This window comes from Aptenodytes patagonicus, chromosome 8 (assembly GCF_965638725.1).
Source record: "Aptenodytes patagonicus chromosome 8, bAptPat1.pri.cur, whole genome shotgun sequence".
Taxonomy (NCBI): domain Eukaryota; kingdom Metazoa; phylum Chordata; class Aves; order Sphenisciformes; family Spheniscidae; genus Aptenodytes; species Aptenodytes patagonicus.
The window spans coordinates 13,278,235-13,422,413 of NC_134956.1; the positions used below are offsets into that span (position 1 = coordinate 13,278,235).

The 144,179-nt window shown below is 41.8% G+C and overlaps 4 protein-coding genes across 4 annotated transcripts; 2 read left to right on the forward strand and 2 right to left on the reverse strand.

Annotated features, from left to right (window-relative positions):
• The first annotated feature begins 6,886 nt into the window (after window positions 1-6,886).
• CFAP100 (cilia and flagella associated protein 100) lies at window positions 6,887-18,923 on the forward strand. Its single transcript, XM_076345863.1, has 14 exons — window positions 6,887-6,923; window positions 7,286-7,392; window positions 8,799-8,991; window positions 9,640-9,707; window positions 10,374-10,537; window positions 11,162-11,242; window positions 11,862-12,043; window positions 12,122-12,284; window positions 13,841-13,889; window positions 14,467-14,618; window positions 15,442-15,577; window positions 16,045-16,247; window positions 17,730-17,823; window positions 18,810-18,923. The coding sequence occupies exons 1-14, from the start codon at window positions 6,899-6,901 to the stop codon at window positions 18,921-18,923; spliced, it is 1,731 nt and encodes a 576-aa protein (XP_076201978.1). The 5' UTR covers window positions 6,887-6,898.
• A 598-nt stretch (window positions 18,924-19,521) lies between these two features.
• Window positions 19,522-32,521, reverse strand: ZXDC (ZXD family zinc finger C). The gene is made up of 10 exons (XM_076346415.1): window positions 31,432-32,521; window positions 30,745-30,897; window positions 29,680-29,758; window positions 29,432-29,562; window positions 28,326-28,496; window positions 27,057-27,742; window positions 26,239-26,323; window positions 24,221-24,393; window positions 22,817-22,918; window positions 19,522-21,762 (listed from the first exon to the last, which is right to left on the reverse strand). The coding sequence occupies exons 1-10, from the start codon at window positions 32,519-32,521 to the stop codon at window positions 21,676-21,678; spliced, it is 2,757 nt and encodes a 918-aa protein (XP_076202530.1). The 3' UTR covers window positions 19,522-21,675.
• A 4,539-nt stretch (window positions 32,522-37,060) lies between these two features.
• UROC1 (urocanate hydratase 1) lies at window positions 37,061-82,586 on the reverse strand. Its single transcript, XM_076346416.1, has 20 exons — window positions 82,327-82,586; window positions 74,272-74,402; window positions 71,466-71,559; window positions 69,739-69,798; window positions 66,477-66,605; window positions 65,746-65,807; window positions 64,686-64,752; window positions 63,933-64,076; window positions 60,130-60,218; window positions 59,579-59,641; window positions 58,675-58,854; window positions 57,081-57,178; window positions 56,754-56,826; window positions 55,238-55,359; window positions 50,568-50,638; window positions 49,514-49,612; window positions 47,670-47,769; window positions 44,702-44,783; window positions 39,383-39,482; window positions 37,061-37,308 (listed from the first exon to the last, which is right to left on the reverse strand). Exons 1-20 carry the CDS (start codon window positions 82,450-82,452, stop codon window positions 37,168-37,170), a joined length of 2,031 nt encoding a protein of 676 aa, XP_076202531.1. The 5' UTR covers window positions 82,453-82,586; the 3' UTR covers window positions 37,061-37,167.
• A 2,582-nt stretch (window positions 82,587-85,168) lies between these two features.
• On the forward strand, window positions 85,169-141,090 carry LOC143164172 (netrin-4-like). The gene is made up of 10 exons (XM_076346417.1): window positions 85,169-86,200; window positions 93,087-93,628; window positions 106,138-106,401; window positions 122,471-122,597; window positions 123,141-123,329; window positions 131,109-131,322; window positions 132,119-132,255; window positions 133,268-133,336; window positions 134,488-134,658; window positions 137,640-141,090. The coding sequence occupies exons 1-10, from the start codon at window positions 86,134-86,136 to the stop codon at window positions 137,774-137,776; spliced, it is 1,917 nt and encodes a 638-aa protein (XP_076202532.1). The 5' UTR covers window positions 85,169-86,133; the 3' UTR covers window positions 137,777-141,090.
• The last annotated feature ends 3,089 nt before the right edge of the window (window positions 141,091-144,179 follow it).

Below are 144,179 nucleotides of genomic sequence, written 5' to 3' on the forward strand. Positions count from 1 at the left end.
ACCATATCATTTATTTATACCCTTACCAGAGCAAACCAGTGGGGCCACCCCACTGAGCCCAAGCTCAACCTCCCAGATCTCACCCTCCATCGTCTGGAGAGTTTGTGAAATCTCCATCCTTAGAGGTTTTCAAAACAGCTGGGCAAGGCCTTGAGCAGCCTGATATGACTCCAAAGTTAGCCCTGCTTTGAGCAGGAGGTTGGACTAGAGACCTCCAGCGGTCCCTCCCAAATGGTATTATTCTGTGATTCTACCATCTTCCGCTGCATTTGCATCAGGCTCTGCTACACCACCACCACTCGGCTGATCAACAAGCAGGCCCCACATTGACTGATCCAGAAGTCAGGGAGCCCGAATCAACCGACTCTTCATGGCGTTGGCTGTGTTAGCTCAGGAGCTAGAGCAAAGCACAGGGCTTATCTGTGTGCAGTTGTCTGAGGAGAGCACTGCTGACAGTCACTGCAAGAAACACTCCTTGCCACCGCAGCACACACTAGAATAAGATTTTCATTGCAAAAGAAACTGGCCCAGATCTGGCAAGGGTCCCAAGATGAAGATTGCAGAACATTTTCTCTTCTTCTCAACAGGAAGGAGTCTGCATTCTCAGCAGGAATGAGTGTGAAATACAAATCACTGAGCACTTGCTGCTTTTTGTCCAAGTCATTACACAGCACTCATGCATACCCACAGTAAAAGAACAGATGATGGGGGCTGTCTTGCCATTTCCATGTGGCCCTTCAGAGATTTTAGCAACTTTCATCCACTAGAGTGAAATCAGATCAGTTGAAAGAATACCAGAAATTCGTTTTGGATGAGACAGCCCAGGAACATACTGGGGGCTGGGGATCAGTGGTAGGACACAAAGAGTGAGTCCTGCTCCATCAGCCTGTTTGCAAAGGTGAGAGTTGAGCTCACAGGTCTTCTTGCAGAGCCCCCCTCTGGGGACACTTCTCCTTCAAGCCAGAGGATGGGCCAGGGTTTCTCGGTGCTCGTCAAGCCTGAAGACCTCATCTATAAGGTAAAAGGAGCATGGAGAAGCAAGAATGGGAAATGTGGGTCACTGAGCCAAATCCCCAGCCCTGGCAATACAAGGTTGCTGCCATCTCGTGGCTGGCTCTGGCCATGCAAAGGTTACGGGGGACATTTTTCCAGCTGGAAAATTTTGCATTGAGATGAAATCTTTCCTGGAAGTAAGCTTCAGCTGGACGGAGCAGGGGGTAAACAGCAGTGCCAGTGGTTAGACCCCATGGGGCCATGGCACTTGGGTATCACAGCTTTGCTGTTCACAAGAGGTCTCCTGCTTACCTTCTGCGCCAGCTGCTCGCCCCTGTTTGGGATGGCTCCACCCGAAGTCAGAGTAACTCTTTTTCTGTCAGGCCATCACTTCCTTGTGCCCTATAACCTAAGGAGACAGGAGACATCCCTGTTGCTGTCAAGAGGCCCTGGGTTTGCTGTGCACATGCAGCAGTCAATGCATGTGGCCGTTCAGCCTGGCCTTCACGACGGTCTGGTGCTGGGAAGGGAGAAGACCTGCAGGGAAAGAGAGACATGCTGGGATCAGATGGGGTGGATATGGTCTCCAGCACTGTTTCTTTTGGCATCTTTCATTGAGCTGTGGTGCTGATGCAAGGATTTGTGCTGTGAATAAAGTACAAATGGAGGAGAACCACATGGTCACTGTTTCTCCCCCTTTCAGCCTCTCTACAGAGCTCAGCAGCATGCACAGACCTTGCAAGAAGTGTGTGAGCAGCCATATATTCCTCATGGGATCTCCATAACCATCCTGAAGCTGCTTCCCCCCAGGCAGGAGAACAGTGTCCTAAGGAGACCCACCAGCAGAAAAACTTCTCCTGACAGCTCAACAGAGAACATACTGAAGCAGAGAGCTGGCTGCACTGCCTTCAGCAGAGCTCTTGTAGGCGGTGTCTTGTGGACACTCGCTTGAGGATCCCTCCTCCTTCCTCGTGTCTAACCCTGGGAATAGGCTCTGACTTCCCCTTCTCCCTCCTGGGATGCTCCGAGTTCTGCAGCCGCACAATTCACCGGGAAACACAGGAACAAGAGTTCCAGAGCAAGAAAAACCTGCCAACCCATTTGGTATTTCCATGGTGTTTGCTGGTTAACTTCCAGGCTTTTCTCTTTGTGTGGTACGTATTGTGGCTCACATCGCAGAAACTAAAGTGAAATACTTAAGTAAATGAGTCCCCTTGGGAAGACTCCAGGCAATGGGGAGATGACTGCTCAGTGACCTGTGCAGCATCCTGGGTACACAGGGAGTTTCCCGTAATGATAAGACTACAAAGGAATATTTATTTATCTAGATACTTATTCAGCTTTCATCTCTGGCAGTGTTTCTCAATCAGCCATTTCAAAATGTTTTGCCAACGCTAATTAACCCTTGCAACACCTCTGTGGTAGGGATCAGCATCCCCACGACACAAACAGGGTGACTGAATGGAGAAGACAAGTAACCCCTTCACATCACAAACTGGGTGACCAAGGAGCGGAGAAGACAAATAACCCCTTCAAAAAAGAAAGTAAGAGAGCAAAGAAATAATGATATCCTGAAATCCCAAGCCCATGTCCTAACAAAACCACCCCCTACAAGCCCCTGAATCTGCAGACATCCTGTTGGAAACGCAAGCAGCAACCTGCCATTCTTACCGTGAAAGCTGCCGTTCTCGGCTGTGCACCCAGGAAGCACTGTCCGGACATTGAATAAGCCCCAAAAACATGGTGCCCTGAAGCAACATTACACGACCCAGAATCCCCTAACGAGCTGCAGCACTGGTCAGCCACACAGCCTACCCCACCAGGCAGATTTTCCCATGATGTTGCACATGCTATTTATTCCATTCATTAACCAAGTTAATGGTGGCTAAGAATAGACCCCAGATGTCCTTCTGGCCTCAAAAACTTGTTTGCCCTCAAGGAAATGCAAAGCCTAAGTGGCTTATGGCATGTGTGGGACACAAACAATGAACCAAAGCTATGAAGAGCTTGCACATTTCCAAGAATTCACAAAATACATCTCTGTTTTTAAATAACCTCCGTTCCAGTTTGGGGAAATAAGTGTTTAGCAAGGATAGCACGGGACGGAGCAATGGATATATAAATGTATCATTCATTGATATAGAGATTATGCCAGACAGAGCCATAGCTGTTCAAAGGTCTTAGTTTTCTGTTATCTATTTCTGTGATGTTACCACTGCGGCAAATTCATAATTCTGTAATAAACTGGTATTTCTGAACAAAGACGATTTGATGTTATGCCTTTAGAAAAATGCATCTTAAGTACAATTTATTCCTGAATTTTTTTTTTTGGTAATGGAAATTATTCTATAGTCTCATTTTTTATACATATTCCCCAATACATTTGGGAAATTTCCCAAAACATACTAAAGATAGCACTATGGTTTTCTGCATCACTGCTAAAAATCAAAGCATTCATGTGCAGAATAAAGAGAAATTTCTTTCTGTATAAGCATTTTCCTTCTGTTGCTGAATCCAGTCTTTTGATAATCAGCAATTACAGAAAAGAACTATAACAATCAAATGGGAGTTTGCACTCACAGAAATCATGCTATTTATTGCATGAGTTATTCAGATGGAGAAAGCTGGAAACCTATTGGTAAATGAAAGAAACTGCTATTTCAGAAAGCTGAAATTGTATTAATACAGAGTCTAAAGAGCCTAGAGAAGAACACAATCTATTTGGAACTGATTTGGTCTTCTCAGAAACAGGAAAGAGAAAATATGGGGATTTAAGGATCTTTTCCTCCCTTTAAATGTATTACTTTTTTCAACTGATATTTTATCAAACCATCTTCAGTATTATATGGTATTATGGAACATGATATTTGGGATTCGATAGCAGTATTGACTTGGGGAACCTCCAGTAAATAACAGTTCATTCACCCACACCACACATAGCCTCCAAACTGTGACTGTTCAGACTTTACAAATAGAAGGACGAAGGCAGAGACTATAAAAGTCACACAGTGACTAAAAGTTACAGTCATTTCCACACTGGGGGGCTCCAGCTCCCATTTCCTCAACCCACTGCTTTGCTTGCAGAGATGGGGTTAAATACCCGATTCCCAGGCCATGTGGACTGAAATGATGAATAAAGAACCCAGCAAGCCAGGGAGACCTCTTACACCATGAAAGTTTTCTTCCTTTTCCATCCTGTCATCTGGTTTGAACTGCAGCAAGCTGCCCGCTCAGGAGACCGACCGATGTGCCTGCATTGCAGCCAGGCAGGTGATTCTGTGAAGCCTCCCGTGGCGGCCGGGCTCCAGGAGGACCCACCTGGCTCAGCCCCGCTCCATCGGGGTAGGGGCACTTGTCCCAGCCGCAGGGGAGCCAGACCTAACACCAGAAGGGAGCGATGCATCCCTGCCACGCGTGCGGGTCAGATGCCGCCAGGCAACGGGAGTGCAGGTTTCCATGGCAGTGCAAACAAGAGACGGTGAAAGCCGGGAGCTGAGCCGAGCTGCACCGTGGCCACATCCACGTCCACGTCCACATCCACGTCCCCATCTGACCACAGCCCCCCCGTGGAGAGGAGCCCAGAGGAGCTCTTCTTTGGGTGAGAAACCAAAAAATAAAGGGGGTGAGGGCAATCACAGCAATTTATTTTCTGTTTTCGACATCAGATACAGCGCCTCACTCAGACAAGCGGAGGTGCTGGCGTGTGTCACTGGGAAATCACACGCACTAACCATCTCCTTCTCCGTGTGCAAGTGGCGGGGTATGTATTGGGAAATGGGACACATCTGTCCCTGGAAGAGTTGCTCTGTAGCTCAAAACTTGGAGTGGTTTCCCAGAGAGCATAATGAGCCTTCTCTGCAAGCGATGGTATCATTTAAATAATTTGAGTGTATAAAACATATGCTCATTCATTGCTCTGGGAACATGGTGGATGGATTTTATTGTATTTTTTTTAGAACTGTTTGCATGTTTACTTTGGCATATTTTTTTCTGTGCAGCAGCTTGATGCTAGGGAAAAGCACTGAATAAATGTTTCGGTAAATTAAAACCATAAACGCCTTATCTATTGATTCACATACTGCTGGCCATTGGTACGTAGCTACTGAAACATAAAAATGTCAGAGGCAGTGAAATATATGCCAAATGATTCTAGCAACAAAACAACTTTTTATTTACATTATTGAGCTTAATAATTATAATTAGCACAACTAGCGCTTCTGTAGCTTTTGGCATTATTTCCAGAGTGACGTGCAAACAATCTATTAAAAAAACCCCAACAACCTCAAACCATAAATACCTTGATAAAATGAATATTTATAAGTTAACCTTAGAAACAAATTCCTATGCTTGACTAAAATTATATTATAAAGCACTGTTTATCTCTGAGAGTTTCACTGACAATTGTTTTCCATATGCCAGTATCCTCTGTCTAGTCCTGCTTTTCAGTCCCATTCCCTGTAGCAGGAATTTAAATCAACTACATGAACGAGAAGATTTTTATGAGAAGGGTTTTAGATTACAGAAGTCAAGGTGCACACTAAGAGGGCTGAACATCCAGGTGTTTGCTGCAACAGCTCTGCATATTTCACAGAGTGTATTCAACTGAACGCTGCAGGCGTTTGACTGCCGTCCTACCCCTGCCCTGACGGGGTTTTCTCCAAAACTCACGTCATCAGCAGGGGTTATGTTGTTCCAGGATGTAGATGAGGGACCCCTAGAGCGAAATATCCCGTTAAGTTATACGAAGTCCAGAGAGACATGAAATCTGAGCTAGCAGTCAAGAAGGCTTTTGGAAAAGGTGCTTCAAGAACTGAAAAGGAGAGAGAAAACATTTGGGATGTATTAAAACCGCCTAAATTCTACCTCAGCCTCTGTGTCAAACAGTGAAAGTTTGACACCTCCAAAGAATAAGATACTAATTGGGCAGCTGCAGAAACACAACCAATAGGAAACACAAAGCATCGAGGACGTACATGGAAATTAGGCCAGATGAGTTTAGCTCAAAATACATAAAAACTGGAGGCTGTTCAGAGCAAAAAACGATGCTCTAAAATAGCCTTAAAACTAGTGCAAGCGGAAGAGAATATTTTCTGCTGTGTCTTATACCAGTGCAGATCAGGAACAGTCCCAGCAGCAGAATTGCATCAATTGAACTAATACCTCACTGGGACCCAGCTTGCTGCCCTTGTTGATTAGAAGATAACTTTAACAATGGCCTATCTGTTCTTTGTAAGCGAGATCGTTACAATTATGCCTTTTCCCCTAGGATCCATAGCAAAGACTACAAAAAGAGACTGGATTCAGAGAAACAAAAACCTAACCTTCAACAGTTTGCCAGCCTAAAATTAAACACGACAGAGTTCTCTACAGCATGTCTGTGCTGTCCAACAATCATTCAGCCTTATCACAAGAAACCCACAGTGCTGAAGCAATTACTGGTAAGAGCTTTAGCGAGTAAAAATGTTGCTTGTGAACCAGCAATGGGAGGATGACAAAGTATGGGTGTGGATCAGAACAGGAGATGTGGGTGGAACAAGAGGCAAGGGACTTGAGTTGCTTGTTATCTCCAAATTGTTTTGTCTTTGCTTTCCCATCAGTGTGCGTGTAAGGAGGACTATGTTTTACACAGCTTTCACATAAGCCAGGGATGAACATCTCCTTTTTGGAGTCAGAACACAAATATTTTCCAGTTTACTGAAGCTTTTTGTTAATTCCTACAGACACAAAAGGCTCAGTGGTTAAGGTCCAGAAAGCCCCTAGGCCCATCACTGCTGTAAAACCTGCTGCGTCAGTTACTGGCAGGTCCCAGTTGATTGATTTATTTATGGTTTTCCTTGGGCCAGGGTCAAAGATGCCATCTCCACATACAGAGTCAACATCTAAAAGTCTCTCTTCCAAACCTGGAATGGAAACCCAGCCTGTGCTGTCAGGTAAGGTCATGATGCTCCAGCAGCTTTTTATTGTTAGGTCAAAGGAGAGGACTGTATTCAGATTCTTCTGCCCATGATCAGATGAGACAGGTAAAATAGCTCCAGACTTACAAAAATCCCTGGCTGAAATCCTGAGTTGATCAGCAGATATGGTCAAGTGACATAAACCATACAGAGGTCTCAGTTACATCACTGGCTTCTTATAAGCCCTATTCAGCTCCCCACTCTTGAGTCAGCATTGTTAGGCATCTGCAGCTGTGAGCACAGCTGCCCACCCTTCAGGTGTGACGCAGCAAAGTCCCTTTGCACTGGGTCCTGATATTCTGCCTTGCGTCTTCTACATCCTCATCCATTTTTTGCAGAAAGCCCAGAAGAGGAGGAAGAAAACCCCATGAAAAATCCATTTACAATTCCTCCAGATATCGACATTTTCTCAATAAGGGACAAGGAAAGAAAAAAGGCTAAGGCGGTATGTATACATGCTTTAGGCCAATGTATATACAAGCAGTTCACTAGGGCAGGCAACCAACCGATATAATACCAAAATTTAGTGCATGACAGAAATAATAGCTGTCAAATTCAGCTGAGATTCCCCCAGATCAGCTTCAAGTCCACCGAAGTCCATGATGAGAGATTAACTTTACCAAGAGCAGATCTGAGCACAGGCTTGCTGGTTGCTAGTGCAAAATCTGGATATTGTCACTTTACTTACTTACTTCAAGGTAGATTTACCACTCGCTCCTGTTCCTGGAGAAGATACCTGCCAGTGCTGTTAGCATTGATTTCTACATAAAGCTTTGGTGAAAGATCTTTTGCTTTCCACTTCAACAGGCTTGGCTTTCTGCTTGGGACGCTGTATTCCAATGTTTGATGTGACCACCTTCTGAACTGCCAACAAAATGAATGCCTAGGAAGAAGGACGACATGGGTTTCATGCCTTAGGTTTCTCTCCATAAGATAGGGAACTGCAACCCACCAGACCATAGAGCTGGGTCTCAGGAATGTCTCTTTCTTCCTTATTTCTGCAGTGGACTTTCATTAGGGCATGCAATCCAAAGGGGGTGGGAAGTCATGGAGAGGTTGTCGCATCTCTGAGAGGTCTGATTGTTGCATGTGGTTGCAGAAGCCAGGCAGTAGTGTGGAAGCAAGAGGTCTTTGTTTCTAAATCACAAAGGGAGAGCTCCAAACAAGCTCAAGCAAGCCACCTCACCTCACATTGATGAATGATAGTCTGGTTTTAGCTTGGGTTGAAGGTCACTATATAAGTATGGGGAAGGGCTTAGGAAGAAGTGCACCAAGGATGTCTGCTGAGTGATGTCCTCAGCCTAACCCATGCCCTAACTGTGCAAAGAGCAATGAAGTACACTTCAGCCCATGTGAAAGCACTGAGCATGAACAACCTTTTACCCTCCAGAAAGCTCTGGAGTGGGTTTGAATAGGTCCTCTCAACCCGAACTTGAGGATATACATGCCTTTGTGAAAGTTGGACTGAGTTGGTATCGAGCATGGGCTGTCCTTTTGTTCCCTCTTACTAGGGGACTTGAAGGATGAATCTCTGAAAATTTCCATTCTCTCCCAGGAGTAATCCAGGAAGGAAAAATGAGGACACTGAGTAGGTCCAAACTGGCACAGCTGGTGGCTAGATGCAGAATACAAATCAACAAACTAATGAGAACAAATGCTAAGAAATGAAGTGTTTCAGTTGCCTCAAGAGAGAATATCATTGGGATTAGTCAGATAAACCAGCAACCATGCATCAGCAGGATATCAGTAGCCTGCAAATTTCTAAACTGTGAATAACGACTCATGTCTTTAAAAACCACAGCAAACAAAGCACATAATCAAACTGTCCACATAACTGACTTTTCCTCATAGGAACGTGAAAGGATGAAGACCATGAAAATCCATGAGAAAATGACTTACTCTGCTAAAATAAAAGCAAAGCAAAAAGCGTTGAGGAAAGCTCTGCAAAAGGAGGAAGAAGAGGAGGGCAGAAAACAGGCAACAAATGAAGAGAAACTGAAAACTCTTCAGGACAGTCTTTCATGGAAGACAGCCATTAAAAAAGGTAGGGAACGGTTACTATCTTTGTAGTGGTGCTGCTCAGCTGGGTTACCGCCTAAAGTAAAAATCAAAGAGGGGATGGGAGTAGCAGTTAGCTCTAGCTGACTTTGGTGAGCTCTTGCAAACACAATAGTTATATGCTGCATCTTGCCAACCTCTGTGCGGCTGGGCCATCTCCATCTCATGCATTTACATACGGAGCATGTATCACCCCCACCGCAGTAGCCTGGATTCCACCATCCCCTATGGCCTCTGCAGTAGCTGTGAGCTCTGGGAATCAGCTGGGAGTCAGCTGAGAGTTTGCAGGACCTTGTGTCATGCAGACATTTCTACTAAGCTGACCTAAAGTTGGATTTTAGTGGATCCGGGCCTAAACTTTCTGCCTTTGACATGAGGAGTAGCTTTGCCATTAATGTCTAGAGGACATTGACCTTTGTAAGGACCAAATTCTCCACTCCATTCTACCTGGTTTTACTCTGTGAAAGCCCATATGAAACTGATCCTAAACAAGGTCAAAACTATAATAAAATAATCAGTATTGCTGGCTCCAATGCCAACCACATCCATGCTCACAGCAGCCTCCATATTCACTGTGTTTTGCCTTGGCCATATTTCCCCCTCTAGTCTGATCAACTCTATATCCTCATTTCAGACTACCCATTAGAAAAGGAGACCTTCCGTGACTACATAAATGACAGAAGAGAGGTATTTTTACTTGAGGTACTTGGCTTTAAGAATGTTACTTTCTGTTCGTTTAATTATTCTTCTCTGTGTTGCTTTGTTTTGTTTTTTTTTCCCCCTGAGATCCATTGCCTAGAGATCATACCAAGGAGGCACACATCAGGCCTCATGAACTGATTGTCCAAGTCCTGTGTTAAAGACACTTGTAGCCTATAGCCCAGCAATCCCAACCAAGAAAGAAGGAACATAGGTCATTCGCACCATCCAGTAGCAGCCAAGCAACTATTTCATTTGTGAGATGCACAGATATACTGACAATTTGGCTTCTGCTGTCCTATACATAAATTATAGCTGGGAGCCATTCTGAACTCAAAATAAGGGAGCCGTGCTGGAATATCCCCATTATTCACCTCTATTATTGTGCTGTAACACAACTGAATCAATCTTTGTCAGCCCAGAGTCAATGCACTGCTGCAACTACTGGATTCTCTCTTTAATTTCACTGCTTATTTGCTATGTTACTTCTGAAATATCTCCTGGCCTCTATGTACCTAGTTTGCACTAAGACACATAATTTAGTTTGAAATCCTTACCTTCTCCGCCAACAACTATAAGGTAATAAGGTAACCAAGAACAAAGCTAAACCAACATACCTTTAAAATCGACCAACCGATGTGACTATGTTGCCTTTTGGGTTCATTTCAGTATGCCATGGCAGTAAAGCGAGATGAGATTCAAAGGATGGAGAACGTAGCAAAGAACAAGGAAAGAAAACTGGAAAAGGCTGAATACTACCTGGAGAAGGATGCTGCCATGTTTGATGAGTTCCTGAAGGAGAACCATAAAAACTCTGTTCAAGCCCTGAAAATGTAATGGAAGTTGAGAGAACCACTTGTGTGCTTTTTTGCACTGGACACAGGAGGTCTTTTACTCGACCTCCACGCAGGGTTTTGGCTAGCAAATGCTCTATGTCTGAGCTTGCCCAGAGTTACAGTCCTGATGGCACTTTCCCCCCCACATTCAATGAAAGAGAGGAAGGAGAACAATAGCTGGGGAATCCCCTCATTACAAAAGCCTTTGATTTGGCTGCAGCAGGGAACCTGCTGTTGACCCCACCACTTCCATTCTTCTCACAACACCCTTAGAGAGGGATATGCTTCTGCCCAACCCCTCACGGGAGAAACAGTCCCCTAAGTGAAGCGAGCCAAGCACTTTGGCCCATTACAGGTATCACAAGGGCAGAGCAGCAATTGATGTTCAGCAGCAGCCAAATTAGGGAGGCCTTAACCTGGAAGCGTCGCTGGAACCCCATACTCTCTTTGCCAAGACAAGTAGGGCCTTCAGGCAGGAGCCAAGCATCACCTGGGATACAACTATAAGAGATATTTGTAGTGCTCCCCCCACATCTTTTTCTCTGTTTTATGTGCACCTCAATTCACTACCCACTTACTGCTAAATTGTTTTATGGCTTACGTTTATGCATTCTTCCCTAGTGCCGAAAAAGAAACCGCAGCAAAGACAAAGAAAATAACGGAGATCCAGGCAATCACTTCGCAAATAGAGAACCTCCAAAGGTAATGGTTGCACACTATTCCTGCCTAGCCTTTAGCAGCTCCTACAGCGCTATACCCTCACAGCCCTTGGGGAAAAAGGGAATCGAGGAAAAAGATTTCTGAAAATGTTCAATTTTAAGAGTCAAAATGTTTCAGCTTTTGTTTTCCAGATGCTGGCTTTGCTTCTAAAACAACTCAACTAGTTTTTTAATTTTTTTTTTTTTTAAAGTATAAACATTCCAAAACCAAAATTAAATGCTTAGTCTCAGATTAAAAACCAAACAAAACTAGGTAATGCATTTTAATGGTGACCTGGGGGAAGAAAAAAAACCCACCCTATAATTCCCATTATGTGTTGAGCTGGCAAGCTTTCTCATTCATTTTCAAGTAAAAATTCCCGAATTAGCAAGCCCAGTGCCATAGCAAGGCTCTGGCCACAGAGATGTGACCAGACAGCTTCCACATGAGGAACCACAGAGAGCACACAGGGCAGGTTCCCATTTGTCTTTGCATGTCCATGAAGACACGTGCCCTCTTGTCCCTTCTCTGGGTGAAGCTGAATATCAAGAGTTAGAAAGAACCTGTTCAAACAGGGGCTTTCCTCCCTGCTAACAAACTTTGTCCACTTCTCTCAACCCAGTGATATATCCAGATTCAAGAATACTCTTGAGGAGTACAAGATGTACAGGGACTTCCTCTATCAACTATCTCCGAAAGAGTGGCAGGAGGAACATGGAAAAAAGCACACAAAGGAAAAGGATTTGAAAACAACACACAAAGCTAATGAAGAAAGTGCCTCGCCTCCCACCACCGCAGAGCAGGGTGAGTGCCAGGGAAAAGCTACCCGCTCCTCACTGGGACAGCTCCATGCTCTAAGTGTACATCTCTTCTTGTCTCCAGGCCAGGGTCTGACAGCCAGGACAAACACTGCCAGTCCCTCTAGTACCAGTTATATAGACGTGCCAAGTTCCCTGCTGTCTTCAAAAAGTTTGGATTTCAGGTCATTACAAGAGATCAGGCCACAGCTCAAAAATTTCCTGAAGCCTCTATCAACAAGAAAACTGTAAGTACAAGACAATGGAAACAACAGACTTAAGTACTGTAGGGAGCACTCAACTGACTGGGAGTCAGTATAGAGGAAACCTACTCCTCACCTTCACCGTGAGCACACTGAGATCTGGGTCTTATTGGAACAAATCAAAATACCAGTAGAAAGCCATCAGGTGTGCAAGTCAGTACCTATGTACCTACTCCAACAGAGCCTCATCCTCAAATCCTCTGCTGAGAGCCTTGCCCAAAGAATTTGGGCCTTGAGATAACCCCAGGAGGAATCATAGACCTTGGGCATTTGTCCTGGAGCAAAGCTTCTCTGCAGCCTATTTGTGGCTGAGCTATTGGTTCCCACTGTTGGTCACAGCCGCCATGCAAATAGCTGCCTGTTGTTTTGCCATTAATGAAGGTCCGAGGCCACTGTAGACCCACATTGCATTGACCGTCTACTTTCAGTAAGAGCCTTCAGACAGTATATGCTGGGATACAGGCAGAGTAATGCCGCTGTAATGTAGGCAGGGCCAGCCTAAGAAGAGGAGGGGCAGGTGGAAGTATGAGACAAGTATGACCAGCTCCAGCTTCTTGAGGCAAAGAAAGCAATTGTCTGGAGAAGCAAAGCGTGAGTGGCTGGTGAGTTTCCTAAGGCCAAAAAACCTGGTTACCAATAGGGTTTGAAGTAAGTCATTGCTTGCAGGGCCATTTCCCCTGCCTCCACTCAGAGTGTTGCAGGTGCCAGGTTCTCCCAAGCAGGGCTGGCGTGTGCCACCCCTCATGAAGCCACTGCAATTACTGGGCTGCTGCCACATGGCAGGAACGATGTGGACACACGTGGGGCTGGCACTAAGATGATGCAAATGGAGGCTTTTCACCCCTCCATGGCACAGGTTGACAGGTGCAAGTGAAGGTGATGAGCAGGCTCTGCTGCCAACATCAGTCAGGCACCTCTTGCCTTGCTCCTCAAGCTCTGTGAGCTGGCTTGTCCCTGGGGCTGAGCAGGGAAGAAAGAGGCCCCACTGCTGGCTAATGGTAGTAGGCTGTGCAGTGGAAGAAGCACTCAACAACCTTCTCCCAGGGCAGGAAAAAACTGCAGACTCCCATGGTGGCTACACCATGTTGTTTAGGAGCAGTGCCACATCCCACACGGAGCACAAGGCTTTCTCTACACTTGCTGTGCTGCTGCCTGAGCCTTTTTAATAAGGCTCTTACCTCTGCCTTCTCATTGCCCAAGAGCCAAAGCCTCCCATCGAGTTCAAAGGCGTTTGGATCAACACCCTCAGTTCAGGCTCACGCGTCATGTCCCGACCCCGCTGGCCAGCAGAGCCCGGAGCAGCTCAAAAGACAGCTTGCTTGTGGACAGATGTAGCTCCCACGCTGCATGTTTGTGTGACCCCTCGCTCCTACTGACCCCCAAACAGCCCACAGCCACGGGGGGGCAAACGTGTGAACATGCAAAGGATGTTCAGGAGCAAACAGCAACAGTAAAAAAACCCCAGCGTTCATAATTTACTAACAAGGTCTCCTTTGAGCTATCATTTCTCTAAGGGCCTGATGCACAAAATGCTTTTTCAGAAGTTCATTGGAGGATGCAGAAAGTGAAACCTGCTCGGACGAAGATGAGGTCAGAAGTCTCATGTTGAAATATTTACACTTTCTGTTTGTCCTGTGTCATTTATTGATGTTACTAATTTCTCTCACCTTCTAACCATTCATTACGGTATTGAGGAGTTACTGTAGCCACTAATTATAAATGTTTGTTTATACATTCATAAATGTTCATGTTTTAGCAACACGTATTATAAATACCTTATTTTAACTTTCCTCCTCCACCTTCCAAAAACCTACCACGATCTCAAAGCTTGCCATCCCCCAACAAGATATGACATCATATAACAGAAGATTTTGAAATTAATGAAGTTAATGTTTTATGTCTGAAATTGAAGTTTTCCCACTCACAGATGTTTGCACCACTTTTTACTCCCCAAAATGCAACTTGTTTTGGGGGTGAGCTACTGAGGCAGCGTAAAGCTACGCACATGGCAGGAAGGTGGGAGACATTTGTACGTGGACAGTCACGGACCTCTCTATGTGGGAGAGCATTTGAACAGCCAGGGCTAGTGCAGACCAACCTCCATGTAGTTCAATGGAAAAGAAACTAGAGGAGGACAAAAACTCATGGCATGTGTTTTCCACTCCAGGAGCCTGAGTTGTATTTTACTGATCCCCAACAACTGCTGTCTATTTTCACGGAGATGGAGGAAGAGAACTTGTCCTTGATCCAGAATTCCCAGGAGATCGAGGAAAGTTTGGACAAGGTCCAACACACTTTCATCACCACACATGAAAGCATGTAAGTGTGACCCTGCAAGTGGTGGGAAGGGGTCCCTGTGCCCCAGCTTTCAAACATAAGTGACCCCCTTCCCCTCACTAGCACCTCGCCATCAGGCTGCATGCTGCAGACTACACGTAATACTGTTCACGCAGCACACAACAAAGAGTGTCTTTCTCATACCTTAGAGCCCAGCTGCAGCCCATCCAGCTCACTCACCATCTTGTGAGCTCCTAGGAAAGTGTCCCATCCATGTAGTTTAGGAGATAGGACTTGAGCTTGGGACTAGTTCCTTAGTCCTCAAGGTACAGGCTGGGGAACTGATGCATTTAGCATCCTGGAGTGGACATAAGCCAGAAGTAACGTGTAATTCTCATGAAGAAAGATCAAAGGAAGAAACAAGGCATGTCCTGGAGTGATTCAGACCAGCACCTATTCCGACTCAATGCAAACCCTTCCTAGAGGAAGCCAGCAGGGAACCCAAGTGTAATTGCAATATAGTATTTCAATGGCAGGTAGACACACATATTCCCATTTAAAGCGTAGCTTATCCCCTTGTGAAAGTTTTTAAAGGTAATCTAATTCCCCCATTGACCTATTAAAAAGTCTTGAATATTTAGCTATGCTAATTCTTCCTCCCCCACACCAGCACAGTAACTGTTACTCCAGAAAAATCACCAGTTCCCTCTGCTCTCAGAGCTGTGGGTGCAAGTTCCCCAGAAATGGCATGAAGCATTGCCTCCATCTGCCGGCAGCAGGAGGGACGGTCCCAGGCTGGAAAGCAGCAGAGGAATCGTGTTTCAGAGATGCCCTTTCAAAATACCTCCTTTCTCTTCTTGCCTAGGGAGAAGAAGTTGGCAGAGCTGAAACAGCAGGTAGTCACCCTCAAATCCTCCATCGCCAAGGAAGAAGAGAAAGTAGCAGATCTGAAGCTCAAAGTTCACCTCTTTTCCTCTGGAGAATACAAAGCTGATGACCAGGTACATCCTGAGATCAAGGCAAGGGGGGTTAGCACGCATTCCTCTCACCAGCCATATCCATCCTGGGAAAAAAGCAGACAGTGGGTTGCACTGGGGAGGGATCAGCACTGTTTCTGAGCAATGGAGCTATAGCAAGGCCAGGTTTGGGGCACTGCTGAGGCAGCAAAGTGGGGCAAATGCATCTGCTCCATGCAGCTGCTACAAGGTAGGAGTAGGGCTCGCAGAGGCAACCGGGCAGCTGCAACCTGTCCCAGGCCACAGCAAAGCTGGGAAGATGAGACCAACAGAAGAATGGCTCAATACAGCCGTCTATCCCAGACACTGGTGCTAAGCAAACCAGGAAACAAGCAATTGAGTCTTGTTAAGGGAATTAAAGTGTACTGATTTCCTTTGCTTTTGGAGGGATGTTGTGGTTCTGCTGGGCAGAACCCAGCCATGCTTCTCACCGTATCTCCTCTCATCTCTAGGACAAAATGCTCACAAGCCTGAACAAGAAGGTGCAGGAAATCTATTGCCACTGCACTGGAGAAAATGAGGCAAACCTACAGACAGTGCAGATGCTAATGGTGATAGAAAAGCAGCTCAATGATTTACTGGACAACCTGGAGAAAATCCCACCAGCAAAGATAGAACAGGCTCAGAAAGCCAAAAAAAAGGAACGGAGGATAAGGTAAGACAAGACCCTCTTCAGGAAATGGGGCCTCTATTTTTAAATGTTGACAGCCAAAAGCAAAGCCACTGAAAGAGCCAAATTTGTCAGATCAACCCAGGAAACTGTAACGGCAATCTGAAAGCCCATGTGACCAATCCATCCCATTTTACTTCTGTAAGGGTTTCACATTCATAGTACTTGCATCTCCCGATCAGCGAGCAGCAGCCCACAGCTACATTAGAAAAGACCTGGAAGCTACATTAGAAAAGGGCAAAATCTGGAAGAGAATCATCATTTTAAGAAGGCAGTTTGCAGTAACAATATTTAAACTGATTAAATAGAAAATTACTCCTCTGTAGTTATTTAACACACTAAAAGTCTGACATGCCTTGATATTTTGTCAGGCTTCAATAGGTACACAAGGGCATTTGTCAGCAACACCAGCTTTCAAATGCTTCTTCTACAAAACTCTCAAGTTGAACTTGTATTATTAAATTAAATAGTAGCCAATTAACACAATAAATTTAGTTTCTGAGATGAGACACATTCCTTTTGGCTCAGTTACACACATGAAATTTCCCCTCACAAACAGCAAAGATGCAACGGGACAGCTGATTGGATCTGGCCATCCTCAGGTGAATCAGATCCAGCAGAGGAAAAAAAAAATAGTGCGAGGATTTAAAGCCAGAACAGTGACATTACTCTCTTTCTCTGCATCTTTCCTCACCTTTGTAGTAGAAGGGTATGATGCTTCTTCCTGATGTTCTGTGAATGGTTTTGCACTCTTAACTTACCAAAGAAAGAAGACACACTGGGGATGGAGGAGAAGAATTCAGGAAGAAATCTGACCCCCGCAAATAAAAAGCAAACCCAAACAAACAAACAAAGCTTCAAAGAGCATTTAAAGTTTTCCTGAAGATCACAAGGTCAAGAATTCATTTCCTTTCCGCTGCAGTGTTCCATAGCTTGAGCCCATTTCTGTTCTAGCGCTTCATTTCCATAGGGAATTGGAGCCAGTTAACAGTATCAGCCTCCACTGTGCCCATTTAGGCAAAGTGTAGCTCCATGGATGTAAAACCCTCTTACATCTGTATGTCACAGACTTGGCTGCACTGGTGAGAACTTAAGACACAATAAGCATCATTCAGCCACAAAGCTGGTGAGCATCCTGGTCAACTGTAGAGCGTAAGGCACCTGCTGAAGGTGGTACAGAGCATGTCTGTAAGAGAGAACAACCGTCTGACATCTCCATTTGCAAAGCTTGACATGCTTTTTCCACCCCTCACTCCGGAGAGTAGGATCAACTGCAGCAAGTGTTCCCCTCTTACCACCTTCACAGCAACAGACTCCAGCATTGGCTATACCAAACCCCTGTGCTCCGGTGGTCTTACACTGTTAGATGTAAGATGTAATGTTAGATGTTGATGCTGTGTGCCAAAAGCATATTTGGTGTAGCTGCACGCCACATTTAACCCATCCTTTATTTGCTCCCTTCAAAAGGCTCAGAGAGGAAAAGCTGAGACAACAGAAGCAGGAGCAGGAGGAAAGATTGCAAAGGGCCCTGGAAAGATCCCAGGCAACTATAAAAAAAGAGGTAAGCGCAGTAATCCATAGGAACACCTCGCCTCAACAGCCCACTTCAGAGAAGCTGGGGGTACTTGAGCATCAAGCGTTCAAGGGAAGACTGTTACTAGGGGCCTTCGTAGCTGGGTGGGGATGGCACCCATACTCAGGTGTAGCCCAATTTACAGGACTGATGTAACTTAAGCAACTGCTGGGAAGTCAGTTATACTGCAAGTTATTCTAGCTCAGTGTCCTTCCCTCGTCCTTCTCCTATCCTTGTCTTGACCACATGGCCCCCTCCATTACTTGCCAATTTTCTCAGTAAGCTCATTTCAACTTGTTAACTTGGCAGTATTAAAAAAAGCATGCAAATCAGCAAATGAGGAACCAGGCAGCAGCAAGACACTCCCAATAACGGGAGCAAGGCCCTAGATCAGCTCAGCCATGCCATCAAACCATACCTTTTTTTGGCATGTTCCACATTACGCCAAACTGAGCTTTGGCCCCTCAGGAGGCACAGCACGGAGCTTCAGGCCATGGCTCCCGCTGCACATTTCACAGGTCAACACAAGTGAGGACATCCCAGTTCTCAGTCACACACCAAGCCGGTGACAGCATGGGCGATTGAGAACAGGCACCATGAGTCCCTGCCCCTTTACCCCAGATAAAATAAGAGGGTTCTGCAGGCTCCCTCAGATATTTCTTCGGACTTCCAACTTGCCTTCCTCTTGAGATAGTACAAATAAGGCTTTAGCCAGAAACCAGTTGCAGGTGCAATAGTATGTTGTAGCAAGCTGAAGCACGAGCATGTGCACAGCCTTCAGGTGCTTCACACTCATTTTCTAATAGAAAAAACACACTTTATAGACACACTGAAACCTGCCTAAAAAACAGACAGCAAGGGGCCATGGACCCTCACAGCAGGAGAGCCTGGCAGCATGAAGCAGCTTTAGCTGCATGGTTCAGACATGCTACTCCAACACGGCACTGATGCACGTGCCTCTTCTTCCTCTGCAGAGCGGCAGGAGGCTGGTGTTTCGTTCCAACCCCCCTGCCAGGAAGGAGAAGAAAAAGCACAGCCAAGAACAAATGGATAAGGAGAAGGAAGAACAATTCTATTATTTCACTTGACAGCACAGCCTTAACCACAGCATGTAGGGCTGATGCTGCTCTAGAAAAAGTTTTTCATAGATCTACGTTCTGTTAGTCTTTGCTCAGTTGATGAACTTCAGAGTCCCATGAAATTCCCTTCTTCTCCTTCCCTAAGATCTTCTCCTACCCTAAGATCCCAGGGAAAGTTGCTGTGTCAGGCAACCCCTTTTCGTCCCATCGATCTTTTGCCTAAAAAAATAAATTAAAATTCTCTCATTTTGCTTCTCAGGCTCCTGCTAGCAACAATGCTTTTCTCATTCAGTTTTTGAACACAAACAGCACTATCCCTACAAACCTGACTAGTGAGCTCTATCGCAGTCCTGGGTAACAATCTTTGTTGAGGCATGACTAAGCCAGGCACCTGCCAGACATTTATTATAATCGCAAATCTGTTGAAGGACTATAAAAAATGCAGGCTACGCTTTAATCCAAAGGAGGGGTTTCATTACAGACTCTACCCCACTACTGTGGAGAAGACACAAGCGAAGGAAAAACACAAGCTCTGCAGAAATCAAGCTGCTAGCAATTAACTTTGTGTCAGATGCATCCATACAAAGAACAATACCCAGTGACAAACTGACCATAAAAAAAAGCTTTATTAACCCTTTTGCACCAGCAGTTCTTCAGGTATCCATTGCCAGCAATGGAGTTCAAGCCAAGTGATCCAATTTTCGGCCCCAAGAGGTTAGCACTTTACATTCACTTACAAAGCTGAGTGAGGTACATTTTCAGAAGTAGAAAGATTTGGTTGCAAGTCCCATAAAAAGATGGAGTGTTCCTTGGCCATTTTAATAGATTAAGAACTGGTATGGTCCTTGAGAACAGAATAATGCAGGCATTGGGAGCTCGAGGCGTCTCAGCTTCCAGGGAGAGCATGGTGACCACCAGAGCAAGACCCAGTAGTCCCTTCAGCATGATTCCTCCCCATCTTTTCTACCTCTCAGGAGTGGACTCCGTGCTGCAGTCACAGCCACCAGGTAGATGATCTCATCTACCAATTAGTTCGGTTTGGAAACCCAACCTGAGAGGGTTTAAGAGATTCCCTGGACATAAGCTGTAAACTCAGAATGAGAGGAACAGAGAGACCTCAATGCTCAGTTAAGCTAAAGATAGAAAAATAAAACTGGTTCAACCAGAGGATATAATACTGCCTACAAATCAGGATCTGAAGTTGAATGTAACCTGTATGCTTTTTTTCCCTCTCCAAGTCTTCAACCGAAAAAAGCATTTATCTGGACACATACATAGTTCAAAAGGCACAGGAAGTAAAAGCATTTCTGAATGACCTCATGTGAATTCAACATCAGTATAACTGTAAAATAAATAAATATGTGCAAGATTAGAAAGATCACAACGTTCTCCTGCATGACATATCTTACTTTGTAAAAAACAAAAAAACAAAAAAACCCCACATACGTGCATACACACACACACCTCATTGAGAATAAAAAACAGTACATACACCCTTTTAACAAACTCCTATACGTAATTTTATAGGCATTCAGTACATCACCATAAGAAACATTTAAATTACTACCTTAAAATGTAACCAGAAGGGGGTTTTTCCCTATACAACCCTATACTTATTTAGGTGTCTGCAATCCAGATAAGTACAGTACATACAACCTCTCCCCCCACCCCCAAGGGAAACTGCAGTTTTTCAGTGGGGCAAATCTTCCCAGGTAACAATTCTTTTCCCCTCATAAAATACTCTGACAACTGCATATTCTGTAAACCAGCCGGAAGCTCCACGTGCATGTGACACACTGGCGTATCAATAAAGAAGAAGTGTTAACAGTGTTCAATTGGAAAAAAAAAAAAAAGAAAAAACAAAACCCAAAATAAAAAGGTAGTGGCCAGTTTACAGGTAACTTGGCAGCAGTTCATAGGTGAGATAAAAATCAAGGTGCTTAAATTTACGTGACAGTCAACATTCCTCCCAAAAAAGGGAACATAAAGATAGAACGAACCTCTCTCAGATGCTGTTGGACTCTTAGCTAATTACTTACAGTGAGTACAGTTCTATTGCAGTTTTCTTTTTCAAGTTTTGCTGGAAGAATTCAGCAAAGTATTTGGGACACAGGAGCAAGGAAAGGGAGAAACTCAACATGAGCTACAAACTGATTCACAGCTAAGTTAACAGTTAGAATCTAGCTTTCTAAAATGAAGATTTTGGAGCATTTCCATGGCATAGGACATTAATTTTGTTACATGTGACACTTCATTCCAATTTTCTGCCAAAACACAGGGGCCAAAACAATTATTTTTTTGTGTGTGGAAAACACTTGCAAATTTTAGCTCTTAATTCCTCAATGCCACTGGCTCCAGCAGGAGACCAACGCAAGGAAAGTTTTAACTGTTGTAGGCAGGATTATAAATTTGTACTTGTTAGCTGTAGAATACTTGCTTTCCTGTGAAAACAGTAAATATTACCTCAGTTTGAAGTTTATAATACAGTACTTCTCCCTGAAACAACACTGTACAGCAGTCTGCCTCAGTCTCTCCAACCACCAGGCAGACAGGGTATCTTACACAGGCACATCAAGTGGGATTTACATTTTTTAAGAAAATCCTTCAGCTGCAACTGTCCTTAGCAAATTGCGAAGAGTGCAACCATAATCCAAGTACTCCTAGTTTTCATGTTTTCCTTGGAAAAAGACCCACACAGTTATCTCACTCTGTCAAGACATGATTGCCCAATTTGTTTTCAAGTAACTGTTCTTAATAATGGTCATTCCAGATCCTGTAAGTTTATTGTGCTTCCAGTGAACTGAGAGTTATCAGAACCTGCATCATCTTCAGTGGAATTGTGTGGTTCCTGTTAAAGCAAACAGACAGCATGAAGAGTTCAGTGCTTTCACCCCTAGATGCTTTTAATGCATATCAGTAAGATTACCTTGATGTTTATCCAAGACCAGAGAAATGCTTTGAATGGTTTAGAAGAAACCTAAAGCTTTCCTACTTTGGGGACCCACTCAAACAGTGCTGCTCCAGTTTTCGTTTGGAACACTTCAGATGAACATTACTAACAGCGATAAATTTAAAATCACTATTTGCTTTTCCTCTATTAACTCTCTACTGTGGCCAACAATCCTAGTACTCTTCTTTTATTTCTAGGTTTATCACAGTAAGATGCTCCTCTCAAATACAAAAGCTTTATTTTCTATCCAGGAGAAGCACACTTGGTAAGAATAACTGCATTGCAGAGTATCAAAACCAAAGCCCCACATGATCAAGTAGAAAATGTGGTTTATGTACACGCTAATCATTCATTGCTGCGTGGTTCTCAGCTGCTCCTACTCATTAATATGCAGTTTACCAGAACAGCAGATAACAAAACGTTTATGCAAGAAGCTATATGAAGCTTTCTGCATTCAAACAACACTGACACTCAGTAGTTAACAAGGGCAAGTAGTGAAATGAAAGACTGTAGAAGCAAGCAGGCTTTTTAACCTAACTGCCATTCCCATATAGACGCTGCTCTGAAAGCTAGGCTCAAGATTTTATTTTCCTCTTCCCACCCTTCCTGTAACCTGTTACATATCAATTCTGATCCTCTTTCTTGACCCACTTAGTATCTGCAGTATGGGATCACGAAAACAAGGATGGAGCACTTCAGTAATGAGTAACATTTAGTTATTCATTACTCAGTAACAGAGGAAGAAAAACAACCACCTATGGTATGTCAAAGGTTGGTAACATACACAAGATAAATCTTGCAGTGCAGCTCTCTGCTTACTGCTTCTTGTAAGTGAAATTAAACTCCTAGTGGAAAACAAGGTATTTTCATTAGGCAAAACACCAATGTTCACAGTAAACTCTCCTCCCTTTCAAGCTAGGCAATAAAACCCAACAGCTCTGACATGCTGTACCTGAAGTATGTGAACAGGTAAATCCACTGTAAGCTGAGAATGTGACGAGGAGGACTGAGAGCTCAGCTGAAAGGGCAAATCTCCCTCTCCTGGGGAATCATCCTGTGAATGCAGAAACATGATGCGGTTACAAGACCCCCAAGCATCTCAGCACAATACGGCAAATTTACTCAGCCTCACAATCTTAAAAAAAAATCTGATAAAGCTACTTCACTGTACTAGTAAGGCCTAGATCCACAAAGGTATGTGGAAAGCTAACTACCACTTAAATCTGAACCTAGCTCAGTGTATAACCTATTATCCTATCATAATCAACTTGGAAAATTGGCAAGATCTGAAACAGAAGGAACAGCTCATCTTCCAACAAACGTAACACTCCGAAATATGCAACAAGTTTCATCACGTTGTGTGAAACTGATACTTAACATAAAAGTTACAAACATTTACACCCACCAGAAAAATAGACAGAGGAAGAACTCTGCCCATAGCTTCCTCCATACCATGTGTTGGTAGGAATAAAGTGGAATGAACTTACTGTCACTCTGGATATTATACAGATATACACCTGCCCAAAACCATATTACCTGCCGTGCTCCACTAATCAGCCCACATAGACTACTAAGGTATTTTTAGAAAAAAATCTTAAGCTTCATTTCAACAGTTTAGAAAAATAACAGTTTAGGCTGAAACTTCATTTTGCAGGAATCTTTTCATGTCAGTCTCATTTACCTGGTAAATGAGAGAGAGGCGGAGTAATGTAAGAATTTGGGGGGGTGTCAACAAAGACTGGAGGAAAAAGTCATACTCCCGTGCATCCTCTAAGGTAACACATGCTTGTAATCCTTTCCTTATGGAAAAACAATTACCCCATATTTTGGGACAGGAATGTAGCACCTGTTTTGCTGCTCTCATAACTGCCTGTCCAAACTGGGAAAATCCTAAGCCGTTGAAGGATCACAACTCTCACATGCAAAACAAAAGTTTGCTAAAGCTCTTAGTTCCACCACAGTGTTTCCTACGCCAAGTGTATCCAGCCTAAGAAGCTGAACAGGATGTTCTGCGCAGTTACAGTGCCCCTGTGTTCCAGGCTGGACTGAAGATTAGTACTAAACCAAATAAAAACATCTTGCACATTTCCACAATGCATCTGTTTGGGCCCCCAGCAGTTGCATGATTGAACCAGCTCTGTTTTCAGGCATTTCCAGACCTCTCTAAAGCCAATTTCATATAAACTTCCCAGGAAAGTGCTTCTTGTGGGCAAGTGCCCTAACGGACGTGGTACATACTGCAGATCTCAAGATCCCATCTAGGGGTACCTGAGTTCAGAGAGAGTCAGATTCTTCCATAAATGTGTCAGTTTGGGTAACAGAGAAGACGGGCATGTTTTTCCTCCTCAGCTCTTACCTGAAGAAGCTGAATTTGCACATACTGGGCTCCAGTGGCAGGGTCCCTTATTGTCAGCCCTCCGTTTGGCAGAACTATGTTGCCACCCAGTCGACTGCCAGGAGTGGATGATGAAAAGTTGGTAGGGCTTACTTTACCACCCTTGCTTTTCCTCTGACCAGAGCCAGATGCCCCTAAAAGAGAGCAATTTTAAAATTTAGATGGTCAGAAGCAATTTGCCAGAGTTTCCTGCCAGTATTTTTCAGTTTTATGCAGTTATTTACACTACACAGCAAATGCCTGGAACAGTGCAATATAATTAAGCACCATCTGATAACTGCTAAAAGGCCAGACAGCAATCAGCTGATGAACTCCAACTGCTGACCGAGCATCTTTTTACATGAATGCCATTAAAACCACATCACAAACTGCTAAGCTTAGGGCTCACCCCTCTGGTAGCACAGAAATATCAGCATATTTGTGGAGTTACAGAATGGAATTAGGAAGTAGAATTGCATTTTCTATTTTTAATTTTGCAACTCATTTCCTGAGAAGTCATGTATATCATTTTTCCAAACTGTAAAAAGAGCATAGTGAAGCTCATCTATTTCCAGAAAGATTTCAAGGACTGTTAGGTAGAACAGGCTACAGAAGTACAACTATCACAACTTTAAGCATTTTTCAGTTTAAAACAAGACGAACCAGCTGCTTGTATCGCAAGCTGAAAACCAAAAACCTAATCAAAATAAATGTAGGAATACAATCCTGTCAGCTGTTTCAGGGTTTTTTGTTTTGTTTTTTAAATCTAGAGTAAATAAAAGGCTTGGATAACTTCTTTTTAAACACTGAACTTTGCTCTACAGTGTTTATTCACCCTAGTTAAACCAATTAGAAATACAAGACTCTTTAGACCACTTCGAGAAGCACATGGTAGCATTAAGGCAACAGCTGGTGAGAAGTGGACTATGGGAGTCTTGAGTAGGAACAGAAATAGGAATTTTCTGAGGCCACTTTAGGAGACATGCAGATGAAGCGCGATTTTTTTTTAAACTAATGTCCAAAAGACATGTTTGATGATACATGCACATGTTTGATACAAGCACACTTAGAACTAGCTTCACAAAGCAGTTATCCTTCCGTGTGATGATTCACTGAACCAGACAGAATTTATGCAGGTATACCTTTTACAAATACAGAAACATGACAGTGCTCAATTCAGAACTAGTCTCTTAACTCACCTTAAAAATTATCACCTTGATTTTCAGAGGTGGAAGGTAGTAAGAGACAGCAAGGAAGAACTAAACTGTATATATATATATATACACACACACACACACACATATGAATGATGTTCCACCCCAGCACCAAGGGTAGACACAACTCAAACGCCTGAGCTCATGCAAGTCTAGTGAGCCATGGACCACGTTTGATCTGGCAAAGTAACGGTGTATAATTCACATCAGACATGTTTGAGTCAAACTACAGTTTAAGAAAAAGAGGACACATTTGAAATCATGACCTAAACCTCACCCTGCACAAGAACTCTCTACATGGCTAAAATCTGAGAGGTTTGAGTATTTCTAGATAACTAAGAAATAGATTCCTTAACGCTGCATACACACTGTTACTAAGTGACACACAGAAGCAAAACAAATCCAGTTGATGTTTTCATTGTCTGTACTGGGTAAAAGAGAACCCACTAGGTAAGACCAAAAGCATAAACAACAGAAAGCAAAGTGACCTTTTTTTTTTGTTTTAATAAGAAAATAAAAAGCAGAGGGAGAGATGGAGAGAGAGTGTCTTGTTAACAATCGCGAAACATATGGTGCAGATTTCTTTGTAAACTTACTGTGAATCTGATATTCCACAGAATGTGGTTATCCTAAGTAACAGATGGTACACCACATGCATAATTATGTTAACTAGCAATAAAACGGATGGGATGTTTAAGAATGTACTGAGATACCTGCTCCCATTTCACTGCCAAAAATCCTAAATAATTGTATTTAGTAAATTTAACAAAATTAACAGCTTCTCACCTGTGCTGCTCCCATTCCCTTTTTGCTTTCTTTTCTTGGCTAGCTGAATGGCTCTGTAGTCTGTTCTCGCAGACCCACTGCTCTCCTAGTAAAACAAAACAAACAAACAAACCCCCAAGAGATGCAAAGTTTTTTGAATGCAAGAACAAACCAAGACAATGAACACAGACTAATGAGTTCTCAGTTGCAGTTATCTTTTACACTGCAAACACTGAATTCTCGTTTCCTGTGCTCTTCTGATTAACGTTTCAATAAATTCCCTGTATGTACTTAATATCTGGAGTTCAACACAAAAGGAAGTTGGCTCCACATTTCTAAGTGTTCAGATTTTAACAGGGTAAACGTTGACTTTGCAATGTAAATAAACAGTTAAGTCTGCAGTAACATAGTAAAGCAGAAAGGGAAGAGTACTTAAAACAGGAATGAGGACCAAGATGAAAATGTTTCAGTTACTCTCCCAGCCCAAATCTTTCCCTGGAACAAAATGCACAAGACACCACGTGTTCTTGGGTATTCTTGTAAATTCCATTTCATCCTCAGACAGATGGCCGCTTATTTTTTAATCCCTTATTTTGAAAGGTTCTCCCTTAACTCTCCCCACCAGAATTCCAGTGTTTCTTAAGAGAACTTATCACCACACCGAATCTACTTCTGCCAGCACACTATTCAACATAATGTTCTACATCCTTCATCAAAAAAAACCCAAAATGCATGATCCGCAAAATCTGAGAAAGGTCTCCCTATAAGTAGCAATGGATATCCCCACAGTCAGGGTGTCTCAGTCATCTAGGGGTAAAACGAATATAGTTACTGCATACCAAAAATGAGCTGCCAGTCACTGTGCCAAGATCCATTTCTTTCTGTGCACTGTAGCTCCCTGGAGGGTTGGAGAAGACAAACTGTGTCACTACTTTGCTGCCCTCTTGTTGACCAACAACGTCCGAGCTAGGAAGCAAATTCCGTTCAACTTTAGTTGGTGTTAGTAACTCAGGCACATTGGTACCACTGAGGCTACTAGAAGGAGTCAAAGTGGCTGTGTCAATTGTTAAATTATTGCTGGACGTCAAACCGTGCACATCTTGACTGGAATTCCTCACCGACAGAGATGCTAGCGAACCCAAGGCTTCTGCATTGACAGTCTGTACATCATCCAAATTTAAAGTGCTTTGCTGTAGAACTGTTGCACTGGTTCCCAGCAAGAGAGAACTGTCCAGGCTCTGTGGCATATCACTGCTAGCCACCAGTATCAAGGGATCAACTGCCTGGCTTAAAGAATTGTTACTGACAGGCAGGTTTCCTCCGAGCGTTGAGCCCACCGAAGCAACATCGATCGTGACAATTCCAGAGTTCACTAGCGCCATGTCTGTTGCAATTCCAGAATTGCTACTAGACACATTGGAGAACAGGGATACAAGGTCTATGTTGCTGAGATCGTTCTGTCCCGGACTAGTGAGTTCACTGCTGGGTGTGAGGGAGCTGCTTGCTTCAAGCTGAGTTAGGAGATCTGGAAGAGAAGGGTTTGGTTATAAGACAGACCTTTCATCAGACAGCGGGGAGGAAAAATATGAATGATCAAAGGAGGATGCTTAAAACTCTAGATTCTCAGCCTACTAAAACACTTCCCAACTTCCCTGAAAGCAGACTTAAAGAAAAGCAGCTTACCGAAATAAGTTCACTCCTTTACTGAGAAATTTCAGTTGCAAAAGCACTTGCCAAAAGATAACACTAAGGCAGTCCAGACTAAGTTAGGTTATAGAGGAGTGGAAAAATGAGTGCGAAAAGAAGTGCTTTTAGTCCTTGCTCGTATTTTACAGATGGCATGGAGAAGGACAAGCTCTACCTCATTCAAAAGAGCTGCAATTTCTCACAGTTTCACACAGGTCAAGCTCAAGTCTCACTTTCTGACACTCGGTTACAAGTCCCACGGAAAATTTTAGTGGGGGGAAAACCAACTCCAGTCTCAGTGAAGATTCTGCCATTCACATCAATGGGGCTCAGATTTCAACATCAGTAAACACACATTTTCCTTAATAAAACACTTAAGTTTTTCCATTGCACCCTCCTATAGTTTGAAATAAATACTTTACCTGGGCTGAAGTTATGCTGTTTGACCATGTGTGTCTTCATACTGTGTTTGGAAGTGAACAATTTATTACAGCTTGATACAGGGCAACGAGTCTTTAACGAGTCTACATCCTGAAGATGTTTTTTGGAGTGAATATACAGACTACTTCGTGCTGAAAATTTTGCACAACAGCCTACAAGAAGATATACAAGGCTTTAAAGTTTCATCTAATTTCAATTTGATGTTCATACTTAGTATCTTAAGAAAACCAATCAGAGTAGCTCTGCAGAACTCTATTTGCTATTTTGCAGCACCTATGCATACATTCACAGGAATCAGAAGAAAGCCAAATACACATTTCCTCGTTTTACAACAAAGACATCTCAGTGGGTAGGATAGTTCAACAACCTGTTTCTGACAACAAGAAACCCTTAAGTCATTCAGCATAACGCACAACCTTTCCCCGCTATGGCATCTTAAATGTAAACTCTTCATGACAACTGCTAGCATAACCATTAGAAGGAGAAACAATCACCAAGTAGAGCTGCTTTACTTTATGAAGCAGAATATCCCAGATCAGACCCAAAATCTTTGTTCCTGGAGTCCTACTGAAGTGATGGAGGTAATGCTAAGAAATGCGTCAGCAAGGCTCCTGTACAACCAAAACAGATACCATTCACATGGCCATCCACCACCCCAGCAGCAGAGACTACCACTGTGCAACCATTGAACACTCGAGATGACATGTCACAACAGCAAAACGTGGCCTTGAAGGTGTTGGGACAGGACCACTTTTCACTATTTCTGATGAATCAAGTGAAAAAGCTGAGCTGCAGAAACTGAGTATCAGAGGCAGGATTTTCCAGAATAAAGCAGTTCTGATCATCATAAAGAACAAAATCAAGCTAGAGCATGAACCACCGTTTTCTCTGCAATCCATAAATTTGAGAATGATCACTCATTCAGTTACGCGTCTTCTGTTGAGTTTTACCTCTTCAAACTCTGTTATAAGACTCACTCTGAATTGCTCTGATCCTGTAATAAGCTTGCGTTTGGGGAAAAGGCACACCATCTTTAGGCAGTACACACACCGATTACCAGTTAGTACATACAAGAGTTGAACAATACCTTCTACTGGACACTCAAATGGTTTTGTACCAAGGTGAGTTATACTGTGGCCTTTCAAGTGTTCTGCTCTTGTGAAGGACTTCCCACAGCCTTCTACTGGGCACATAAATCTCCTGTCATCTTCGTGTTTCCTACAAGGGAAGGAAATTGCCATTGGCATGATTAAACCCACTGCTGCTTAAGTACTGGAAGAAAAACAAACAAACAAACAGCAAGTGACTTAGGACAGTATAATCAGAAAAGGCTACCTTTTATGTCTCAGCAGCTTGGACATACTGGTGAAAGACCAGCCACAGCCTTCAAAGTCGCAGATAAAAGGCCTTTCACCTTCAGCAAAGAAAGGTTATGTTAATAATCTAATACGGAAATAGACACTGCTACTAGAAAAATCTCAAGAGCTGCTTGAATTGAATTAATTTAAAACGAGAAGACTCAACCACCCTCTCCTGCAATTCACTGCAGAGTACTGTGATGCCCCTTCCCCATCGTACAATGAGTCTTCTTTAACTCAAGGCCATCACACCTTTCCCTATGCATCAGGGAGCATAGATAATTACCAATCCATCTCATATTAATCTGAGCTATCTTGAAGGTGCTTCAATAACTAATAGTAGCATTATTCAAAAGAGAAACACAGCTTAAATGTTTTTTTTCTGTTTTCATGACCTGTGATTATATGTTGATTACAATACAGTGAAGTATGTGAAGTTAGTTTCCATCACATCTATGAACTTTCACTTAACAAAAGTGACACTTTAAAAAAAAAAAAAACAACAAAAAAGCAAAACCCACACTGTAAAGCCATGAAACCAGGAAAACAGAGGACAGTGGAGAGTACACATAATTGTCTTTAAAACATTAAAAGGCTGGATTTCAGTTTAGCAGCAGTCCTTGCAAGTCAGGAGTGCTTGCTTGAGTTGAAATTTATCTTCTTGCTGTTCCAAACCTTGGTACATACATTTCACATGAGAGTTCTGAGAGTTTTTTAACTGTTTGTTTTAACCAAGATTAGAATTTACACAATGTTTTGAATGTCTATGAACTCGGGAATAGAGCTGGGATAATTTTTCTGAACAGAGTTCACATGCCAAAAGCCACAGCTTTGCACGTCCGTAGCTACTTCGCATCTGGCAAGTTCATTCAATGGACTCCTACCCCCAGAAGGCCAAGAATCAAATGTTTTCACTGACTCCAAATAACTCATGTCACCTTTTCTGCCTTCATGACTTTCAGTTTTTCCAGCAAACTGAAGTCCACTCTCTGCGTATTATCTTCCGTGCACTTCCCCAGGTACAAGTCACCCTCATGAATACCTGTGTGACTCCTCATGTGGATTTTCAGTCGGCAGGCTTTGTCATACTGCTTGTTACAGCCAGGGAACGAACAGGAGAACTGCTCTTGCTCTCTGAAGTGGGCTCGATTATGGGAGAATAACGCACTCACTGTGATAAATGTTCTTTCACAGCCTGGGGAGAGAAGGGAAACAGCGCATCAGCTTGATACAAAACTGAATCAGGAAAACTGCTTTCTTTTCTCCTTCCCAAATCTTAGTGGGGGACCTTCGTGATCCTCTTTTTTCCAGGATATTAAATGCTGGCACACAGTAAAACCAAATGGTGCAATCCTAATACATCACTCCCAGAGATTACAATTATTTAGCCAAGGTGGGCAATCAAAACACGCGCAGTCCGGTTTAAGGCATACCACTGAAGACTTGTGCTGTGGCTTAAGGCGTTTCACCACACGAGCACAAAGCCACACGTAAGCTGACCAGCAGCACCCTCCAGCTCCCAAACTTTCCCTGTTGGTAACTGAGGTGGCGTGGAGCGGGGCCCTTCCTCGAGACTCTGGGGGAGATCCGAAGGGGAGGGAGGGGCAGCGGGGAGGAAAAGCGAGCTGAGCCGCTGCACAGACTCAGGGAAGGGATCCCGTCCTTACCCGGGCGAGCTGTTTTTTGGAAGGGGAGGGAACCAAGCCCCGGAGGCCCGGCGGCGGCTTACCGGGGAAGTCGCAGCGGTAGGGCCGCTCGGGCTCCAGGTGGCTGCGGCGGCGGTGGGCGGCGAGGCGGGCGGCGCTGGGGAACCGCTGCCCGCACGCCTCGCACTTGTGCGCCGCCTCCTGCTCGTGGGCGCGGCTGTGGGCCCGCAGGTTGTAGACGGTGGTGAAGCGCTTGGCGCAGCCCGGCGCCGCGCAGGCGAAGGGCCGCAGCTTGTCGTGCGAGTGCAGGTGCCGCCGCAGCTTGTAGGCCGTGGCGAAGGACCAGGCGCAGCCCGGCACCGGGCAGCCGAAGGGCCGCGCCGCCGCCCCCGCCGCCCCCCGGGCGTCCTCCCCGCCGCCGCCGTGCGCCGAGAGGCGGTGCAGGCGCAGCTGCTGCTTGCGGGGGAAGGCCTCGCCGCAGCGCGGCTCCGGGCAGGGGAAGGCCGGCGGCGAGCGCGGCCGCGGCCCGCCCGGCGGCTCGGCGGGGCTGGCGGCGGGTGGCGGCGGAGGGGCGGGCGGCGGCGGCGCGGCGCCCGCGGCCTGCTCGGCGCCGGGCCCGAGCGTCAGGACGCCGTTCTCGATGCGCACCACCAGGCTCTGGTTGTTGATAGTGATGGTCCCCGAGAAGGAGCCGTCCTCCGCCCCGCCGCCGCCATCGCCGCCGGCGGGGGGCAGCGGCGGCGGCGGGGGAGGAGGCGGCGGCGGCGCGGAGCCGGGGGCCTCCTCCGGCGGCTCGGCGGGCGGCGGGCCGGGCTGGGCGCGCCCCGCTTCGCCGCCGCCCGGGCCGGCCTCGGCCGCGCCGCGCACCACGTTGAAGACGAGCAGGAGCCCGTCGTTGTCGGACGCGGGCCCCGCCGGCGGCGCGCAGGGGCTAGGCGCCGGGCTGGCGCCGGGCTCCGGCTTCTCCTCCACCAGCAGCACCGGGAAGCTCACGTAGAGGCCCGACGCGGCGGTACTGGCGGCGGAGGAGGAGGAGGCGACGGCGGCCGCCGGCTCCCAGTCGGGCGGCGGCGGCGGGCAGCGCGGGGCGGCGGGCGGCGCGGCGGGGCCGCCATGTTGGGCGCCGGGCCGGGCCCGGGCCGCCTCCGCGGCGGGCAGCCCCTGCGTTTCCATCTTGGGGGTCCCTGTAGCAGCGGCTGAAACCGGAGCCGCGGGGCGGGGCCGGCGCGGGCCAGCGAGGAAACCCGGAGCGTGGCGTCAAGGAGCGGGAGGCGGGGGAGGCGCCGGGGAAACCCGGAGCGCGGAGTTTCGGACGGGGCGGAGCGGGGCCCGGGCGCCGGCGGGGCTCCTGCGGGCGGGCAGGGGCTGCCCCGGCGCCGCTCGCCCCTGTCGGGCTCCCCTCCCCTGGGGGAAGGCTGCCCTGGTGGCTATCGTACGCTAGCGGGCTGCTGCAGAGCAGCTCGTACCTTTAATTCCCCTCGATAGCCAAAGTGGCGTAGTTGGAATTATTTCAGTATTTGGGGATTATTCCGGTATCTATTCCTGTTAATAGCAAAGAAGCAGCTGTGCTGGAGCAGAGCAATTCTAAGTTTGCAGCCGCATTTAGAAAGTTGCAATAGGTAAATGCTTTAGCAAAATATCCTCTGCACCTTCAGTGGAAATATGAAAATAGCATTATGAACCAGCCTTGAGCGATGCAAATTTCCTGTTCCAAGCATGGCCGTGCCCCTCCATCACCCGAGACAGTCGGGCTCGCAGAAGAAGCGGACCTGAGTGAAGGAGGGCAATAAAGAGTGCTGCAGTGCTGTGCAGAGGGAACACGCTGTGAAGGAGGGAGGGGAAAAGGACAAACTGACAAGAAAGATTGAGGGTAGGAAAGAGGCTCTCAAATGACGTGCTGATGCTGAAGTCAGTTGAACCCAGGCAAAAACCCCCTATGAATTCAGCTAATGCATGAACCAGTTTTTTTCATTCTTGGGCAATACTTTCTTTGGGAGAATGTTCAGCTGCCTTCTGGCTCTCCAATACTTAAGGAAAAGGGAAAATTATCCTGTATTTGCCATGGAAATGACACGAGCCCCCTCCTGCTGTGGGACCGAGGAGCAGTCCCAGCAGATGGTGCTGTGATCCTTCCATTGGGCAAATTATTTCTCCTTTTTGCCGAGCATTTTTGCATCAAATCTCCACCGGCAAGGATGGGAGACCACTGGCCAGGCACACTCGGCTCCGGGGAAGCTGGTACTTCTTGTGGTAGAGCTGTAGGTACATCCAGAGCTCCACTGTGCACCTTCACAGCCATCTGTGCAGTCTGAAATCCCCCTTACCCCACTGCTGACCGTCACTGGGTCTGGGTCATTCCTGTTCTTGGCTGCCCCTAGCTACCCTGATCTTCCTAGGGAGGTTTTTGCAGTACCTTCCTTCATGTTCCTAGGAAAAGAAAGGTCTGCTCAGGAGTTTATTGCTTAACACATAGGTGCATCCCTGGTTGAAGGATGTCAAACCTGAAGGAGAAAAGAAAAAAGAATAAAAGAAAAATAAAATCAAGCTGCAAATCCCTTACATTTGCCACAGCCTGGAGAGATTCAACAAGACCCTAACTAGAAGAGCTAACAGCTCTCTCACATCACACACTTTATACCTTTAAAAACCACTGTAGTTACAGACATATGAGTGTCCTGCATGAATTATCCTTTGTCACCAAGCTCTTGCCTCTATCTGCAACCAGGCACAAGCTTTTCAGGACAAGTGTCTGCATTTTGAGGAAAGCATTAAGGTACTAGGATTCATAGGAAGGATGCTTCAGCCTGTGGCAAGCTTGAGACTTCACTACAGAAATTCGCTACCTCTATATCAACTGCCTGGATCTGATGCAGTGCCTACAGATGCATGGCTTGAAGACTGCTCTCCCTGTATTGGGTTTGTCCAGCAATGAGGTCAGCTACCTAAAAATGACATCAGCATCCCCACAGAACAATAGCCCATTCACAGTCCTAGCTTCTCTGCAAACAAGTAGAGAACAGATAAAATGAGGCTCAGCAGAGCTCAGAAAGGGAATCTTCACACTGGTCTTGTTTATGGTTTCTGTATGCTGGAAACCACCTGCTATTTCAACCCAGGCAGTAACAGGTTACTGTTTCCCTGTGCCTCCCCAAAGGTATTGCAAATCTCAGTTCACATTTGTTAAGTGCTTGAGAGATATGGTTAAAAGACCAAAGTAGATTTAAATGTATACACATAACTATATATACTTCATAATTAAACAACAGTGAGTACTCATAAATACGACCAACTGCTCATCAGTTCACTGCTTTTCTGTAACCCATTTTGCCTTACTCATGCTACCTAGTTAATAGACAAAGACTTTATAATCTGAACTTCAACTAGTAGCTCTTGAATTGTGCTCATACATTCCGGTTCTATGTCTCCCTACAAGTAGCCCGGAGTTATAAACTCCCAGGGACTTGAGTGGCATTCAACACGGGTGTACCTGCAAGGTTATGTCCCCTGGTCAGTAAAGCTATAAGGATGAAAACAAGGTTCCTTTTTTGTCTGGGATGTGAAGGTGAGCACACTGGCAGGTACCCCAGTACTAAACAATACAAAGATTAAGAGTTCATAATAAATATTTCTTCAATATTTTGTCTTTGGTGGATTTTCAACTCAGAATTACAACTCAGAATTAAGATGACTTATGGAGCAGCTCTACATTCCTTAGTACAGAAAAGCCAGTGTATTTTCTGGTTGTTCCTCATGACAAAACTAGTGCTTTTGGGCTATGAAGACTAGAGTGGTTTTGTACAATACCAAGATACTAACTTTGGACCCAGTCCAGTGTGGTTATTTATAATAGGTAATGCATAACATATGTCAAAGCAAAGGCTGTCAAATCTGGCTGACAACTAGTCACATCTCAATCGTATCACTTGGCAATATGGGTGGTTTTTTCCAGAATATATAGCAATTCCGATCAACTGCAGATCGCACTTCACAGAAGGTTCAGTTGCAAGCAGATGCCAGGCTCTCACTATTCATCTGGAGACATATACAGTACGTGAACAGAGTAAAGAACTGAGTTGTGATTCAAAATAAATGGTTTCCTTTACTTGGCACCAGAGGCAATACAGAGTTGCAGAGCGTGCTCACCTGGCAAGTACCACAGTTGTATGTGGTCTTGAGACCCCACAGTCCTGAGGACTGCAGCTCATCTGCAGCAGCCAAGGCAGGCTTACCTGTGTAACCCCTTTCCCTTCCAAGGGTTAACGGGTACAGTGCCAAGGAGACTGAGTGACAGACCAGATCAAGTCCAGTACCATGTGCACACTGGGGGAATGCTGATGCTCTGTGTTCATGTCTGAATGAGGCCCATGTGCAAGGGCCATGCTTAGCACGAGACATCATAGCTAAGAATTATTTTTGTACACACATATAGGTGTGTATGTAACATGTTTCTGTAAATATATATGTATGTATCCGTCAATGTGTATGTGTATAGGGAGCTCAAAGTAAGCCTCAACTTTTGATTCTGCATCACAGCTGATCAGAACAAAATACTTCAGTGAGTTACTGTTAATACAAATATAATAGTAGGTTCAGGGGCAAAATATGAGGTTTCTTTCAGTTGCGTCTAGGCACACTGGGTTGTGTGCCTTCCTAACTCTTCCTAGGAAGAAGGGAGAACAAAAAGACCTTTCTATCTCTATTTTACTTTATAATCAACTTCCATGTGAAGGAAGCCCACGCTGTCTTGTCTTTGGTGCTTAGTTCATTTCACATCAGTTGTGTTTATTTCAGAAAGAAAGTCTACATGATCATTTTGTTACAGGGCTTTACTAATTGCACCACTCACACCCAAATAGGTGAGTAGCCCACGTGTTTTCATTAAAAAGCAGCAGCCAGCCCTAAGGATCTAGATTTTCTGGAGGTTTCCATCCATTTAGACACTGCTCAAGTGCAATGGGTTTCTATAGAAGAACAAACTCATCCTTGTGAGGCAGCAAAGCGCACACAACAATCAGATTCAGCAGAATGGCACCATCTCAGACTGACACAGAATTTGGCTCACACTAATTTATCACGAGTTGTTCCATATTTTCCTGGCCTTGCTGTAAGATGTTTGGAAATGGTGTAGTACTTACTGCCCTCAGGCTCTTCCACCCACTTACCTGGCACTGCATTCTGTTCCTGCTTGTAGTGAAAATCTTGGATGAAAATTTGAGGGAAAAACACATGCAGACTAGCTGTGCTTAACCAGTTTCAGTTTATCGGTCACTTGCTATTGTGATCACCAAACACTTTTATGGCAATATAGAAAAGCTTGAGTCTAGCACATGTGATACCAGTACATCCTCCACCAGCTGAAGAGTAAGTTTGTTTACACATCCACATGTTTGGCTACTGGATTTCATGGCTCTTTGCTGATAGCAGCAGACTCTGAATTAGAATGAATAGTTCCAATTTCCGTTCCACATTTGATCTACCAGACCTAAGAGTCTCCTTAATTTAAGAATTATCACGAATAAGTGGATATTTTTTTTCATTTCATTTTCAGGGACAAAACTCCAGTTCCTTTCTTTACAATGAATAGTTTCTTATTGCAAACGTTTTTCCAAATATGTTAGCGAAAAGGTTATTCCTTACATCAGTGGACCTGTCACAGACAGATACAGGTTTGCCCCATTAACAAGTTAAAGGGGGAAAAAAAGAACTCACATGGAAGAGACATTTGCAAGGCTTTTATCATTTGGCCAGAGAGCAAAATAGGGTGTCAAAGAAGCAACTTCAAATGTATCTGCAAGGACAACGTTGCACTAGGAATACCACTAACGTTTCAGGGCTTGCTCCAAGATGTTCTCGTCCACCACCTTGTGAGGGAGAGTCACCTTCAATGTGGCATTCTCTTTCATTGCTTGACAGATCGTTTCATAAGCATAGTCATTACCCGACCAGCAGCGTCTGGCAACCTGTCAGACCAGAAAATCAATGGGTGCAAAAATCGTACATTTCTCTTGCCACATCCCTCTTACCCAATATTTGCGCAAACACTGGCACCCAATTTCATGACAACAAATCTTTCAACCCTCTGCCAGTTTCTAGTTTCCTTACTGATTTTGGAAGTAATTTTTATAATACCTACTTCATTTTTATGAGTAGTATTTGGATAGACTTGGTACATTTTCATGCAGAAACATAACATTGGACAGGTAACATTGGTAGAGTCAGATACTTTATAAAATTTACAAAATTCTCTCACTAAAGATATTTGTGCACTCCACCCCAGCTCTGTAAAACTAGCACTTGCTTTAGATAACAGTATCATTTAAGCAATTGGTGCTTTTGTAGTGGGATAAATATTTAAAAAGGAAAATGTCACTCAGTGCATTTTCAAACTATGAAATCAAGGAGCCAAATTCCCTGCCAGCACATAAGGATGAAATTCTATGGACAGCCAGGGAACTGGTAAACACCTCTTCTAACAGCAAAGCTCTGCGTTTTGATCTGTGTACAAGCAAGATTCCCCAGATGAAAAAAGTCAAGATTTGGCACAAAGGAAATAAGTCTTTCCCTCTATTCAATGCCTTACAAATCTCTTATGAATTGCAAATAAGTGTCTGAAATATTCAGACTCAAAAGTGTTCAAGAAAATACTTAGGTTCTAATTTAGCAAAATATTTAAGCATATGATTAATGTAAGCCTAATACGTTCCCAGGATCATAGCAATAACAGCTAGAAATGACCTTTCAAGTTAACAACTCAATTTCCCTGCCACTCACCTATGATTATTCCTGGCAGTATATTTTCAAGGGTACACTCCAGTTTCTTTCCAGTCTTGTATATAATATGGGTAGCATTCTCAGACTGTCCTTTTTCAACACGTGTCTGGAGGAGTGGGGCTTTTGCTTGCAGTAAATCAGAGCAGCAAAAGATTTATTGGGTTTTTAATAGGCTGTCTCTGATACGCAGTGCGTGTTAAGGGTTTGTCTTCATTACTCTAATCTACAAATTAATGTAATTGTCATCCTCTTTCTTCCTTAATAGTTTACTAATGTGTTATTTCAGATCTGAGACAGGGAGTACGTGCAAATTGTTCCTACTCTTCTACCCCCAGTCATGCCAGGTCTTATGGGGAGAAAAAAAAATGTTTAGGTCTAAGGCAAGAAAGAATTCTGCAATTCTCTTGAGAAGTAAAACAGAACAGATCATGTCAGCATTGGCAAAGAGCTCCCTCAATACATCAGGTCCTTGTGAGGTTTCGTGACTGAAATGCAACAGGTTTTGTCCTTTAATTGGACTATGCGTCACTATGTCCTGCTGATTAGGTTCCCTGCAAGTATTGAATCAAAACCTCTCTGTCACTTCAGAGGTGGGATCCTAGTCTTAAACCCAGACAGTTTGGGTCTGGGTTGGACACTAATGGAATGAAAAAACTCTAATAGTAGCAAGGGCTGGATGAGCTGGCACTTAAATGTCAAGCCTTTCAAGGTACCTAGATCTAGAAGTTAGAAATAGACAAGACTAAAGTTCATATAGCTGTCAATTGTATTATGTAGGCAAACAACGATGCCAATATGTCTAACAAAATTATCGTAAGCATGCTTCCCTTTCTCCTTAAAAAAATAACAAAACACAAACTGAGATACGTGGAAACTATTGGGCTTCAATATGTTGTAAGTGAGAGGGGATGGTCCTAACACTTTACACTAAGTTCCTTACCCAAGAATTATTCAGCCTCTTTTATTGACTTAAAGTCCTTTGAAGTTGGTTGGAGGAAAAAAAACAACCAAAAAAACCAACTTGTTGGCTCTATTGGAATCAGGCTCATAACCGCCCTTATTAGAAGCAGTGAATAGAATGAGTCACTCAGCCCATTAGGACTATTCCTGGGATACAAAGAGACAGATCCCAAAAACTGCCTGAGTGCTCATACTCCCATTCAGTTAAAAAGGATAGGAGCACTGGAACCTGAGTACCTAAATAAACGTATTCCCGGAGGCAGGAAGATATTAAAGTGAACATATATAATGAGTTTTGCTTACTCCATTGGAAACATCCCAGCTGAGCATCATCTTGGCCCGTTCTTCAGCCTCTGTGGACCCATCCAAAACCAGGCCAAATCCTCCATTGATCACTTCACCCCTAAAAAATATAAATGTAAGAGAGTAAATCAAAATAATTCAAACCAATCTCACAAAATTCACAGGAATTAATTTGTTCAGTTGCACTGCAAGAAGAAAGATGAGAACATAGAAACGGTGCTGAATAAGAGACACTATCAGTGACTTCTTATACTTACCAAAAAAAAAAGGGTAATTTAGCAGGGCAAAGGCCTGGTTCCCTGACCTGCAGCAAACCTATTCCACCTTTCTTGTAATGCCCAACTAGCAGTCAGTATCTACTCCAAGCAGGAGTGCCAAAAATTCAGCTTGCGCCACATCTCCTGAGGACTGCACACTGTACTGTGCAGTCTCTAGAAACAAGTAAAGAAAGTTTAGCACTTCTGATGGGCTGGAGAGTTACCTATCTCAGGGTATTTTTAAAGGTTAAGCCGTTCATGTTTGCTACACTAGAGCCTGCCATATAGATAGGATCATGAGGAGGACTGTGTACTTATTGAAGCAGATGGATCTATTTATATTCTCTCGGGACGAATGAGAGAGCATAAGTATTTTATTAAAAAAGCGTTAACCACCACTTAATGCACATCTGCCTCGATCATTTCAAAAACAGTCATTCATTTTATATGAGATACATAGACGTTTAAAGACATCAGTGCCAATTTTTCAGGAAGCAGACTTATTGGCAGAAGAACAACAGAAATACGTTAAAACTAACAGATTATACTTGGGAGAAATACCAGTCTGGTTTTAAAAGGACAGGGAAAACACGTAGAGCAAAACATCTTGTCTGGCCTACTCAAGTTCTTGTTTCGTTGCATATGGTGAACAGTGGTGGATGCAGTTGGATAGTTATCTGTTGCTGTAAATCTATGAGAGTTCTGGCATTATAACTCGGCATCAGCAATACCTGAGGGACAGGGCATATCATACAACACCACATGGTATGAGAGACTACTAATGGAGATCCCTGGAGGCAGGATTTTGTCCTCTGTGTTTTATAGTTAATATAATGAATAAGTTTTCATAGAATAACATCAGATATATCCATGAATCAGACAGGAGTTAGGTGTCTTCCAGTCCAGGGAGGAATTGTTCCTTACTGTATATTTTTCCAGCAGTAACTTGAGCTTCTCTGGAAATGGGGAAATGAGGCTACATTGGAGCCTCACAGACCTGAGATGATCTTCCTGAAAGCAGAACTCTCATTTTCATTGTAATGTTGTTACTTATGTGATGTTAATTCCCTTTCATTAGTTATACACACTACCTGTGTGCTAAGTAGGACCATATCACATAGCTGAGCAAGGAACTTAGAGCTCCAGATCTCACCAGCACGGTACCATTCTGTGAATTCCCTCCACTTTACCATTATTAGATATATCACTATTACAAATCCATTTTCTCTTGAAAGGCACAGTTTTCTTGAAACTGACAGTTCTCACAGCAGAATGTCAGTGAATGAATCAGTTTCTTATCTTTAACAGGAAAATTTGAAACAAAGTCATGTTTTCAAGTGAGATGTTTGACAAAATAAAATGTTTCTTTTTAATTTACAATGTCAACACTTTTCAGCCTGGAATTTAATTCCCAGGATCTTTTTACTGTGTGAAATCTTTCATTAGTTCTGCTCTTAGTCTCATTTTGGGATGAAAACAAACATCCAAACATCTGCATTTCTTGCAAATTCTACTTTTTGAATAGCTCATGTTGTTACTGTCTTCTTCAAAAGAGGGGACCAGACTGGATGACAATATTACAAATGTAATTATATCAAGACCAGGGCCAGTTACCTCACCGTACTCTGCTGCTTCTCTGCTACAGAGACCAAATTAGCACTTTTCTTTACTGTCAAAGTACCAAGCTAGAGTACACTTATGAATGTCAATGATGCCATTGCAATGTAACTGGGATCACAGCATGAGCACACTTCAAGACAGCCTATTGGCAATATCAGACAATAAGAAAACCAGACCTTTGGACCAGTGCTTTATAAAGATATTCCATACGGGAAGATGATGTTCTTTCAGTGGCAAAGATCCCCTCTGTGCACAGCATCCCAAAGAGCATCCTTTGAAGCTTAGGCATGAACAGTCAGTGTCTGATCTCACTTGCACTCCATAAATTTAGAGCCTCTCTCCATCGATTTCCATGGAGTTACTCCAGTGTAAATCAGAATCACTCATCAGAATCTGTCCTACTGTCTAAAAATCACTCATAAACTAAATGCCAATGTTTGTTAGGATGGATTTTCTAGCAAAACCTCTCACTTTTAAAGGGGAGCTCTCTGCCTTCATTAGCATTGGGTCACATTTTCAGGTAATTAAAGAAACATGTGGCATTTTGACCTAAGCTACCTCCTATAATTTCCAGATGTCTCCTTCTAAGGTGATCAAAGAAAACAAGGCCTCTCTCACAATCAAGATGTCACACTGTCAGCAGTCCAGTTCGATTCTTAAATTGCTTCTGCCTTTTTGTTACTACAGGTTACTCAGACTCTGTGCTAATATACATTCTCCTGCAAATAAACAGGCAGCAAGAAATGAATAACATTCATTTGCTGTAATTATAGTCAAGACTACGTTAATCTTAAGTCTCTCAAACAGCACATGTGATGCAGATTCCAGCTAAATAAATATTAATCCTGCTTTTTCTGTTTGTCCCACAAGGCTATAGCACAGAAAAATCAAAGCAGGTAAAAGGCACTTCTCTAGTCTCATATGGAAAACATGGCAGATCTGTTAGCGGTTCCAGGCAAGCCCAGCCTCTGCAGGGAGGACTGGTAGCTGAACACAGTGCAATTGCCATTTCTGAACTCCCTGAACAGAAACTTGCCAAAGACAACTTGATTTCTCTCTAATCATGTGCATATTTGTTTATAAATATATATATAAGCTTCCGCGTGCACTTTCACATTTCCAAATCAGCTGATGACAAGAAGATTTTATCAGCCACATGGAGATTTCTTTATGGCAGTTAGCTGAATTTTTAGCTCTCCAGAGAAAAAGAAAAACAGGGTCCTAAAACCTAAAGGCATCTGTCTCTTCCAGGCAAAGAAAGTAATTTGTTATGGTTGGGGGTTGGTTTTGCTTCTTTTACCACCTTTAAATTATTCCTCTCTTTCTCCTTAGAAGGCAAAGGAGTGCAGCACTTAACTAGCCAAGGTGGTGCCGTGATTAGTTAAGCCGAGCAGAACCACCTGTCATACCATGGCTTTCGGGGGCTCTCCAGACCACGGCATCTAACGACACAACATTGTTACCACATCTGAGTCTCAGCATGGTGGCTTATTAAGGCTCATGCAGAGACAGGCCTAATTTTCAGGCTCTGCATTCTTCACTGAAGCACAGTAATTTAATCACAGAGGGCTATGACTGCTCCCAAGAACAAGGTGAGCAGATACTGTTCCACAATGACAAGCCACTAAGCAGCCATAGGAAATGTCAAAAAGGATAACCAAACCCAGTTTTTCCATCGACATTTTGATTTCAGTGAATAGCCATGCACTAATTTTCTGATGTATTACATAAATGACAGCACCTCTGCTCTGCCTTGGGGAAGAGCTTCTTTCTAATGATGGAACTCCACTTAAGAAACAACTAAAACAACTGAAATTGCAGTGTGGCCAGTGCCAGTTTTCCAGAAGTAAGGGCAGTCTCGCCATTCAGCCAATCTCTCTTTGAAATGCTCAGAAGGTTAGAAACGTGCAGGAGGGACTGGCCTTACAGAGACCAGAGAGAGATAGGGAATATGATCATTTGTATCCTTTGAATTAAACATCGTCGATGCACAGAACATTTGTGGCATAAGCAATTATTTTAGCAATTCTAATAATTATCAATCATAAAAATATTCCAAATATTTTGCACAACATGTAGTGGAAAGTTATTTTCTTTGCTTGTATTTCATAAGCAGATATTTTAAAAGGTTAAACTCAGCTAAGGCCATTCAGACAGATCTAGTCTGCTGCTATCTCTGGAGTCTGAGATGACCAGAGTAAGCAGATACTCGGGTATGTAATTTCAATTCAGAATTATGGAAGTTCTGAATAAAATCCTGGCCACAGTGGGTGTTATCTCTGAAGTCCGTAAAGCCAGATTTTCACTCCATGTGTCTAAGCCCTCAGAAAGCCTTCTTATCGCACTGTTCAATTTTGCTCTCATGTACCTTCTATTCAGAAGTTACTTCACTGAAATCAAAGGAGTTAGAGTACAGGAGAGGGAATTCTCCATCTGACTTGAAGGGATATTTTCTAGATCCAGATCATCTGATGAGTAATAATAAATTATCAAATGTCTCTGAGGATAACATCTGCTACAAGTTCTTTGGCTTACTGTTGTTGGCATATTCCAGAGCTGGATGGAACAGGGAAGTGGGAGGGTTCACTACAGCATTTAATAGAGGGTTGCCCCCCTTTTGGCTGGCAACACCACAAAATGAAGACATGACTGTAAATGGGAGAGGCTTTGCTGGACTATGCTGGAAAGAACAAACCAGAACTAAAGACTCTGCAGTGTGGCCAGGCTCTCCTTTTCCCTAAACCTCTGCCAAACCAGAGTAACCTTTTAGTGGCACATGAAGGAGATTAATTTCCCTCTCCATACGAAATATTTCTCTCATTCTGCATCTCATTTTAGATATTTCTTAGTTCTGCATCTTATGTGAAGAAGGAGGTGCTTAATCAAGTCCTTACTTGGCTGTGGTCTTTTATCCTACCATGCACAAGCAAGGGGAGAAAGAAGACTGGGGGGTTTGCTGGCACCTGAGCTGTTTTGTATCAATAACCCCTCGTTGCACTTTAGCACATGGGCATTTATATTGGGGTCCTAAGGTCACAGATTTAAACACAGCTTAAGGGGAAACCTAAACATAATCCATCCACTAACACTCTAGCTGTGCATGTGTGAAGACAACTTTGGAAGTAGGATCTGTTCAAAAAGACCACGGCAGACTGTCCTTGTTTGGCAAATTAAGTTCTCCAAACTGTGCTGTGGCCAATGTCCAAAACACTTTTTCTAGACATATGGGCATTAATTAAAAAAGCCTCATACAACACCACACTTTACCTTATAATACATCCTCGTCTCCAAACCCATCCTTCCCATGATCATGACATTGTACTAATCCAGTAATACACACATCTTTTCTGCAGTTCCCCTCCTGTCTCTCCTCCCCACACGCATACACAGCAGTGGTAACAGGATTCGGAGCCCAGCTTTAGAAACATAAACAAGTTCTTACCAGCCAACTCCACCACCATTGTGCAGTGCAACCCAGGTCGCTCCTCTGAATGCATCTCCTACAAAATTTTGTACCGCCATGTCTAGGAGGAGAGGAAAGGTGTTATGGCTCTGACATGCTGCATTCGGTTTTTTGTTGTGCTGCTCACTCATTCCACTAACACCTTGATTTTGGCTGCGTGAAGGCAGTGTTGGAGGCAGGGTTTACTCACAGCTTCTCTCACAGGTATAACACTGGACATCTCATTCTTGGGAGGAACAGGCAAGAGAGATTTTCCTCCCACTCTTTGCCCCTACACTGGAGGAAGCAAATGCCAACTTCACACTGTGGTTTGTGAGGACCCTGGCACTTTCTGCATTTGTGATCCAATTCAAGCAGTTGAAGAACCTACCGCTCCTCAGCTGGGAGATACCTCCTCAGGGTGGAGAGACATACAATCCTCTACTTTGGGATGTCTCAGTCATGGAAGAACAGGCTGGACACATGCATGTGAAGGGTTTCAAAATGGGGGGGACACCTGGAAAACTACACACACCTTGCAGTTCTCAGAAGCCTGAATTATTTTCAGGTCAGACTGCAGAGTTAATTCAGCCCTGTGCAGAAAGCCAGTCTAAAGCTAAGGAGTTGCATTTTGGGAACACAGTTGGGATGAAAGTGATATTGGCCCCAATTCTTTGGACATGGGGGAATTTTACCCTGAACATGAACTGCTGAAATCACACAGGAAGTTTCTTTTTTAAAAAAAAATGAAGAAAAATAACTTTGCAGACAAATGTCATTTGACTAATGCCAAATGTGTGATTTCTACTGAAATGTTCACTAGAATTTTGTATGTTCACTACAATTTGTGCTACAGGATATAACCAGAGAGACAGAAAGAGGTACACACAGAGGATAACAGGGTAAAATTTACTGAAAACATTTGTCCAGATTTAATTCAGGACAGATTTAATAGCTCATTTGCTGTGCTTTTAACAGCAAAAAATAAGAGACAAACAGCAATATCCCCACCAGACACATTTGCAGACCCACAGTTGTTACATGTCTGATGGAAAAATGAGTTTACTTGAGCACTAATCTATGTGAAACCCTGTCAAAAGCCCCATTATAGCATCTTTTATCTGGCATTATGTCACTTTAATAACCCAATTATCATAATTACAGTGCTGTCAAGAGGGAATGGAAGAGATTAAAATCCCCATATTCTAAAAATGTACAGATTTCTTCCTCAGCCACTAGCGTGATAGGAGCGGATGTTGGACAAGGAGCATGGCAAGTGGACTAACAATGTAATAATGTGCTGCTCCTTGGCTTCGATAAAGGTCACTAACTGTGCAAATGTCTGTGCTGAACTACACTTTGCCGAGCAGTGATGACCCATGTTTGCCAAGGATCAGACTGAGGCACTTACTGCAAAACAAAATAAGACAGGCAAACACTCTGGAAAATTCCTGTGTGCTAGAGAGGAGCCAACTTCAACTGAACCAGCTCAAATGTGGTGTTAAAACAACGGGAAAGAAGGGAGAGAGGAAGACCTAAGATGTTCTTTTATTACCTCCAGAGGTTCATCTGGTAAAACAGGGTTAGGCCTAGTTTCAAAGACCAGTGAAATCAGTGGTCAACAGGCTTTAGATAAGCCCTTGGAGAAGGCAAATTGTTCAAGTAAATCATGAAATGCAAAGAAAACACATCACATGACGAGCAGTGGGGTTTCGCAAGCCTTGTTTCTATTGCCCTCTTCTGAGGGCACTGCCTGAGGTTTACTTATCTTAAGCCCTTTGGTGGAGATACTACTTTGGATTGCTGTTCTTTGTGCAGCTGCACCATTTTCTCACAGCTTGTCAGAACCAAACATTATTCGAGGCATCTATCCATCTGGCCTATTAGAACTAGCCAACATACTCAAGAAGTGTTGAAGTGGGGCAGGTAGACACAGCTAAAAGCCTCATTTCATCAGGAAAGCCAGTTAAGATAGCAGGGAACTTTTCTCCTTAAAACTGAGCCATAATTTAGTTCTATTATGAATTCCCATAATGGAAGTAATTCAATATGCTCAGCTACCTCTATCATAATTTCTCCTTCTACAGCAGTTTGTATCCTCCAATCTCAAGCCACTTTGCGATTGTCAGTTCATGACATGTGGAAACACTACTGGGCTAAAGCTATTATCATAATTTCCACTTTATGGATGGAAAATTGAGGAAGATTTAGGTTAAAAATTGCTTAGTGCTTCACTCTTTTTTTTCAGGTCTCCAATCTGATGTTTCTTGGGTTTATTTTTCTAAAGCACCATTTCACAAACTTTAAAGCAGAGTCTGGTTAGCTCAGGTCAGGTATGCAGAATTAAAAGCTCCTTTTGTATAGCAAACCTACATGATTTGCCCATAGTCACACTGTAAGTGAGCAACAAGGCTTGGAGTCTAATCCAGAACGCCTGACTTCCATTCTTATGCTTTTACTATCAAAGTATGTTCCCTTATGACCAGAAAAGTTCCTTTCAGAAACTCCAGACTGTTTTCTTGAGTCCTCAGGCAATGAAATGAATGCAGCTGTGAATCTTTTTGCTTTAAGCAAAATACTATTATAGACCTGATTTTGATCTTGTGGATCCCAAGAAAATACAGCTGTAATTCTGCTCAGATCACCTCTTTGAAACAGTGAAGTGCAAAATTAAAATCAAACAGAAGATACAGTCCTCTGAGATAGACTGCTCTCCATTTACATTCAGGTAAATCTGATGCATCTTCATTGAATTTTCAGCATTGTTCTGGACCTCTCCTATTTAACTAGCTCCACATTCATGTCTGTATCACTATTAAATCCCACAAAGCTTCTCAGGAAATCTGATTAACTGGGATTAAAGGGTTAAACAAAAACATTTTAAAAATGTTGCATAAAAAACCCTATTTCTCTTTAAAAGCAATTTCCTTGTTTGCCCGGACGGACAAGCCTCAGCTGCTCTGCTGACCTGCACAAAAGGCTGATCCATCATAAATGTTTGACGTTTCTCTGTAAGGACTGTCGGTCCCACTCACATCGTGGTGATCTCGGCTGAGGACTACCGGAGCCTGCAAAAAGCCAAGGACAAGAAAATGGAATCCTTCATGGAGTGTCAATACTACCGAGGATCATCATTTGCTGAATTCACTTCTGTCTTAAGTCATTTCAAACCTCAGCTTTGTCCCCTCTCCTAAACCCCCTGAAACACCTTCTCTACCTGCTGTTATTTATTATAAAACAGTTGTTCACATACTGTTCATGAAAGCCACCATCCTTTCATAACTAAGAACAAGAGCTTGTTTTTATGCCAATGACATCCTGAAAGGAGGGCAGGGAGAAGAGGGGAAGCAGTATGGTTATTTCATCTGAGCATTTCTTTGCTGAAATTTCGAAGACATTTCAGTATACAAAAATCTTCATTCAAAAATAGTTCTTGTTTGCTGTTGAAAATGAAAACTAACAGTAAGAATTTTTACACTTTTTCATTCTTTTGGAAGACTTCAAGACTAAAAATAGGTTAGCAATGAAAATCAGGGATTTCATAGAGCTCAACAAGTCTATTCTTGATCTGGAATTCAATTGACAGCATAAATCTAGATCAGCTTGCAGATCCTGATTATCATTTGCCATGCACAGGGTTTATATAAGAATAATTCACTCTTGGCATGGTGTGGTCTGGAATTAGTTGGCTCTGTTTTATGCTGCCAGTGAATTAGAAAATCATTGAAAATAGACATGAGCACCCAGCTTGCGAGAGGAGGAACAGAGATTTGCAGAAACAAAAAAAGGACGCAACAAAATCTGAAGGGCCTGGGAGTCTGACCTTGTCAGTCATAGCTCCAAGGGAGTGCTCTGTCTGGTCAGGTTTATTTTTTAAGACTAGCTTGCAGTGACGTTCATTTTGAATCCTGAGAAGGTCAACAGCATTTGAAATATTTTAACAAACATTTTCTGAGTAACAAAAACCAGACCTTTTCTAGCTAGAATCTATTCTAAGTTTTACTTGAGTTTGCCCCTTTAAAAAGGCTAATTGTAATTCAGCTGTAAAAGAGATGGAAATGAATGAGTGAACATGCCTTGGTCTGATGCTGTGGTACACACAGCAAGTAATGGGTATAATTACTGAGTGGTGCCTTCAGGATTTTGGTCCCCCAGGATGTCACATTGTACATCTACCTACAATACTCATGAAGAACTTAAAATCCCTATACAATCTTGCCCATAGTATGTACTGTTACCACCACCACATATGGTCAGTGGGATTTTACTCAGATGAGTAAGATATTACTCATTGTGCACTAGAGTGGCAGCATCAAGCCTAACAATTTTCTTCATTCAGATATGCAATGCAAATGAATATTGACTGCAGAGCTGGCTGTAGCCATAATATGGCTGAGAGTGAGGGACAGAGGGTAAGAAGCACTGGGCAGTGGCACAGTCTCTTGTTACTTTTAATGTTTGGGGCACTGCTAAGGAGTTACAGTCCCTGCCTTGTGTTTTCAGCAAATCACAGCATGATATGTTGTGCTTGTAGATGCCCAAATAGAAAATAAGGCAGATTCCAACCATGAAATAAAAGGTAGCATATTTCAGAGAGTTTCTAAACCAGTCTCTCTTCTATTACGTAGCGCAATACTGGTGACAGGCAGAGACAAGGCCTGAGCTCTAACACATACTAACAGAATACTGGTCCCATGTAAACGGCAGGCACTTCTGTTCTCACTGGTTGAAGCCTTCTCCTTTCCTACCTGCCACCCCAGTCTCAGATATTAAACACAATTACCAGACCATATCGAGACAAAATAGACGAACCTTAATCCTTCCTTCGGAAATCGCTCGATTAATAGCCACAGCTATAGACACACGACCCCTCTGATCAGAATATAAGATTCTAGCTTGAGAGCCAACAACCTGGAAAATAAAAATGCCAGAGCGATAAGGTTCTCTGTGCAACTGGCTTATCTTCAGGCCCCAGATAAACGGAGTCACAGGATTGACCCCTTCTGTAGGAGAAAGTGCAGATTATTTCTTCGTCAACACCCAGCTTCCAGAAAAAAGAAATTAAAATCCCTCTTTGAACTGAGTTTTATCTCCACTCACACAATCAGTGAGATGTATGTCTGTATTCAGCTGCTACTGTCCAATAAATCCCACTTTTTAAATCAACCTGATTGCTAGGCTATAATCCCCCATCAACAAATCCCTTATCAACAGCGGAGAAGCAGAGGTTTGGAACTGGCGATGGTGGGCTGGAAGGGAAGAGAAATATGGAGACAAAGAATGGCAAAGAACATCTGTCCTGCACAGCTATGCTCCTCTCCAGCTTTTACCCCACAGACCAATCTGGATTCCAGATGAGAGCACATATGAGCCCTACAGTGTTACTGGTTAGCTTCACGGTGAGAGCCTGCCCTAGAAGAACAAAGGATGCTTCACTGGCATCCTGCTTCCCACAATGCAAAAGGATGGCAATTCTTTGGCCTCATCACCTGTTTTGAAAAGGGTACTGGGAACTGCAGACTTGAAGAGGTTGGGCCAAAGCCATACCAAGAAGGACATTCTGAATAGTGCTCTGAAAGAAAGGTAGTTACAAATGAGGTGGATGGTGAATCATTGATGAGTTTCACTCCAGATATAAGACTAGCTATTGCTGGATTATTTGAACATTTCCAGATGAGGAACTGAAGGGAAAGAACTGCTTTAGCTCACCCTAAAACCTTGCTGCGGAGAGAGGTTTAAGTTATCAGCCCTGGGAGTTACAGCCATTGTTTTCATTCATGCCCATTCCTGCTTTTCACTCCAACATTCACAAACTGCATTCTGGACCAGGAGTGGTCACATGTGCTGAAGGAGGTTGTGCACTTACCAAGCTGTGCCTGCCAGCTTCCCGAATCCAGCGGATGTTGTCATGGTACTGCTGCTTCACAGATGTGCTCGCTTGCAAGAGAAAGCAAGAAAGAAGAGAGGTTTTGAGAATGAATGCAATATGCTCTAAATTTAATTTAATTCATCTGACAGCACTAGGAAGTCAAATTCTACTGTCAGATACAAGCACGCATATAGGAAATGCTATATAGAATCCATTGTGCAGCTGATGCAATAACTGGTACCATATATTTAGAGGAAGGTATGAGATGTCACCTAGGAGGCAGCTGGAATGATAACTCCCATTGAGATCTTTAGCAAACTAAATTAAACCTTGAAATATGGGTTACATGTTCATTTTTGTTCACCTGGCTTGCTGCCTACTAAATGCCCAATCTCTTTCTGAGACTTTGCTAAATTAGTAGTTTTAGCAAACTCCATGACATTGGGTGCTACAGTCCAGTATTGCATCAAGTAGTAAATAACTCCTTTGAGTCAGCCAGCAGAAATTCTCAGAAGCAGCTGGCAATACATACTTGAGGATAAGTTACACCAATGCTGGGATATAGATTTATAGCACAGCAGTTGCTCTGTACTAAATGGCCCACATGAATGTTTTTATCCCAAGATAAAACCGAGGTCTCTCATCCTACAAACTGAGGTATGTTGCCTTGCATTACTACGGAGCACAAACTGCACAAAAAAAAACTTATTATGGAGTAGCTACTTTATGTGTAAATCCACCCTACACCTTGGTTAGATATATATGTTGTTATCTAAGAAGAGAATTATATATAATGGTTTTATATTCTCCAGCTTCTCCTCTCATTTATATCTGTGCCATTCCATCTCAATCAGCCAAACCAAAGAGGAGTAAGAATAAAGATATTTGAAGTGAAAGACAGTGAAATATGGCACATATCAGTCAGATACATGGTGACCTCAGTACCATCAGCTGCCTCCGTAGGCATGGTACCATCTGTAGCAAATGAGTAACAAAAGGGAGAGGGAGTATGGAATGGGACAGAAGCATTGTCTTACTGTCTTAATTTTGGGGGCTTTTACAGTTATGCCTTTCCACGCAGGCTGAATGTGAGCTCAGATGAGGTCACAATGGCTGAAGAAGTTACTGCCTGTAGGCTCTTTCTCTATGGGCTAAGCTATGTCACATTACCTTGTCCTGAGAGACATGGTCAGCTACCAGGGCTCAGCTGGCATGTGGGAACATGCTAAGCCACAGTGACTTGCTCATGCATTAGAGCTTCAAGTTATAATCATTTCTGCAGATGCCAAGATAGCATGTTCCCCATCACTTTCCAGCTCTCACTCATTTTCAAGTCAAATTATAATGTACGTGTAACTTCACAGAATCATAGAATACCATATTGGAAGGGACCTCAAGGATCATCTAGTCCAACCTTTCTTGGCAAAAGCACGGTCTAGACAAGATGGCCCAGCACCCTGTCCAGCTGAATCTTAAATCTGAAATTTATGTTTGAAAGTCAAACTGGACAAACTGCACATTGCAAACTTGAAATTGTCCCTGGTAACTGAGGAGAGTGTTTAAGACTACTGTCTTTCCACTAGGCAATATGTCAGCATATATGCATAGTAAAACGAGAAAAAGGAAAGAGGAAAAGGCAAGATACTCATATCTAATCCAGGTTAAACACATCGTTAAAGGGAAATGTAAAATATGCTCATTCCTGCAGAGGCAGGCCTTCCATACAGAGAGTTTTAATGATCCTAAAAAGACCTGTCAGTGCTTTAGGGGTTGGCTCCAAGTCATAGCTTCTAAACTCTGCAATGAGGATTAACATGTCAGCTCTTAGCTTCACAGGGAGTGAAAGAGGAAACATCTGCTAGTGCTGTCCTAGGAGGTTTATGCTGCTATTAAGGAAATATCTTCTAGAAGGTAATGGGTAGTATTCACTTAGGTTATTATAGATATTTAATGAGAGTTTACAGGAGTTGCTCTAGAAAACTGAATAGAGAATTAGTTCCTTTCTATCATTTTTATAAGCTAACTCAGAGAGCACTTACCATATTTTATAATTCACAGTGCACAGACTTATAGAAAAGATCTTACTGTCTGTTAATTCTATAGAACATATCCAGAAGAGAAGCCAGATGAGAATACTGGCTACAAGGACATATCTCAACACAGCACATCTGTCCCTCCCAGCCAGCTCCAATAAACAGTCATATTCTGTCCTAAACTGTGGTGTGTCCAAAGTTGGATTTCCTCAGTTATGCCTGGGGAAGTGAAGACCCCTCCCTTTTATTTAGCCTTACTTCCTGCAAATGAAAAAAATCTTACAGCTCTTTCTAGAAAGACCTTAACTTTAGATTAGCTCCGTTTGCTAAACTGCTACCCCCATTTCCCCACCCCAACAGGAATACATTTTGAAGTCAGGCAAGCTGCTGGTATTTCATAGGCCTTTGTACTTATTTAGGGTTTAAAAGATACTAGAAAGCATTGTGTACTCAGAGGAACAGTCCTCATCAACACAGAGATTGGCTCCCTTTGCTCTTGGGAGATTTGTACTGTTGTTATGCATCAGCTCAGCCTTCAAACTACCACAGAGGTCATAAATCCGAGTTACACTCCAATCATCAGTGCTGCATCTCTTGCGCAAAGGCTAAATTAAAAGCTTGGGTACCTTAGGAGTGGAAACAGATAATAAAACTACATAGGACTTTTTCTACAGTTTGTGAGGTTTAAGCGCAAAAATTCATCTGCACAAAAGGAGAAGAATGTTTAACATTGGACTCAAGGCCAGGTCAAAAGTTTAGACTTGGAATGCAACAGACTTCAGCTCTGTGGAGCTTTCATTCAGCCATCATAAAAGATTCTTTTATAAAATTCAAAGGTAGGTTCAGATTTTAGATGTATGTGTGTGTGTGAGGATATCCAGACTCTGGAATTTGGTCCAAGCCCAGGTCCCATAGGGAGTGGACAGCAAGTGGAATACTCAAGAACGTGAATCCATTTTCTGGCCAAATTCTGTTTTCATTTCTCTTTGAAATCCTATTCCCATTGTCCTGCCAAATTCAACAGCAAATCCAATAATAGCTTAATCCAATAGCCTTTAAGCCTGTTTTCACCTGTTGGGATTTTTTAAATGTCATTTTTCATTTAAATTAAGAATATCATGCAGGAGTTCAATGCTTTTTGTCTGTGGAAGAGACTTCTCTCCCCATCTTTACATTACCATCTATATAAACACCCATATACTATTGTACACACAGTAACTGATTCATTTCCTAGTCTTGCAATGCAAACCATCCAAAGGTCATGCATCAGTTCAATCCTGAGAGAAGATAACTGGAGATTGCAGTACATGGCAGAAAAATTACTGCAAATTTTTGAAGATAGATCCAGCACTATAGTATTGGATTTCACCCTCCTTTCAATTAAGCTGAAGGACCAGGTTTAAAACCATGAAAGTTTCAATAGACATAGAACAGGGGAGGCACTTCTGGGCCATTGCATTAAAAATACCTCATGCTCCAGTGCTATTTCTTTAAGATGATTCTTAAGTAAAGTTGAATAGACAGAGCTAAGGACCTTGCAGAGTCAGACCCACTCTATCAGTAATTCACCTCTTGGGAGGAAGGTGAAGCTGGACACCAGCCTTACATTATAGGAAAACAGTAGTTTTGTTTCAAATGAGACACATATCTGAATGCGGTATATCCTTTTCAGAAATACCACCCTAGATCCTTGCGATGCTACCTGTTCCGGAACAAATAGGAGAGCATTCAAGATCTTCACACTTCTATTGATATCTCAATTATGTCTTTCATGAAAGAAGCAACAAATATTTCAATATTACCAGATAAAAATATTATGCTCTCCTCCCCATAAAATATGCTTTGGCTTTGTGATCTGTTTCCTTCTGATCCCTTCCTTGATTCTGAGAAGCACAAAGCTCCACTCTCTCAAAACGGAAGAGCTGAGGACTTCAGTGCTAGGGGACAATGACACTTAAGTCTGAGTCTGCTGTCCAGCTACTTTCAGGGATATGGAAGAGTGAAACACAGTGTATGTAATTCCTAGATACTAGAGTAGCATACAAAGCCATCCAGAGATATTCCAGATTGGTTCCACCAGTGACTAGAAACAGCTGTCAATTTATTAACAAATGACAAAAAAGAAAGACCTCAAAATTGTAATCACAAATAAATGACACTGGATGGAGCACCACACCCATGAAACCTGGGTTTCCTGCCACTGATCTGCTTGCTAGCCTCTTAAAAACCTCCCTAGATTCCCATGCCTCATTCACCTGTGAGACAGAGGCAAAGCAACTTGACTCCTTAAAAAAAACTCTTGGAGACCTATCGATGAAAGATACTGTTTGCCTTAAAGTTTCAAGGTGACAAGGTGCAGGAAAATCTGTAACAAATGAAAAGAAATGCTCTTAGCCAAAATTGCAACAATAGCTTTGGGATCAATAACCTCTCTACATGGTGTTTTTATGTTTTACCTACTGGTTACATTCCTTATAGGGGTTTGGAGAACAGCGAGATTTCCTGCCCCTGTGGAACAGGCAAAAGAGTGCTTTCTACAGTTTCAGCCAAAAGCTATCACACATTGTACAATTCTCAGTTTCCTTTTCTCCCCAAAAGCACCCCCAGTGATGGGGGCATGGGATGGTGTCTTACCTCCCTGACGTATAGAGTCTTCCAGCACAGACATGGCAATTGAGTCAGTGGTAGCAAGATCCTGTGGGTCACCTGAGGTACAAACCCAGCGGAATGGCCCAAATCCCAGGGAAAAAATGTCCCTGGGAAGAGAACATGTTTCATTAAGAGATAGTTGAAATTCTTTCCTTATTTATCCTGGCTGGTAGCAGTGCTTTTCTTTCATTAGCTAGAGACAGAAGAATTTGAAATATTTTCAATGAACTAATCTAAACAGAAGCATCAGGGACCATTAATTGAGAAATTAAACAGTGCTGTTTCATGCAGCCATTGACTGGTGTATAAAAATACAGTCAGGCCAGAATTTTTATAGGAATGTTCGGCAGTTCAATCAAACAAGTGCATCATGAGATGAATTGCAATTTTTCTTTTGTTTCAAGAAATACATTCTCTCTGCTGCCTGGTGTTTTCGTCCTTAACCCAGGCTAACTCTGAGTGCATCTACACTATCAGACAAGTGTAGGTTCTGAACAAGTGCCTGAGTCCAGACTCATTTGCTGTCCACATTGTTTACACACGACAGTAAGACACACTTCAGTTGAGTTCCAGAAGAAGAGTTCTAATCTGGTTGGTGCCTTACTCTATGTTCAAGCTCTTATCCACATGATATAGGTAAGCTAAGCATGAGTCAGAGGCAAAAGGTGTTATAAACCCAGTCCCTCAACAGATCTCCTGAGCTCAGCTTTTTCTACAAGCAGTATGCACAGCTTGGGTAAGAGGTACAGTCGGCGATATGGGCAGAAGAATGTCCTATTTCAGATGTGCTTTTAACTTCAATGTAGACATAGGCTTTGATGATTTGGAATTGAGCTCTACTGCTCCGAAGAGACAAGCTCTTCATTTTTAGCACCTAGAAGTGAAGTTGCACATAGTTACAGTCTGAGGCTGTGACTTGGCTATTCCCTTGAGTAAAACTGCTTAAGGAAAATTGATGCAACAAAAGGGAAAATGCAGTATTCATGTAAAGGAGTGAAGAGTTTTGATTTGGCCATGCTTTAGCTTACTGTTTGCACATCTGGTGTCTGCTTTCATAAGACCTTTTAATTCTAAAAAGGATAAAGCTTTACACCAAATTATCAAGACATGTCCTTTCAGGACAAAATATTAGCAGTAACTCTGCTGTCAGAGTTTACTTCTGTTAATCACATACAGCATGTCCCTCTGGGTCTTTCTCCTGTACACAGGAAAATGCAAGGAGTAATTCTAAGGAAGCCAACAGAAAACATGAGTATGATGCTTACAGCCAACAGGACATCTTCCTAAACCACACTGGCATTACTCCAGAGTGGAGAAAAATAAGACTAACTCTAGCATAACACCTGTGAGATCAATTTTCCTACTGCTATGGTTGACTCCTTTTCATCATTTATAGTACTTGCAAGATTTGCACTAAGTGGAATCTCTGTAGTACTCTCCCCCTAAACAGAAGGGGTCACAAGGGACTTGAGTGCTTTATTCCAAACTCTCCCCAACGTACCCCATGATGTGCTGAACATAGGAAGGATATCGAAATTCTGTTTTATTGGCTCCTCTTTTCTCAACATCAGCACCTATAAAATAATTTTAATAGTCAGTGACTTGATGAAGAAAAACTATAAAACATAAAACCAGACTGCACCTGAGTTCCCATGAAGGCTCTATCTCAGCCACAGAGAAGGTCAGGGATCTCAGAGAATGAGAGAAAGAGAGAGACTAAAAAGTTAGCGTAACACAGTGGCCAACCCTATCCTACCAAAATATACAGCTGGGAAGATGCATTCAGGATTGTCCTTGTTTCCACCTAACAACTCCAGGATCTACTCACCAGCCCTTTGAGCTTCCAAGAGAAAAGCATTGCCATAATCCCAAAAAAACATGCCCTTATCAGCTAGTCTGTTAATAGCAGCCACATGTCTCTTCAGACTGAAATAAAGAAGGAAACAGTTATTCTTGAGATTGATAAAATATCAAAAAGAATAATATCATGAACTCACTAAAGGCATGGGAGTAGGGGGAGACAGATGGAACTGAAAGACCCCAGAGAAATTCATAAACCTGTAAGATACCAACTGGGATGCTTTCATCTCTGTAGCACCTGTTACCCCCAAATCTTGACGTGATTTACAGTCATTAAGGGAACTTAATTGATTAGCAGAGAGTGGTCATGTTTGTCAGCAAAGAAATGCAGCCAGCTCTGAGGATGGAAGGTAATAACAAAAAACAGCCTACACAAAACTGCAAAAGAGTTTAAGAAGTTCACAGAGAAAGTGAGCAGAGACAGAAAAACTGCAAATGGCTAAACATCACTGTTCTGGCCTCTCCCTTGGCCAAAACAGCCCAATTTTCCCTTTGTTTCCAATAGTGGACCATACCCCAGGACTGCTCTCTGTGATACCACTTCCACTTAATATTATCCAGTTCTAATCTCAATGCATAGTTGCATATGGAGTTGTACATGCATAGTTGTAACCTCTTGAAACTCTAGAGAACTAAATTAATGCCTAACAAATGAAATTGGATTTGTTTAGGTCATTCCTAGCTTGTTAGAAATGAGTCCCTCCCAGAAATTTACCTGTTTGTTACCTTTGTCTTAGAGTAGTATGATACAGAATTGGGAAACTGGAAAGCTCCTTGTAGGTCCCTCATCCAAAGTCCAATAGATTATATGCATATATTCTACCTTCTACTGGAAAAATGTCTCCAGCAGGAATGTTCAAGGTGAACAAAACCAGAGTAGGAGCCATAAAATCTCGAAAGTACCAGTTGAGAACAACAGTACAGCTTGCTGCCTCTGTTCCACAGTTCTTTATTTATATATAAATTATGCCAAATTGCTCCCTTTATAATGTCCAATTCCAATTTCACTTGCAAACTTATAAATCAGGAGTAGCTCCCCAAAATCAAGATGCTAAAGAGAACTTAGTTACAGTTGCAGGAAGCTGGGAGGAGTGATTGGGGGAGTTTGTCCCCTCCTTACATCCTTCCCTAAAAAAGCATTACTGGCCACAGCTGGAAGCATGGTAGGGTAGATGGACTTTCTGGCTTACCCATTGGGTTTTTACGCTGTATTCAGTGAACCTAAACCAACTGGTAGACTATATGGAATTGTGCTTATTGTCCCAGATTTTAAAACCTTATGCAACTTAGGAATTTATAGAAGTGAAATAAATCATTAGTGTTCAGACCTCTGATCTTATACACTAGAGACTACTCCTAAAATGGTGGGTAGGTGATGTCTGCCAGATTCTGAGTGATAGCTCTATAAGTACAAAGTTGGGAATTATTAGTACTGTAGCTCTACCCCAGATTTCTACTGGAATACCAAAGAACAGAAACTTCTTGTGAGAAAGACAAAGACCTGATCACATCCAGAGCAACTAAACTTACAGGTGAAAAACATGTGTCGCCAAAACATTTACCTCTCTTGTACCAGGGTCCGGAACTTCCCCGGATTGGTGGAAAGGAGCTGCTTTGCTTCCTCAAAGCCAAGCTGTACCGGATAGTATCCCCCGCTGAACGGGTTATGACACGAAGTTTGGTCAGACCCCAGGTCAACTAGCAACTCTCCTGTTGTGTCCAGCTCATATACTAGCCTCTCCCTGGGGAAGACAATGAATGGAGTGTTTGAAGAGAAGCTGTCGTTTCACATTCTAGCTCCTCTTTCAAGGGAAATTCTTCCATCCCAAGAGGTTGTTTATAAAGGTATGCCCTTGGCAGGCTAAGTCTTTGTTTTAGCAGTCAGGAGGTGTGAAATGATGGTGATGAAGATTTAAGTGCAACTTTTATACTTCACATTTACCTGTGCAGGAATGCTGATAGATGAGTCAGATACCAGTATGACATACTGGTCTTATTGGTCAGTCTCAGCCCTTGGTATACAGTGTGACAGCAAGATTTACCATTGGATAAAGCCTCAAGAGTGCCAGAATTTCCATCTGTCATCTGATTACTTTTATTCAATCAATACCTCAATACTTCTATTCTTCACTGAAGTCAAAGACACTTTCTTGCATCCAGTTAGCGAAAGGTTAAAAGGAAAGGGATAAATTCTTTCTTCATCCAAGGAAGAATCTTAGGGATTTCTTTCCCTAAGAAATTCATTGTTCCATAAGGAAAGGAGAAGGTGCATGGGAAGCAACTGAGAACTGGAACACAAGGATGAAGACCCCTCTTTTGACAATACAGTTTTTCATGAGCATCTAAAGTAATGAACTCAGCACTAGGTTTAATGCCTCTTCTCTTCCAAGTTTGGGAACTAACTCCAGGTTGACTAACATGCAAGAACATTAATATATGTATCCATTATCCATATATACTACTTACCATAGATCTACCACATTCCCATGGTAACCCAAACTAAGGGCAATTTTATTCTTTCTTGCATCTCTAGAATAGATTAAAAAGATTGGTTAAAGAAAATGCACCTCATGTAATTCCATCTTGCAATGTACAAATCATATACAGAGTCAAACCCAGCAAAAAAGTCTGTATGTGGTTTCCAACACTCATCTAGGCAACAGATCTTTCAACCTTTATGTAATTGTTAATCACTGATTCCAGAAAGCTTGAGTGATGCTTCAAGTGTAACATTATTTGTAATTGGTCTATGCATATTCATGAAAGTGAATGAAGACACATTTAACATATATAAGTGGTATGAAGCATTGGTAGTGGCTTGCAGTAAGCATTGGTAGTCATTAATAATGACTGCTGCTGTTTGGAAGGATGAATTCACATTCAAAAGCAGACCTGGAAAAAGAAGAGGTGTCCCTCAAGCCCTTCTATATGCACACTAAAATGGCACAGTGCAGAAAGATGTAAAGTGAGGATTAGGAAGCAGAGAGAAACTCACTGAATTATGTTACAAGTCATACCTAAGGCGAGCAATGCAATGGTCCAGGTTGTTAGAGATTTCCATCAGCCATCCCTGCTTGTGACGTTTCAAAAGTGCTGCTTCATCAACCTAAGAGAATTAGCAGAGATCTTAAAACTCCTGTTTCCCCTATCCAGTCACTTTTACCTTTAGTTTTTCAATTAGTCTGCAAGAAAGAGTAGCAAATAGGTAAATAGAATAGCCCTGCCTTGGCCTTAAGAATATGGAGTGATTGTTCAAATACTTGTTTTTCACCTCTGATTTTTTTTTTTTTTTACACTTTCTGTTCTCTTTTACTCCAGGCTCGAAGCAAGAAAAAAAGACTTCTTGATACATCACTTCCCAAAATATTTTACAAGCCAAAAATTATCATTAAAATTGTACAAGAGGTAATATTTTTCCACCAATTTTAATTATTCTTATTGTTTCTTTTCATTATTATATTGAAAAAAAAACGAAAGCCAAAATGCTTCCAATTTATTTTTCAAATCTGTCTATTTTCTGTGAAAATAAAATTTCTATTTAATTAAGGAAATATTTCCTTTGATCAGCTCAGAGACAGTCATTTCTGCCAGACTGCCCAGGATGAAGCAATGGTCTGCTGAATAAAATTGACCCTCACTTTTGTTCTTCGACTGCTGGTTGAAAATCTCAACCAAATATGGAAAAGAAAAGAGGAAAGCATTTTCTTGTCCCAGCTGGCTAATGCCTCTGAAAAATGGAATGGATCAAAACAAAACTACGTCTTTAATTCCCTCTTGTTTGAACTTTGAAGCTCCAAACAAACTGAGTCCCAAATTTGTACTCTCTTCTGGGCTCAGCTTCTGTGTGTGTCAGTGTGTATATGCATAAGAGACAGCTGGATAAAAATATAAATGGATAGACAAATTGTGGAGGCTTTGGCACAGATTCCATATTAATGGTTCAATGTACAAACTTGCACATCATTAAGACTTTTATAATGAGCTATCAGTGGCATAAAGCAAGTGGCAAAATTAATTCAAGCCAATTTTCTGTGGTAGCAACAGATTTAAACACCCACAGTGGTGTGTGTGCATAAGAACATAACCTGAGTATCTTCTAGTATTTCATTAAAGCATTTTTACTTCTCTATAACCCACTCCCATCATTTTCATTCTATTTTTTCTCATTAACAAAGTATTTATATGTAAATTAAATAAGTTCCGTATTCAGTAGTCACTTGAACACCAGGAAACCTTTTCTTTCCTAATTATTCTTAGCATGAGAAACCTTCCATCATTTCCCACATCAGTAATAAAGGTTATCCTTCCAAAACCCCAGATTATGATAATATCAGTGTCACTGCCAATGGAATTATTCAATAAAGTCAGGTGCCGTGGGGGACAGCTGCTTTGGGAGTTATTTAAATCAGCACAGGAGGAAAGATATTAAATGGTCCATATGAATTACGGGAATTGGGTTCATTTAAAGCTCAGCATAACACAGATCAGATCTATTTAAATCTGTTACCACATCCTACATATTTTACTTCTTAGTCTTTCACAGACTTGCTAGCATACTCAAGAAAACTAGCTTCCTTTGAACCACACTTTCAAAAATATGCTCATTTTTTGATCAGCATCTCACTAGTTTAAAAAATTGCACAAACATGATGAGCTAATGTCACCTCCAGTCTAACCCTAGAGAGCTTAGTGCAGCTCAGAGGAGATAGTCTGGCCCTCCACACAATTATTTCATAAAATTACAACCTGCTTCATGTCAAAGAGAAGAGGTAAAAACTTGCACCATTAATTCCTTCTGTCTGAGCTTCGGAAGCCCTGGCTGACAAAATGACATCTCTTACACAATTCATCAATGTCATTTGCATAAATAGTTCCTTAAATAATATGTACAGCTATCCACATGTGCTGCTGAGACTCATTTCCGACAAGGATCATCTCACAGGAGATAAAAACCAGGCGATATTCAGTCTCCTGAACAAAATCATCTGCAGCCATAGAGATGAAAAGGACAAAGGACTGCTGTGGCTAGCTTTGACTGGAATCTTTCCTTTGTATTCTAGCATTTGAAAGATCATGATGAAGATCATGTAGAAGTCTGAATAAAGATAATTTATTCAATAATAAATTGAATAAATTTATTTCATCTGCAGGGAGTACCTGGTAAGATCACAAATACACGCAAAACTCATGTGCTAACAAAAACACTTTTGCACCATCATCGTAAAACAGATGAAACCCTAACCTTCCATGAACAAGACCCAAGCTAGCCAGAGCAGGTCAGATTTGCTGCATGCCACATGGGAAGTCTGACCTATTATGTTTTGAAGTTTAATTGTAATTACCATGGGTCAGATTGCGATATTCTTACCTTTTTCATTGCAGCAAGTGACATGCCTACAGCGGAGGTCTGCCAGCTAATTCTGCTATAAATGACTTTGGCTGAGAAGGCTAAACTCCCACTGGAGTTTGGTTCTCAAAATCTTTCTTCCTCTGGAGCATTAACAAGAGCTCATCACCTACAGATAGTCAAAAGAGCTCAATCCATTTTGGTCAGTCCTATATCTGCTCCACCAAGAATGTTTCCCCCATGTATTGAATTCAAAGGTAGTAATGAGGAAAGAAATGCGTGGAAGTGTTTATTGTTTCTCAATAGTCAATATTGTTAAAGATATTCACTACCATTTTCACAGAATTGCAGAGCAACATTTTCTGTTGAAAAATTGTTGCAGTGTTTTTGTAGTCCATCCTTCCATCTGATTTGTTAGAACAGAACCCTATGATAAACATAATAGCTGAAAAATGCAGGTATTGGGAGAACCTAATGTTACTTTTTTGTATGAAAATGTATTTCATTCAAAACTTACAGGCATATATACTTACCATGATTATGATGTCAGTGTTCTGTATTATATGTGATACTTAAGGATATCTGTGGATCCTATCATACACTGTTCCAATTGCTTGGACATCAGCAGCCTTTGAATCACAGGTCATTATTAGATCCTTTGTTTACATGAGGAAATAGGTGGGCTATTTTAACATACTTGGAACAGAGAAACATTACATCAGGATGAAAGGCTCTCTACAAAGAATATATGCTGTGGGCGAGCTTCAGGGAACAGGGAAAATGGTACTACAGAACTTCTCCCTCATCAGCATTTTCCCTTAGCAGAACTTACCTTCGTTGTCTACAAACTGGGATTCTCATAAGTGCTTATAATTAGCCTCACCATCTTCATACGGAAGCCAAATTTAAAATTCCCAGTTTTACAAAATCCCATTGACTTCAAAGAATCACAACACCAAGCAACTTTGTTAGTCCCAGCCTTGATGAGTGAATCATACCAACATTTTTAATGGGTACTTTCCATCGCATCTGATAAGGGTGCCAGAGGCATTAAAGATTAATTGTAATGTAACTAACACCTTTTTAACATAGACGTTTTTTGTCTAAGAGGGTGCAGTTCCCATGGGAATTGCCTGTGGAAGTCACACCCTTTCACACATGAAATGAGGGTAGCTCAAGCACTGAGAATGGCTCATCTGACAGCATCATTCGGCATTATTCGTGAAGCAATCGTAAGAAGTTACAGTCCATACCCTTACAGTCTGATCCAGTGAGTGAACAAATAGAGAGTGGAATAGCAGTGAAAAATGCTCAGCAAAGAAAAGGACAGACAGATCTTAGAAAAGAGTATCTTTTTTTGAGTTTGGCTTGTCAGGGTTACTTGAGGAACATGTCAGATCAGGAGAATCAGGGAGATCAGGAGATTTAGCACATGAAGGAGAGATGACAAAATGAAAGCAGCATTGCTCTCACCTCTGCAATGATCCCCACACACCCAGCAATGACTGCAGCCTTTGCTTGAGCCCCACTCATTCCTCCAAGACCAGAAGTAACAAACACCTTTCCGGACAGGTCTTCTGCCTTCAAGTAGCGACGGCCTGCATTGAGCACTGTGAGCTGCACACAACACAATATAGCGATTATCAGGAGCTATTTTTCCTAGAGTCCCTGAAATTTAAAGATCTTCCATCCATTTTGCAAACAGTTTGAAACTCAGGGGTCATTGGGACCATGAAACTGTTTTCATCTTTTAAGGAAGGAAACATGTTACACAGTGATGTTATGAAACCATCGGTCATGATTGTTTATTTCTCTCACCATGAAATAGAATAGAATAATCAGTGGTTCCCAACACACTGCTTTTGGGGTATAGAGACTTATTCAGGATGGCTGCAAAAGGCAGCTAAGGAAAACAGTTAAGAAAACAAGCTAAGAAAATGTTTTTATCTAACACATTTGGTCAATTCATACTTCACTTGTTGTAGCTAGATATGAGCTCAGATTGAGACCTTGATTGCAGATTCCTTCAGGTCTGTGTTCTGGATAAGATGCCATGGACTATCTGAGTGGAAGGACACTAATTTTTTTAAGGACTGGGCAATGAGAATTTCTTTGGTATCCAGAACATCCTCTCTCAGCAATCCAATCCACTCCAGTCACCAGCCACTGCAGGAGATACCCTCCTCCAAAAGGTATCAACAAATAGACCTTTCCCCAGTTTCTTACCACAGTCCCATGGACTATTCCCTGAGGCCCAATGTAGCAGTAGCTCCCTGCAGTCATCTGACCATACCTAGCAATAGCAACGAACACAATGATACCACATGTTACTCAGGCTGGAATGAATTCTGTACATGTCTACATATGTTTCCAGTATAACAAAAAAACCTCTGTGCTTCAATTTGTTGTTAAAGATCTGCTATTATCAAATTCACAACTTAACTGAGTTTCTTCATTAGCAATGCACCAACGTGTTTCAGAGGAGCATTTAGTTCGTTAAATTGAGTTCAGAAATGCATGGATCAAAACACTGAGTGTAAACTTGTCTTGGCATTTAGCATAGTGACTAGGACACAAGGACACTCCTTTTCACCTTGTTGGCATCTTTATGCCATTGGTTTTCAGTGGCACTCGCACTTCTAAGTCACACAGCCGCTTTTGAATTTGTTAGCCCAAAACGGCTGTCCACATTCCTATGAAATTCCCAGGAAAGTGGCAATGGATATTCTCTATTCATGCCCTCTTATTTCTTCCAGCTTCCTTATCTGTACACACCCAGCTCTCCAGTGGTTTTAGTTTATTCTCTCCATGGTACACAACAGAATAATAATCCTGTGCTCGTCAACTAGATCAGCAGTAAAAAAATAGGTAAATAATCATTAAAAAAAAGTCATAACTTCCTACTTCAAAGCTTTCTCAGTGTGAAGGAATGTTTCATAACTTGTGTTTTCTGTAGATTGCAAAACAACCACTGGAAAGTGGAACTAGCCAGCGCTATAAGTAGGTTATGATTAAGGCTTCAGGCTGTAATTCAGCCAAGTCCCACACATAAACCTAATACTAATTCCTAGCAGACCTCAATTACATCCTTATATATGTGGCTGAACATAACTCAAACTCCTAAGTAATTCCACTTAAGTGTGCATTAATGCTTTGCAGCATCAGGACTTTATACAGCACAGTTGAAATCCATCTGCATTAGAAATTTTAACCAGCCACTGCCTGAAGTCTGAATTACATTTTAGTTAAGTATTTGATATATTTTAATAGTGAGGTATTTTCTTACATTGTTACTCCCAAAGCAAACATCTTCTCATATTCATCTCTGGTGGAATAGTTGGGAATAACCTAAGAAAGCAATCAAAAGAAAACCCACACAAGCAAATTAGAGATTTAAGCAGACCTTTTTAAACAGCCTACATTTCTCTAACTATGGTCACACACATAGAAAAACAGTGAAAAACAGGAGGAGTAATTCAGGTGTGTTTTTCCATGCATTCTAGTATTAGGAGAAAAGATGTCTGGTCTTTCTGGCAGTGTGACTGTCATGCAAGTTTTAAGGAAAGCAGTTCTCTAGCCACAAAACTAGCCTGCAGGGAGATAGATATTGAATGGCTCAAAAGACTGGCAATGAACCAGTATGTTCACTTGTCCAGCTTGCCTTCTAAGCAAAGCAGTTCAGATAATCTGATTAATAATCATCTGTTTGCCTATTAAGGGCTTTTAAATCTTCCAAACTGAGCCTAGCTGAACTGTTTTGGTCAAGAACATGTACAGCTCAGGCTCAGTCAAAACAGAAGTCGTCTAATAAGGAGAGAATTGTTCCCTCCACCACTGCAGATCAGCACACTTGAGGTGAGAGCGACTGTACTGGAATAAATGCTGCAGAATTTGGACCCCAGATTTTCCTGTGTGCTGTTGTAAGTTCAGGTAGTATAGATAATATTTTAATTCAGCAAACACTTGAAAACTAAACAGAAGAGGAGGAAAAAGAGAAAACAAGATGCTAATACCTACCATGCCATTAGTAATGATTAATCGAGGAGCATACTGATGGCTGGGAAAGAGTCCCAGAGGGTGTCCACTGTACATTACTAGTGTTTGCTCTTCAGTCATCTCTGACAAATAGTGCATTACCAACCAGAACTGAAAGAAAAAGCAAGGAAAGTGAGGGAATCTGTTTGCATCTTACATTTATGTCTCTTTGTGAAGCTGCTAAACTTTGAGTATGAAGGCAGCTATAGAGATAATGAGTTGTATTTATAGATGGAATAACAGCCAGAGCTCTCAACACATTCTTGCTTTTAATAAAGTCCATTAAGAGATATCACTCAGCAGGAAACATAAATCAGCAACCACCAAAAGTCTGAATAAGTTCCAGAATAATTTCTCCAGTACAAACCCCAGAAATCCTTCATTTTTAAAGCCGTTCTAATTTTATCTTGAGGTTAACCATTTGGATCTGGCACTTTTCTGGCAATCTTTCCAAAGCCAAACTGCAAAATTTTCCCTATAAAAGTGATTAAAATACTCATGCATATTGTTGATCCTAACCTGAAATGGATAATTTTGCATCTTTTAGTTCTTGTCATCTTTTCAACAAATGGATAGTACAATGTGCACTTAAAAATGAAATAATTTTTCTTCTCAAAGAAAAAAATTCAGCTTTCATTATAGACAGTGAAGAAAGTCCTTGAGGCACCCAGGAGCGTACAAATAAATGCATCTCAACTTTGCCTGCATAATTCAATAGTTACTCTTGACGTATGCCAAAAAGTAGGCTTTGACCATCTAAGCTGCCTATAGATTTGACTCACATCCATCATTGTCTATCACAAAACCCATTATATTCCACGGGACTTTTAGTATGTAACAACTAGGCCTGAAAGGATTTTTCCCATGCAATACTGGAATTCAACAACAGCTTGAAACTAGAGTTTCTGTAGGGATACAGAGACAAAGTTTTGAGAAAAAAATGGAACTGCTGTTCAAAGAGACAGCAGTATCAGTGACAAATAAACAAAACCAGTTGTCATGGGCACTTAGCCTCTGCGGTTGTGTCTTTGATCTGAATTAAAAATGGTATAGATTTGAAGCCAGTCCCTTCTAACCCAGCTAATTTCCCAAGCTGCAAGTTAAGTTGAACAGGAAAGGGTTACTAGAGTTACTGTCTTGCTTTTTACATTTTGTTTTTGTTTCATGAAAAATGTTGAATAACCAAATTCTGGTCCTAGGACAGAACAGGTAACTAGCTGAACTCTCAACTCTTCAGCAGGCTGGGAAAAAGAGTGTAATAAAACTAGAAGCTGCGAGATAGTTAGATCTTTTTGCATTGAAAGGCACAACTAGCAAGGAGGAAGCAAAAGTCTTTCCTAGCTTAAAGAACAGTTCTGTTGTCTGCAGGCTTGTACAGTTAGCTCTGGACATGGTTCTTTTAAAAATATTCAGAAGAAAGCACAGGTCTGTGTGGATTATATAAACCAAACTGAACTTTTTCACTAGGAATTTTGCAATGATAGATTTCCAAAAAAGCATGTTGTTTTTAAGCCACAAACAGAACAAAATGTTCTGTCATAACTGAGTCATTCATGTGATTGCTACTGTAAGCAAAAACAAAACGGTTTTGTTTGTTCTGCTGTGAAACAATTGCAGGTCATAGCTCTGACTTGGAGGAGAACAAGAGAAAAGAGAGTATTTCTGACTTTGGCAGCGCTTCTACTTCACCTTGCGGCCCAGCATCTGCCTAAGGGATGTCAGTCTGATAAAGGCTACTATATAAACTGCTGGCATGGCTCACATCAGAAATGCTGTAAAACTCATGTAGTTAACAGGCATTAGTTAACTGGCATTTACTAATTAATACACAGAATAAAGAAATGGTGTGCATTGCCATGGTACCTTTCTTTTAAAAAGTCAGAACAGTTTTGCCTCAAAAGCTGCCTAAGACTTCCATTTAACTCCCATTTACCAGATTAGGAAACTGAAGCTACAAATGAAAAGTCACAGTCAAACTGGGAAGAAAACCCAGGTCACTCGGTCCCATGCTACAGTGAGGAAACCATTCCTCTCCCCTAACTAGGAACTTCATTTACATGTTAGTTTTGCTTGGATTTTTTAATAAGCAAGAGGCCAGATTCAGATAAAGCCACAACAAGGTGCATACGTAATCCTTCATGACAGAAGTTGGCTCCTTAAGTCAGCTACAGAATCAGAAGTCAAGACCTTCCCAGCCTTTGGGAGTGATGCTGCCCTTCAGGGTGATGTAGCTTTCTGCCTGTGCCATTTCTGTTCTGCACTGCAAGACTCAATGCCATGTCTCCACCTGGCCCACTCTGTGGCCTCGGGGCATACCAGAGGCTACAGGGATGATGCGGTTTTGGCATTCACAATAACCACATTTGTGCCTATTCACAGACACTCAGGATGGTTGTTCATTAAATGTTCCTCCTGCCACCACACACCTGTAGAGCATTCAGACCCAGAGCATTTTTTTTTCTTGAGAGAATAAATTGAGCTCATACAAAACATGTCTAAATATGTTGCTGATGTTAAAGATCTCCTGAAAATGTTTCCCACATGTATTTTGCAGTACTTGGATTAAAGCAAGTGTATTTATTGCCATTTTTTGATAGAGAAGGAGCACAGAGATTATACAACCACACCTTAAACATACCAGCTCCAATTTTAGACAGGCTTTTACCCACCTGCCATCATTCTCAGAAGATCAGGGATAACGTTGCTAGGCCTGACAGTAAAGTGCACTATGGTCTGGCTAGCTAGCATGTAAATATTTACAGCTAATCTGATTTGCTTGGAAAAAGACTCAGGATTGCACTTTCTTAAATCAAAGCCCTTTTTTTTTTATTTCACTACTTGTGAAAAATGTTACAAAAGTACCAGAAACATGCAAGCAAAAGATACACTCTTTTGTTTCCTAGAATTCATTTTGACTCTAAAATTATCTGTGCAAAATACAAAGGCACATACAAACACATCAGAGAAAGATAAAGAAATGGTCTTTACATCATCATACACAGCTTGGTATGTTTATGGCATTATGTTTAGTATTTCTGTTGGGCTGTCTATGCTCTCCTTACTAAATAAAGCTCTCCCCATCTATGCAGTTCATAACTGAGCATTCCTCTATCCAGACAGGATGTTTTGGAGTATTTTGAGACAACAACTGCCAAGAATTATCACAAACTGCCTAAGCAGAATGTGCATGGGGGAGGGTGAAACTGGTTTCGTGAAACAAGTTGCAAAAGCAGCAATGTCCTACCTGCGCCCAGTTGCTGAAGACCTGCCCGTTTCCTCCGTAAGTGACAAGCTCCTGAGGAAACTGAAAAAGACAATTTAACAATAAGGCAAGCACTTTTCTGAAACATTTCACTGTATCTCCAAACTATTTTTTTATCTCAGTCATAAATCTTTTCTATAGCTTATTGCATCAACACTCCCTACATTCTTGAAATCAGAAAATACCATCATAAAAGTGCTAACTTAAGAAAAAAAATTGAAAATTCTTTTTCCAAATGAGATGTTTATTATTGTTACAATGGTCTTTTGGATGCAGAATGCTACAAAGTGATTCCTGGATTGCAGTTTCTGTAACAGACATCCCAGGTAACTCCCTTAAACAGGGACTGAGTGAGCTTACAGTTTGGTTGCTACTGGCATTTACAGCTGGAAGAGTCTATGACCAGCAGGGCATAGTTGCATGGCCTCTCCCCTGCCATTTGCAAAAAGATGCATTACACTGAGTCGTGCTTGTAAGGATGGACTTTGGTCCTGTAATCATCTAGTAAATCTGTCCTTGAGGGATAAGCTTTCAAAGATACAGGAAGCATCAGCACTAATTTTTCAACATATGTTGTAGAAGCAATGTACTAAGACCTGAGCTCTACCTATCTCTCAGACAGCGACCAGGCTCCTGTATATAGCGGGAGCTGGAGTGAGCCTTGTTGGTGGTGTAGGCGGCCTCAGACATCTGAGTTCGGACCAGGACCCACTGTGCAGGATTAACAACTGCACACAGCAGGAAACTAAAGAACTTAATACAAAAGACCCCAAACCCCAGGAATCAAAACATAACCACAAGAAAAGTATAGAATCACCTTTAGTCCCTTGCAGGCTTTAGCCTCACAGAAATGGACACCTGTCCTGGTTTCGGCAGGGATAGAGTTAATTTCCTTTCTAGTAGCTGGTACAGTGTTTTGGATTTAGGATGAGAACAAAGTTGATAATGCACTGATGTTTCAGTTGTTGCTAGGTAATGCTTACACTAGCCAAGGACTTTTTAGTTTTCCATGCTCTACTGACTGAGAAGGCTGGAGGTGCACAAGAAGCTGGGAGGGGGCACAGCCAAACTGGCCAAAGGGATATTCCATACCATGGGACATCATGCTCAGTACATAAACTGGGGAAAGCTGGCTGGGGGCCCGCTGCTCAGGGACTGGCTGGGCATCGGTCGGCGGGTGGTGAGCAATTGTACTGTGCATCACTTGTTTTGTGTATTATTATTATTATTATCATATTATTATTATTATCATTTTATTTCAATTATTAAACTGTTTTTATCTCAACCCACGACTTTTTCTAACTTGTGCTCTTCCAATTCTCTCCCCCATCCCACCGGGTGGGGGGGAGTGAGCGAGTGGCTGCGTGGTGCTTAGTTGCCGACTGAGATTAAACCACAACAACACCCTAGCACATCAGTCAGTAAGGAGGCTGCCTTGGCACTACTGAAATTGGCCTGCTTAGCTAACGCACAGCAGCCAGCTCTACATGTACAGGGACTGGCATGTACCTTGGAGCACAGAACCAGCGAAAGTCTATGAACAACTAAAATCCTACTCAATCCATGGAAGATGGATCATCTGCACAAGGATTAAATTTCACCTACATGCCTAAATTCTTCAGTTTTTATGTGAGAACACACACAGGAAATAACTTGCACATTTCCTGCTGCCCTGTGAATCCAGCTTCCTTATTTTCACTGTACCTTACCTGAGCCACTGAGGGATCCAGATTATTCATGATCATCAACATAATGGCAGCAGCTGATTTGGTCTTGCAAGGGTAGTCTCCTATGGGGTATGCTCTGAAACGGTAATTTCAAAAATTTAGGAGAGACACTCCGACTCACAAGGGCAACCACAACAACATACCCCACAGAAATATCCCTGCATGCCAACACATTCGTTTGAGTTGCAGGCTTTTATTCAGGAGGGAAGAAAAAAAAGAAAAAGGAGAAAGCACAGATCTGAAATGACACACATACCTTCACAGGCAAATCAGGTTTTAACTATTAGAACTAATCAAAGAAAAAAATTGTATTCAGCTTGTCATTTGCTGAATCAGTTAATCACAATGGTTATAAATATGTTGGCCAAGAGCTCTCATTGCTTTTTAACTGGATTATTTTGGGGATGCTGGAATTGGGCTCTGTAACACAGCTGCCAGGCCAAGCAGCTAAGTCCTGCAATGCCAAGGAAAACAGCATCAGTGGAAGTTGCCTTCAGGCTCATCAGCCCTTGTTATTTAAGATCCTATGTAAGAAAAAACAGCCAGTTTGAATTTCAGTCCCAAAGAAGCTCTCAAAAACTGAACTAGTTAGGAGAAATATGGGCCTTTTTGCTGAATAAGATACATTTCATCAGAAAGTTAAGAGGTGAGGTATGGGAAACCCTCACAAAGGTATTCTGAGTCAGGTTTCCTAGCACTAATGTACTTCCATGCCAGGTGCTGCAATCATCTTACTTATCTTCTCCTCCACCATGTGTTTGTTATATCAAATTGCTCTAAAACTTCTAGCCTTAGATTTATACTGCAGCTCTTCAGGGTAGGGACAATTCCTTTGCTGTGTTTGCACAGGTCTTAGTAAAATTGTGCTGAGGCCTCTAAGGTATGATACCAAAAGGAAGTATAACCATTGACCAAGAGTTTTGCTCTTTCCCTTTCTGTAAGCAACACCACCATTACAGATGCTGGAAATTCCTAGAGGTAGATAGGATCATTTGACATGGTTTCTAAATGATCTTCCTTTTATTGGACCATAGGTCTTCAGTGGCTGGACACTTGCTTTGTACAGGGAAGACAGTTACACTGAAAAGGTTAGGCTAAAGAGTGCCAACTACAAAAAAAATTAGATTTGACCAGCTCATGAGTTAAGATCTGGAATGTATATTCTACAGATTTAGCAAATGGTCTCCTCCCATGATCATATGCACTTTATCCTAGCTTTTTACATCAGAATTCTAAAACAAATGCCTTGTAGTCAATTGGCAAACCAGGAGGGAAAGCATTTGAGTTTTTCCACAATACTTTTTTTATTAGTGTTTTCTGCTTCTCTAAGCTTGATGTGATAAAATAACAGGATTTCTGTGGAATGATACCAATTCATCAAGAGGAGATATTTCCACATAATATTGCTCAGAACATAAGAAACCCAAGTTCAGATATCAGCTGAGTGTGCTGGTATGGGAACATGGCTGTTAAGTGGAACAGAACCAAGTTGGACTGTGCTCCCTGGGCCATACAGAACAAAAAAATCAAACACTACCAGACTACAGAGAACAAAAAGCTTTTTCTAAATCTGAGACTGTAAGATTCTATTAGAAAGAGTGATCAGTGAAATGGTCACAAAGAAAAAAAATATTTGAAGCTATCAGTCACTGATGCCAGTGATGGAAACAAGCTGGTGGACTGTCTCATCCAAGCCTACTTGGAAGGTGCCCTCATTTGTAGTTCAGGACTAGGGTCCTCTGAAGTCCAGCTCTGCAATATCTTTCAGACAGTCTTCCAGTTGTCCTCCCCTTAGCTGAATTCTGCAAGAGCTGACCCCAGACTAGTATGGACAGCACAGAAATATGGATGTCTGTGGAAATCAGAGTGCTTTCTAGTTGCTTGCTTTATTCAGATTTCTGTATAGACATTAACCAGGCCCCTGCTGGATGCAAAAAGGAATCAATCAGTCTAAAAAAAGCAGCTAGCCCCTGGCAGCCCTCTCTAAAACTGTTCTGCTTCACAAACATTAGCCCCATCAGCCCTAGAATGAAGTGATGCTCCAAGATCAAGAGGCACAGTATATTACAAACCAGGGTCAGATACAGGTTCCAATGATGGAAAAATGTACTATCTTTCTTTTAAGCGCAGAAAGCCTTCTCTGGGAAACAACCAGCCACTCACAGCAGGTCTCAAGCCATCCACTCATCTGATCTTACCAATTGGTTCAGTTGAGACTTGCAGCAGCTCAGGACTATTGCAAGTTTTCTGTCCAGGTTGCAATCAGAGGTCTCCAGGTAATGACTGGCCTCTGGAAACTAAGGCTTGCCACGAGGCAGAGCATTTGTGACCTCTGTGTATGGTAAAGCTGGCATTACCAAGCACACAACCTTGCACAATCCTTTCCCTGTGTTGAGTGGTGCTGAGCTTTCCGGCAGCAAGACTGTCCTGGCCCTGCCACAGCCTATCCAGAAGGGTGCACACTGTCTCCCTACTAGTCCCATGGGTCTCTCATGAGGACAGAGAGAATAGGGTGAAAGCTGGAGGATGACGGATCACTGTTATGCAGCTTTACAGAAGAGCATCCCAAAACATGCAGTATCCCTCACTGGAAATGAAACCACTGCTATCTAATGATACACAGAACATCCAATTTATTCCCATGATGCACTTCATTAATATGTTATGACATGACTTCTAGAAGAGGTAAATTAGGACACAGCAATGACACTATTTAAAGGTCAGTTTCACAGGTGAAAGCTAGTAAGCAAATGGCAGCCAAATACAACATGAACCATCCAGTCCTTACCTCATCTCAATATCTGGAAAGAATCTGTACATATAGATATGGCCATAGAGCCTGAGTTCTTCAGCAAATTCCAGCGCCAGCTTCTTTTGTATTTCAGGTGGGAAATAACGCAAAGCATTGCACAAAGCCAGCTGCCAAAAAAAACCAAGACAGACAAAAATCAAGCTAAAAGAGAAATGGAGGTAAATGGGTGGCCCTGAACTTTAATCAGACTCAGCTGGAAGCCTAAGCTACACAAGGATGATATAATTTAAAAGGCCAAGCTCACACCAGGGGAGCTCCATTCCTGCTTTCCTATTGAAGTGTTTCCACCTGCATCTTTCCTTGTAGATTCAATTACTGTACACATGTAACCCTCCCCTTCCCATCCCCCCCAAATCTGCATGGAGAGACCTTGGAGATTTGTTAAGTAGTGCTCAATCCTATTGTTGTGGTTTAACCTGGCAGGCAGCTAAACACCACACAGCTGTTTGCTCACTCCCCCCCACAGTGGGATGGGGGAGAGAATCAGAGGAAAAAAAAGTAAAATTCATGGGTTGAGGCAGTATAATAGGACAGAGAAGCCAAGGAGAAAGGGAAGGTGAAGGAGCAGGGGAAAGTGTCACCCCTGTCTCCCCCATAGATTGGTTCCCCGAGGACAAAAGGTAAAGAGTGTAATTATTAATAGTTTCCGAAAGGTGGCTCCTGAGGTATGGAGATGACAGCAATGCCAAGTACAAATACCAGATTAGTCTCATGACCGATAATTTTATCATATCATAAACCAGTGTTACACAGTGCAGCAAAATGATAACCTAAATCCAGCTCCCAGAGGTGATAAACAGCACAACAGGGAACATATACAGCAAGTAAGGTGTTATGTAACACAGCTTTGAGAGCAAGCACGACAACTCTGAGAGTAAATTAATCAACATTGTGACCAGTGACTATTAAACCAATATAATGAATGTTTATAACAAATTTGCCTTAACATACTCTGGGCAGATCTGTCATTATCTCAACCCTTCGAGCTCCACATTGGGCACCAAAAGGACTGTTGTGGTTTAACCCAGCAGGAAGCTAAACACCACACAGCCGTTCGCTCACTCCCCACCCCCCCACAGTGGGATGGGGGAGAGAATCAGGGGGGAAAAAAGTAAAATTCGTGGGTTGAGATAAAGACAGTTTAATAGGACAGAAAAGGAAGGGAAAATAATAATAATAATGATAAAAGAATATACAAAATAAGTGATGCACAATGCAATTGCTCACCACCTGCCGACCAATGACCAGCCAGTTCCTGAGCAGCAGTCGCTGTCCCCCGGCCAACTCCCCCCAGTTTATGTACTGAGGATGACATCATATGGTATGGAGTAGCCCTTTGGCCAGTTTGGGTCAGCTGTCCCGGCTGTGCCCCCTCCCAGCTTCTTGCTGGCAGGGCATGAGAAGCTGAAAAGTCCCTGACTAGTATAAGCGCTACTCAGCAACAACTAAAACATCGGTGTGTTATCAACATTATCCTCATACTAAATCCAAAACACAGCACTGTACCAGCTACGAGGAAGAAAATTAACTGTATCCCAACCAAAACCAGGACACCTATCAATAACAGACATGAATGAATTCCCTCTCGCAATGCTAGGGGGCACTGAACTACCAAGGAAAAAATTGTTCAGAATTCCTCAGACTGAGACCCTGAACTCCTAGAGACACTGAAGACCCTACTGTACTTTCCATTCAAAAAAGGCATCTTAGGCCTGAGTTATGTGACATACTCCCAGATGAAGATGTTCTTGGGCTGAGTTTTATTAAAGAGTCACTACATTTAGCATCCTAATGTATTGCAGAGGGTGGTGGTTTACATTATTTTATTGATGCTACATGTATCACTTCCAAATTAGCTAAAGTGATTACTAGGCTCTAAATTAAATTCTGAAGATGATACGACACGGCTTATACTCCCTATTGCCTTCAAAGACATTACCCATGGTTTGCAAAGTACAGTATGTCCTTTTGGATGAAAGAAACCATAAATAAATCACTATCTTTAGTAACAGTCTGTTAAGCCACGTCTCTCTATTCCATGTTCCATTTGATTAAAACCATAATGAGAATATAGATTTTGTAATCTTTAGAAAGCCAATTTCATGCAAAGATGCTAAAAGATCTTGTAAGTTCCCTGGCAAATGGCGACACTATCCAAACGACTTTTAGTTGAAGAGATTCACAAATCATATGGTATTTCACATCTTCTTTAGGCTGATTTTTAATGACTGTGGAAAGGCTAGAAAGGGATCAAGTTTGCTTCCAAATCTGATAACAGTCTACAAAATAACCAGGGAAGCCCAGTTTTGGAGAGGGCTGAGTATAGCAAGGATACTCCATGTTTGTGACACCTGCTGTTGGCAGTTCAAAGAGTTATGGCAGCAAGTATTTTCTGGAGGAAGTGAAAGGGTAAGTTGTACAGGAAATAGTTATCTAGAACAAAGGCACCTAGAACCATCCAGTCTAGGTATCATCACCATCCATCCTGGTAAGAAGTTCTGAAAAGCTCTATAAAGCCCTTAGCTCAGTAATAAACTTCCTCATTCAACATGACTATGGTCTGGCTGTTATGGCTAGAGCTCTCCAGCCCCTTCATTTGAGCATGCTGGTCTCACATACCTTAGAGCAGACAGAAAGAACAATCTCCCTAAATCTAAAAATGCCCCATACTAAGAGATGTTTTTGTTGGCATACTCGCTACTGAACTGGCATATGGGTCAGACCCTTTCAGATCAGTGAAGCTATACTGATTTACACCAGCTGAGAATCAGACCAGTAAAACCCTACAAATAAGAATTGCCATTCCGCACAGAGAATGGCAAGGGGAAAAAACCTATTTACCAGATAAGCAAATGCAGCTTCCATCTTCAGATACCACCTTATTCTTCTTCAGTTAGATAAGCAGTTATTTTTCAAGGGCATGTTATTAATAAACACAAAAATCCCAGCTATATTCACACCATGACAAAATATGCAGGGATTTTCAAAGTCAATCTCAGTGTCAAGCAGCCATCACAGTGGGTTCTAGATCTAAGAAATTTTTAAAGTAAGAATAAAATCACCTGCACCCCTTGCAACAACAAAATCAAGAGGAAAACATTGCCACATTTGGCATTTTTTCTGCCTATGAGAAAAAGAGAACTATCAGGATGAGTGTTTTGCTTCCAGTCTGGCAAGGATCACCCAGTCTTTGATCAATATATTATTTGTATTATGATGAAACTGATGGGCAAATATTTTTCTTCGCCCTAAAAATACAAGCAAGCAAAATCTGGTTGGATTTTCAAATAAATTCACTTAGACTGAGCCTCTATCCTATTAATGTTACACATTAGCAGAAGCCTGAATTTTGATGATGCAAACATTAATGAAACATGAACTTGGATGTCATATGAAGGGTGGGAAGGGCGCCTTGGTTCCACAGACAATAGACAGCTGATCTTATGAAAGAGGACTAAGACTGGGGCTTGTTTAGCTTAACTGAACAAAGGTGACATTTGATTGCTGTCTCACTGCAGGATAAATGTCAAAGCAGGAAGGAGCTTCAGGGAAATGCTGGAAGAGGAATAAATATCTGTGAATTAACCATAAAAATGTAGTCTTGAAATTAGAAGAATTTAAACATAAGAGATTCTGAAACAGTCTCTCAATAGGGGAGCCAGGGTGCTTAAAATTGCTTAGATGGAGCCTGACTGCTTTATGAAAGGGCAATTGCCATGTGCATCAGGAAGAATTTTGCATATTCATTATTGAGTCATAAACTGAATAACCTGAGAAAGGGACTCAAGAAGCAAATTCAAATAGGCTGTTCATCATGCTTTTGTGGAAAGGCAATACAAGGCCATTATTCCTTACATTTCATTAAAGCACCATATAAAACATTATTCTGACCTTTAAGTAGGATTGATTTTTACCTATAACTGACACATTGAATTCTGAATATTAGACATTGTACATTTGATATTTAGGTATTCTTCCTGTTCATAACTTCCACTGACAGAAGCTTAAGCTGCATGTGCTCAGCACCTCTGAAAAAACAGGTCCAGACTTCACTGATGTCTTAAAAAAAATCAATTGCACTTATACTCCTGAGCCTGACAGGTTGTTTTAAAAAACCCGCTCTGAATTTGCTGAGTTACTGATTCAGTTCAGCTCAGTGCAATACAAGCATCAGATGCAAATTCTTCCTCTTAGATCTGCCAGCTGGATCTAACATTTGATTCTTGTGTTTAAGCTCTAGTCACTAGTAGGGTGTCTTTTTTTTTATTCACTGGCATTTATACAGCAAAACATGATCCTGCTGCCATCTAATCAAGATTCAGACCTCTCAATGTCACGAAAATGTAGTCAAAAGAACCCATGAAATCCTGCTCCAATTGATCAGCTGTAAATATCTTTGTTGTGAGATTCTCTTGAGAAATCAAGAATACTAGCCTCTTTGTTAACTGGTGTTTGTTGAAGAACCAGTGTCTCTTCAGAAGGAATGGCATTCATTTCCCTTTTCTAACACCATCATCAGGACTTCCAATTTAAGGATCTTGAGACACTGAAACACTAAGATTTGCAGTCTCCCTGTTTACTGAGAGGAAGGGAAGCATGAGGAGAGGAAGATGACAAGCTAAACTCTACAACAGTTTCATCCTTAGTTCTGCCCTTTCCCAGTGGAGATGTTGCTTGTCTCCCACTTGTCCTCTTCTGCCTGATGATATCGAGGCCCAGAATCTTTGCTGGCACTATTCTCTAAAGAGCAACTGTAAAAGCAAGATGGTTGTTTCCTGTATTATTCTTCCTGATAGGTCTCAGTTTAGATCAGCTCAGTTGGGAAGTAAATATAGTGATTTCTGACTGGCCATTGCTATAAATGCCCCACGGGCTGTGAAAGTTTAGCAAAGTTATCATCCAGACATTCCAGAACAGGATCCAACAGGCTGGCCTTCTAATCCACATATAAACTTTTAGAAGTGGCCTCATTTCTGGATGTGTAGAGCAACCGTTAAGGTCAAATATCCTGCTACTTCTCCAGAAAGTTCAACAAGAACTTCAAGTGCTATGCGACTTCACAGGCTCTGGTTTTCAGCTTTTTGTACTAGGATGTCATGAAGCAGCAAGGCCCAGGTGCTCCCTAAGGGATACCGAGTCAGAATGACACAGCCAGCAGGACAGGCACCTCACCAGCCAGGGTCCAGCCTCATAGTACCTGAGAGAGGTGAGCAGGGCAGCCCAGGGATGGCAGCCAGGTTCCACCGGGAGTCCACATCATCAGGCAAGATCATGGTGATGTGCAGGTCTGGGGCCAAGCTAGGAGTGCCAGTCAGGATCAGGTCTGGTGATGGTTACCACAGAGAGATAGGGCCCAGAAATCACCAGGAAGGTTCATAGCGGCAAGTCAGCCCACAGGTTGGAGACCAGATCAATGAGGTCTATGGCTGGGCACTAGGATGCCCTGTGACAGAACCAGAGACAAATGCAACTCCAACATAACCAAGAACCAAATCCCAGGCCTGAGCTTAAATGGAGCCCCTAAGCCTATGGGCAGAGGGCATGGGTGGAGATCTCAGGTGAGGCTTGTCAAGGTCATCAAGGCCCATTACTGACCTCAGGGCCCTATGACAGACACAAGTGATACTGCAATCAGGTAACAGATGATCATGCTGGGGTAGTAGGAAGACTGTAACATGATTTGGCTCTAAGATATGTAAAGGAACTGCTGCATGGATGAAGACATACCATTTTTTCCTGATTCTGAGAAACACTGAGAAGTGCACGTTCTTCCCAAGTTGCTCCAGCTTTACTGGCATGTCAGTGAGTATTGAGCATGCAACATCCTTGCTCTGCAAAGGACACATCACGCGTAAGATTTTAGGGGTAGTTTCTTTGCAGCACATTTACATTAAGATACAGATGCTGAGAAACAGAAAGCTAGGGTTTCCTGAGCTGGGGTGGGAAAGAGAGAGGATGTGGCTGTTTCAGGCCTCAGGCAAAGAATGCCAAAGGAAGAGAACTCAGGAAACATATAAACCGAATCAGTTCTGAGAAATGGCTTGATTTATCCAAGAAGATTAAAGTTGGTATGATAGGAAGAATTATATACCTCTTCAGCAAGCCCCAAAACACACAGAACTTTACAAATCTCACTTACAGGTTTTCTATTATAACCACAAAAGGAGGCCCAAGAAAATAAAACATTGGCAGTGCTAAGGTTTATTGTTGTAGAAAGGGCTAAAACTGGAATGAAGGCATATGAAGAGAGGGACAAATCCTGAGGAAATTAGCAGAGCATTATTAACTTCACTTCTGTCAAAGCTTCCCCTGAGCACTTCAATTAGAAAATGAAAAGTGTCATACATAAAGACAAGCCTCACAATACGCTCAGCATTATACACTGCCAACAAAATCTGGAAGCTTCTTTCAAGACTTAAAAACCACCTTGTAGACAGACAGACTTTTCTATAGTTGTCTGTCTACATGCTTTTCTAAGCATGGAACACCTCTTAAAAAAAAGAGATTTGACCTTTCAGATATAAAATAAATACCAGCTGAGCCTCTAACTCTGTTAAGAGTTTAAGGTGGAAGATTAAGAGTAAAATAAATCAGAAAGGAAGCTTTTAAATCTTTAACAGTCTAATAAAAAACCCAACTAGCATGACTTTTTATCACATGTGGTAGATAAGAAGGAGAGATGAGGGTAGGATGTTAGACAGTAGACTGGGACCAGAAAACCAGTCTACTGCCATCTCCCTGCAACACTTAAAGGAGGCAGGAAACTATTCCAGTTTCTATATAGGGAGTGAGGACTTTGTCATTACCTTTCTCTCCCCAGGTAGAGAGTAAGGTTTGGCATCTTCTTGAGAGATACCACCTTCTGCACTGCAACATGGACTCCTTCATGCTATAGCAGACTTCTCATGGGGAAAAGTGATTTAGCAAAGGCAAGGGATAAAATGGAGATGATTGGCAATGTTCTGACATGCAGTGAAACTCACTCCCTGCTCCTTTATCTCCACAGCCATCACCACACACCACAGCCCCCTTCTGCCCACTTAGTAGCCACACTTCCATGTGTCTGAACTGTCCCAGGCACAGACAGGATGCCTCAGCCATGAATGCTCCTGACATTGAAGTATATCCTCTTTGGATATCTCACAGCTGTTCCTCTTTCTACCCTTTGACTAGGCTCTCCTCTGCTTGTGGAAGTGGACTTCGAAAGAATTTGTCTGCTGATGCCAGTGGGGAACTCCCACGAAGGCAAGGAAGTTGCGTGCAACTTGTTAGTGGGGAAGGAACTTATGTGTTCTGACCAGAATGCCACATTAAAAGTGATGTTAAGTGTGATGAAGCACAGACTTTCAAACTAAGGAACCCACCTTATCCTCTCCCACACAAATTCCTAAGGATGTCCACCCATTGACCATTATTTTCTGCTGATGATTTTTTTTAAATCTCTAACGTGAAATAATGCAATGATTACTTTAGTGTGTACATAGAGTATTCAAACAAAAAGAGACAGGAAAAGAATTACACAACTAAAGACAAATAATTAACTCAACTCCCTACAAACTTGCCTAAATTCCAGAACGCTTCAGACTACTGGTTAAGATAAATTATCTTTGGATTTTTTAATGCAAATATACAGATGTGTAGCTTGTACCGTGATGTTGATTCACCACATTTGATGTTTATTGTATTTGGAGGTTAGCTTTCACTCCCATACATATGCAGTGTTTTTGCAACAGCATTCATAATTTCATCTCCAAGGAACAATGCTGGACTGACAACACTGAACAGAAGCTGTTGTGCAGCAAATATCCCTCCTATCAACCTGCTTACCTCTGGGGGAGGAAGAAAGCAAGCAAGCAGTAGACTTTCCACTACTTTGTTCCATTACCCACTGAAATTATAACACCAAGGAAATACATTTGCCACAAAGTTAGGTGCACACTCAGAAAAGTATTTGAGGTAATCAGGTCTGCTGCCCCGAGCTGCATTTATCTGAAAGAAAGAGAAGTGAGGCCCTGTGAAACCCCATGTTACCTTTTTCTCCTGAGCAGTGAGATTAGGGGTTCTCACTGGTGCATGGGGTATTCCTTTCCTCCGACCTCTGTTTTCAGGCAAAGGGTATAGAGGAAGACCACGACAGATTTCCTTCAGGCTGGTCATAGCTACTGAGGAAATAGGAGGAGGAAAGGCAAGGCAAACTGGAGAGGTACAAGGAACGGGGAACGAAGGGTGCAGGCAAGCAAGATGCTAAGCGATTCAGATGTACCACCACTCCGGGGTGATCTTGAAGAGGACAGCCTGTCCTCTGGCTTTTGCAAACAGGCCTGTCAAGCAGAGAGGGCAGGCAGCACAGGTGACACACCTCCCCCCACTGTGCCATGCTATTGGCTCTTCCCTCCTCCCCCAAAATGAATGATTCACAGTTTTGCTGTTTATTCTCTGGGTGCTTTGTCAGCTGGTGCTGTGCTAAGCCACTAGAGCAAACTCAGTCACTTTCCAAATCATCCGATTCCCCCAACATCCTAGTGAGAGTCATGGTCTGGAGCATGATCCTTGCCTGAGACCTCAAGGATTGTGCATTTACATTTCTATAGCTTAGGAACTGACTGAAGTTAATAATTATTATTTACATCACTGTTCACACACACTGTTCAGCTAAGATGGGCATTCTCTGTTTGACACCTCTAGGTATGGGCTGTTCCTCAGATCTCATCAATTCAACTTCTAGACAACAGTTGTCAGTGATAAAAGCAAAATTTCCCCTTAGGTGTTACCTCCTCTTAGCTCACAGGCATGAATGGATTTTAGTAGTATTAAACTGGAAATGTAGTCATTAGCATTGGTTTTCTCAAGACAGGCAATAATTGGGAAGAAGAATTAAGGCTTTCAGTTCTAAGTCACTTTTATACCCTACAGTCAACAACAACTAGAAAGTCTTATGGTACTGCCATCCAGACATCACAAGTAAATTAATATACTTAACTTTGATTTTCCACTTACAGTGCAACATGAACTTTGGTCTCCATTTTGAGTTATTGTTTAAATTATACAAGGGCTTCTTGACCTTTATTACATCCATGGAACTACAACTCTTGGCCAGGGAATTTTCTGAAGTGCCACAGTTCAAGCCTGGTGAAATTAACTGGGAGAAACATTTCAGTTAGGAATGAGCCTAAAACCTGGGAATAAAAAAATACTGCATTTTCCCACAAAGGCGGCAATCAACAAGCCATGACAACAAAGCACAATTATTAAATGACAGCATCTCATTAATGTCACATTGGCTTTAGCTCTAGGACATACTGCACATCCCCAGCTCCCACTGAAGATGCTTGAGTTGAAAGAACTCAGAACATCCCAGGGGAGCTGAGCGCACAGCAGACTCAAACCCTCTGAAGGATACTAACTGTCATTTATGGCAGGAGAATTTTGTTTTGTAATTATACAGTATTGTAGCTGTTTTCAAACAAAAGGCAAAGACAAAAAGGAGAGGGAAAAGCCCCCTTCACATTTTTAAATTTTCTATTGGGTTTTCTTATTAAAAACATACAAAAAAGGAAGATAAGAGTAAAGTCAGAAAATTCTACCCCAAATCCTAGCTAAATAACCCTGTCTTACATAAACATTCCCACCCCAAAGGGAAATAAATCTTTCCTTATTCTTCTTTGTATGACCCACATTCTCCAAATCCCTCTAAGGTCTGATCCTGTGCACACATGGGCACAAGAATAACCTCGTCTACATTTGGACTCTCATCGGACCTGCTTCCCTCTGTGACATCAAGCAGAAGTTAATGGCATTACACTGCCGTGAAAGCTGAAGAAAGACAGAATGAAGCTGGGGGGGGAACTCATTCCCCGAATTAAAATTATGTCTAGGGCTGGGCACTTTCATCCCCTGATCGCTACGTGCTGGAGCCTCTCTGGGTCCCTGGGAGCTTTGCGCTGGAGTTACCTGAGCAAATCCGACTTCAGGGACGTGCCCGGTGTTGGCTGGGGCAGGCACGTGTGTCAGTGGTGCCAGAGGGGACACCCCAGCTTCTCCGGGAAGGCACAAGTCCCCTTGCCGTCCCAGCTCACGCCTGCGATCATGGAAAGAAACCCGTCGCATCCGCCCGTTTGTGCACCGTGTGAGCCACACCTGAAAACCCCAAAGCCACCCCGCCCTCCCCGCGCTGCGGGGCTGCCCTGTGGGTGCCTTGGGCGGGGGCTGTGTCCCCGGGGCGCCGGGCAGCGCCCCGCTGCAGGGCAGGTGTCATGTGCCGGGCGGCCTGGCAGAGGGTGCTGCAGGGACAGCAGGCAGCGGGCGGGCTGCGCCGGCTGCCCCCGCCCTGCGCGCACACACACACACACACACACACGCGCGCGCGCGCGCGCACACGCGCTCACACACGCACACGCGCGCACACACACAGAAACACGCACGCACACGCGCATAAACGCACACACGCACACGCACGCACCGGCTCCGGGAGGGGAAGGTGCGGCTGGGAAACAACGCCTGCATCTGAGCGCAGCAAGGACCAGCCCAGCCGACGAGGAGGTGCGGAACCGACCCATCCTCCTCCTCCTCCTCCACCCTAAAAAAAAAAAAAAAAAAAAAAAAAAAAAGCACATATAAAGAACAGGAAGAAGATCACATGTTATAATAATCCCCTTTGCAGCCAGACAGGACCAGAGAGGAGAACTGCCCGGTTAGGACTGAGGGATGTGCTAGAGCCTGAAGGGGAGGCAGAGACAAAACTTGCAGATAACTAACCAGCCCTCGGGAGGGAAGGAAACCCCCAGCCCTAAGCCTTGCTGTAGCAGGAGGGTGGAAGGATCCTCCAGCTCCCCCCCCCCTCCCCTTTTTTCCCCTCTCGCCTGGGCGCTGGGCATTGCACCTCCACCCCAGGAGAGCAGCCCCCAGCCCGAGCCTGCCCTCCTGCCCCTCCCCGTGAACCGCAGCCCCTAAATCGCGGCCAGTAGCCGCGGTCCAGCGGCAGAGACGGCAAGGGATTTCCCAGGCACCGGCACCGGCGAGCTGGCGTTGGGTTTGTTTTTTACTCTTATCCCCCGGCGCTCGCTGTGTGAAGCAAATCCCTTGGAGGTGGGGGAGAAGTGGCTTCCGTGACAGCGGAGGGAGGAGGGAAATAAAATAAAATAAAACAAACCAAAATAAAAAGAGAGAAGAGCCAAGAAAGCACTTGCTTCTCATCATCTCTCAGGGAGAAACGCCAACTCTGTTCTTCTTATGACCCTCTGCTGCAAGGAGCAAAGGGAAAGAAGGCACTGGGGTAGACCTCCTAACAAAGCAGGGTTCACGCTGCCCGGACCCCATCGCTACCCCGTTTAGCTGCAGGCTGCGGGAGGTGCGAGGAGGGTAGGGAAGGTTGCCAGGGGGAACCCAGGCAAAGCCAAAACGAAGCTCCACCAAAAGCAAGGAGCAGAAATGAAAGTTTCGAAATAGCATCCAAACAACCGCAAAGGACCGGACCAAAGAGAGCTCTCCGCGTCGCATCAGCCCTCGATGGTGCATTCCAGGGGCTGCATCAGGGATGTGAACGTCCCCGGCCCGCTGCATGGAGAGGGGTAAAGACACAGAAAATCCTTGTTATTTATTTATTTATTGGAAGCAATGTATGGGTGACACCCAGAAGGCATCTGAGCCCTGAAAAAAAAAAAACCAAACACCTCTGGACCCAAACGAGAACAAGAAGAATGAGACAGCAGCCTTGACCCCTGCACTGAGAGGAAGGTGAGCAGAAAGAAAGAAAATACAGAAAAGCCATGCAAGCACCAAACCTGTAGATTACTGCAGCTCCTTTTTGCTTCACTGAGGACAGATATTTTACTGACAGCCATGCAGCATAAAGGCATCATGCTGATTGTGTTCTTGGAATATTTTATTTCTGGCCATGGGGAAGCAGGTAAGCAAAATAAATCAATATTGCCATTCATGAAACAATTTATCCTAAGTTTAGCAAGGGGAAAGGGGATAGAAATCAGGTCTGTTTGTTAAAAAAAAAGTATGTCAACATCTTTATGTTAGATTGCATTTTTATAAGGAATCTGGGTTAGTCAATATATACAAATGTTTCTTATTCCCTGCAATTCACAGCTTTATAGCTCAGCCTCCTCCCAAAGACTTATAATAGGATGTACAGTTTCATACATCCTTAAAAGAAAAAAGTGTATTATTTTTGTGAACGAAAGAAAAGTAAGAGAAAGAAAGAGGTAGATGAATTGAGTTATGCTGGATATTTGTTTCGAGAGTGAAACGCTGCCTTCCTAGGAAGGACAAGAGTGAAATGACAACATCCTTGGACAGCATCACTGTAGAAATTTGAATTGTTCTGTTAACTTCATTTTGCATCATTAAAAGACAGAGACGCTGTTTAGGAATTACTATTTATCCAAGACAGTCCATTCATTCAGTGTATTCCCTGACTTAACAGTTAACATGCAGTGGACAAGATTAAATTAGCATTAGAGAGAAAATGGATTAGGACAGAAAGAGAAGTTGATCAGTTGTGTGTGTATATGTGGGTGTACAAATAAGCATATATAGGAATGATACAGCTGTAATGGTATTTACATAGGGTCCTAAAAATACCTGGATTATGATGGAGACAAATTCCTTAAGGGAAAGGAAGCAAAGCATTAGATTGTTTTCCTCTTGCTGTGGTTTAATACATCTTTAAGTTTAAAAGGGATGAATTATGTAGATCAGGTCAGAAAAACCAACATTGTATATCATATAGCCATGCATTGATAAAACAACAATACATCCTTGGTTACTTTTCCTTTGAGATACTGGCTTGGGATCTCTCTTTCTGTACAGGAAAGTATACCAGTGGTTTAAATTTCACCTGCGTGCTCAGAGTATTAGGACAGGAACAACACTCTACGTGCAGTGATTTGAAAGCGACCAAAGTGTTCAGCTACCCTGCAAGCTCCAGTAAAGTCAAAGGCAGATCAGGTGGCTTCAGCTCAGATTATTCCCCAGCTAGAACCTTTTTGATAACCTAGACATCAGATTTCCATAACTGCAAGAGTTATTTTCTTAAAAACTGAAAACAGCTCATGAATTTACAATCCTGTCATTATCCAGTGGCTCATTTGGGAGAAAGGCTGGCTATCACAACCTTACAGGGAATGAGTGGAGGGAGGACATGGTACCTTAGTCCTCTTAGTGTCTTATCTTGGGCATTCACTAGTTTCCCAGGCTAGGACTCTCCCTGTAGGATACATATGCTGATAAATAGCACAGAAAGGTTACAGAGATGTCTTGTAAAGTTGCTGATACTGTTGCGGAAAGCAGCCTGTTACAAACTCACCTAAATTTGCTCTGCATCCAATTCACAAAGTGAAAATGAATCTTCAAGGAAATGCAGCCCACAGCTGACTGCTTGGAAAGTGAATTTGAGGGGAGGGAGTGTGTTCTGGATGGAGCTAAACACACTTAGAATAATGGTGAAGGACATAGTGAATAACAGAAAAATAATTGGATAATGAAGGTGATGACGCTAAGGATTCAATATCACTTTAAATAAATATACGTTGCTTGGTCAAAAGGTTGCACAAACCATCAGCCTGTAAAAGCACAAGGGTTACCTGTTCATTTTTAATTCCTTTTTTTTTTTTTTTAGAAGCAATATAAAAATCTTGAATTAACCTTGAATCTTTACAGGTCCTGTTGCAGGCAGGGTCAGTACTGTTCAGACTAAGGTTAGTTCAGACAGTGTTTAGCCACTCTTGGAAGTCTCAGCCTTTTCTTGAGCAGAGAGGTGTACAGGGAAGTATGGTTTTGACATACTTTATTAGCCTACACAGTAAACTCCCTTTTCAGCCCTATAGTTGGTCCCTCCTGGTCAGAAGTGAAACAAATTGATTGGGCAGTTGTGTGGGGGTACATGAAGTACAATATTTGTGGGGACTACAATATTTGCCTTCTGCCATCTCTGTGCAGAGAGGACAGTCTGGGTTGTCAAGATTGGCTCCTTAGATCTTTAAATATAATGCCAAGGGGGGGGGGGGGGGGGGGGGGGGGGGAAATTAGTGGTTAGGTTGGAGTAGTCACCTAGGTTTTATATTGCAAGATGTGACACTTGGGTGATCCTTCCCCTAGTCTTATGCAGGTGGAGGGCGTTATTCCCCTCAAATAAACTCTGCAGTGGTCTGAAAACTCTTGCATATTGGGACAGTTAACGGGACTGACAACAGTTTGGGCTCTTGCTTCAGCCCTGGCCGGCCCAGACCTCCCAGGGTAGTAGCATCCCCGGGGAGCAGTGCCTGGGCCAGCTCTCCTCCTGATGGCAGCCCTCCAAAAGGGGGCGTGGTATGGTTAAAAATGGCCATTTCTAGCACCAAGCTTAAAATCAATTGCAGAACCTGATTATCAGCAGGGTTTGGTTTCCTCTGGTCTGGGGTTATTCAGCTCATCTGCAAAGGAAGCTGTAGGTGTTGGAGCGCACCCTTGTTCCAGGAGGGATGCGGGCAGGCAGACTGCAACTGGCCACAAAGGAAGAGAGCCCAGACCTGGGATCTTACTCTTCTGTCCATGCCTCAGGTCATGGAGGCAGCTTGGTTTCGTAGCATATTCAGAACTTCACCTCTTGGGTATTTATGAAGGCTGGCTCATTAGCTCCAGTTATCAGGGCTATTTTAGTGCAGAAATACATCAGGCTATTCATAAATGGATGAAGACTTGTCAAACTTATTGCATGTCGGCCCCATATAAACCAAAGGATTGTATAGCACTTCTGTTGTAACCAGCATTAAGGGGTAAAGTTCTAGGTCTGATTAATAAAAAACTTGAGCAACTCAAGTCCCCAGGGTGGTTAGTTTTAAAAGAACATTTAAAAGTTTTTGGTTGTTAAAAGTTAAACAGATCTAGAACAAGTGAAATCCAGGTTGAACATACATGCTGAAGCTGCTCCATCAAAAACATAGCAGAAGATGCCCAAAGGTTTCAGTATTTACATGTTGCTCAGAACTGTGAAATTTGCTCTCCTGTCTCACTGTAGGACACTTGAACACACAAAATCGTAAGTTTGCATATGGAAAAGAAATAAAAATTCCAATTCAAATCACTCAGAAAATATTAGGCATCTTTCCAGTCACATTAGCAGGCTTTGACTGAATTGCCATATGACCTTTCTTCTGTCGGGTCCCCAATGGAGGGTGAAAAAAAACCGAAAAAAAAATTGAACCTGTTTTTAGTTAATGTCTACAATGTTCTGTTGCATTACAAGGCTCTGAAATAAGAGATCTCTGTTTGAAATGGTGTCCCAGGAATATCAATAGTATGACCTCCCTTGAACTGTATGATTTCCTAATCATCGGATAACACCATTGTTATAACATGTGCCGGGCATGTGCCATTGACCTGCCACTTTGTGACACAGCTCTGAGGGACCAGAAAACAAACAAATAAATTAATCATACCATTTATGGAGCCAAGTCATCCTCCATGGAGTAAAAGCTAATCAACTTCATAATAACATGCAGTGCCCATGCACAATCAAACTGTTTAGTTCTTTATGAATTATTCAATGAGTCCTCCTGGCAGTTGGGGTAAGCTGTTTGTTCGCTTGGCTGCTGTTTCCCTTCTGCAGCGGTCCCCCCTTGCTGTCCAGATTCAACATTTCATGTTGTTTCCACAGAATCAGTGAGTGATGGATAGGCTACACTATCCTTGTGGCCAAGCAATGTTCTGCCAGTTGATTTCTTTAAATGCAAAGCTTTTAATCGACTGCAGATTTTGTTTTCCAATCTCCCTCCTTCTCTCAAACTCCCTTCTGCTAATTTGCACTTTGTTCTTCTCCCATTTTCCTAATGACACAGCAGTTCAGACAGGAACTGTTTATTGATGTTGCTGCATTAGCAGGCAGAGCAGATAAACCTTCTTGTGACTGTTGTTCATGAGAACAACCATGTTTTTCTTCCTATTCCAGGTTCAGATAAAAACAGCTGAAAAACTCAATACAAGACTAATAGCCCATTTATGGAAAATATAAAAAGCAGCCATTCCCTTTAAAAAATGTTTCCTTTTTTACTTTCTCACATTCTTGTCTGCAAAGCTTCCCCTATATAACTCCCTAAATTTAGAACTCCATTTCCTCTATGAAAGCTTCAGTGGTGTGATCCATCAATAGAGATGGACTTTCTTTTCATTACATGGTATATTTATCCATAATCCAATAGCATTTGTAACATAGACCCATTCTTAACCAAAACTAAGTAACCTGACTCTTAGTCAGAGCTAATGCTTGTTCAAAGCTCAGTTGTAAGACAGTCCCACTTAAATTCTCTGGAGGCAAAGATGACACCTTTCTGCAGCACTGAGCAAAATCAGTTAATATCCAATCTACTTTAAACAGAAATTGCTGTGCTTTCCGTATTTCCAGTAATTTTTACCAAATAGCTTGGACATGAACATGAACCTAAATGCCACTTCCAAAGACATTCTTGAGGCATGCAGTTGTAGCTCATTATATTTTTGCTGACCTGCAAGGATAGATTTATCTTTATTTCAAGAATTCTGCATGACTCAGTGAAATTCACCCTCCAGAGCAGACAACAATTTGGAATTTCAGATGCTCTGCAAAAAGGAGGAAGCTCTAAAGAACTTTTGTGGAAACCCGAGTCCTTTCTCAGAACAAAAAGACTCGGACAAATTGCAAGGAACGTCCCAGATAAAATCTCTGAAGCTCCTGGTGTTCCCCTGTAGCTGTATTAGACTCAGATGGAATAAGAAGTTCATAATCAGAAAGAAAATACATTGAAATGGTCACCAAGCAGTCAGGATGCTGTGAGGGCTCAGTGGAGGATCTCCAGTAGTGCTAAGAATCACCTGCTCGGGAGCAAAGAACAGAACTGATAGACCCAAACATCCCTATCTTCTCTCCTTTCCGCTCCAGCTGACTTTACAACTCCTCCTCTCTCATGAAAATTCATCTCTGTGCTGGCACAGGGACTGGCGGTGGGACTGAGGAGGGGCAGCTTTCACTCCTTCGATGTGAGGACTATTAGGTGCACGTGTAATTCAGGCACTGCTGCCCTCTAAGGTCTGCCAGTCTCCTAGGACTTCACTGGGATACTAAAAAAAATCTTGGCCAGCCCATTCCAGCCACTGGTGGAAGACAACCTCCACCAGGAGGAAACCTAGTGTGTCCCCAGACACCCCCTCTTTCCTTGAGGCTGCTGCTTACAATGCCTATAAGGCAAACACACATTAAGTCCAAGTTCCTTTGAAGGTGGCTTCCACCTGTTTCTTAGAGTAGTCAAGAGCATTTTTGGATGATTTGCTTCCTTGCTATGTGAAGTCTAAGATTACCTTATGCTCTATGTAAGCTAAAATGGCACACACCATTGGTCAATGGGATTCAGTGGACGTGCAGCAACTTTGTTTTGTGTCCTGATCCTGGGAAGCAAAATGCATGAGGTGTTTTCCAAAACAATGTCTATCTCTGACCTTTCTTTCTGGCCTGTGCAGAAATGTCACTAAGGAACTAAGGACAGAAGCAACTCAGAGGCAAAACTGTGCATGCTGGACACATTTTTTCACCTTAAACATTCCTTTTGGAAAGAAGGACATCAGTTTCATCCAACTACATTTACGATTTGAGTATTTTTATAAAGCTGAATTAGAGAGTTTTCTTTGACCTAACTTGATTTTAAAACTAATTTTGCCTGAGGAAAGGCTGAATATAAACCGAGTAGAGATTTTAAAATTTGACCTAGAATGTTGAACTAACAGCTGACCTTTGAACTGCTCCTAGATTACCCAGGGTTTACGGTCATCCTATGTTTCATTGGGAGGGTCATTTCCTGTAGGACTTACATCCAGTCATCTGACTTGTGACCTCTTGGATTAGATTTATGACCTTGCAAGGTCAGTCTTTAACTCCTTCTAGACTGTTAAGTTGCAAAGAGAACACTGTATGTCATTAGAAAAGCAGTTTTCTCCAGTACGGTAATAAGGTTTTGAAATGACCTTTAATTCCAGTGTCACAAGATGCTACTGATTTCCAAACAATATTAAGACTTTGTAGTTATCCCTACCTTTTCTTAATTCAGAAATAAGTAGATATATACATTGAAGATACCAAAAATTTGCCAGTATTTGCAAACTTGGCGAACAGAATATAGTCACCTACCTCCATGTCAAGGTATTTAAACAGAAGAGAGACTTGATTTTCAGCTCTGCTAAGTATTAACAACTCCAGCTGATCTCAATAGGAGCAGTAGAAACTCAACACCCCTCAAAATTATGCCAGTAATGCATAACTATAGAAATAGATGCTTTCTTTTTGTGTTTGTATGTGTAATTAGTGTCTGTAATTTGTTGGGCAGGAATCATCTCTTTTCTTAATGTATCTACAGTGTATAGTACAGTTTGACTTTGCTTTCTGATAACAATGAAAATAAATGCATTGAATAGATTCAGTCCTCAGATACAGAGCTTTACTAGAGTGAAAGTAAGAAAACACAGGATTTCTGTGGTTAAACATAAAATTCAATAGGCCAACACAACTGCATTTTCAACAGAAATCAAAGTTAAGCGCCATAAGCATGAGTTTTCTAAAGACCTCAGTTTCTGAGTTAGGCACCAAAAAACAAGGACTAGATTTATTGAGAAACTCCCTCCAAACTTTGTGTGAAAAGATGAAGTAGCTCTCCTTAGAAGGAGTCCTCTTGGATGTCAATCCCCAGATGAGGACTCCAAACATTTGCATGGTCACCTGTGTTACAGCCTGAGAACTATTTGAGAAATTCTACTTAGTTGTGTTTCTTTTGCCTGTCTTTCAGATCCCATGAGGCTACGAGCCTTCCGCTGTAATGGCCGTTCTTGCAACCCTCCAGTGGGAAACCTTGCAACAGGGAGGACACCAGTCACTCTCACCACGTGTGGCCAGAACAGTACAGAGCTGTACTGCTTCTACCCAGACCAGAATCTCCTCCATCAGGTCTCCTATGGCTGTGGGCAGCCTCGCTGCACCAAATGCAATGCCAACCAGCCTGATAACTCCCATCTCCCTTCTGACATGACAGATGATTTCTTTGCAAACCCCATCTCCTGGTGGCAGTCTGCCCAAGGGGTACACAGGGAAGAAATCAGACTGGACTTTGAAACAGAATTCTACCTGACCCATGTCATTGCTGTGTTCAAGTCACCTCGCCCAGCTGCGATGGTGTTGGAAAGATCCCAGGACTATGGGCAGACTTGGAGGCCCTACAAGTATTTCTCTGTCAACTGTACAGCGACTTTTGGGCTCCAGGATGATCTCACTGAGGAGGGCTCCATGTGCACTTCCAGGTATTCAGATGCAGTGCCCTGCACCAGAGGAGAGGTAAGCAATAGCTGAGGTTTGGACTAAGTTTAATGTCAAACAGCTGAAAACTAGCTGTAAATTGGAGAGTATGTGCTCAAAGAGATACTGTGCATATAGATTAAGAAAGGTAGCCCATCCCCAAAGGCTTTGGGTTAAGAAAATAAAGGGGAAGAAGAAGAGAAATTATATATCAATAAAAATGAATGGAAATGCTTTAACAAATTTCTTTTATGACAGTTCCACAGGATAGGATTAACATTGCCTAATTTTACATTGCAGATGCTAATAACTGAACTAGAATTCCAACAAGTAGACGTAGGGAAATACACATTTGTACAGTCTGATTTATCCAAACTTTTCCTACTTTAGGATGACATGAACTGCATGGTCTTTCTTTTTCTTCTCCATATAAAAAAAGTCCTAGATGATTGGGTTACTTCTAAATACGTCCTTCCCCTAAGTTTAATGTAACTTTTCTTGCTGGGGGTGACTGCTCTGATTGTATCAAGCCATAGGCTCCAGAAATGAAACCGTTTAGAAACAGGGAGTGGAAGTGAGCAGCCAGATTTCACTATTCAACAGTGGGAAAAGGTCCTCCCTTGGTATGAATATTCTGATGTGCTATTAAACATATGCAGAAGGCTTTCTTTTAAGATAAATGTACAATTGCTCTGATAAATTCCTCTGATAAGAACATTAACAACTGCTTAGTAATCAGATACTTAGTTTAGTTATACTCCTTTTCATTCATCAATCTTGAAAGAGTTTAGATGGGAAAGATGGTAAATATCATTGGTATCATTTTATAGAGGAGACATAAAGGCACAAAGGGAGACTACAAGACATTCCTATAGTCACAACAGAGGCTGGAGTCCTTTCACTTCCTTCAAGAAGTCACAATCCTCTTGGTTTCCCTGTCTGGAAGTGATCATGCAGGTTTGGCAGTAATGCTTTGCTGCAAATTAAGCTCAGGTGTGAGGTGAATGGTCCAGATAGGCTTCAAAAAACACAGTGGTTTCAGCAGTGCACTTCAAAATGCACTTGAGCAGAAAGAAACTAGTGTACTATACCTGAGACAGGGAAACAGCAGTAAGGAGACACTGAGTTCATCTTTGCGCAACAGGCTGGGAAACGTCTCTGCATATTAGAAATCTGGAGCAGATCATCTGACTACTAAACTGTCTCATTCCTGGAGTAGTAATTCTGCTGGTCAGTTATCATGATACATTTAAGTCAAATACATCCAAATGTCTTCTGTAGAGCAATTACAACTTGCCACGTCAATACAGAATCTAGGCAACTAATATAATTTTCCACTCTTGTGTGCCTTCCAATCAAAAATCTGGAAGTACTTTGCAAGATCCATTTAATGATCTTCAGCACACATATAAGGGTCCTGTTGCCGTTTCACAGATGGGGAAAGAGCAGCACAGAAAGGTGAAGTGTTTCATGGTAAAACAGGACAATTCTGACTGAGTAAGGAACAGAATACAGGGTCTGAGGCAAATGCCTTGGCCTTAAATGCAAAACAACTCTTCCTTCTCTAGCACAGTATCCCCTGTTGCCCTGCACTGTGTTGGCTTTTGTGCTTACTTAACCTTGGGGAATATCATTAAGACCATGTGTTGCTGCTACAACAAATCTGAGAAGTGGATGGCAGGAAATCAAATAATAAAACATTCATCCAACACAAGCCTTTGTGATTACAAGTGTCAAAATGATTCTGTCAACTTGGGCAGCAACTACATTGAAAAGAATATGTGTATGCTTAATCAATCTACGCTGTGGTAGTAGATGTTAGAAAACAATAGTAATTGTAAGAACAGTCATATATAGTCATGCGAGGTCATACCCTTGCAGATCCCAAATACTTTCATGAACTGTTACATGAATTGAATACATACAGAGGTCACTTCCTCCATGGGATGGAGAACTGAAGCTTTAAAGCAGCGCACAGGAATCTGTATGGCAACTTAACAGAGAACAAGACAAATACTGTTTCACAGCACATTAACCCAAAAGGATTCTGAAGTTCTGGACAGACTTTATAGAGACCTCTTAATCAATCCATGAAATGCCACTATGGCAAGGGTGCAAAAGCATCAGGCTTTTCAGGTCAGCAATATGACACAGCAGATTCTTTTGTCAGTGAAAATAAAGGAAGGCAGAGTGTAGTTATTTAAAGTGATACCTGATCAGATTTGCCTGAGTGACACTGCTACTCTTACTACAAGTCTCACAGCAGCTTTGCCCATGCATCTCAGAACTGCAATTTTAAACCTTATTTTAAACATGTCACAAATGTCACCAGGGCATCCCCTCAAGCACTGACTCACAACTGACTTGAAGGAAGCTGACTGAATCCCCACCACTACTTTCTGCAGTGTTCTCTGCTTTTTCACCTCCACTCTGACCTATCCAATTACTGATTCTGGCTAAGCCTTGGATTGCTGAGGAGCTCAAATCACAAGCTGACAACATTTCTGAAATGATCAAAACCGTTCCAACTTAAATGCTAATTACTGCTCTGAGATAAATGCCAGTTTTCTCTGCTGAGGGGGTTGAAGTCATTTCCACTGCATGACACTCAGGTTTTTCTTGGGCGTTGTCCTATTCACTTGGAGAAGAGACACAAATTCCTTTTTAACAGGGCACAAAAGGAATCAAAAAAAGAGATGGCTTACTAGAACACTTAGGTTTAAAACCCACGTGGGACACATCATGAAACAAGATTTCAGGTCAACTGGCTTGAAATTGGCTTCCAGAACTGAGAATGTAGGTGTGAAAGGAGAAGGTGGTAGAGCTGCAGTAACTTACATGCGTCTATAAACTGAGATGCATCTCCCTGAGTCAGCACACTCTGATGGTCCTCCAAGACCACTGAAAGGAACTTTTCCTGGGAGCATGATGGGAAACTTGGCAGAAGAGAAACTTTTAGGAGACTAGAATGGAAGCAAAAGACATTTGGGTGAGTGATGTGACAAGGTCACAACAGAACATAATGTATCACTTAAGTTAAGGTGTATCCCTTGTCTCTTGTAGATTGTCCCTTATCTTTCACCTCTGACAGGGTCACACATCTCCATTCCATCTCAGATAAGGTACAGCTGAGACAGAAGGTGTCATGCATTGGGGAACAAGTCCTGTAGAAATGCAAGGAGATGACTTCCTAATGTCTCTTTTGCAGTTCTCTTTTACTCCAGCATTTACTAAATCCGTTACTCCTGTTCAGATACAGAGTACTTCTGCAGCTAGAATCTATCTATCTGAGATCCTGGCAATAAACTTGCTTTATTGATGATTTCTGGTCTAGGAGGCAGAGCAATTTATTCACTGCCAATTGCCAACATAATCATTTACTTCAAATGAAGCACCACAAAATCAACACCTAACTTTCTATGCTTATAAACACTTCTCAGTGAAAATCCTCCACTAGCATGTCTTAAGTCCTGACTGGCCTGTTAAGTACCTTATGTTTTGCCTGTTGACTTCTATCACTATAAGAAATTATATATTAAATGGGAAACAAGTGCTTCTAATCTTTATCCTATTCTTAAGGGAGAACATTCTTAACTATTTGTAAGTGAGAATAGTTACTGCTATGCTCATCAGCTTCAGTACGCAAATCTCCAACATAACATCATGAACTAAAACCAACCCCACCTTTTTAAGGTCTGTTCATCTACCGTAAGTGCATCTACAGGCAATGCTTGCACAGAGTCTTATGCATCAACTGAGACCTTTTTTACCTACTTGTCCATCCATCTGTTTTTCTAATTTAAAAACACTGTGCTATATAGTCATGGAGCCTAAAAGCCTAACTCTGGCCCAAATAAAAGGAGAAATTACCACAATGTTGCATCAGATATTAGTGTGACTTACAGTTCAAACATCATATGGGGGAAACAGGGACCAAAATGTTTCAACCTGCATCCTGACAGCACATGCAGTCAAGGATCTGAGAGATTAAGAGCACATTTTTAATAAACTGGAATATCGGGAAATGAAAACAAATGTTCTCCTCCATCGACGATGATGTTTGCATGAAAGGAAGACATTAGCATGCAAAGCGGGGTAGAACACTGACCTGCTTATAACCACCAGACCCAAAAGGAGATCCTTCCCCTATTGGGTCTAGCTAGTGGAAGGGAGTTTTGAATCAAAGGCTGGTTCATTTATGTGAGTGTCTGTGTGACAGATGACACCAATGAAGTGTGATATAATAAACCCATTACTGGAATTCACTGGGGGCTGGAAGAATTGTGTATGCCTGAATTAAGTAACTGGTTTCTATGGCAACATGATAAGTGTGCCTTGCGCAGAAGACCTGTTCATTCTCCGTTTTGTATCCTGTGGTGACCTCTTTAGGGACAGAAGTCCCCAGCAGTGCCTTTTGTCAAAGATGAGTGAACGCGCTTTGTAGCTAAAAGACTTTTAATCACTCTTCTAAATACACTCTGTGAATGCCAGATCAAGACATGTTGTGATGGGATGCAGTTCTGCCTGCTCCAAAAGCCACCAGGTTGTTCAGACAGAAGCCACAGTCAACCCTATGGAAGGCCTTTTCCTCTGCACTGACACTGAAGACCTCTGCTGCCTTTCTCCATCTACAGGGACTCCCTGAGCAACAGTTATGGCAGAGGGGGACCACTTGCACACAGACACCAAACCAGGCCAGGGACAGGGCTCTGTGTGGAATGTATGTCATTCTGTTCCAAGGACCTACATTTTTTGCTGTCTTTTTTCAGGCTTTTCTTTCACTGTATTCATGCCAAACCTTTTGATAAAGGAGAATCCCCCGCACACACACACACACCTCATTAAGTGGCAACATCAATAATTCAGGAGGTCACCACTGAGGCTTCAGTGGCTTCTTAAAGGTCTGATCTCATATGGCAGTGGGGTCACTGAAAAGAAACATGCTCAGCACATCACAAGGTTGAATTCCTAGTAGCTAAGATGCAAGGGCAGGGTCTTGCACTGCAGTGAATTGTCCAACAGTCATCAGGACTGGCCTCTCAAAGTTGCATGATGCTCGGGTTATTCCAACTTCCAGCCGGAAAGGATTCCAGGGGGGATTATTCACTAGTGAAGGTAAGCACCCGAATGTTATGACTAGGGCCATCTGTTCAGCATTTAGTTTAACTTGAACTGTGGAGGAGATAGAATGCAGAGGCAAGTTGAGAGGAAGCAGTTAACACCAGCAGTGTAAACAAGCAGATAGCACTGCCAGGCCCTGCTTCCCTGGAGGAAGAATTAAGGGGCTCAAGGATTTGTCTCTGAAGGGAATTTGAACTGACGAGACCAGTCCAGCATTCCCATCCCTGGCAAGTGAACTTCAGGATGGCACCAAGTGTCCTACTCTAACCTGGTTTGTAATGAGCCATTTCAGAGACATTGGGAACCTCACAAACCAGCCAGAAAGACGCAATAGGGGTTTTCTGAGCATTGTTTCTGCATTTCCTGAACATACAAGGCAGCAATATCAAATGAATTTTTCTTCTCACTCTGTTTCATAAAACCTTAGTGGAGTTGCAGCCATGACTTTTTTTTCAAGTCTCAACTGTGAAAAAATTCTTGTCTAAAATGCTATGAATCTTAGAGATTCATTGTTGCAATTTTAAAACTCCAGGCAAAAGAACACTTAACTGTTTGCTCTACAGTTGTCCACACATCACTGTCACGGTGAGACTATACACTTAGCTAAGTCTGTTCATGTGTAAGATTTCAGCCAAGACCTAGAGATGTAAGTGGCTCCACTTATAAGAAATGGATGCTCTCCCATGAGAATACAGCTTGGTTGACATGGGTTGTTTTAACTTTCCCTGACAATTCAGCAGACAGAGTGAAATGAGTCTCCTCGTTCTCAATCCAGTTCCCAGTTGGGCTGTCTGCATCACAGAACTCCTCGTGCCGCCCTTTGCCATTTCAGAGCAAGTATCATTCCTCATAATGAAAAAGGACACTGCACTTTGTGGGAGCATGGGAATGTTCTTACATCCCCACGTAAGGTGGTGCTATGTAGAATGGAAGGAATTTTGCCCATTCCCTGTATACAGACTGTAAGCTGAAGGTTTTTGTGCCCAATAGTCTAGATTTTGTACGCCAACTACAATACCTGTCTTGATACAAGATACTGCTTCTGCCTACAAACCTTGCCTTTCTACACAGATGTAGAGATTTACATCTGTGGATAACCTGAACCTACAGAATACATTTTGTTTGAGGAAGAGAAGAAGTCTGCATGGCTCTTCAGATTTGTCTGCCTCTAACTTCAGTTGTGCAGTCTTTCCCCATCATCATATCAGCAGCAATGCCTAAATATTAATATTAATGCCACACTGACCGGATTACTGGAATAACCTCAAAGCAAATACAAATTGAAGGGACATTGACCCTTTCTATTTTGGAAAACACAGAATGAGTTCAAGATGCCACTGTCTTGGTAGTAGCTGAGTTTACCCAGATCAGAGAAATTTAAAAAATCAAATGCACAATTATTTCTTTAACAAACTATCATATTCTATACTGGCTTCTAAGTTTTATTCTCTGGAAGGACAGAAAAGCAGTGGGTCTTAACTAAAAAACACTATTCCATGAATCATCAGAATGGTTCTTCTAATAGCTAAGAGAATAGCGAGACTTTCTTTGTGTTCCAAACAGTATTCCAAAACAGGAAAAAGACTACTTCTTAGTAAAGACTACTGTACCACAAGATGGAAGAATTAATTTTAGTCAAGGAGCTCCATCAAATAAATCAGAGGATATTTGCCACTGAGTAGGAAAAATTCTGAGACAATCATTTATTATTCCTTTAAGAACAAAATCAACCCACATGAAAATCTCTTAATGAAGAGGATTTAGGACTGATGAGAGTTTTTATTGCAGCTTCCTTCTGATGGGCCTAGTATAAGCACACAGACATTTCTGATCTCATTAATGTGATTGTGTGCAACAAGATCAACATAGCTTAAGGATGATTTGTAATATCAAATTCTTGCTCTGTACAAGAATCTTCTTTTGTAGAAGGGCATGCATTGGCACTGCCCTCCGTTTATGACTCATATTCCTTGACCTTAGGCTATGAGCTTGCAAGGGGGAACCTTTGTTGTGTCCACATCTTTTCTGACTAATACTGGCTGGAAGATCAGGTTAAGAAAACAGAATTATCTGCATCAAGAATGGAGAAGCAAAACATATGGCAAGAAATCAAAAATCTGAGACACTGTCTCCAGAATGAAGATGATCTCTTGATCGGTGATAAAACATCACCCCCTGTGAAGCTGTGCCAACTTGTGTACAGCAAAACCAATCCTCTAACAGTGGGTATTTTTTTTAGCTTTGCACATTTTCAGCATTCTCCAAACTTCCTTGCTCTTAGAAAGGTCAGGAGAGGACAGGGTACTGACCATCGTTTTGAGGCGCAGCTGATTGACTTTTGAAAATGAGAATGACAAATATGCGCTTGATAGCAGATATGCAGATAAGCATGAATGTCCTACTCAGCATTCAGCTCCAGTGTCAGCTCCTGATTATAAGGGAAACTCAGGATCTAGGATGTATTTCCACAAAGGGTTGAGACTATAGACATGCCGAATACCCTCAACTAACACCCAATTCAATGGAAGCGGAAAGGTTTCTAGGGTGTCCCTTAGCAGACTTAATCACCATCAGATTTTCTTCTGCAGCTGTGCATATGCTACTTTTATGAAAGCTGCACACTGATGTTTACAGAAACGACTGGGAGATTTCAGAGCAGTCTGTTACAGCAAAAAAAGAACAGAGCTTCCACAGAGCTTGATACCAGATAGAGATTTAATTAGATGAGAAATAGCTTTACAGTGAACATCATGGGAAACTCTTTTCAGAGCTTGCATCTTAATTATAAGAACACACTTCTTTTTCATTACACTCTCTTCATGTCTTTTACATTAATATAATGGAAAACTCCAAATTTGCATGGTATATCTGGGAAATGAAAAATGAATCGTATTTCTGCCTTTCTGCAAAAGGCAGAAGTCAAACGTCTATCTGTATAGAAGGAATCTGCTTCATAGGCTTTAGAAACACAAACCTTGTGAACTAAAAAAGAAGGAGCAAATAACACAGTGAAAAGATGGAGTGTCTCTTCCCACAGCTCATGACTCTAGGAGTTCACTAATACTTTGATCCATTTCTAATCTCATCTTTAAAACATGTATGCAGAAATGGTTGAGACGGCCAAACTCTTATCTTTTACTGATTATTATTAAAATTGCATGTATTGAACATCCATCTCTAGGGATTCTCAGAGAATTTTACAGATATAATTATTAATATTCCTGCCATTCCATGAAGTACTTGAATACCTGTATCCTATTTTTTAAAAAAGTAAGCAGGACATACAACAGACTTCTTGTATTGCTATTGAATTCACTGGCAATCCAGAACAGCGTAAGGCTTAAGTTAATTGCTGAACATTATACTGAACAATTGCGCTGGGGCTTTGAACAAATAGTTGCCTTCCCAACTCTGTATTTTAGTCACAGTGACATGTCTTCCTTTTTTACAGAAATAAAATTCTTCCCTGTACCGTATAAAATTATCAACGCATATATACAACCACCACCAATCTGTCTCCTAATTTAGGATTCATTTTTTCTTAAGGAACCATAAACCCAAATACATTCATTTAAAATATAATCATGTATTTTTAGTACAGAAAAAAGTTTAGTGGTTTGGTTTTGGGGTTTTTTTAGGTAAATTATGCATTTATGGAAAAATAATCCAGGGCATGTAAGGTGAGATACCAGATCTGTTTTAAAAATTCATCCCACTTTACAATTATTTGAATCAATATGCATAGTAGACTAATAAGTATAACTTATGGATTGTAACATATTGCTCTTGACAGTAGGGCAACACATATGTTAAGGAAGATCTAATGACTGGCACTTTAATGTGAGAAGAAACATCCAATCAAATATTAAAAATGAGCCAAGAGATGGTGATTACATTATACTCTTCCTTGTGCTCAAGGGTTTTAACCACCAATATTTCAAGGAGAATGTGTCCTCCAGAAGGGAAGAGAGAGGAAAATTCCATTTTCCAGTTTTATGAAATAATACTGCTAAACTGATTTAAATACGAAATAGAACTGTGCTAACTGTGCAGAATGCAGCTCACCTAAATCTACTTATATTGGCAAAACATATCTGCTTTGACTCTGCTGATACAAATATCTTTGTTTAAGTAAGTCCTCAATATCTTTGATTTTTACAAAGTTAAGGAAGGCTAATTTCTTAGTGGTTGTTGAATCCGAGAAGAAGATATAAATGCCACTCCCAAAAGACTTCAATAGTGTTATGTCACCCAAATCAGATCTTTAACACTTAACAAGTCTTGCCTTGGGAGAGATAAGGACAAACAAATCCAGTCTCACCACTGAGCTTATGCCAGACAGAAATGTGTCATGAATTAATCATACAAGCAAACTCTTGTACCTCAACTAGAATGGAATACTGTTTTTTCTTAAAAGGATGCCACAATACCTATGGGACATGCAAGCTATTAACATCTCTACTCACAAATAATGTTCAGAGTTCTAAGGGGATATGGAAAATGCCAAAGCAACTCCCTTCAAGAGATGCAAGGCCAGAAATGAAAGTATTTGCAAAACAATAAACCCACAGGGAACCCAACCTTTTTCCAAGCTGTGAAGCAAAGAAACAAAAAACAATACAGCTTCGTGAAAGCAAATGGCCCTCGGCTGAGAGAAGAGCACCCAACAGTTCTTCTTTTGCCTAAAGAACTCAGTGCTATCTGGATGCCAATTAAGACATGGGGAGGATGGATAATTGACTGGAGATCCCAAAACATGAATCCATCTCTTTAAATTTATAGTGTATACAAAATAGTTTTCTAGTAGTGCAATACAATACACAAGATTTCCTTCACAGTTAACATAGCACAATGCAAGACTATTGTCATCAAGCAGAAGTATAATGCCAGAGACATAGAGTAAAAAGAAACACTTTGGGCATTATCTAGTCATTTCTTTCAGAGAGGCCCAGTAAAAACTCTTGTTCTTCACCTCATTCACCCTTCCTCTCTGTCTCCTGTGAGGAGATCCATAGCTGTTCACAACTGGAATCTCTGGGGCACAGAGACATTAAGCTTCTTGCCCAGCCTTGTATAAGGAAGTCACTGGCAGGACCAGTGCAGATCTTGCAGAAGCTAATGACCTATTGATTACCTTTTTTCAGATGTCTTGTCCTGGAGCAAAGTACCTCTAGCATTTATGTTCTCAAGCCAGCGATCTGATGGTATCCTCTGGAGAGCTATCCTGAAAGGAGATAGATACCATTTTTACTAAGCATATATATTAGAGAAGCCATCAACAAGAAAGCTAAGTGTGAGAATAGAGCTTATAAAAACCAGTACTGAACAGACTGCTTTACCCTTGGTACCTCTGTTTTATGTCAGTTTAAAGCAGTTTCACAGGGACTTTTAACATTAATATCCCAGTAGTTAGTTTTTAACCCTGCCTTGAGATCTCTGAGCTTAGCAGGCTCTGCAGAACAATTCTATCCAGTTCAATGCCTTGGTCTTAGACGAACTGTCCATGTGGGAGGAAGATGTGTGTGTCTGTACATGACCAGGTGCTCAGGACTCTGAGAAACCACTCCACCTCTGCGTGGTCCACAGGGGACTGGGAAGAAGGAGAGAGGGTTCATAAAACTGTTTTCCACTAAAAAGATCAGACCATCCTGGATTAGGGGAACTGGACAGAGGAGATTTGGTCTTTGTCCTGTGAATCCATCAATAAGGGGAATGCTGGGCTCCTGGACAAAACAGAATGGGACATTTGCTTATGGTTCCATTGACCGGGGGAATGTAGACATTGGGGTGGAAAGGCCTGGGCTATTTTGTCATGGCTTCATTGGTCAGGGGAATGTAGGCACCTGCATTGCACAGCCTGGGCAATCTGCCCATAGCTCTATCAAACAAGGAAATACGGGCACCTCTGATCTCACCAAACAGGGCTGTTTGCAGCTTTGTAAGTAGCTGACAGTATAAGAGCAGGGAATTAAAAGAAAAAAATAACAGAGCTAACCAAACAGAAAATGCTGTGGCCAGGTGGGAAATGTACCACTGCCTTTGCTGTGGTACTGACAGGTATAGCTCTGTGCGAAGCCTGGCAGCTGATTCTGTTAGTTTAAGGGGGTTTATCTCCCCGTGTGCCATCAACATGCAACAGAATTACCTTCCAGGCATGTACCACAAGCTCTTTTCTGGCTCCTGCAAGCAAAAAGGAGCAAAAGTATTTTACATGCTGCAAGTATTTAAATTGGTCGGTTCACTAGAAAGAAAGAAAAAGAAAAACACAGAGAGAGAGAGAAAGAGGGAATCCCTATGGAAACAAAGCTTTCACTCTGCTAATGGAGTTAGTCAGACAGACACTGTCACCACTTATAAAGCAGGGCCAAAGAACCCCGAGGGCAAGTCCCTCTGCTATGATGGAAGAACTCAACCAGAGGAGAAAATAGCTCTCAAATTGGAGTTAGCATATCCATAAAGGACATCTAAGCCTGGGAACAAATGCAACCAGCTCTCTAGTTCACTGGCATGGACTGTGGTGCAGCCCTCCGTTGTCAACCTCTTCCTAAAAGCAACAGAAACAAACAGACCCTGAGAGATACAGAAGGGTAAAGTGGTGCATGAGCTAAAATACAACATGTCCATTTAGTCACTGTTAAACACCAAATTAGAACTGTGATACTCAAAACCAAACTGTTGCTGCTCTGGAGAACTATCAAACAGCATAAAAGCTGGGACAAAAGAGTAACTACCCGCAGACAGCCAGTAGGCACAAAGTGCCTTTGGTCCTGCGAGCTCACTGCAGTTTTACCTACTTCTCCTAATGAATAAACTGGCTGGCTTTGTTTGAAGACAGGGTTCTCTCAATGCTTAGTCACCCTAAGCCAAGCTGTGTTTTCTAGCACATAGTTTAAGTGACCAAGCCAAAAGTCTGATCACAGTTTCCACTTCTTTCACAGATCCCCTTAGTGCCTTAGTTTACCTGACTCTAGAACTCATGCTAAAGCCATGTTCCTAAAATGCTTTGAGAAATTTGGATGGCATTAATACTGCATTTATGCCAATAAACCTTGGATTTCTCTGAGTGACACTGTTGTCACTTGGCTCAGAAACACAAGGAAGTAACCAGCGCTTGACAAGTTACCACATATTGGCTGAACTGCAAGAAATGACTGGGCTCAGTAACCCCAGGGAGAGATGTTTAAACTAAGGCATTTCCTATCTCACATCTGAGACAGGATGAAAGCAGGTACACAGTCACTTGCTGTGGCTTGGCCAGGTGGTGGTAACTCAGCTGTGATGTTCTGGGATCAGTCACAGCCCCACAACTGCTTATGCAGAGTCTTCTAAATAGGAGCTATTACTTTTTCCTGAACATCACCCTGGGATGTTTGCTGTGTATGCAAAGTCCTATATCTATTCTTGGATGTGTATCTTCTGTCTTCCAGGTGATTTATCGTGCCTTAAGTCCGGCTAACAAGATCGAAGACCCCTATAGTCCTGAGGCTCAAGATCTCCTGAAACTCACCAACCTCCGCCTCCTTTTGTTAAAAAGACAGGAATGTCCATGCCATGGTTCGGGATTGGTAGAGAAACCTCAGAGATTTGCCCACTATGCTATTTATGACCTGATCATCCGGGGAAGCTGCTTTTGCAATGGGCATGCAGAGGAATGCGAGCTTGCCAACAGGACAGGAGTCATGGAGAACGTGGTGAGTTCTAGACATTCACTAACTTACTAGACTTGTTACCTGCTTGTGCTTTCTCAGCCTAATTGTACATCTTGTGCATGATCCTGTCCAAGCCTCCCTAAGCCTATCCAAAAAAGGGCAACACTGTTAATCCACATTAGTGAAACCTAAACCACTCTGGGAAAAGATTTCCTATAACCCTTGCTGCAGTTCCATGTGTATTAGTTGCATTGCTAGAGATGGGTCCTTCTAAAAACTCTGAACCTCAAAATACCTATAAATTGTGAAGGGGTTTTGTAATTGGAACGGAGATCCAACCCCAAATATAGTGAATGAAATCTCCTACCTATATGCCTGTGCAGAACTGAACTAATCTCTTTGATGCAAAGACTGCCCTGACCACATTTTCAGCATCAGATCTCGAATCTCAGATTTTCTGAATTTGTGAGACTTAGGGTTTCAGCCTTTACTTTTAGGTTTTCAGTCTTCTGTGTTTTTGTTACTTTCACTACATAGACAGCAGTGCTCAGGATGTGAAAATAATTTCCACTCCCACCCTCTTTTACCCATTCAGCTTAAAATAAGTTAGAACAGGTTTTTTTAAAAGCCAAACCTTGTAGGAAGATTATTCTATAGTACTACAACTAGCCCCCCCCTGTTCAGTCTTTTATCTGCGTTTGACCCTGGATGTGCAGAAGATGCAAGTTGTGTTTGTATGCATACTCAGAAATTGCGATTCAGGGGGAATGACTGCTGTCTCCTTTTTGATTTAGCTGCAAGTATTATATAGAAGAACTGTAATAACAGTCACAGGGAAATGATGCTAACCAAATATCCAGGTACATCTAAACACATACATCACAGACAGAATTCAAGCCACTTTAAACTAGTCAATGGCTCCACTAGTTCCAGAAGGCTCTCTGTCTCTGTAACAGGTTTTGAAAACCAAAATAACCCTTAGAACTTTAATCCCTGGTGCATTCTGACATAATAGACTCAAGAAATATATCCTCAGCTATTTTCTGTCCCTTTAGATATATGGTACACTTGACATTTTGGGTTTTTTTCTTCTGGAATGTGTATTCATTGTCTTCCTTTCAACTTTTCTAGGTTCAGAGGTAGGTATTGTAAGATAATTAGGACTCTATGAGTTTCACAATATTTGCAAAATCATTTCTGAATCAGTTTCATCTGTGGTATAAATCTAAGATTCAGCTACAGTATTCTAGCACTAGGTGATATTATCAGGTTCAGTTAACTATAAATACAGACTCACTTAATACATAACTGTGTGGAGAAAAGCTGTTTAAAGAGTGCATCGTCCCTATTGCAAACTGGTAAATATACACATAGTGAAACCAAATAGATGAATAACATGCTAAATGAATACAGCTGGTAGAAGAATAAACTCTCTGCCCATCAGAAAAGGAAAAGACAATATTGTGTATATTATTGGCATAACCATTGTAAACTATGACTGGATTTTTTTTCCCACTAGTCACAAGGGAATAGAATCTTTTTGTGCCATCAATGACTTCATGGGGCAGAAGGTGAAACAGCTTTGATGAAATGCACTTCATGAGTGACTCATGTCCCAGGAGACAAGAGGGTGGATGCATCACATCATTCACACAGGCCCAGATATTAGCAAGTCTTTGCCTAAGCAGAGATTAAAATGCAGCAGTGAGAAAAGTGAGAAAAGCCTTCCAGAACTTTAACTATCTCTAGAATCCTAGATGAGGTCCGGAAAAGACGGTAAGTGAGCTGGTCTGAGTCCTCACATAAAGGTATGATCAAGCATACCTAAGCCATTCACTTGTTAGTTTTTGAACATCTCTGATGAAGGAGATTCAATAGCAACCCTCAGTAGTTGCTCCCATTTTGACATTTTGAAAGCTCTTCTTTAGTGCCTGCCTAAATAATCTCTGCTGCAAATTAAGGTGATTCCTTCTTGTCCCCTCTCCCGCAGTGATCATGGAGAGCGGTTGATCCTCATTCCGCAGATATGATTGGAAGGTTCTTACCATATCCCTCCTTAGTTTTTGGGGTTTTGTGCTAACCAGAGAAGTGTGAAACCTTAGGTGGTCAAAATTTAAAATTCTACTCCCAGGTCATACAAGTCTGGAGTAAAGATGATCATGCTATTTTGCTCCTCTTTTCTGTGCTTTAGTCATTACACCCTAGCTCTTTCTCAAATACGCAATGAAAATCCACTCCTGGAAGAGCCAGGTTCCTGGTCCTGTTACATTTTTTCTAACACTTACCAATGATGATATTGTAGTGGTGGAGGGAGAGTTCACATAGGTACAGATCTCAGGATTTGGTTTACATAGCTAGCATGAGGGAGTTTATATAAAGTGTGTAACTTTGCATCTTACAATATAGTAATCTCCTTGCCTACATGCAGAAGGAAAAGGCTTTTGTTGTTGAGTGGTGAACACCAATGATATATTTCATATCAGCCAAAGCACATTGCAACAAAAATCTTTGTCATCCTGCAATTTCTTGGCAGAGACAGGGAAGGCGCTCTACTTTCAGTCACATGGTGACTAAAATAGGACAGGGAAAAGAGATATTAGAAACAAACACTGCAAGTCCAGAAATAATGTGATTCATTCCACTGGCTGCATCTAATATTTAATGAACACATGGGCAGAGCAAGTCTCAAGACACACAGTTTTTAATGTGGTTAGCATGGGTGATATCACAGCATGAAGGCAGAGCAGCTTCATGTTTCCTGGGCTGCTGTCAAGTAATTAAATAAAATGCTGGAAAAATACAGACCTCCACAGAAAGGCTTAAGTAATAGGAGTTTCAGTCTCTTAAGAGTTCAGAGTCCTCCTACAATGTATTTGTTTTCTGTAGTTAACAAAAACAAAAGCAAGTCCACGCAGAAAACAACTGTAATTGTTTGCCGTGGGATAGGCCCAAAAACTGAGATCATTCTGCACTTAGGTCTTGGAAGAGACATAATTGTGCTAACTTGTAAGTCTGCTCTTCTTACTCTTGAAAGAAATCTGTTCCATTTGTAATAATTCTAACACTGCTAGACCGATACTATATGGAGGCTAAATAATTGAGAAAACTAAAGCCAATTTCTTGACACTTTTGAACCAACATTTTTCAACGCTATTTTGGAGGGACTAGATGATCTATGACTACTAGATAATCTGTCAATGATCAATTTATCTGCGGATCTGTCAGTTCAGTCATGGCAACTCATACAGCTTCTGGCTTCTCCACTGAGGCTGCCACCAGGAAATGCAGCTCTGTGGGAAGCAATGTCACAGACACCACAGTGTCATGGAAACAAATGGATACAAGAAAACTGCAAATTGTAAAACCGACCTCCAAATGGTACATCGTTCCTCATAGCTTGAAATCCTAGCTAGTTTCATGCATATTCTCTCTGGCCATAAGTCATTTGTGAAAATACTGACTACAGCAAGGTTCAAAGTAGACTTCGATAGGATCCAGTGGAAATGTCCTTTGACTTCTTATTTTGGCAGCAAACCAGTAATAATTACTCTTTCAATGTGGCTTTTTTTTTTGAACAAGCCACGCACCCACCTGAACACAGTTTATCTAGATCACACTTCCCTTATTAACTACTGAGAATATCATGTCAGACAGGAGAAAAACTTGAGAAATTAAGATGGGAGCTGTAAACAATAGGCAAGAAACTTCTGGACAAACATATCTTGAATTTGGGGTTTGTTGCTATTGACAGTGATGTTTTCTTGTTTTCTATTTCCTTTCCTCAGACCAAAAAAAAAGAGACACAGAGATGTCATAACCAACTTAAATAGCTTCTTATGATAGCTAAGGACAAAATTCTCCTTTCTGAATTTCATGGCCTGTATTATTCAAACTCTTACAAGTAGCTCCTTTGTCAGTGAGAGAAATTATTGAGATTGCATTTTGCCGCAGAAACTACAGAGAAGCATTTTCTTTTAAATGGAGGGCATTAATATGCCATTATAAGGGAAACAACTGCCAGGACCTGGCCACCTGAATACATCTAGTCTTCTTCTACCATTGGATGCAATGGAATGTAATCCTGTCCCAGGTATTGCTGTTGCAGGATGTACAAAGTTATGTGTTGCTCCACAGTAAATTGTTTCTTTATTAAGCTCCAACAAAGTTAGTAAGAGCTGTCAGGTTTACGATCTGCTTTGATGACACATTTTAGCTGAGTCCAGGGGTGCTTCCAGAACAAAGTTTACAAAGCAGAAAGCGCACATGGGCAGAACACAGAATCTAGACCAAAGTCCTTTCTGTTTGCCAAACATTTCACAATTCTCTTTCTAGTCCATGAGAAGTAAGTATGGACAGAGGAAAGCGAATGTGGATTAAAATGTTTTTGTATAAAGCATTAGGGTTTTTTTCTTGTTAATTATTGGTACCTACCCTGCCAGGAAATTCTTACAAGTTGCCTCGGATGTTTCTTTTGCTTCTTTATCCTGTTTACAGAGACAAACTAGACTCCCTGTGGGTCTGATCCTCCACAATGAAGCAAATGGAAAGTTTTCCACTTACTTCAAAGGGAGCAGGATCTGGTCCTAAGTAAGATTCCTTGTTTGGCATAATGGAGGTTACATAAGGTAAAACTTGTTTTTCTACAGCAATTTTCTAGGTGACTTGCCTGTCGTATCCCTTGCAAATATTACCTCCTCTTCAAATGTCTTGTGCAGTTCTACTGATAATCCCCAGCTAAGTTTTCACATTATTTGATCCAAGCTGTGCTAGTCTGTATGATGTCCAGCACTCAGAGATGCAGGAGGTGCTCTCTGTTGTAGTTGGCAACTCAAACAGTAGGTTTTGTTTAAGAAAAAGTTATCCTGTGTACATCAACTATGTAAGTAGCGTCAGGAATGTTGAAAAAAAAAAAAAGACTACAAGAGCTTCTAGATCACGTCAGAATAAATTCTAGAAACAGATCCCTGTGCTGGTTTTTTTCCAAAAATTAAAACTGAATATGGACTTCAAGCTCTGCCCATAATGATCTGAAAATAGAGATCATCGTATAAATTACAGAGCAAAAAGTAGTCATGAATTACATGAACTACATGAAAAGAAAGTGGTGCTGCTGACACCTTTGCTACCCACAGTGGACCAAAGCATTTCACAGGAATCCTTGTGGGAATGTGCAGGTGGATGAGAAAGTTTCAGATATTTGTGTTCAGAGATGACAAAGAAGCTGACAGGGGAGAATCATGGAAAGGTTCTCTTTAATTTTAGTGGATAGTTTTAGTGAGTTCCTAGTTTCCTAGGGCAAGATGTGCTTCAAAACTGTGACTCTAAATGACAGTTAAGTTCTCAAAAAACTACTTAGATAAAAGTTGGAAAAGGATATTCAGATTTGTCTTGTAGGTCACATCCAGAAGATCTTATTTTATCACATTCACACAAAAGTCACCAGAAACCTTAACAGAAGAATACCTAAATAAATCTAAAAAAGAGCTTTCCTATACATCCCATGCTTCTCTTGCTGTTTCAGAGTGACTGTGAGGAAGACTGGCACATTAAAGTAATGCCTCCATTACTGCCAGAAGTTGGTTCTTGGCCACCCCAAAAATCAACACCCCTGTCCTTCTGAGTTGTTAAAAATTTGAATCCAAGCAAAAATACGTACATATTTCCCCTTTATTTTAGACATATTGTATCCTCCAAATTCAAGCACACCCCTGGGTTGGTGTCTGGGGTGTCTCCTTTCAAAAAATGTATTCATTCTGGTTAGGTTTCTTATAGTTTAGACTCAGATGCTACATCAGGTATTGCACAAAACCTGCAGTAGTAGTCCTGATGAAAAGATCTTTAAGGTTTCAGAGTCCTGTTCAGTACAGATTTAGGCTCTGTAATCTGGGTTCCTCTCCACAGTTTTTGTGAATATTTCTGGTTTTGCTGGCTCTTTGACACTAGACTCAAACTTTAAAAAGATTGTCCTCCCCTCCCAACAGAATCAGCACTACTTTGCATTACAGCCATTTCAACTGGAATAGCAGGGACACACGTAAGCAGTAGTTCACCCAGTTCTGAACTGACATTCAGGTAAGCTTCAGGTAATGTTAGGTCTAAAATGGTTCCAGGGACCATTCCTAGGTGGTTTAGTAGAAGGTTCTGCCCACCTCCTGCCTTTCCACTTAGCACTGCCCACTGAAGTGCAGGCAAGAGCAGGAGACCTTTTGTGCTGCTGTGCAGCCTTATCCACCTGCACTGGCCAACACGCTCCCTTTTAGAGGGGACATACACTGCTTTCTGTTGAGCTCTGAAATTAAATTAGTCTGTGAGTGCTATTTCATCTTCTGAAAGATGGCTGATTTGGCTACTTTGGTGTACCCTGACAATATACCATGGCATACTGCATCTTTAATTTGCTTGTTGCGCATAGGGTGTGTGGGCTGTGCTTCTACCCTCTTCTGATTATAATCAGTGTGTTTAACTTGATAACCATGCAGGTTCTCCATGAGCTCTACTGAGAACCTGTGTTTTGCAGCCAGAGCATCTGGCATTCATACCATCAACATGATGTTTTGAGTATCTATGGTTTAGAGAATAACCACAATTTTGACAGTATGATCCATATAGTGGTTCAGTCAGCAGGAATTCTGCAATTATAAAGTCAACAAGTTTTTCCTACATTTTATTATTGTTGTGGAAATGTCTTTTACTACTGCTGAAGTCCAAATCAGAAAAACATGCCGATTCAGGAATGGTGTTTAAACACATGCCTAAATGCTTTCCTGAATCAGGGCTCAGTGTAGATCCACCCATGCAGACACCCATCTTACTTGTAGGAAACTGTCTCTTATTTTGTGGGACGGGGTAGCAAACAATTTCCTATCTGACATTATTAGCCTTTAAACACAGCTTTTCTTAAAAGCAATGGCTATGGGTGAACTATTTAATGTATTTTAATTTTATTGCTTAATTGCTGTCATTAATAGCATTTTTTGTTGTTTCAATCATTTAAGTGATGTTCTCTGCTACTTTCATCTCTGTGAAAGAACCATACTAACCCTGCTAGTAGAAACATTTGATTTGAAACACTTGTAAATATATTTTAGGACTGGTAAAATATGCCTTATATTTCTTTTACGGATTGCTTTTCACGTTAAAGCTATAAGAGTCTGTGTGTGTGTGTCTAAGAGAGAGAAATAATGGCTTCATCTCACAGCTATCAGCCACCACTTGCTACCAATACCTCTCAGACGTCCCATAGTACAGTATATTTCTGAGGTTCTTTCATTTAAGCTCCATGCAATATATACTGTTCTGTCTCTCTAAGTTGAATTTGACACAGCCACCAACACTAGGACGTTGCTGTGATGTGACAATTATAGGAGCTGCTGTGTTTGGCCTCATACATTAAGTCCTTGTGTTTTTAAGCTCCCTTGGGACTGAATAGACTGCTATGTTGTTTCTGTCCTCAACTCACCTACGTGTTACTAGAACAAAAGTTTTCAGTCTTTTACAAAGGCTTTTCAAGGTCTTTCAGCCAGTTCACTCATCCCCAATAAAACTCCCAGTAATTTAATCAAATCTTTCTAGAGTTGTACCTTGTGGGTGTATGGAGTTTGCATTTTAACGCTTTGGCAGCAGGTGCACACAAAATATGGAGAAATTTCGCACAGGATTATAAACAAATTCCGTATTACTCAGTGCAAAAGTTATAAAATCCTACCTATATTTCCTTGCCTTGGTTCACTCACTATGCTGGAAGGGTTCTGGGAATTAGCTTTGCATCCTTTAGACGTTTAGAATCCTTTCCTTGCTGTGCACAAGTTTTCTGCGAAATCAAGGACTTTCTCGCCCTTTTTCTCCCTTTCCATATTCCTTATAAATTTGGCTGGTCCTGCGCCTTTTTCAGCCCTGCCCTTCCCCCACTCTCCAAGCTGCAGCCATCTGCAGAGAAGTTGCAGAAAACTATTTTTCTCTTGGCTTCATCTATTCCATTACTCAACATAATTTCACTTGAAAGGGGGCTATGCATGCTGCCAAGTTCACTCAATACAGAGGTAAAAATTCAGAGTCGAGGTCACAGGCCCACACACCCTTAGAGCCACTGTGGATTAACCAGTAGAAACCCAGCTAAGTCGAGACAGTTGCTGGAGTTAGCCAGACTTACTACAAAGTAAATGACAGAATTATTTTGCCTGTTGAATGAACAGGTCATGTCCAAACTTCTCTGAACTGTCCACAGTGTGCTAACCCATTATGCCTGACCTGTAAATCCACAAATCCTTGTCCATATATCAGAATCTAGAGCTTCTCCCATTTCCGCCTCCCCTGAAAACTAATTCTGGGTCTTTCTACAGCAAAGGTTGGCAGTCAGGCCAGACTGTTCAGTGGCATCAGGAACAAAGCCTTGAACAGGACCAAACTCACTTGTGCCATTCACTTTCAGGAGATTTGAACGGTGGTATTTACTCGTTATGCTGTGATTCAAGCATTCACCTGTTAAAATACTGAGCTTCGCTCCCCGTTCTGCTTCCTCCATTCTTAAGACACTCACCAACAGCTGGTGACCTGCTGTAACTCAGGGGCTGCATTTCAGCGTGACAGCTGTTACTATGTGCTGCATACATACTTACTGTATGTAGTTTGTTACAGATTGATAACGGAGTTGTTGGCACTGTAGGTAAAAATAAGAGGACGGCTTGCCCCCAAAATAAATAAGTCAAGCTAGGATTCAGAAAGAAAACAATAAGAAAGCAGAGTGAAATGTGGGCTAAGGTACAGCCAGGCGTGTGTGTAAAGACCGATGGAGGTGAATTCAGGCAGAGGATGGAGTTGTGTCTTGAAACTGTCACAGGCTGCGTTATATTCCCTCACATGAAGCATGAATTCTGTACCTCTTCTGGTCTATTTATCCTGTTCTTTAGTCACTGTTCAAAAAGGTCTTAGTGATGCCAGTCGGAATATTCAAATAAATACTATTACTGATTTTTCTTCACCATTACCTATTCAGTGAATTTGGAACCAGTGGCAGCTCATTCACTCACTGCTGTGGAGACCGAAACCTGTATGGGCTCAGGTGGCCTTGCCCCAAGTGTCCCAGCTCTACTTATCCCTGCCAAGTTCCCTCAGACTTAATTTACCAAAGTGACCAAGTATGAGCCAGAAATTCAGTTCCCTCAGAAAACACCCATATGCGTACTAGTTTTTAAACACATACACTTATTAGACCTTTTCCCAGAAACCAGCAAGTGACGTAGGGAAATAATTGCTTTTTTCATTCCTGATTAGAGCAGGAATTTGAACATCAATCTACCCATAGCAGGCACTGTAATCTGGGACTTACTCCCAAGCCACCCATTCTTTTAGGTATTTGTGAATTTGAAAAAGTTGATGGAAATTTTTAATTTGGCCTCTTAAAAGTCATATGTGCTCTCCTCAGGATCTCATATTGAAGGATTTATTATAAATCTGCATGGATACATCTCTTCATTTGGAGAGACAACAGAGCCCATTTGAACTGTAAGAGAAACAAAGCAGAATAGCAGACACTGTTTTGTATTTAACCACTCAAAATGACCCAGAAAGAGTCATTTTACTAAAAGCAGGTAAGAGACTAGCCTCTGATGTCATTGCAAACTGCTGTATCCAAAATTTCTCTGGCGACATTACAAAGTGAATACAGAGCCCAAAGACAAACATTTTCTCCGAATCAGCAACAGTTGCTCTGTTCTGGAAGGCTTCCAAATTTAACCTTCATTCATTAGAAAAAAAGCCCCAAAATAGACTGAGTATAGCCCGGGAGAAAGAACAACCACCACAACATTTACTGAAAGGACAAAAAGTAAAATAAACTAAATGGGCAGAGAGAAAGCGAGAGGCTTCAGGTATTATACAAAACTGAACAGAGTTTAAAAATAAAAAAAATTGCAGGACAAACAGATGGAAAATGTCCACTCCCTCTCTCAGCTGTGGATCAGAATTCAGGTGAAGCAACTTTGTGCAGTCAAAGGTGAATAAGTATCATGTAATTTCTTGGAACCATTGTATAAAAGCAGGATATGGTTCTACACTATTTGCTATAAATCAACCAGAAATTACTGAGCCCCATGGAAGAACTACTGGATGAAATCCATGGCTTAGTGTAGCAGGTCAAGCTAAATGATTCAACTGATCATCCTGGCATTAAAATCCATGAAGCTATAACCTCCTCTATGTCCTGATTCAAAGCTGCTCAGGTGGTAGATGTACAAATCAAAGCCTTTGGCAGCAATACCAGACTTGTAACAGCACGACTGTACTGTGAGGCACATGAGGGAATTAATCCAGATTAAAAATACTAGTGCCAAGGAAAAAAAAGTGGTTTTAACTTTTTTTTTAACATGGTTTAGTTTCACAGCCGAATTTACACATGACTCAGGGCATGATGCAGGAGGTGATAGCACAGAAAGAAGTAGTAAGGAAAGCAGAAATGTCTCAAATCGAGATTGCCCCCAAAGACTTTACATCATGAAACCACAGCCTGAGAATATAGCTACTATACCAAGACACAAAAGCTGAGCTTGCTTTCAAGTGATCATTAAATCCAATATGATGGTGATTGAGAGTACAGCATAGCATTTTTGTTCCTTTCCTGGACTAATAGTATCCTCTAACTGCAAGTATGACAGTCTATAAACTTCTACCCTTTGCAAAAGCTGATTAGAAAACTGGAACTTGATGCAGCCAGAATATCAGTATTTAAAGCAACAGTTTTCATCTTTCAAAGCTCATAGCATGCATTAGTGACATGAGTGACCCTGGCTGAATGCACTCGGAAAGCAAGCCTGCAAGAATACAAACTATTACAGGTTATGCTCATAGTACTTCAGACTGGTTTTATGAAATGGGAGGCTTATATGATCACACAGTCTGCCTGCCTGCCAGTGCATCTATTTCTCTGATCCATTCCCCACAATAACTTTGGAAGGCACCATCCAGTTTCAAAAAAAATTTGTCAGAGGAACTGAACTCTCAATACAATGATGCTCCAATGAATGGGAATGATCCTTGGAGACAGCTAGAGTTATCACAGTAATGAGGAGAAGCAGATGAAGGCAGGTGTCATAAAAATAAATTCCTTAATATTTCTGAAGTACTCAATTATTGCAGCAATGAGCACCGTGGAAAAGCCCATACAGGACTAAATACTTCTGTATCTAAGGATCAGTATATGTCAAGTGATGCAGTGTCACATATTGAACATTGAGGATAAAGTGAAATATGAGAGATGCGAGACAGAAATCTCCTGGATCTCAATCTTTCTCCTGCTGTATCCATACATGAATCATGATTCATGATTCATGATGATCATGATTCTATGATTCTATGATTCTAATACATTTATATGTATTCATATAAATTCCTGTCATAAACTAATCAGGCTTTAGCTGAAAATTGGCTAGGTTTCCTAATTGATGACATGAATCTCATATAAGCCTCTGTTCCTCACATATTGCTTTGAAGCTCCCTCCACCTGGATTGCCAGCTCCAAATCTAGAAAGCTGAAGTATTTTTTTCCTCAGATGTTGTTGGATATCCTAAAGCTCCCAATGACATTAATCCAGTGGCAATCAAAGAACTATTATCAGGGTCCTGAAGGCACTAAAAGGACTTTAACGGCCCTGACCAGCCCCACCTGGGACTCCTACCCAAGCTCTCTGTCCATTGGCCTGGGGGCTCCATTTAAGCTCAGCCCTGGGCTGTTAATCCCTGTTTGAGCTATGCTGTGGATGTGTCTGTCTGTGGCCCTGCCTCCTGGATGGACCTTGGGCCTATGTTGTAGGTAGCTTCCCTCCTCGTGGATGCCCTCACATGTGTTGTAGCTTGTCTCTCATTCTGCATCCTGGATGGACTTTGAACCCATGTTATGGGCTTGTTTCTGGGCCTGCCTCTTGCTGCTCCTGAATTGCCCCTGGTCCATCCCCTTGTTGTGTCTGGGGCTGTCGATGGACTGTGGTACCAGCTCACTGCTCTGCCCACTGTGCTCAGGACAGTGCTCCCTCAGTAAGGGCACAGCCTGTGCTGTGGTAACCCTCAGCTTATAGCTCTACAACCTTTAGAGAGCAACTGGTCCTTGCTGCTCCCTGATCCTTAGTCATCATTATCTCCTTGCAACTCTACCCTGTTTTCTAGGGCATAGGAAAATATCAGTGTAGTTCCCCTGAATCTGTACTTTTCTGACTATTTTTCTCTACCTTGGTGTGATTGTCTTTGTGTTCCAGTGAGATCTAGTGCATCCTGAGATCTTGCATTTGGTAGAGGGCACAATCTTCTGGTTTTTTGGACCCACTTTTGTGAGAGAGATGTGGACTTACTTCAGCAGGGAATAACAAGTCAGGGACATGCCTGCACTCCTCGTGTTGAGTGTGACTCTCTCATTCTCCCTTTCCTAAGCAGATATTCCACTTCCTATTTTATCTGACAGCTTCCTGTATCTCATTTTTATTCCTTCCTGGACTTTGGTCTCTGGCTGCCTCTCTTATGTCTTCCTCTCTAACAGAACAAATTGTTTGTCTCTTGTTACTTAGAGCTACCTCACCTACCCTTATTTCACCTCACGCTTAAGTGTAATGTGTCTCTTCCACAGCTCAGTTTTTCCTGCATTAACCAGTCTTTCTGCAGTGGCTGCTTACATCCATGAATCACCTTTCTTGTCTGTGTTCTACCTGAGCTGTGTCTCTGCTCTCATGTCCAACTCCTTTCTATACTTCAGTGTCCCCTCATGTTGCACTCTCCTTCTTAGCTGTTTTCACCTATGAATGCTGTCTGTGAGATTACTCTCCACAGAAAAAAATCTTCCATGAGATTCCATCCACAGGTAACACATGGCAGAATTGCTTTCTCTTCATTATCCTTTTCCTTTGCCCCAGTACCCATCAATTCTCTTTTCCTTGTTGTTAAACCTATACAGAAAAGGTTACTTTTCAGACCTAACACTTCCTAAAAAAGTTCCATGCCAGCTCCGCTGTTTACTTCTGCCTGCTCAGTGGCTCTCCTGGCTGCTTGGCTTTTCAACCCTTTTGTCTAAGCCAGTCACCCTTCTACATATATTTGGTAAACTGTTCAATAGCAGGGATCACAAGCAGGAAGCATCCTTTATGCTTCTGTCCTACTCACAACGTGCCATTCCTAGATAGCCTCCACAAACTACAGTTTGCAACAAACCAGTGGGCAACAAGCAAACTAACACATCTAGTTACCTCCAAGGAACAACCGGACTCTTTCTTTCTCACTGAATTTTCCTGTTTACTTTCTGAATAATTGTTCATGAGTGTTCACACCATCTGTGCTGTGCACTGTAAGCACAGGGTCCTGTGGAATAATGAATATTTGATCATGTCATTCAAGGCTAAAACAAGATTGCATGGTTTAATTCTGCCATTTCCCAACTATACAATCTCAGCACTTCTTTCATGTAGTTTTCTTATATAGTAAATGCACAGTTTGTGTATATATCTCTAAAAAACCCAATGGGCGAACTTACAAATTTTGCATTGAAATACACTAGCATTTTCCGAAGAAGTGACTGAATCCAAGATTTTGGTTCTGATCCATTTTGGAATGAGCTGTAAAGTTCAGATAGAGTCTGAAGTTTGGGGACATTAAAATCTATGGTTCTGGGTCCTGGGTCACTCCTGGTCCTTTTCTCTGTTCTATGGCTTCTGAAAAGCAGTCATAGTGTCCACAGGGGGGAACTCATAAGCCTGAAGAGCCAAACCCAAACAGGGAGAAGCCTGAAACTGTTGCTTATTAGTATTTTTGTCTTTGTCTCTGAAATTTGTGATCCTATTTAGCGCTTTGAACGTAGATGACTTTCTTGTACAAAGGTCTGGAGAGGCATCACGTAATGTGCTACATGCTGTATCCTCCTGAGGTTTACTGGTGCTGAGCTCTGACAAAAATGCGTACCCTGAAGTCTGTGCTCAGTCTTCCGTGAGGAGGCAGCCAACCGCTCTGTGCAGCAGCAAATCTGCCAGCTGGCCATAGAGGGGCGATGGCATCAGCTGCAGCCTATCCCCTTTGCTAGCTACATGACATATCTGGTCTGGGAGGATTAGAAACCAGGGGAGCGGAGAGCAAATTGCTGCAGGGAGATGAGTTTGGGGGCAGGGGAGTGTATTCACGCAACTGCTCTTTTTAACATTTCTCTCTTGATCCCAAGCTACCTGCTATGCGAGATGGGGGAAGGGGAGACTGCAAAGGGAGAGTCTGACTTTCAGGGAAGACTATGGAGAAACATAACTCACATTAGTGGTGAGATTAAAGGATTAGATTCAATTCACACCCCATTCAAAATGAAATTTCAGCCTCTGCTTTTTGTGTAACGTGCAGTGGGCCAGAGCTGTGACAGTGGTTACAGAGCTTAGCATCCTCAACAGCACACAGAGGGAGAGGGGTCTAGTCCCTGATTTCTGTGCGTTTCTGTCCTGGTTTCGGCAGGGATAGAGTTAATTTCCTTTCTAGTAGCTGGTACAGCTGCTCTAGTACAAGTGTCTCCTTGCGTGTGAAATACCGCAGCTTCTCTTGTGATGAGTGTAGAACATGACCTATGGTACCACCTTTCCCTTTCTCCCACTCCCTACGCTGGATATTTCCTTGAATAATTTCTCCAGGAAATCCTCTCTCTGAGGCATTGCAAACAGATATTGGAAGCCTATTTCTTAATTTAAAAAAAAAAAACCACCAAAACCCACAACATAAAAACCTTCCTGTAATGCACTTCTTGGATGTGGCTTGATATTACAGAATCTTGTGCACCAAATCACAGCCTATAGTGGAACTGGCTATTATATTCCTGGTGTGTGAAATGACTTGAGAACAGAACCAGTTTCAATAGTAACTTTCTGTTTGAAGGCTGGACTAGCTCAGTTTCCAAGGTCAGGTTTCTGGTGTGAATACCTGATTCCAAAACTGACATATATTAGAATATTTTCATGATTAAAAAATCATTACTGTGTTCCAATGAAGGCAGATAACTACAGAGGAAGCAAGTTCTTTTTTCAAGTAATTTTTCAAGCAAATAGTCACAGAGAGAACTCTACTAATTCAGCCAGTTTTAATCAAGACTTTTTGTGCTTCTTTCTTTGTTTCCCCCTCAAATATTTTGTAAACTGTTCTTTCCTAGCTTAGGTGGGTTTATATGCTTAGTGCTTGTAGATCAGCTCCATTCTTTAGCCATGCCAGCTTTTGCTCATTTTTGTTGAACATCTTCCAATTTCTCATTTATCCGGTAATAAGATGTTCAAAACTAACACAGCATTGCAGGTACAATTTCCTTTCCACTTGGGGTTACAGTGCTCTTAGTTACACAGCCCAAAATTTTACTGGGCCTTTTCTGCTAACCTATTATAGATATATATTCATACGTAAGTTGGTAGGTTGGTGCCTACTGTACCTAAGTCTCTTCAAACATCAGTGCTTTCCCCTCACAGAATGTGTGGTTTGGATTGCTTTTCTGTGGGTATACTGGTTGGTATTTTTCCAGGTTTAATATTTTTGCTACATTTTTAACTGTGCTAGGAGGTCCAGGACTACTTGCTCATTCTTCTAACAATTTGTAATTTAGTAATTCATGGTGATTTCATTGTCCTATATTTACTCTCTCTTCCAGACCACTGTTAATGTCAAATAAGACAGGGTCCAGCATCCTCTGTTAGACTGTGCTCTCCTGTGACTCAACTCTGCTAGCCAAGAGCACGTTTGACACTGGCTGGAGGTGACTGCCTGCCCAGGCTCTTTCCATGCTCTTGCCCTGAACTTGTAAATCAAAATAAGCTGTGTTAGGTTACCCAATTTAAATACTCTAGAGGCTGTTCATCAATGTAGTAGTAAAATAGCCAACTGGAGAGTTAAAAAGAAATTGTTGCCACATGCATTTAAACTGGAAGATAGAGGAAAAATCTACATCATTAGTGACTGTGTGAAGAGATAAAGCTACACATTTAAGCTCCAGGCTCTGTGGGTTTCCTAAGAGAGCCAGGCAGCTGTGTGGGAGTTGTGCAGGAGAAGTCCCACCTCCTCGTGAGGCTGTTGGGCACTCCACCATGTTCTTGCTTGTAGATATTTGAATGTATTCTCTTTCCCCTGACAGGTCCACGGGAAGTGCGTGTGTAGACACAACACAGCAGGGGACCACTGTGAGAAATGTGCACCACTATACAACGATCAGCCTTGGAAGCCAGGAGATGGAAAAACAGGGGCGCCAAATGAATGCAGAAGTAAGTGGGAGGGAGTTTACTGATCCAGGCTTTCAGGATGAGCACTCACCATGCCAGCAGGCAAAGTTCCCTAACAAAGACTTCTGTCGATTTACACTAATGGTGCCATTACAGAAACTGGGGATAAGTTGCTGGTCATTGATGCAAAACTTCAGTATGCATGTTGTTTTACTGCAGCTGACCCATTTGGGCTATTGGGAAGTGGAATTGACAAGTCAGAAATCTGTTCTTCATGCAGCTACGTCCCCTCATGTGTTTTAGCATTCCAGGGTTTTGTGCAGGGCTTACGATACCATCAAATTGGTTCGTCTTACTGTAAGAATACCACACAGCTCACAACCTCCCAAGTTTCTCAGACCCTGCTGGGACTCTCACTCTTTGTTGCAATTTCTAGTTTTTATGAAAATCAAGGATTTCAGGCAGATGAAATGTGTTACATTCAGATATTTCCTCCATGATTTACAGTAGGAAAATGATACCATTTGAATAGTATTGCTGTGTCTATTATATAAGCCTGAAATATATTCTCCTGTTTCCCACCAGAGTGTCGCTGTCACAACCATGCTGATAGCTGCCATTTTGATCTGAGTGTTTGGCTGGCATCAGGAAAGCGCAGTGGTGGAGTCTGTGACAACTGCAAGCATAACACAGAGGGACATCGGTGTCAAAGGTGCAAACCAGGGTATTACCGAGATAGAGGGAAACCCATGTCTTCTACAGAGGTCTGCAAACGTAAGTGACTATTGTTAACGTGTGGTGAAGACGAATGGTGGAAGAATCATTAAAAGAATGATTAAAAGAAAGAAATCAATAACTCCTGTAGAAGCAACTCACAAGTATTACTGTCCTTTCTTTGTATTCTTTTCCTAAACTACAGCTTTCTGATGAAAGGTCATCTTCCTGATTTTCTGTGTTTATTTCTCCCCCTGGTATCACACTTTTTGTTGTGATAACTACTACAGTTCTCCAAATGCACTGCATTTTGGGGAAAGGTACATTCTTCTTGTGCTTGCATTTAAAACAATATGGTTCCTTTTTTCTTGAGGCACATTTTATTTACCTGTTTTTTTCTGCACCTCAAGACTGTGTGTGCCTATGTATAAGCTATTGTCAAGTTCCACTTGATTGTGCAACATCTGTGCACATAAATATATATAATAATGGCTGCAGGAGGTGTAGGAAGCATGAGACCATGCATATCCACTTGGGAACAAATAGATCAGAGCTCACTCAGACTTATCTCTGGATTCTACAGCTGTATTATGGGGTGCTTTGCCCAAATTAATTGCCTCATTAACACTTCAGCAGGATGTGTTAGGAAGTAACTCGGGCATAGAGGCACTAATGGTTGTACGCAGAGGGTGTACAACCTCTGGATCAAGGTAGTTTGCACCCAGCCAGTCTGGAACATAGCCCAAATCTCCCTTACTTAGTGTAAACATTTCCTGAGTATCCTGCCAGGCTTCACACATCTGATTCCATCTGGCATCTATTTGAGAGGTTGCTATTTCCAACAATATACATCATTTCATTTCTCCCTTTGGATAGTTTTCCTTCCCCGTAGACATCAGTTGCCAGCACAGTTGCCAGCACAGAGAACTTCATCCTCTGTCATCTGTACTCATGCCCACTGGCATCATGTGCTTTTGAAGCTTTCCTGACCCTTTGATGTTCTTCATCAAGATTCCTCTTAAGCACTCAGGTTACAAACACTCCTCTCCCTACGACTGCATGGCCTGTGATATTGCTTAAACTTTTTGTGCACAACACATCCTATGTTTCTGCTCTTTTGTATTCTTTCCACTGGATCTTAGTGCCAGCACAGACTGCTTCCACACAACCCCTTCTTTCTGATTTCACAACATTCATCACAGAACACTGATCAGCAGGCAGGACTGGGGGTGAGCTTATCTAACTCACCCTGAATCCCATAGTGTTCTATGGTGGCCCCTTTCTAATCCTGTTTCTACTCTGAGCAGATTTGCTACAGGGAAATATTGTAATGAGAATAAATTCTGTGCCAGAAGATTAGTTTTCAATCTCATAGTGCCTGAAAGAATCTGTGTATGAACTCTTGTATTTAACAGCAGGGTGATGGTGTAGTAACCAACATCATGTGTAATATTAGATAACCACTAAAGTCAAGGAGCACTGGAGAGCAGTGAAGAGGAAAAAACATTGTTTGAAAATACAGCCTATCTGTGTGGAAACCCTAGAACAGTCTGCCTGGATGAAATCAGACCTTGACTCTACCTCTGCCTCTTTTGTCTGGTCTGGTTACAGGCCTCTCAGTACCTCCTGCCAATACTCTGCATAGCAAAAGAAAAACTGTTCAGAAATTTACCTTGTTGAAAGAGCTTTATTCCTATCGTGCCAGTCAAGCACAATAATGTTCTTTTCACCTGGGAACATGCTGCTGCCAGCAGAAGGCCCCCAAATGCAATTGTTCCCACTCTGACTTGCACTCTCAGGTCTAGATAGCTGCCATCCTGCTTTAGCCACCTGAAAGTTATATGTCTCTTCTAGGCTCCCTGTACAGTCAGTGGAGAAACAGCGGGACCTCTAGGGAATGATTTATTGCAGTCTAACGTAGATGCCTGAGATAGATGAGCTGAATTGCCCTCTAGAGGATATCTATTTCTCTTCCTTGACTTAAGAGGTATTCTGGATCATTAGCCTGCACTAGAGTTTCTGTTGGTTGAGACTAATCTAACAGGTTTGATTCAGCATTATTGCAAATAGGTAAGCATGACCCTATCTGTGCACGATTCAAGTCAATGGGACCTTTCACGGTGAAATGCTTGTCATATCAAGATACAAGGAAGGGTATTGCAGTTCACTCTAGAAGCCTCAGCTTTTACGGCAGACTGATGTGTGCATGATGCTTGTACCTGTGTGGAAATAAAAGGGACACTGCAGATATAACTACAGAGTTAAGAGAATCCTGGGAGGGGGGTGGTTAGTCTGTGCCTTTTCTCTTTTATTTAAAGTGAGAAGGAGAATTTCCACAATGACATTTGACAAATTACCTTAATAGGGTAGTGTTTTGTATGATGAAAGAACTGATCCCCAAACACTTCCCCATGTGGTTTGCAGGCAGTGTATAAGTGTGCACTTCATATTATGCTGTACCTCTGCAGAGAATTTTCAGGGAACACTTCACTACTTTGGTTATTATCAATGAGAGCAAAACGAGAAGCACCAGTGCAGACAGGAAGAGTTGTTTTGGTTAGCACAGACTCAGTCTGATAGAGCGAAGATTTCACCTCCAGGAGCATCATCAGCTCCTTATGCCTAGAGCTGATATTAAACTGAAAGGCCTCATGCAGGATATAACAGAGGCCCTCTTCTCCATCCTTTAGGTTGCAAAACTTGCATTGCTATTAAACTTAATCTGGTGTGGTCTGAGTAAATTGTTCAGGTTGCGTGACCCTAAAAACAACTCTGGTTACTCAGTAAAAAACAGTTACTGTTTTGAGCATTGCTAATATGTAAGAAATTAGACAATTAGACCACCAGGTACATTTCTCTCATACCTCAGCCTGCTGATCATAAATTGAAGAGCTGCCACTTCTGGATTAGCATGTTTGTGAGGATTTAAATGTACCAATTCCAAGGCATCATCTCACTTTGAGAAAACCACGCAAACAGTGCCAGACTAACAACACTAAATGAAAACCCCACCCACTGGGCAAGTGCTGAAAAGCAGTAATAAACTGGAAACAGCCGACTGAATGGATGATTTTGGTGAGAGCAACCTGGTCCTCAGCTTCCCATTTTGAACTCAGAGGAAAAAAAAAACCTCAATGGGAGATCAAAACTTGACCCTTGTGTACAGTAGATACTGAGCTGGGAAAGGAAATCTGATGAAAAAGCTGAATGAAATGCTGTGCTAATCCCTTTGAGAAAGCACGCTTGAAGAGTGCTCTGCCATCCAGAGCAAAGTCTAGGTTCAGCTGTGACATCCCCCTCAGGCTCCCAGAAAGTTAACAGGACACTGCCCAGGCCCAGAAAAAGTCTTTAAGCATTAGTCATAATAATGAACAGCATTCTCTCTTAATCACTGCTAGGAAAAAAAAGTTGTATAACAATTGGATGTCCTGGCACTATCCAAACCACCCTTTGTTGACCCTCCAATGTGAGACTGAAAAGACATTCCCATGAAAAAAAAAATCTGTTGAAATTTGACATGTAAGTGTGAATCTGCTATTCCTTTTTGTCTGCAGAGGTAGCCTGCCTCCAATCCCTTTGCTTCTCCTGTTCCTAGCAGCTGGGGATGAATGAGAGCCAGGTCGTGTGCACAGCCTTGTTTTGACACTGCTTAGATCTATAGTTAAAAAAAAAAAGGCAGGCATGAAAAGAGCCCCAGAGCAAGGCACACACCTGCCTGTTATTGGGGGTGACAACACAGGATTAAGTAGTTTGGATATAGACTTGTATGGGAGCTTTGACTCGGAAGCCTAATCGTTTCCTAACCAATGGTTAGAAAAGCTGCTGTATCCTTGGCTCTTTCCTGTGGCTTATTTGGAGGCTTAAGGGATCCTTCTGAAATGGCACCATCTTTTGTACTCACCCTTTGCTTAGCTTAAAAAATAATGCAGGCATGTAGACCTATTAAAAAGGGTCTCCAGGAAAACAAGCTTTTTTACTCTAAGCGCAAGGGCTGAAAATTAAAATGTGCCCAGATGCACATGCACACACACACACACTCTGAAAAGCTCTGCTTCTCATCCTTTTACTTCTGAGCAGAGGGAGTGAACTTTTAATTGTAATATCACAAAGGCCTGATCACATCTTGGTTCAAAGTCTGTCTTAATCAGCCCTGACCACACACACAGCTGTCTATCTCATTTCCTTCATTTAAGAAACATCACTGGCCGAGTCAATCCCCACATCTGACATGCTTTAAAACGTGCCCTGATTTGGTCATATGCTCCAAAGATGCACATGTATATATTTCAGGTTCAAAAGGCTTTGTTTGATTTTTCATTTTGCCTGTTTTTCATCAAATAGCCAGAGTCTGCTCATAGCTACATCTTATGCAGTGTTATTAGACAGAAGTTTAAGGCAAGATACCTCAAAGTCCACTGAATTACTTGGAGCACTTGCTATTTTCCTATAAGTTGGGATCATATTGTTACAACCAATATTATATTTTACATCTGCGTCTAATTACATGGGAAAGACAGCTGTGCTGAGGGCAGACAGATTTGAGGACTTGAGTGGAGGCTGCTGTATGAATTATTCATTTTTCATTATTCCATATCTCCTCCTTTTTACAATAGTTTGACAAAACATACTTAGTATAGGAGTGAGACTAAAAGGCAAGAGGATGCTTTGTGATACTTCGTGACTGATAGCCAATTCTAAAGTACAATGATGAAATTTTTCATTACGCTGCTGTCAAGGGGAGAACCCAAATAAACCAGCCATCTCTGAGCCAGAACTGTCTGCACACCGTCCCTAACATAATTGATGATGCCTTTGACAAACAAGGCCATTGTCTTGTCGGCTGGTGTTTTGTTAGACAGGGAGGCGGATGGAGAGAAAACTAGGGTTTGCCAAGAGAAAAGAAGCAAAAATCAGCAGGGAAAGATGCTGTGTTGTCAAATATTGGGAAATGTAAAAGGGTGAGGTTTTGGAAACTTGCTTTTACTTTTCTTTAATTGTGAGGTTTATCTGCAAATCTGTGGTACTATTAAACAGATAAAACTTAGTCATCAACAGCTGCCCCTTCAGCATGTGACATGCGGGCTCTTATTTTGGGAGTTACCTTAGATGCACAACTGGGATTTTGGCCATAATTCTCTGGAAGCCAGACAATGTACACACCCAAGCTGAAATGCTAAATAAACACAGACTGAGTAAAGCATTCGCAAGCCATTTGTATAACTCATCTGAAAGTGTTGTACATTTATTGATTCAGCTTGCTTTCTGATCCACCAGAAGCTGTCCCGGTTTCTAATTGGGGAATATGCCCCACAGTTCATTTGGGAACATTAGTTTTCCTGAACTGCAGCCCCAAAATGGAAAAAAAAAAAAAAAAAAAAAAGCAGCACTTTTTTCCTACCTCCTCATCAGATTTTGCCAATGCTGTCAGTCACTGTCCTGTAATACTTTCCCTTAGGAATAGGATGGGAGAAGGTCTCATCTTCCTGAATCAGGCTCTACTTTCAGTTGGTGATAGGTAGTCTATATGATGCTAATGATTTACCCATCTGTTATGTGACCCTAACTGATGAAACCGGAAAACGGGAAATAAGAGGGGAATAAAGACGGACCCAGAAGTTGCAGAAATATCAGAAATTTAAGGCAAAAACTCCACAGGTAGATCCTACATACAGAGATATTACAGTGAAATTGGAAACCTGGATTCAAGCCAACCCAGATGTTGGCAACCTCTTACTTCTTGTGGCTCAGACCTGTCTGCAGTAAAGGAACCGTGTGTTTCCCCCCCTTATCCCCAAATCTATGACATCCATTTTTTTCAGTGACGGACAGAACGAAGTGTCTCCTCTTTTAGGGTGATGTAGTCAGCCCTGCAAAAATCTGGGCGAAAATAATTCAAGTTGAGCAGCAACAAATCAGAACTTGCCTTTGAAACTGTCAGTGCTAATGAGCACTTCATTGTTACACCTGCTCTCCAGAACTGACAGCAAAATCCCTGGGTTTGCTCCCAAAGTCAAGACTGCTTTGTGGCAAACAGGCGAGCCTGCTGCCATCCGCCAACCAGCTCATTGTGTTGAGTACATTGCCCATGACAGCACGCTTATTTTCTGTCCTTAGGCTATTGTGCTAGTGTCCCTTGAAAACAACGGACTGAGATCTGTCTACAGCAGAGTGTAATAATATTATTAAAAATATTGGCATAAAGAACACAGGGCATGGTAAAAAAAAAAACTATGTAGTAAGCAGATCATAAGAGAAATGCCCTTTAAACAAAATTGCTCACCCTTTTTCTCGTACTATTTTCAAAAGATATTTTCTTTTCTTGAGCATCAACTATGAGGTTGCAGATGAAAGTGAATCTGACTCTGCTACACTTAACACTCTTTATAGTCATATACTTGCCCATTCCCCTTGGAAAATGATGTGTGGAATCAGAGTGTTCATTTGGTCTCTTATCTGTGAGCTCATGAAGAAAAGTAGTTTGATCAGAAGCAATGATGGGCAAACTTCAAAAGCTTTGGAGATCATGTTTGGTTCAGATAAGCATCCAAAAGGCTGGTCCCTGATCCAAGCTATCTAAACACCTTGGGTGTCCAACATTTAACTGAAAATCTCTGTTAAAGCGGGTCTTAGCCACAAGATTTTTATTTCTGCCCTCTTCCAGATGGATGAAGTAGTGATGCATTTCCTTTTCAGTCTCTGCTACAAGCAGAAGCCAGGGCATGCTGCTTTGTTAATACAAAAAAGAGCTGAAATATGAAGGCCTGGAGTTCAGCTCAGTTCTCAGTTTAATCAAACTTGTTTGAATATCAGAAATGAGTGGGTATGTTTATTGCTTGTATTTTACCTCTGCAGAGCTGTTGGCAGCAGGCTTGACCATCTCAGCTAGCCTCTGCCCTGATGGAGAGGAATCAACTGTGTTGGCTTTGCACCACTATCTGTATATTACTTTCCACCTCGCTCCCTGATGCTGTCACACTGGGAATGTACTGATGGCCTGGGATTATGACAATTTATTGTCTCTGAAGGCAGAGTTGCTCACAGGAGCTGTTTTACTACCAAGTTGCCTTGGGTTGCCAGGCTGATGTCAAACTGGCTATAGCATTAGAAAGATCTGGGGTTTTTTCCCTCCTATTTGCTGATCTCCAGCTACATGTAAAATACGTCTAGTGAGTTTAGAGATCTTCTCTCATTCTGTCCACCTTCCTTATAGCAAATCTGCTCACGTATTCGTACAAAAAATTTCATCAGCTTCCTTACACACATACAGTACTGCATGGTGAGATGTGTCCCTTAGAACTCGTACTGAAGGAAATTTGTGGACTCTGGAGGCAGAAATCGAAAAAACATTTCAGGTCATCTGAAGCACCTGCATAAGCCGCATCTAGCCCCAGAGGAAACAGTAGTTTTGTGATCTCTGTGTTCACAGGAAAGACAACATAGGCAATAATTATAATTTTTTACCTCGTCCATGCTAGCGAGTTTTTTTGCAAAACACTTTGAAAGTGAATCACCTGCAAGCCTCTTCAAAAATAAACACACAGTGGAGGCTTCCTGCCACCGCTTCAAAACCCTGTACAGTCAAGATTTGTGTAGTAGGGAAGAACTGACTTTCACACATAAATGGGTCCCAGTTGGACTTGGTTTGCAGTGCTTAATGAGTTAAAAAGAAACAAAAATAATATTGCAAATGTAGGCTGACAATGCAATGTTTACCAGTTCTGACTTAAAACTTCCGAGCATAAGGAAGGGGGCACGAGTTTATCAGCCTTGCAAGAATGTCACTTAACCAGATGACCCCTGGGCACATAATCTCAGTCACCTCTTACCGTATCTCCATAGCTTGCGCCTGCCAGCCAATGGGTTCAGCCGACGCAACTTTCAGCAGAAGCTGGCGATGCCACCCCAAGACGGGATTCTGCTACTGCAAGCCAGGTGTGGCAGGCCCCAACTGCGATAGATGTCTCATGGGCTACTGGGGCTTTGGAGAAAATGGCTGTCGCCCTTGTGACTGTGCCAGAGACTGCGACCAGCATACTGGAAACTGTTTCAATGGGTAAAGAAGCCCTCCTTTGGGTTCACTTTGAGATGGGATTCTGTGAAATGAAACAAAGATTAACTGAAATACCGCAGCAATGACAGTAATTGGAGGATGCTGGAGGGTGCACAATCATTTGAAAAGGTGGCTGTAAATCATAAAAGATTTCTTAGATTCCATTTGGTGGCTGGCACACTTTTAAGTCCATTGTATTATCCAAGGCAAACTGGAAATGATGACTTTTTGCAGTAATAATAGGCAACTCCACAACCCCATGGAAATATGTACAGCATCTTTAAATACACCTGTTTACCTTGGAAATAGATGGAAGAGTCTGGAGAGCTTGCCTCTCATCTGTGCCCAGGGTAAAATGAATTACAAGGTCTCCCTCTTGTTTCTAGAGGGCAGGCATCTGTACCCCAAACGTGCATTAATCAGTACAGAAATCCTATGATTTGCTGAGTGACTGCAGTTTTATGGGTCCTGCAGGTGCCCTCAGTTCCTAGTGACACCAACAAGTGGTCACTAACTTGGAGTTACTTAATTCCATAAAAACAAACAAACAAAAGCAAAAAAGGCCCAATACGTAGTTACTTTAAAAAATGCTAAGCCAGCAGTGGTAAGGCCTGCTTTACCACTAGGTAAAAGTCTAGATCTTGTGATGTCTCCATATGGCATGAAGTCTTGCTCTTATTTGCACTCCCAACCTGAAGAAAGCAAGCTCATCTGTCTGGATACAGCCACATGTTACAAACACCTGCTTCCCACCCATCTCGTGTCCTAACCAAGTCTTCTGTTTTACGTGTCCCCCCAGCTATGACAATGAGCCATTCTTTAACATCCCCATTGGGGGACGAATCCCTGACCTTGTGCAAACACCAACCAACGAGAGCGAAGAGGAGTGGAAATGGAATGACCATGAGCAGGGATTTTCTGCACTGAGGCACCCAGGTACAGCCCAGAGTCTGGGAACATTTAGTAACTTCACTAAGTGCCAGTTCTTTCTTCTCTCCACCCTGACTTAAATTCCCCCACTCATCTCTAGCTTGTCTGTCCTCCACCTGCTGGCAGTATCTGCTAATCTGAATTATGTAAGTTATCATTACACTTAACATTGTTATTTTCCAAACCAACTGTACTATCCAACTTTGGTTTTGGAAATTGGTAAGTCATGAATAAGATTGTGTGGAAAAAATACTCTCCTTTTGTTGTCGTAATTATAACGCTTATGATTTTACACAGCTCCTTCTCAAGCATCCAGTTGCTGTTCAGAACTTCAAATGCTATTTGTAAAAAGATCATGTCAGCCATCACTGAAATGCACCACCTCTGGGGTTGAACGCAAGTGATTTTAAGAGTAAGATATTCCTCATGGCACAATAGCTCAGGAGAGAAAGTAAAGTATACTGTATCCAGCTAAAGTTACAAAGTAGGCTTATAGAATGAGGTGGAGCCTTTAATACTTAAATAGTTCTCAGTTTTGCTTGCGGTGTATGAAGGTCAGCACTTACCAGCATCAATGGCTTTGTAAGACCCAGAGGTAATAGTGCCACCTATTGCATATCTTGACTTTTCTGAGAGGGATATTACCTTAATACCAGCAAGGATCAGCATTTCTTAGCTTATGGGATCGAACAAGGGTATTATTACTTACATGATTTACACCTGGATCTGATTCTTACAAATCTCTTTATTAGTATCAGTTTATTAACTGTACAATAGACCCCATGAGGGCTGCATTTTACTTGACAGTACTGATCAGATTTCAGAACAATTATTGTATCATCTAACAAGAAACAGATTTGCAAATAACTGAGCTCACTCTCAAACTTACTCTTAAGATCCATGCAGATTATGGGAGCTATATACATACGACTTTATAACTGAGTATCATTTGCTTTTCTTTTCTCTCTCATGTCCTGGCTCTTCTCCAACCCTTTGTGTTCTGTGGTTCCCCTGCTAGAAAAGTGTGTGTGCAAAGAAAAGGTGCTTGGAAGCGTCACTGACTTCTGCCAAATGAAATATGCTTATGGTAAGTGGGTGACATGCCCTCAAGGTATGATAATTTCACAATGTTCTCTCTATGCATGTTATTAGCTGATAGCTATGAAAAATGACAGGACTGGCTAAGTCATGAAATAAGAGGTAGGATTTCTTCTGCCTTTTTTGTCTAGTGACATGTCCAACTTCTGATCAGAACTGAATAGCATTTTTCATGCAAGGCTCTGCGGTGTCTCCCTTCCACCCAGTTAGCTTCCCTCTTTACAGCAGCGGGAGTGCTAGAATTGTAAGTCAGTGGAATGGTCGGCCTCTACATCAAGAATAAATGATAAAAACCTTGCATCTAAGCTGCCATTGTTTGTGCACTCATTATGCAGGTTCAAATGGCCATGCTTGTTTACCAAGAATGTATTTAATACTATGGTTTATGAACACCTGGTTCATGCCATCACATGAAGCAAGAAAGGAAAGCTCTGGGATCCAGAGGTTTGATGTGCTTGTGTCATGACACAACAAAGCCTGCTTGTGGGACTGAACTAGATGAACCTACCCTGCCAAAAAGTCAGGGGATCCTATTAAATTAAAGGAACAGAAATTTATCATAGCAACCAGATGTTGGGCTACAAAACAAAAATGCTTTTTCTGGTTTGTTGTGCAATCACAGAATTTTAGCCATGTGACATGCCTGCAGTCTGATGGGGAAACTTCCTGACTTCCTTCCTGTAGAGCAGACAATCCCTTCCCACAGGACAAAATTTTTGAGAGGCCAGTGTTAAAGCTCAACACAAGTTTTCAAACTGCAAAATATAAAGCCTAGAATCAGTGCACTTAAAATCAGACTGTTAGCTGCTGATCTGTTTTTTCCACCCTTCCTATGTATACATACAAGTGCTTTCCTACGATTTCCAAGTGTTTGACATCAGCTCATTAAAAAGTAGTTGCTAAATAACATGGTGAAAGGATCAGTTAACTACTTCAATAGAAAAATCTAGTTTTTCTTCTCCAAATTTATTTAGAAGAACCATGACTGAAGTGGACAAGCATTGGAACACACTTGCTGTACAACTGCAGTGTTTTTTCATGTCTTCTTTCAAGGTGCTAAAATTCTACCTTTTAGCAGCATAAAACAAAATTCATTTAGAAATTCATTGTTGGTCTCTATCTTGGTATGTTTTCTGGCAGTGATAAAAGCAAGAATCCTATCAGCTCATGACAAAGGGACCCATGCAGAAGTTGTTGTGAAAGTGAAGAAGGTCCTGAAATCAGGCAAAGTGAAAATTGCTCGGAGCAACAGAAGCATTTACCCAGAATCCTGGACCAACAGGGGATGTACATGTCCCATTCTCAATCCTGGTAAGGACAAAATACTTACCAGGTATTTTCCTTTCCCTGTAAACAGTGGTGACAATTCATTATGAACATTAGCTATGGCTACTTAACACTTCCCATCGGTCTTTCCGGGGGCAGAGTCCTTTGATTCATCCACACCAACAAGGGAGTCAATAGACAGCTGCAGGAAAAAGCATTTTCTTATCAGAGAACAAAGTTTTACCAAAAAGCCCAAATCTCCCTGGAAATGTTTTACTTTCAGTGACTTTATTTGATCTTCCAGAATATTTGTAACTAGAAAAATGTTTGTAAGAAAAAAAATCCCTGTACTTTTATGTCCAAAGAGTTTTCTTCCTCAGTCTGTATTCTCACATCATTCTTTACTTCTTTTTGGAAAAACTAGAAATTATTATGAAAATTTGGAAAGTGGAGGGAATCTAACTTCTTCTATACCTTTGTAATGGTTTCAAATAATGAAAAGTAAGTCTTTCTTCTACTGTAAATTCTAGTGCATTCAATGGTTTGTTCCATCAAAGGCTAAAGCTGACAACCTGAAGCATATTGGAAACCAATCATAGGTGGGAAGCATAAAACCAAATTAATTTAATTTCAAACCAAGTAAGACAGGAAAATCTTTAATAATTAGAAAAATAATCTTTTAAGTAAATAAAGCCCCTCTTTGTATAACCAGCTTAGGATAGGTCTCTAGCTTTGCTCCCTAACCACATTCTAACAGAATGATCCATGTTAGTTCACTTTTAATTATGGGAATCTCCCGGCAGCAGTGGAGTGGAGAAGTAGGGTAGTAGAAAGCAGCTACCTTCTCCCCAGCTCTGCTGCAGGCAGAAACATCACACTATAGACTGCAAAGCTCCATACTACTGCTGAATAATGTTATCAATGGCTGAGCAGATACATTCCGCAATTCAACCTTCCCTATTGCTGCCTTTCCTGCAATACAACTTAGTGGACCACAGAGAGAAATATGTTTACTTGAACAACAGCTGAAATCTCCGGGTAAATCTCAGAATCCTACAAATTTGAGCCTGGACTCTATTTTTTTCAAGTAGAATCATTTAGGTTGGAAAAGCCCTTTAAGATCATCGAGTCCAACTGTAAACCTAACACTGCGAAGTCCACCACTAAAGCATGTCCCTAAGTAGATGCTAGGTGTCTAATTCTGACAGATTTTGATTACTCACAGCTTTCCTTCATATCACTGGAAGTTCCAAGTCTTTGGGACCGTGTCCTGGGACCAAATCCCAGTAAGACAAAGACTTTGGGTGTCATTAAGGTGACCAGTAGTGTATGCTGGGGATCATGTTTCATTATTCAACCTTACACCACAGAAAATGGTGACTTGCTATCATTCTAAAAGCAGCACCTGATGAAAAAAACATGGGGTAATTTTTCTCTCTGAATAGATTAAAAACATATCCACTGAGTGAAAGGAATTCCTTGTGATTCACTTAAAATGTAGGTTTAATCTAACCTTTAAGACAAGTTCTTAGCTGAAATTAGCCACATACAAGAGACAGCTGTTTTAGGAAAAGCTGTGTCAAATCAAACTCTGTATGAATTTCTGCTGTTATGGCAAAATGAACTGTACCGTCTCAGAAACAAATTTTGTCATCCATTATCTGTATCAAGTGAAAGACTGCATCTGAATTTGCATTGAAGTGTAATATGGACCCTGAGCTCTCTTTTTGGGAGTAGTTCTTGAATTGGCACAAAAAATTTTTGGCTTAATGTAGTCCAAATGAACAAGGTGCTTTCCTTTACTTAAACTCCAGTGGCACAGTTGTGCATAATTAAGCATTTACCAGTGCTCCCTATGAAACTGTGGGAGCCCTGAATCAGATATGAATAAAACACATTGCTTAAAGATGATGAGACTACATCTGATCCCACACAGATATTTGAACAGGGAAAATATCACAGGACATTTTTCTCCTTTGTACCGCTCTAGCTTTATTTTGCATCTCTTTAGAAACATAGGGCTGAAGACATACAGTTCAGAAATGTAGATGCTTGAGATACAGGTGTTATGCCATTGCCTCTTGATATAAATTAAAGCTATGGACAGGTCCCCATCACTGCAGTTCTGCAGATTTCAACATATTGTTTGACTGAGCCCCTGCTCCAAGATCACAGTATGCCCTGACTCATGGTGGAAACCTTACTTTTTTGCTCTTGGGGCTTTTACACCCTCCTTTCTATACAAGCATCAGCAGTTGCTTCCCAGCACGTAACTTTCAAGAAGGAGGGCAGGAGGGGACAAAGGCATAAGCAGCAGCCACCAGATCCCTGCAGATCTGTGTGCAGAACCTCACACATAACTTGTCATGGGTGTGCTTCTGTTTCTCTAAATTCTGATCAATGAGGGAATTTTACTTACTACAATTAATGCAACACAAAGAGTGCTTATATACCTACTAAGGCAGTGACATCTTGTTTCTTGTCTCCATGTGTAGTTACCCACTTTTTTGTTCACAGACCTCTTTTTTGAGGCTCTGCTACCTGTATCTTAAGGTTATAATCTAGGAAGTCCAGCTTACTATTTTCATATGTAATACCAGCTTCCACATCTGTTCAGATCAACTTCTGCTACTCATCATACCTATACAAGCCAGGGGTAATGCTACTGAAGCACACGGAGTTACAATGGCTTAAAACAAAGGTCAGATAGAGACTCAAACCTGGTCATCTGCACATGGAGGTGTTGAATTTGTAAGCAGTAAGGCCACTGGAATGAAATCAATTTGTAGTTGTAATTCCTGAGCATAATCATATGACAACATTGAACCTGTGTGCCCAGGAGTCAGCATTGACAATATGCCCATGAAAGTATGTTTACACATAAGATGGCACATGCGTAAACTGGATGAAGCTGGCTAAGATGCTACATGCCAGATGCTTATGAAATAGAGAAATTCTGCATTTAGTTCTGTTTTCTTCTATTTATTGACTGAAGTTTTCTTTTTTTTTTTTTTGTTTTAAACTAGGTACTGACTATCTTATAGCAGGCCAGGAGGACTCTAGGACCAGCAAACTCCTTGTGAACATGAACAGCCTGGTGAAACCCTGGAAAGCATATTTGGGAAAACAAGTATCAGATATTCTTCGAACTGGGTGCAAATAATTTCTGCTTCAGAAGTTACAGTGCTGAACTTTGCCTTTTAGTAACACTGCAGTGAAAGGTGTAGTTAGTTCATGTGTTCCCATTCAACATGCTCCTAGCTGAAGTGATGAAAGCAGATTTACCATCCTTTCTCCTTTCATGTGCTTAGACAGGAAACTTGGGACATGACTACTTTTTTCAAAAAATGCACAGCCTTATCATACAAAATTAACTAGTGCATCATGCATAGGTTACAGGTCAGTTCTTAATTTCAGCCTGATTCCACGCAGCCAGAGAATCATTTTACAAGGCAAAACTAAAGATATGGAATAGTGTTTCCATACGCCAGGTCAGAGCCTGATATTAGTATGCATAAGCTGCTTACATAACGCATTAATTACTTGGGTGTAGTTTTCTTTATAAGTGACCACTAACAGGCAGCAATTTCTTTCAGCTTTACAAGTGGCATAATACTAAACAAGCACATCAAATAATACTTATTTAAAAGAGCTCAGATTGATTTAACATCAGGCTGCAATTATGCCTATATTACAGGCTGCTTTCTAGAAGGCAATATTATTCCATTGCTGCACAGAACAAACTAACACGTGACTTATCTTGGGACAAGGTCCTTTATAGATGTACATTGCTATCATCAGTGCTTAGTGCTGAGGTCTGTTGCAGAAAGCACCTTGGCTCAAACTTGATTCCAAATCCAACCCTTGCTCTTTAAGGTAATTTTGCTCTTTGCTGTAGTACTTTAGTCTGTAACACCACAAAGGTTTCACAGTGATTACCACTAAAAAGCCTTATGCTAGGAAAGAGCCAAAACATGTGAGGAACTAGTAGCTGCTCTAATGTTGAGATTTTAACACTACAAAAGCTACAAGGCAGAAGCAGGAGGAGGTAAATGGATTGGCTGGGCTGTGTATTAAATGAGGTAGCTATAGTTACTGTGAGAGCAACCTGGCTATTCAAACTGCTCAAGACCACTGGCTTTTGATTGCACTTAGTGCTTTCATTCTGCTTTATTTCTCTTGGTCACACTTCACGTTAAGATACTGAAGCTAGGCTTCCTTCCCATTGTGCCTGAGGATTATTTTTTCCCTCCACAGAAGTATAGGAGCGGTAATATCTTCACTCTAAGTAAAAATAGTTCTGTTCTGCAAAAGAATTCTTTCTAAATCAATTTTACCCTACCCTATAGTAATTAAGAGGTAGTTACTTAAATCATTCCCTAACACAATATTTTGAGGAAAGTGTAGTTTAAGACCTGTGTCCCGTTTAAGGACTCACGATCAAATGAAGCTGGTTGGAGCACATTCCCTCATCAAGTAAAGCAGAAATTGTAATGAGTTAGTCTATTCTTTCAGGGGGTTACAGAGAAAAAAGCATGCACACGTGCTACTTTTGCATATTTCTATTCCATGTCTATAATTTTTTAATGCTCTCAGGAAAGAGGAGATATCTTCATTTAGCACTGACTGGCCCACAGAGTATCTAGAAAAACCTAATACTAATGCAGAAGGATGGAAGTCCCAGTCTACAACTTAAGCCATCAGTTTGTTCTCTTTATCACTGGGAACCTGAAAAACCAGCTCCTTTCATTCGTCACTGTTTTCCTTTTAACTTCATATTGGTTGAACAGCAGAAAAATCCTCAGCTCATTTGGAAATGGATGACAGGCAGATATTTACAAAATAAAAGCCCCACTTTTCTCCCAACAGTGCATAAACAGTGTTTCTTCCTCCCCCCTTTTCAGAAAGTCTCCCCTCCTCCATTGCCATTGCTTTCCCTCTTTCACTTCATTATTTATTTGTTGTTACCTAAAGTGGTATCCAACAATGTGGCATCTCCAACAAGCCATTTAATTAATGCAATAAAACACTTTTTAACCAAGGAATTTGGCTTAATTTGAAGTGTCAGCTTACAGAAGTTAAGAGCGTAGCAACTGCTTTCTTTACTGTCTCCAGAAATCATCTCACAACAAAAAGATTGACTAGTTCTTTTTCAAATATCAATAAAAATAAAGATGTGTACCTGAATTTACAGTCTGTTCTCAAAGGGGGGGCCTCTCAGAATAAATGAATATCAAGTGTAGGTTTAGAACTAAGCTGAGGAACATGCTTTTCAACACAGGCCATTTTACCTGCAGGGGATCTTAGTTAATGATGATCATATTCCATTTTAGTTTATACTCAGTACCATATTAAAGCAAACTCCTATATTCCACTTTTTGTGCCAGATTGGTGATTTTATGGGGAGGGTAAACATCTGCATAGTTCCCTTTCGTGGATGAAAATTATTTTTTAAAATGGTCATTTACAAGTATTTCTAGCTACTGCTAGTAGAAATACTATTTGGAACAAGAATATTGATACCTTGGTGTGTTCTCTTGGGGCCTACTATAATACAGCGGTTAATGACTACCAAATGCAAACACTGTTGTATGCAAACAGGATAGTCATCAATATATCACACATTTCAGGTATCTCAAAAGTAGGTAATACATACACACACTTTAGAGAAAAGTGTAAAATGGGTGGGGGAACCCAAAAATATTTAGCTAATTTCTTCTCCTCCTTCTAACCTCCTATTCTTTTTGAGTGTCTAATTTATTTGCAGGTACCTGTATAGTTAAGTCTACTTCATTCCCTCCATTAGAAACATTGCACATTTTGTTCCAACAACTAGCTCTTGTTTAATGGTTCTGCTCTACAGAGTAGCAGATATTCCATAAGCATGGAATTTAATTTGAAAGTGAAAAATGAAAGCACATTAGGATGAGTCAACACTGCAAGTTGACTTTTTATTGGTATTACTACTTCTGCTAATCAGGTATCTCCAAGTTCACAGAGAAGAAAAATAAAAGAATAAAGTTCCAACTTGCACAGAGTTACCATGTGCAATCTCTTTGTTCTGCAGTGCTACAATCCAGGTAGTCTGTCTGAAAATGAGTATCTAAATAGAAATGAACTGCATAGATTAAAGAAGAGATGAGAAAGTTTAAATTGATCACCATGAGACTTTGGAAAGGAAAAAAGTTAATTTTCTTTTGTACTGGTACCTGAAATGAAGATGAGCATGAGACAGCACAAGATGACAACAGTCTTCCTAGTCAAAGCCATTACATATTCCTCAGAACAAGCAAACAAGGTCATACAAAGTAAATTAAAAGAACTACCATAGAAGGTATGGTATTCCTGTACCAAAAAAGAATTGTTTGGTAGGCCTGTGTACAGTATCACATACCTTGTGATCTTCTCTGTGACTGTGTGTCTTAGGTGGCACAGTAATACAAAGAATACTAACATGGAAAAAAGGATGCATTTGCCCAACACTGGACAGCTTCTTTTAGTATGTCTAAAATGGGACCTGTCTAAAATGGCCACATGAACAACCCTGCAGCACCCAAATAGACAAGGTGTCTCACAAGCAGTAGCAACAACATACTAAACAGCAGCAATGATGTATCACTTGGAAAGCCTTTATCCACAAGAAGTCTGGAAAGCTGTGGAAAATTTATAATAGGGCAGGTGACAGCTTGGAGCAGAAGTACATGTAACTTTCTACACAGAGCAGCAAGCTCAGGATTGCTGGAGGTCAAAGTAGCTCTTTAACAGCTGTGCAGCATGTGTATCCATGAATACATTATCATTCTGGCAATGTGAAACCTTAAAGCATCAAAGTAATTCATTAAATGGCCATTGTGAGTGCTGAGCCCTAACTCCAAGTACTGACATATTGCTACTAATGCTCCTCCAGCTTCTGCTCTTGGCAAGCAGCTAAGAAGGAAAACGTACCTATGCACAACCTTTGTGCACTGCTCTTCTGAGAGTGGCTCACTGCTATAAAGCCTAAGTTTTCTCTGTAGCATTTACTGTGTCTCAATTTTTCCATGCTGCTTGATGTAAGCTTTCTTTGAATTGATATAATTCAGCTGATGCGCTCCCTCAAGTCCTCCAGACCTGGAAAAGTTAGTGTGTTATTCATTATGCGTTGTAGCACTTTTTTTTTTTTTACTTAAATCTTCAATTAAAAATACTCAGAAATTTATATTGATGTGAGGTTTGGGATCTATTTTAAAATTTTAAGCCATGCACTCCTCAAACCACATGCACATTAATTCTTTTTAAGTTAATAAACCACAAATGTTCCAAACATCAGGCTCTTGCTTCGATAGTGTTAGCATAGTCAGGCAAATGGAGAACAGCATTTAGCTAATAAGGCAACCATGACATGTTATTTTTCTACTGAGCAACTTACCAAGAAAGTGTACATTCGGTATGAAAACAGGTACAGATTAGAAACACAAAACAGATACAGTTAATTTATCTAAATGGCACATTAATTCAATAACTGACCAAAACCCAATCCTGCAAAATCTTACATGTAGGTACTTGCAGGTGCTTAATTCCCATAAGAAATACACACATGAAGTTTTACTGGTTTGAGGTCTTAATGAGGTCTAAAGAATACTTTAACTGCTCCTTTACACAGAGTTGATTTGTGGGATGCAAGGCATGAAAACGGTATTGCGTGACAGGTAGGTGGAAGATACCTTACCTATAAATGCTCAGCACTTAGGTAGACAGAAGTCTGATCGTGTCGGTCTCCATACTTAAAATCAAGCCAGTGTATTACAGAGACTTACCCTTGCAACTCTGCATTATAGTTGCACTTACTCTTCAGGGAACTGTACAAGTTCTTACCTTACCTGTATACCTCTATTGAGAAAACTGTACCTCTAAGACCCAGTCTTCATTCTTCACACATTAATGACACAATAAATATTGCCATCATGCTTTTGTCTTGCGGCTTAGGATGAGAAACATTATGATGTACCACTTGCAAATGCACAGGTCTGAGTCTTAAAGAGAATATTGATCCAGGAGACTGTCCCTGTATTTTGGTACTAGATAGCAGCTTTATGTCAGGTGTAGCGCTTTCATGACAAGTAACATAGGCCAACATGGGACAATGTACAGTACAAGTTCTGCTAGTCCAGATTCTCAGGCCCTCCGCTCTTCTGCATTTAAGAGTCTAGCTCTGAAAAATATTAACTCCAATTCATTTGTAACATGGCCTTTATGAGAAAAATCACAAGCACTGCAGATATTTCAATCGTTAAATGTGCAGTTGTCCTGGTTTCAGCAGGGATAGAGTTAATTTCCTTCCTAGGAAGGAAAGGACAGCAGGTAATACCCATTAATAACGTTACACACTCCCAGTATAAAAACATAATGGTTATCAACTGGCCTAATTCTAAATCAGCAGCTTCACACACAGCATGGGAAATGCTAACTTCAAGCATGGCATCCAACTATCAAATTCTGCCAACCTTTGCTTGTTCCATGCAGGGCCAAATCAGAAGAAAATCAGCTGGATTCAACCTAGTTCACTAGTTTAGGTGCTTTATGTTGCAAGGAGAAAGGCGAGATGGCCCTTGGGGCCAGGTAAGGGAACAGAGCCAATACTTGTAAGGAGAAATGTGACTGACTGTAGGCAAAAAGGAAGCAATACTAGTATTTGGGGGCATATGAGAAGGGGACAAAATAGAAAGCAAAAGGAACAGGGTGGAGGCAGCAACACTCTCGTAACAGTAAGAAAAAGGTCAGAAACCACAGATGTAGAAATTAAACACCCCTCTCCCACACACAGTACCCTATGAAAGGAATGAGTGCATATGGGGGGATGCTTTCACCTTCTTAGGAGGCATAAGGAACTTGTCACGTTCAGAAACAAACAAATCTGATGACGGGTCCAGTTGATCTGGTACAGCAAATCCTATGTCGACTTACCCTTCAACATCATTGTTGCGGCATCTGGGTTAATCTGCAATGTGCAATCACTACAAATCTTCCTGTGCTCTTTGTTTTGGCTACAACAGGGCCTCCATGAGCTGTCTGCTCACAGATATATCAATCCCAATTTGTAATAAGCTAGTTGTCAAAAACAAAACAAAAACCCAAAACCAACCAACACCAAAAACATTTCTTCTTGTTTTAGAGATTGCCTCTCCATTCAGGCTCTGGCTGCTGACTAGTTTATGCTAAGAACGTGGAATTCACTGGAGGAAACACACACGAAAGAGAAATAAAGGAAAAGTCCAAGGATTCTTGAGAAAAGTAAAGTCAGTAACAGGAGAAAAATCACAGCACTACATTAGGCAGCCATGGCCATACATTCCACTCCTGACATCACTGGGTGAAACTTGCCACCTCAAGTTTATTTTCCTTGAATTACAAAAAGCTTTTTTTGTATATCAAGCAGCAAACACTGCACTCTCCATAAGCAGGACAAAAATTTAATAATTTCAATTAAATTAGCAAATGGCAGAAAATTAAGCAACACTCCAAGCATTTGGAATTATTTCAATTAAATTAGCAAATGGCAGTAAATTAAGCAATATTCCAAGCATTTC

What these genes read in the sequence shown, in the direction of transcription:
- CFAP100 (XM_076345863.1), top strand. Translation starts at nt 6,899, where the DNA reads ATGGAAACCCAGCCTGTGCTGTCAG. An exon ending in CAAATAGAGAACCTCCAAAG is followed by an intron (nt 11,243 to 11,861) that starts GTAATGGTTGCA and finishes CTCTCAACCCAG; the next exon opens with TGATATATCCAGATTCAAGA. An exon ending in AAAAAGGAACGGAGGATAAG is followed by an intron (nt 16,248 to 17,729) that starts GTAAGACAAGAC and finishes TCCCTTCAAAAG; the next exon opens with GCTCAGAGAGGAAAAGCTGA.
- ZXDC (XM_076346415.1), bottom strand. Translation starts at nt 32,521, where the DNA reads ATGGAAACGCAGGGGCTGCCCGCCGCGGAGGCGGCCCGGGCCCGGCCC. An exon ending in AAGCTGCTGAGACATAAAAG is followed by an intron (nt 29,563 to 29,679) that starts GTAGCCTTTTCT and finishes CTTCCCTTGTAG; the next exon opens with GAAACACGAAGATGACAGGA. An exon ending in AGGGAATGGGAGCAGCACAG is followed by an intron (nt 24,394 to 26,238) that starts GTGAGAAGCTGT and finishes GCTCTCTTTTAG; the next exon opens with GGGCATCTGGCTCTGGTCAG.
- UROC1 (XM_076346416.1), bottom strand. Translation starts at nt 82,452, where the DNA reads ATGACCAGCCTGAAGGAAATCTGTCGTGGTCTTCCTCTATACCCTTTG. An exon ending in GGGAATGTGGTAGATCTATG is followed by an intron (nt 58,855 to 59,578) that starts GTAAGTAGTATA and finishes TGTCTTCCCCAG; the next exon opens with GGAGAGGCTAGTATATGAGC. An exon ending in CTTGGAAGCTCAAAGGGCTG is followed by an intron (nt 56,827 to 57,080) that starts GTGAGTAGATCC and finishes ATTATTTTATAG; the next exon opens with GTGCTGATGTTGAGAAAAGA.
- LOC143164172 (XM_076346417.1), top strand. Translation starts at nt 86,134, where the DNA reads ATGCAGCATAAAGGCATCATGCTGATTGTGTTCTTGGAATATTTTATT. An exon ending in TGCCCTGCACCAGAGGAGAG is followed by an intron (nt 93,629 to 106,137) that starts GTAAGCAATAGC and finishes TCTGTCTTCCAG; the next exon opens with GTGATTTATCGTGCCTTAAG. An exon ending in CCAAATGAAATATGCTTATG is followed by an intron (nt 133,337 to 134,487) that starts GTAAGTGGGTGA and finishes GTTTTCTGGCAG; the next exon opens with TGATAAAAGCAAGAATCCTA.